Here is a 144,179-nt window from a genome sequence, read left to right as displayed (position 1 = left end):
CTCATGTCTACAGGTTTACACAACCCCAGAACAAAACAATATTAGTTTTCCTACTAAGACAAGTTAAGTGATTGCTGCCTTATCATATCACTTCCTTCAACTGTCCAAAACTAGATCTGATAATATTTGCAGATGAATGACCGTACTCTGAAATGACCTTAGGCAATAACAATGATTGCACTTCATTGCAAACAAGCCAAGTACTATTGACTGTTCACACTGGCTTCATCAACTGGGAGCTGGCAAAGAACCCATACTGGATTGAAGTGCCTAATTTTGCACTTCTTTTCACACATGCATCTTTACATACAAATGCAAGGAATGTACAATTTGTAATTCTCCTCAAAGATGAGAATTTGACTTAAAATATTCAGCCGTGACATTTTGACAGGGCCTTCATATTGAAGCTAAACTGTTATAAATCAGTCAATACGGGGCATACACTTGCTAATCATACATTTGTGTGAATCTACGACATACCTTCAAAATCAATAGTGTGTCTAGTTTAGAGCAAGAAGCATGCTATCATCAAGAATTTTGCAATAATCTTTGGCAACTGTCTTTAGCTCAAATTTTAGCTGCTCTACACTGCAGCGAACAAAAGCAGTTCATGATTATAATCTTTGTTGCTATGCACTGTGCTACTCCACGCTGGAAGCAGCATAAACAGTTTGCCGAGTAGGTCGGCTTGATATACATTGACATAAACATGATAAGGATTTCAAATAATACAATTCTGCATTTACGTTTTATTCCATGTTTCAGTCCCAAATCCTGAATCATGCAAATACCATGTAGCTTTCCTAAAAGCACTGACAGTTCATGTAATCATAACACATGAGCATTGTATCAAATATTGAAATGATAGGTGGTGTAAAATGGTTCAACAAATACTTTTGACTCCAATAAAAACAACAGATATGTAATGATGCTTTTTTTTCTGTTGTTGTTGTTGTTTGTTTCCAGGCAAGATAAGGTTCCTTTAAAACATATACAAATGTAGGTAAAATGTATTCCATGATACATTCTGAGTCACAAGACCTTCCATGAAAACATTACAATGATTTCTATATTATGGTTATATTCTTGGTGACTGATTCTTAATGCTTTCATGGAAAACTGAACTGAGCTGCCACTACAAAAGTAGTTTATAATATTACAATTTAGGGGAAGGTAAAATTTGCATATAAATGGAAACATGAAAATACCAATCCTTTCTTTAACCCATCTATTCCAAGAAACCACATTTCTGTGGCTTGATTCTGTAGGTAATGATATCATTTCATCTTTAATTACCAGTACTTCACAAAGTTGACTAAAAACTAATGATTCATTTCAGTACTATGTTTTTCATATGTGGTTCTTTATTTTTTGTGCGAAATGACCTAAAGAATCCATAAATTCCTAATCTTTAAACTGATCTTTAATTGGTAAATACATTTTGGAAGAGTAAAGTTTATATTTTTCTCTCAGACTGGTAAATATTTAGTTCTCTTTACTGTTTTTGAAACAGTTAATGAATAAAAACACTTCCATTTTTGTCTTTCTCCCAATTACCAGTTAGTGAGGCCGAGTTGATAATTATTGCGGCAAAATTACCCCAGGATCTGATGGGTCAAAGTCCTACATTTGATTGACATCCACATCAATGTACCTGCAATTAATTGTTAATTAATGGAAATACATGTACAGTTGAACCTCTATTATCCGGCCTCCCTTTATCCGGATCTCTCTATTATCCGGACGCAATCTCGCCGTGATTTTTTTTTTCTTTTTTTAATAATTACGGGAGGAAACACACATGAATTACATATACTTGATACATTTCTTAATAATTATTTAGGTAAATCATCCCAAGAATTTATAAAAGAAAATGATTTCCGCTTGCAAACACGAACCTCTATTTTGGGGTCTGTTACTGAGTGTAACAATGAAAAGGTCGCAGTATACACATTACTACATGTGGTACTACAATGGGCTACATCAGTACATGTGTATGTGTATGTACCATAGAGCTCTATTATACGGTATGTACATGTATAAAGCATTGAGTCTCCCGTATCCGGCCAAATCCCTTATCCGGATGAGCCCCGGTCCCGACTTGTCCGGATACGAGAGGTTCAACTGTACAGCCATATCCACTGCAAACAAAGCATGGATAGGCAGACTTCATTCAGCACTGTTTACTCATATCAGTGTGACCATCAAGTGGGAGAGCCTACTTGATGCAGTTCGTAAGTCACTCAAACATTTTGATAAAAAGAGGAGACTTTGACTCTTTGTACCTGGCATATCCTTGTTCTGCCAAACTTTGGATTCTATAAATGACAGGGCAGCATTTAATAATTCATTTTGGTTGAATTCACTTCCATGGAATTTGCAGCTTGTATTACCTTGAATTAAAAAACAAAGAGGAATATCATGAAATAATACACTTCACATTTTTCACCTTCTCTATTTAATATTCAATATTCAATATTAACTATTCAAAATGAAAAAAAGTATCCAAATGTTGCTCTTTTCCAGAGTCCATATTTTCATAAAATAAAAACAAAAAGGATTGTAAGAAGAGTACCATGGATTGCAAAATCACACAGTTTTAAGGCATCTTGAAAATCTTTGTCTCCAAATCAGAGATATCAGACAGTATGTGGTCCTTAGTGATATCAGGCCAATTCTCCTCGGTGGAACCTTTGCGATCCACCAAGTAGGCATCCATTCCAACTGCTTTGGCCCCAAAGTAGTCCAATTCAACATTGTCGCCAATGTGGGCACACAAAGCTGGATCAATAGCAAGCCTGTCCAGGGCTAGACGAAAAAATGCCGCATCGGGTTTCTCGCATTTCATTTCCGATGATGAGAGGATGAATGCAAAGTGTGGAGCTAGGTCCAAGGACTGCAGCACACCCATCAACCTTTCGTCATTGTTTGACAAGACTCCGAGCGCGACTCCATTCCTGTTAAGAAACGTCAGCATCTCTTTCACCTCAGGGAACGTCTCCCACGTCTGACTAGTGCTGAAGTCCTGGTACAGCTTGGAGGATATCTTAGCAAGGATACCTTCCTTCAGAGTGTAGCCGGCCGTGAGAAATGTGCGGGATATAACGTCGGTCCACCACTGCTCAGGAGTGAGGCCTGTGGTGGCCCCAAAGTTTGGGTGAACCGCCACCTGTTCCTTGTAGGCCGCACGAAAGCCACGGTTCAGGTCAGGTACCTTGGCCTCCACCCCAAACATCTTGGCAACCCTGCGATAGTGGTCCCCGGCCGTGTTCCGGACTTGAATCAGTGTATTGTTCACATCAAAAGTGAGCAGCCTGTACCGGAGCATCTTTGGGACTTGATTTGTCTAGAACGCTAGGCCCCCAGGTTCTTGTCCAACAGCAAGAAATGTTTTGCAATGCCAGGTCTAGTTACTTCACATGCTGGGTACCTGCATTCAGAAAAAAATGATGAAAAGAAAGTTGATTGTGATGAAACTGGCAATATCAAAGTGATACATCACATTCTAGAGCAATCAGATCCAACAAAGTTGAGAAAAGACAGTTTGTTAGCTTGGAATTATCCACAGAAATGTTTATCACTGTGATAATGCACATGACTAAACATGATGTTCTTCAAATCCATAATTTGAAAAGGATCAGTTATCTTATTATGCCTATACCAGTTACTATTAGTATCCTTGCATTTTAGCAGCATTATGAAGAGGACTTCTACCGAGCAAAGTCGAAACTGCATGAATCACAAGGATTACACATATTTACATTTCCTGATTTCACTCACATTTTAGCTGATCTGGATTACTTTACAGTAACTGTATCCACAATACCATCATACAGATGAAGTAGGCCTACATACATACATTGTATTAATGACAAAAACTTTTAATTAACTTGTTAGTGAAAATGTCAGCCACTTTGATTGAGAGAGCTGGAGAGAACAATTAAAAGCAATCCCGATTGATGAACAGGCTCTGGCCTACACTATCGTTGCGGAAAATTAAAAGACTGATATAGATGTTATCTTCCTCTATAACTTGTTTCAGGGAAGTCAAAGGGTAGGGTCCTTGTACTGTATATTCCATACAATGGACCGACTACACATCTACAACATTTAATTGCCACAAACTTGCCAGTCAAGAGGCTCAACTTACTGGAGTGCTCCAAAGTACATCACATTCATTGACATAGACAACCAGGGGCGGATCCAAGAATTCCGTAAAGGGGATTCGCCTTTACAAAATTAAGGGGGGGGGGGGCACGCCCCACCCCCAACCCCATTTTCTTTTGTTTTAACAAAAAATAAAGAGGGGGGGGGTGCGTGCCCAGTGTGCCCCTCTCTGGATCCACCACTGCAACCTTAATCATTAAGTTATAGATCTAAGCTAGTGTTGTGTTCATCTTGAACTTGAAACAAAAATAAAAAGATGAAGTAGATATATCACTTATTTAATATGATCACGACTGATACACTACCTGAATACGTAAGTGCATCATCAGTGCCAGATGTATTCTTCTTCTCTCTCTTATCTTTCTCTACTTGTCAAGTTCTTCCTTCGTAAAATTAGATAGCCAGGTCCTGCTTCAACCACTTCTAAAGCCAAAGGCAAAGGCAAGTGAAGTGTATAAAAATTACACGGCGCCGATTCTAGATTTTACTTGGTGATGCAAAGGGTAATTTTCGCAGACGACTGCTTAGTCTTTGTGAAAATCACAGATGAAGAAAAAGGAGTGGTTGAGCAGCTCTCGCCAAGTGCCGTGCCTCTTTGGAAGACACGTACTGTATGTCACGTCGACAGGAAATAAGATCCTCAACACATCCACGTCCTAGACCTTGTATAATGATGCCTACCGACGTGGTCGTCATCTGGTGGTTACGTGGTCGTGTGTTGACTGTGGGTGAACAATGCGGCGGCGAGACCTAGGGCAAACGAATCATCATCTACGTTCAAACATTCCTTGAACTGCGTTCTAAATGATCAGGGCGAGACTCAGATATCTTTTCGATCTAAAACCTTGTCTCCCCTGTTCGCTTCCGGTGCACGGACGCTATGCCTATGATATGAGAGGAGAATAGCCAGCCTGACTCGACACTGCACTGCACTAGCGATCGATCTAGGTAGCTAGCTGCAGCCAAAGCCCCGGGCCGGCTGGCCGCGTGCTATGTCAGCTAGCTGCTGCACTGCGCCGTACCTGTTGGCTCGGTCTCTTTCCTTCATCACGTGTGCTGATCTTGTCCTTCGATTCAATTCATCAGTGCCCTGGCACTACCCGACTACAGACCACTGCCAACCAACCCCGCCTTTTATATACCAGGTATGCTTCTTCGAATCCTCCTTAGCTAGCTCCTGTGATTGTACCTCCCATTCTCTTCTTCTTGTGCGTGTCATATTCATTTGTAATTGTGATTGTATCTTGCGAAGTGGTTATCTCACCCGTGAGAGGAAGAAATCATTCACCGTGAAATACACGTAGCAGTAATCCCGCATCAGTCCGACGCACCAATTTTTATGTTAGCTCTTCATCATCCATGATAGTGGTCGACCATACACTATTACCGGTAGCTTACTAGTAGTTTCGTAGTTAAATAGCTCAAGCTCAGTTGATCTGATGATTCAAGTCACATCAGGGGAGGACTAAGGAGCATTTAACCGTCAAGAGGTTCAAGTAGTTGCCGAAATAAATATCCAAATAATCGAATAATTGTGGTACTAAACGACATTACTCACTGCAGCTGCAGTGGCCAGTCTAAAAAGTGAATTTAAAAACCCCATCTAACTAGATGATAGATCTATAGTATCACGCTATGTGTGACCCTGCATCACAAAACCAACAAAAAGTCGCCAGACTTGGATTTTTGGTTAAGGGCAGATTCTGAAAGAGCAGACTCTAAAGCTTTACAATGATGTTTATCTTAATTGAAATAGACTCTCCTAACTTATCTAAAAAATATTGGAAAGAATGCACACACTCTGGAAAAGTGTGAACCGAGAAAAGAAAGTACAGCCTATGCCTACAGGGTCTAACTTTATCTGTCTATTCAAGCACTCAATCTTTACCAAACCGTGCTAGCTGTGCAATGAATGGGACCAAAAACATGATATAAACCACAGGAGCAACAACAATGAAGGGATTATTAGATTAAGTTGAAATTGAATGTGCTCTATTGACACATTCTGTCCATGATTAATGACAACTTACAAAGCAGTAGCATTATCAGATTATTCCTTCAAAAGTTATCAGACTTGAAAGTGAAGAGTGTGCAAAGGATTATCAAGAAATGAAAAGGGGCCTTTAAGACATACCTGATCTCACTACTTTACAAAAAAGGGTTGTAGAAAAAGTGCTGAAAATGCACTTTCCTATTCATTTTATGATCCTGAAGAATAATAGAAGAAGGGTACAAAGGTAGCTCTTTCAGAAAATATGAAAAACTTAATATTGTCTTCATTGACCCGGTTCACCTTTTTTGAGGCCTCACTTAAAATCAAGGGGTGCGACTTTTTGTTTGTTTTGTGGTGCACGGTCACATATATTTTATACCATGTTTACTGTCTAGTGCCAAGTATGCTATAAATAATCAGTTTTGTTAACGTCTGATAGAGAATTGATCTCTAGCGAGTAGAAACATGAACATTGCATGATGTCACAATATGTTTTGGTACCGGGTAATTGGTATCCACAAGATGCATTTTTAGATAGACCTTATGAATTATGTTAGTTGTTGTGTACCCTGTTTTGTAAAAAAAAAAAAAAAAAAAAAAAGAGAGACCCAAGACTTGGTAAACTTAATACCGTACTGGTACATCTAGGAAATTTGTGTGTGATGTCCATTCTAAAAATATTGCTGCATACTTTCTATGTTTTCATATAAATTTGGTTGGGACTGCATGAACATTGTTAAAAAATTCAGTTTACATCTTTCATGTAACAAAGTTCTATACAAAATGGAGTACCACTGTGAACAGTTCGAATAAAAAAATAAAAATAATAATAATAATAATAATATCTGTTTTTTCAAGCAGGATCATATCAAAAAGAGGAAAATATATTTCCTCACAATACCACAAGAAATACAGTAGACCTGTTTTTTAAGATTATCAGTTATCACATATATTTTAGTTAATATATTCTTTCTTTTTTAGCAGCTTCAGTCTCAAAAACCGGGTATCTCAAGTTGATTAGGATAGATGCATCTGTTTTGTTTTTGTGTTTGATTTATTCTTTTTGCATTTAAACTCTTCATTTAATGACTGTGTCACAGTGACCTTGTGTGTTCTTTTGACTTTGAACAGGTGGTAACACATAGCGATGGCTGAGAATCATGTGAAGGGATTTGTACTCCTGCTCGCATCATCACTGCTAGCCTACAGTCAAGCCTCAAACACAGTGGACAAAATTGACCCAAATGGTTACGTAACATATTGCCCATGTATGGGTAAGTACGAGGCCAGTAAGAATGGGTTTTACAGCTAGTTTTTGATATTGTTTACAATGCTATGATTTACAGTTTGTCTCCTTTGCAGCCAAGTTTTGATGATGTGTAGGAATTATATGCAGGATGGAACAGCAGAGCATCCTTTAATTAAGGTCATGACAAAAAGCAAAGTTCCTTAAACCATTTCAATTGATTGTAGCAGAATAGTTTGTAAATACGTAGTTTAACTTTGTGAAATTCTATGACTATTTCTTTGGTGTGCTTGCCCTTCCCCCCCCCCCCCCTCCAAAAAAAAAAAAAGATCAACAACAAACTAATGGTAGCAATGATAATGAATAAGAACTGGAGTACTTTTCATGTTTAATGTGTACCTTATTTGCAGTCTTCAGTTGGCGTAGCAGTAACTCCTTTTTACAGTTACCAAACAATGTTGATCTCTTCATTGATTTTTCTCGCTGCTTAATTTTCTTTGCCAGGTCGTTTTGGGAATCAGGCGGATCATTTTCTCGGAGCTCTCTCATTTGCCCATGGCCTAGACAGAACCTTGATTTTGCCACCATGGGTAGAATACCCTGGTCACATCAGAGGCTCAGTAAGTAACTGACCACTTCATGCATTTTATTTGTTTCTTTTTACATTAATTTTGATTGTTTTTCATGTGAGCATGCCATGCAGTACCCTTCAAGGTATAATGAAGTATATACTAACCTCTATAGGAAGATTTGGTGTCAGACATATGGCATTTAATACTTAGTAATTTGGCTAGTTTTCTCAATAAGACAAAGTGGCAATTGTAAACAGATGTTTTTTGGACTGTGGCACCAAGCTGATGTAACAATGATTATCAACCCAACTATTCTGTACCCAATACAACATATCTCAACACTGATATGAGGGAATCCTCCTAGATTAGAACCTATAGTGCTAGTAAAGCAAAGTTGACATTAGTTCATATCACTTTGAGCCAAGAAGATACAAGTCATACATGCATTGCATGAATGTTCATTTCCTTCTTATTGTGACCAATATGACATATTTGCACAAACAAAAGTGTGAATCTAAGTTGTTAGCCTGTGACCCCCTCCCCCCCCCCCCACCCATATACAATGTAGATGGCTAGACTTCACTACTTGCATTGTAATGATCCGTAGGTTCAAATCCCATTTGATGACTACTTCAAAGTGGAGCCCCTCAGGGAGTATCATCGGGTCATCACCATGGATACATTCATGAAAGAGCTGGCGCCAACGCTATGGCCCAAAGGGAAGCGAACAGGTGAGAGGGAATGTGATGTACTTCACATCATTAGCAAGGTTACCCCTACATGAATGATATTGTTTTGATTTACACTGGTCATCCACTTATCACCCTGCGGAATTTTGATTCAAAATATCTTTTCAATCCCAACGTAAAACTATGTAAATTGTCAGGAATTGCATGTAGCATCCCACAGCTTGAACTGTCCACACCAGTGAATAAATAATTGAAGAATATTGTAATGAATCCAGTCAGACTCAATGGCCCGAATTCACGAAGGTGGTACAAATGAAACCATGGTTTAAACCATGGACAAAAACCATGGAGCGCCAGGTGTCGCATGGAATATTTTGTTACGAAATCAGTCATTTCGTCGATGAAATGATTATTTTGTAATGAAATAACAATGTTTTGTAACTAAATGAACATTTCATCCACGAAATGATAATTTAGTTAACGAAGCGGTTTGTCGACGAAATGACCAATTTCGTAGCGAAATATTCCATGCGACACTTGGCGCTCCATGGTTTTTGTCCATGGTTTAAACCATGGTTTCATTTGTACCACCTTCGTGAATTCGGGCCAATCTGTTTTCCATTTCCCTACAAGTTCAGCTCTCCTCAATGATTCTCATTAAAGGACAAGTTCACCTTCATAAACATAAGGATTGAGAGAATGCAGCAATATTAGTAGAACGCATCAGTGAAAGTTTGAGGAAAATTGAACAATCGATGCAAAAGTTATGAATTTTTAAATTTTTTGCAATGGAACCGCTGGATGAGGAGACTATTGAGGCTCGTGATGTCATATGAGTACAACAGTATAAAGAAAATGTAAAGAAAATTCAACATATTATCACTTTTTTCGCATAATAAAAGAGCACTTGACTTGCCTCTTTCTAAAGGCAATGGGAATAATATTACCCATAACATATGTCAGTAATGAGTCGAGGGAATGTGTACTTTTTTCAAAAGATGAAATTTTGTGAAATTCTCTTTATATTTTCCTGATATTGTTGTACGCATGTGACATCATACACTGCAGTAGTCTTCTCATCCAGCGGTGACTGCACAAAAACTTCAAAAATTCATAACTTTTGAACGGATTGTCCGATTTTCCTCAAACTTTCAATGATGTGTTCTACTAATATTGCTACATTCTCTCAATCCTTATGTTAATGAAGGTGAACTTGTCCTTTAATTTTTTGCATGTGCTTGTATTTTTGCTTGTCTACAGTCCAGTTCTTGCTGTATTTCTCTTTAAAGACAAGTCCCGAAAGGCCTTACTATATTTTGTCACTGTGTATCTTTTCGATTTATTCATTTTTTATTTGTATTCATTTGATGCCCACTTCCAGGCTTTTGCTACAGATACCGTGATGGTAAAGACTGTAAAATGAAGGAGGGTAATCCTTTTGGTCCCTTTTGGGACAACATCAACGTCGACTTCGACAACTACGAGGAGTTTGGACCTCTCTCGTACAACACGCATTTACCATCAGTACGAGCAGCATGGGAAAAGAGGTAAGGCATCACACTTGGTGCCCTACATATACAGATATCTAAAGCACTACGAAATGAGAGTTTGTATCTTTAAACAGAATGTCTGGGGTTCAAATCCTGCCCAGTGCATTCATCCTTGGACAATAACTTTTACTTACAAATATCCCCCCTGACCCTGAGTCTGAAAATGGGTATTATTTTCATTACTGTCATTCATAATAGTGATCATTGTACTGGTAATGATAATTTCATCAAGTTAGCAGTAAGAGTACTGCATTGCTACCTGGCAATATCATTGTTATTTACATTATTATCACATCAGTTGTATTGTTTAGAGAGAAAAAAAAAGCATACAGTATGACCCTCCAAATCAAATTGGCTAGGCTTTTCACAAAAGTAAGAGCTTTAGAGATGTGTGTGCAGGGGAATCATGCTTAGTGCTCCTTTGGTAATGAAAGGTTTTATTAAGTTGATAATCTTTTATATTTAAATGGCACATTAACTCTTTGGGCCCCATGGAAGCAGATGATAATCAGTTGACGATAATTGGATATATTTGCCATTCGTCATACAATTGCCCTTTTAGAACAATTCTTTGTTATCTTTCTTTAATAGTCCCTGTTCAATTTATTTTGTTTCCGAACTACATGCAGAAAGCAAAGTTTATCTGCTATCATCAGCAGTTGCCTTCTTTCCTCAGCATTATTTGGTTCAACTGTGAAATAATTACAATTTTTTTTTTTTTTACTTTGAATTTGTGACAGTGTGTAAAACATATTTTTCAAATACAACTAGATGTGTATGGTGTGGTTTAGAATATAATTCTTTATTCATTTTTGACATGTTTAATCAAATTTAAAGAATGCTTGATATTCAGTAGCTTCATTATTATCTTGAGATATCTTATAAAAGCCCCTACAGGGTCTCATGGAAAACTGGCTGCTTTTATGAGACCCAAGATTCGAATTACTACCTTTCCAATTTCCTTAGTAATAGCCAACATTTGATAACACAATTTGCTACCAAGTAATGTTACATCTTGTTAAAATCTGACATGGTTTTTTGGTCAGGAAAACAATGACATCCTGTGTATAATTTAATTATAGCAGCGTGACACCATGGTCAACCAGTTACTAGGCCCAAAATATCATTATGTACTGCTACTGACAATGCTTCACTGGGATTCACAAGCAATTGTCTCACTCCATCATTAGGGAGCTTTAGATTTGCGGCGCGGACGTTTTGAGACGACGAGTGCGTTGGACGTTCTCCTCTCCCCCTGCGTTGTGCTGCAAAGTACCTTTAGATTACGCTGGGATGCAACGTATACAAAATAAAATGGTGCCCCTGTATAATCTGTGCACCAGGTAGCTCTCTACGTCATGAATTGAGCGGACGTAAATATAGCCCAGAACGCATAGTGAAAAACTCATACAACAAGCTATAAATAGATTGACTTTAAGCGCGCTTTTGCGCATGCTCAGAACCTGTTTTTTTTCCTCTGAACGTCCTCGTCACGAAAATCTAAAGCTCCCTATTAATCCGTTGAGAACGAGTCCCGAGTACACTCGGGCAAGTGTCTATGGGAAATGCGTGTTGTAGCAAAATCAGTCCGTCCTCAACAGGTTAACCCTCTGTGTGCTTTGAGTACCGATTGGCACAGAAAAGACCATAGCATTGTTGCACTGTCCAAAGTGCCAGACACAGAAATGGTTAATTCTTCACTCGCCAGATTTCCAGTGACAGAGTACCCCGTGCTGGCCATGTCTGGGGCTCCTGCCTCCTTCCCGGTCACTGAGGCGAACCGCCCTCTTCACCGCTTCCTGCACTGGTCAGACCAGGTGGAGGAGAAGGTGAACGCCTTCATCCGGGAACATCTTTCTACCGGCCCTTTTGTCGGCATCCACATGAGGATTGGTTCAGACTGGGTAAGAGCTGGCCGCCTTCCACTGCTCGTTCACACCGGAGTCAGAATTTAGTCTTTAGCTGTGTTACAACCAAATGATGCAATGTCATTAATTTCTATGATTGAAAGATTCAATCTTACCATCACCTCAGTTGGTTTTACAGGAGAGTCAAAAGTGATACTTTAGTTTTGTGCCATGCCTGTTAAAGATTGTTCACCTGTCATCCAGACACCACATTCTTATTTAGTACTACCTAGTGTACTTACGAATTGATAACCAAACATAACAGAAGTTCATGTGGTCAAAATGAAAATCATTTTACTCTTGTTTGGAGCTTCTATCACATCATAAAAATTGTGAAGCATAAACAGAATGCCCACCCTACCAAAATATTCTACAATAAATGTACTGTCATGGCTTTACACCGTACAGGTCAACGCATGTAAGCACGCTTCAAGCTCGCGGCAAATGTTTGCCTCACCCCAGTGCCTCGGCCCCAACAACGAATACGGCGAGGTCACCGACGACCTCTGCATGCCTCCACGGAAAGTGGTCATCAAGCAGATTAAGGATGCGGTGAAGAAGGTGAAGGCCACGGCGGTGTTTGTGGCGTCCGACGTCGACCCAAATATAAAGGAGCTGCAGGCAGCCCTACCTAAAAAGGTGATGCTGCTTCCTGAGAAAGTCATGTATAAAAATCACATACCAACTTTCATCCAGTAGAAAAATTCCCCTTGTTCGTAATCTCTACTGGAAAAACCACTGTTGTAATCAAGATATATTTTGTTGTATAATCAAGATATATTTTGTTAACTGATCAAGATATATTTTGTTTTTTATGCCTCCGCCACGAAGTGGTGCCAGAGGCATTATGTTTTCGGGTTTTCCGTCCATCCGTCCTTCCGTCCGTCCTTCCATCCGTCCGTCCGTCCTTCCGTCCGTCCGTAATGAATTTTGTGGACAAGGTAACTATCAAAACCTGTTGAGGTATCCTAATGAAACTTGGCATGTATGTGTATTAGGGGGTGAAGTTGTGCCTATCAACTTTTGGGTGCACATGCTCAAGGTCAAAGGTCAAGGTCAAATACATAAAATTTCACTATTTCCACCATATCTATTGAATGCCTGAAGATATTTTCTTGAAACTTAGTGTGTACATGTTTTACCTAATTAAGATTCTCTGGTGAAAGTTTGCGTCATGAGGTCAAAGGTCAAAAGGTCAGGGTCAAATACATGAAATTTCACTATTTTCGCCATATCTATTGAATGCCTGAAGATATTTTCTTGAAACTTAGTGTATACATGTATTACTCAATTAAGATTCTCTGGTGAAAGTTTGGGTCATGAGGTCAAAGGTCAAAGGTCAAAAGGTCAAGTAAAAATATCAAAACTTCTTTTTTTTCTCTGTGCCTTGGAAAATTGTTCAAGGTATCTTCATGGAACATAGTATATACATGTACTGACTGGAAGTGATTATCTAGAGAATGTAGGGTTCATGGGGTCAAAGGTCAGGGGTCAAAGGTCAAGTGCAACACTTCAAAATTTTACTATTTCCCTCATATTTATGTAATGCCAGCAGGGTTATTATATTTTTACACTTGGTGCATGCATGTGTAACCTAATAGAAATTCTCTGGAAAGTTTTTTTTTTCTTCTTTTTTTGCCTCAAAGGTCAAAAGGTCAAAGATCAAGTGAAAGTGCTGAACTAACTTTTTCCTCCATATCTCGAAGTGGCTCAAGTTATCTTGAAACTACATATTATGCATGTTCTACCTGAAAGTGATTATCTTATGAATTTTAGGGTCAAGGGCCAGATGAAAATGGTAACAATTTACTATTCAATTCAGAAATTGCACTTTTTCTCCACACCTGTACCTTGAAAATTACTCAATGCCTAAATGTATGAATGGGTCAAAGTCAAGTTAAAGTCCTTAAATCCCTAGATACATGCTCTCCTATTCATCCAATTAAACCTAGGTCAAGGAAGGTGAACATTCAACACATCTGTGACAAACTTGTCATTTCAATATTATGCCAATTTTGTGAAAATGTAATCACACATTGTCCACATGTACTATCTAGACCTATTGGGAAAATCATGCATTATGGCGGAGGCATACCAGTCGCCAAAGCGACATTTCTAGTTACAATACTGCAGAGATTTAAGGTGATTAAGTTTGATTAGCCCTATTTCAAAAATTAAACATAATTAGAACTTAAAACTTTCAGGATATGTAGCCCACATATATGAGAGACAGTGGAGATAAAATCATATGAAACCTTACATTTTTCATGTATATTTTAAACAATATGCCTTAAAAATTGACCATTTTAGGACACCAAATTTGTGACATGATTTGTACCCCTAAGATCAAATGCATCATGCTCAACTAAATTATATATTTCTATGAGTGTTTTTGACTGATCATATTCCAGAACATGCCTATTTAGAATGACATGTAAAAAAAATCCTGTTAATAAACCTTTTTCATTCCTAAAATGCCATTATAAACAGTGCGTGACGCGTGTTACGCTTGGTGTCCACGCGACAACCGTTACACAGAGATCCTAGAAAAGGTTGATCGGAATTCTGGAAATCCAGGCATTTTTGCTGTTTTAATGAGCTCAATGGGGGATGAAAAATATGTAACTTTTGTTCCAAAATATTAACATCATCTTCATGTCAAAATTAACAATGGTAAATCAGCAATTTTTTTTTGGTGTCCAGTGTAACCACCGTTACACATGAAGATTTGATCTTTTATTTTGTACATTTCCAATACTATTTACTGGCCTTTCTGATTTTTTTGATTTCCTTTCCAGGATAGGTATCCAAAAGAAAAAAAATATAAATTATACAAAATATTTGGGAAGAAACTATTTGCCTCTTTTTCTGTGGTGTCCAACCGCGACGCATGTTGCGACACGCGTTATGCATATTTGGAAAATGCCTAAAATATGTACAAACAGTAAAATTCTGCACTATTGTCACAATACATTAGTTACATTATTAACAAATCAAGTTTATAAATATTTTGTGATCAACAATATGTGTTTAGAATTATTTTCAATATTCTATGTAACGGTTGTTACATAGGACACCAAGCATTTTCAGTGGATTTCCCTATAGGAATGTACAGAAAATAAAATTTTTCTGATTTAATTTTTTACAGAGCTTTTTTTGTGCACTGTCTCTCTGTACAATCCTGAATATCAAGAAGTCATTACTCATTAAAATGAAGCTTATTTTGAGGTCATTCTAGTGGAATTTAATTTGTAGTACAATGTCACACTTTTGGTTGCAGTATTGTAAAAATACACATGTAATTTTTTTTTTTTTCACCCCCTCACACATTTCAGGTCAAAGTGATTCAGAACAAGCCAGCTAATCCGCACATGGACCTTGCAATATTGGCCAAGTCTGACCACTACATCTGTAATTGCATCTCGACTTTCTCCGCTTTCGCCAAGCGAGAGCGAGACGCTGCCGGGAAGCCATCTTCTTTCTGGGTATTCAGCAAAACTTCCAAGAAGTCAAAGTCTCAAGATGAGTTATGATGTACACCCCTACCGTACAGCAATTGAAATATTATATGTTAGGTCAGGAGGCCATATATGGGGTCATGGATCGAGAAGATAAATGTCAGGGTTTGTGGTTTCACATTGAGTTGCCTCAACTCCCGGATTTAGGGAATAGATGGCGCATATGGAAATAATAAAAAATTAAGTTTGTGTAAATATATGTTTCAAGGTTGGGGAGTAGAGGGGTCAGATTGTGTGATGATGCCTTTCATAACTGTTTCAAGGGTTCTCGAAGCTTTCCATATTTAAGATATTTTGTAAGATATCACAGATTTCTTTAGAGCATAAGATTACAGGGTAATGCCCCTTTTTGATATTTTTAACCAAATATCAATCCATGCCCTTTTGCCTGAAATCTCTTCTCAATGATTATTAAAGAAAATGAAAATTCCTGTGTTTTCGAGGAATACAATTTTTCTGTCATACTCTGAATAAACAATGTTACTGAACTTAACAGGAAACATGTTCTCCAAAGACACAGCAACAGTAGCTAATAAGTTTGGTTTTATAAAGTGAGTGAGATTGTCAGTTATTTTTTTTATTTTTTTTTTTAATTCACAAATGCAAACTTCAACTTCATTGCAGATGAGCTTTGGTTCTTGAATGGTTCCCCCTCCCTCTTTAGAATATGTGTACACATATTTGTCATAATGCCCAGAGGGGATGTTCTCTAAGAGAAGTAGGGATAAAACAACACTCACCAGTAGTTTGATTTGATATTATTTCAAACTAAAAAAAAAAAACTAAAACAAAAATAAAAAATTTTGAGCAAAGAATGAACAGAGCTAAAAAAATTGAATTACCAGAATCAGAATTTACCCCACAGCAACAAGCAGTCCATAAGGAGGATATTTGGAAGCTATGGAAATTCATAGTTTGATGAAGTAAACATTTAGGTTTGTTTTGTTTTGCTTTGTTTTTGTTTCCCGGGAGTTTTACTGGCTTTGACCAATAAGCCCATGTATTACAGTGAGAATTACCTATGACTGCGCTTCTCTTCCGGTGGGCCGCAATGTTGACCAAAAAATAGATTTAAAAACTAGAAATGTCGCTATGGCGACTGGTATGCCTCCGCCATAATGCATGGTTCTCCTAATAGGTCTATAGTACATGTGGACAATGTGTGATTACATTTTCACAAAATTGGCAAAATATTAAAATGACAAGTTTGTCACAAATGTGTTGAATGTTCACCTTCCTTGACCTAGGTTTAATTGGATGAATGGGAGAACATGTATTTGGAGATTTAAGGACTTTAACTTGACTTTGACCCATTCATAAATGCACTGAGTAATTTTCAAGGTATGGAGAAAAAGTGCAATTTCTGTATTAAATAGTAAATTGTTGTCATTTTCATCTGGCCTTTGACCCTAAAATTCATATTAAGATAATCACTGTCAGGCAGAACATACATAAATATGTAGTAAGTTTCAAGATAACTCCAGCCACTTCCTAGATATGGAGGAAAAAGTTAGTTCAGCACTTTCACTTGATCTTTGACCTTTGACCTTTGAGGCAAAAAAAAAAAAAAAAAAAAAAACTTCAAAGAGAATCTCTATTGGGTTATACATACATACACCAAGTGTAAAAAAAAAATAATAATCCTGCTGGCATTGCATAAATGTGAGGGAAATAGTAAAATTTTGAAGTGTTGCCCTTGACCTTTGACCCCTGACCTTTGACCCCATGAACCCTTAATTCTCTAGATAATCACTGCCAGTCAGTACATGTATATATGCTATGTTCCATGAAGATACCTTGAACAATTTCCAAGGTACAGAGAAAAAAAGTGAAATTTTAATATTTTTGCTTGACCTTTTGACCTTTGACCTCATGATCCCAAACTTTCACCAGAGAATCTTGATTGGGTAATACATGTATACATTAAGTTTCAAGAAAATATCTTCAGGCAATGCATAGATATGGAGGAAATAGTGAAATTTTACGTATTTGACCTTGACCTTTGACCTTGAGCATGTGCACCCAAAAGTTGATAGGCACAACTTCACCCCCTAATACACACACATGTCAAGTTTCATTAGGATACCTCAAAAAGGTTTTTTAATTACGCTGTCCACAAAATTCATTACGGACAGACGAAAGGACGGACGGACAACCCAAAAACATAATGCCTCCGGCACTACTTTGTGGCGGAGGCATAAAAATTGTGTTCGATCTAAATGGGAAAAGAAAAAAAAATTGAAGGAGCCAAAGTGGGCCTCGGGTTAAAATACATCGAGAAGTGCGGATCTATGACATACTCGCCAGGTTATGACATGTTAATAGTTTTATTGATAAATTTGCAACCATCACTAACAAAGCATGTGTCACACCTTTCATATCTGATTAGCCTCCCTACTTACCAAAGGTAGCATCTCATTTTCTTCCATCTCAATTTCAGATCATTCATTTTTTTCATTTTCCATATGATAGACAATCAAGATTAAAATGAATTTCTCCGGTGTATCTCAATTAAGTACATTTATTTCAAATATCTTTATTTTTCTGCACAAGTTAAGAAGTACAATGTAGTTCTAGGCGATACTATGAGTAAGAAGATGTCTTTATTTTTCTACTTGAGTTTTTTATTTACAGCTGCCCAGAGTATTGTCTTCTTTGAAACATCAAAAGTAAGGTTGAGTGATGTTGACTACGGCTTTCTCTTTTTCAACATTCTCCCATATGACTCTTGTTCCTCAAAGGAGAATTCCAGACACTACAGTTTGAAGTTCATCTGAACAGAAAGAGTATGGTTTTTACAAGCACAACAGTGAAAATTCAATCAAAATTAGATAGACATTAGGGAAGTTATGTAATTGAGAAGTTTCACTAATTTTCACAAAACAGTTCTTGAATAGTCAACAATGAATATGCAATAGTGAATAACGATTTTTGTCTGTTCAAACACAAGTATGCTGCAGTCATAAATCCCTGCATATCAGACTGATCATTATTGTGAAGATATTCAGCTGGGAATAACATTGTGTTGTGCACTTTCATAGCAGAAGAATTGAATTCTCATCATTTTGTTTTTTTATTTGCAGTCAGTGGAAAATTAGGAAGTTATGACATTTTCAGTGCACTCATTTGTGTATTCATATCAACTACATTGTACTTGAAACTGTTCTAGAGAAATAACATAATCTGTAAAATTTCACAACTTTATTGTAAATCCAATTACAATCAAATTTTCACTGTCATGCTTGTAAAACCGTACTTTTTCTTTTCAGACTAACTTTTAAATGGTCTAGAATTCCCCTTTGGGAGTGATGAGTAACTCAAATAATGACTTGTATACTGTACGAGCTTAAATTTTCGCGTACAGATATTTTCGCGAATTGCTACTTGGCGGACATTTTGGCGTGTTGTTAATTTCGCGGTTGCGAGGGTCTAACTAAACATACTTATTTGCGCGTTGTTATTTTCGCGTGTTGTTATTTTCGCGGTTCAAAGGCGATTCACGAAATTCGCAAAAATAAAACCACCGCAAAATTTCAGCTTGTACAGTACATTGTTTTGTTTGCATACATCATTACAGAGTGTATTGGCGCAAAAATATTATTGACTACACTGTATATTGCATTCCTATAAAATCAAATTGCCTAAGTTCACCTTGCAATAACAATCTACATATCTTCTATTTTAGCTTCCTGAAGAATGCTCTTATCAATCAGTATTTTCATGATTTTCTACTTAATATTTCTTCTCAGTCTCACTTGAAAACATATTTTCCTGTGAAGGTTTGCAGTTAAATGTTGTATAAGCCACTGTATTTTCAGTGTACCTCATTCATTAACTCAACTTCATGAGCAAATGACAGTACATGTATTTGATTTTGATATCACAGTTATTACTGAGAACCTTAATCCCAGGGCTGCCAACACTGGAAACTAGTTGAGAGTGAGACTCCCATAGGCCAATGCTATAATTTAGGAGTCAAAATGAGTGAGATCAATAGAAATGCATGCAAATGAAATAAAGTGTTAGAGTGAGAAAGGACCGAAATGCGTGAGTCTCACGCTCAATGCGTGAGAGTTGGCAGCCCTGTAATCCCAAACACACATGGGAGCTACTGTATTACTCTGTCTATGTCTTCAGAATTTAACTGCATTATTCAAAGATGCTTTGAGATCATAGTATTCTACGTACACGTATCATTATTCTTATTTTTATATGATTGTGGTTCACTGCCAGAAAATACTTTTTTTTTAATTCTTGCGAATGCAATGTGCTAAGTAAGATATTCTTTATCACTGATGATCTGAATATAGGTACAGACTGTATGTTGCTGCTTTACATGGTAAAAAATGTCAACAACAAAAAGAATATATTTCCTTGTAGTCTGCTTCTCTTAAAACAGGGTATACTTACATTTTCCTTCCATTAAGCTTAACATTCAGCAGTTGAACTGGCTGATCCTCAGCTTTAAAGGGACTGTACAGTACTGGTTGAGGTGAGGATTCAGGTTTATAAAATTTTTTGGTGAGATAATGAGAAACCTCTTATTGAATATGAAAGAGCATGTAATTTCAAGAAGTGTTATGTTACTTGTCCTTCAGTTATGTATACATATTTATTTTCCTTTACATGTGAAATTTTTAATGGAGACTGTTGCAAAGATTTTTATGCCGTAGTGCATGACAATAAACGATCTGAATCTGAATCTGAAGGATTCAACGTTTATTTGATGAAAATTGGTTTTCAAATGGCTGAGATATCCCAAAAAGTGATAATAGTAAAATGCAACAGGCCACAACTTTTATTAGGATCTCTTTGTTTCACCTTGTTTTGGATATTTCAGTCATTTCAGAACGGATTTTCATCAAATAAACTTTCAATTTCCCTTAGAATTGTATCCTCTTTGACATCTCATAGAGTGGTTTCTCAATATCTCGCAAAACGTTGGAAGCTAAATCATCACCTCAACCAGTACTGTACAGTTCCTTTAAGATTTTAACACACAAAGTACATTGCATTCTGAGGATTTTTTTTTTCTTTAATTTTTGTAATTACGTTTTGCACACACACACAATCAATCAATCAGTCATACACACAATAACACATTCTGGGACTTCCTGGTCTTTCAGCATCAGTAAATGGGATGATCAGTTGGAGTGAAAAGATTTGACCCGGGTAGAGTCCAGCATCATAACATGCACCATTAGGCTTTGACAAAGCATGGTACTTCAAGAATTTTCTTTCACCGCTGTTTTTGGTATGCTGTAGACTTTACTGCCCTAACAAATTTGTTATCTCAGAGAGTGCTTTCCAGATGGCAAAGTTTTTGCAAGTCTGTGCACTAAAACTTGCAATTTTTTTCAGAATGTGGAGTGTAGATACGAAAGCTTTCAGTATGGAGCTAAACGAAATGCTAGCTGTGAATGATTGGTTGAAGTCCATATCTCTTGAAAGCTGAGATAATGCAGTGCAAATTGCCAGTGCTGGTTGGAAATGATGTATCCAGTGACATGGGTAATAATGGTCTATAAAGCACATCAAGATACTTAACAAGTGTGAAATTTGCTATATTTGCTATATATTTGCCATCATTATCGTTATGATTATTTCTCTATGCAGGACCAAAATGGAACAAAGCCGAAAGTCAATGCAAACATACAGAGAATGGCAAATGTAAAACGAAATTGCATAACATATTTCTTGCTGTTACTGAAACAGACATTTCAAACACTAACATAACTATTGTTCTGTGGCTGTGCCTTGATTTGCTTCTTGAAGAATCACATTGGGGTTTTTTTTTTCCATTTTGCCAAAATGTCTTCCTATATTTCATTTAATGTTCCATGTACATTACACACAGTCATATTTGCAAAATATTGTTCTGTGCAGATTTCATTTATATCAAAATACATAATTATTTCAATGTCTGTCATGTCCGTTTGTGTACACATTATGCAATTTGTCAAAATATTAACAAATTCATATATTCTAGGCAAAGAAGCAGGTTCCTTTCCAGTTTTGTTATTTTCTATGACATTCTGTTAATAAGAGTCTGATTTTGTTTATCAGTTGTGAAAAAAAGTTACATAATATGCATGTCAGAGGTCAATTCAACAAGGGTTTTCACAGTGTCTTGCTGAAAGCCTTAGAGTCAACAACCTGGGCTGCTTACTTGCTTGAACAGAATTTTGAACTGGATGTAGGGACCAAGATACAGTAAGGTTACAAATGGCTTTTTTTTTTTTGTTAAGTATGCTTGTAGAAAATATGGGGAGGTGTAAATTGTCTGTCAGGAATTTTAAACAATGTGCACATCAGGAGCCTATGGTTGTGATGTTTATATTCTAGTCTCGTATACAAAATGCAGCTCATGTACTTTATTCAACATTTTATTATTGTAACCTTCAACTGTCATGACACATCTCAACTTCCATTCAGAAAAGGCAAAGCTTTCGGAAATTACATTAAATGCTTTCTGAATGTTTTCACCGTGATCTGCTCTTTCATATAGTGGAATCATGTACTAGATGAAAGCAATGATTGACATTTAAGTTAACAATTTCATAAAGAAATTAATTTCTGTAAGTGTTTTGAATAGCGCAACAGGGTTTTTTTCAGAACTTTTACGTCTTTCAGAGATAGTAAATAATGTGAAACATTAAATTGCATTTTTTTTTTTTGTAATGTTAAACTGTCAGTAACCGTGTTATTAAAAAGTACCATGTATTTCTTATTTGGGTTCCCCCCATGTGATCTATTGGGCATTTAGAATGCTAGAATTCCTTCAACTTATTTCTGCACAAATGGAAAATAATCAGATTTCTCTTGTAATATTATTATTCGCTAACTGCATTCCTTTCCAGTCGAAAAAGACACGAGAGATTTGTGATGAAATGAATGGCGTAAAAAAGGAGAATTGTTTTTGATAGTTCAGTTTGACAGTTTTTATTAGATCCTTGTCATCTGTCACAGGCATTGGGAATGCAATGGTTATTTTACGTTGCCAAGAAAGAGCCAAGTTATTTTCATTATATTTATACATATTTACAAAAATGATAAGAACAACAGAAGATCAGAACAAAAGAAAAATACAGACACTGAGACTGTTGTTGGCTAGTACTCCATGAAATTATTACTTCGTGTTCACCGCAAGGAAAATTGTGTGCAATTTTCAGTAACATTATTCATTGCTTTCCTTACGAATATAATGTATGGAAATATGTTTCAGGAAGTACATAGTATCCTATTCATTTCTTTTATGTGACTTCAAATTAGGCACGCATGTATTAAAATACTTTACATCAACAATGTCACTTTAAAATAAGATTTTCCATGGCCTTCTGGAGGCCTTATGTGGCAAATATAATATCAAGCAATTGTTTATGTAACACACGGCGTGTAGATTTAAGGTGTGTTCCTTGTTAAATAAGTGACGGTAGAGGCTGCTTTTGTGTACTTCATACTAAGTGAATGACTGCCTGTTTGTACAAATCAGGGCCCTGCTAAAGAATATATATATATGTTTGTATAATCTGCAAAAATACTGGTCAGTGATTGGACATAATGCAATCACGTGACTAGTGCCACGAGGATCGAATTCATTATTATGCCTGCAGGGACGTCACGTCAGGTAATATAACTCCAGACTTGAGTTGCTGTCGATGTGGCCAGAGCGGATTGTGTGTGTTCATATAGACCATATAATATATAGGGTGCCCATATATATATATTTCCAAAAAAAAATTGCCTTGTCTATCGTTATATTAAAACAATTGACAGTCCCTTGGGAGTTATATTTTCCCGTCGAGACAATAAATTTCCCTCCGGCGCTGAGTGCTTGGGGAAAATATCTCTTAAGGAAAATATAATTCCCGCTTGGATGTCGAATGATTACACCTCGAGAAAGGCAATATATTATGTTACTTTGACACCACGTCGCAGTCACCATTAAAGCTCAGCTGCTATTGTTGTTACAGTGCACAGATGTGCACTTTTGATTATGTATTTCTTGATAGATTGTTGCAAATGCACTCTCCGTGAGATGAAAATGGCGCATCATTTGTAAATGCACTGTAGCAAAGATATGATGCTTGCCAAGTGCACAATTATCTCACATAAATTTAGTTATATTTCACATCGTCGTTGTGCGTCGGTAAAGTGAACCTTCACTCCGCCTACTTTGGCAATTGTCTTGCAAATATTCTTGCATTGTACCTCGCATATTATGTACTATTGATGTAGTATTTTGCGTGTACAGTATTCTACCGGTGTTGTAACACCTTTTGAAAGGATATACAATATTGTCCTCCCGTCTTTGTATGTTATACTGAAACGTGCTTATTCCCTCGGAATGTTTTTGCAAACAATAAAAGTTGCCTTGTGTGTGACTGTCCATCAATGGTAGACATGAAGTGCATTTTTTTGTACCGGTACTTACACTTTGAGACGTTGTTAACCTTGTGAACATTAAACACAGCGCGGTTTTCCTCGTTCATGTTTGCCTTGCAAATAATATTTATTCCGCTGCCTCGTTTTTTACTGCAGTTGAATTTGCATTGGAAATGTGGCTGGAAAGTGTGCATGAAGGAATGTGATATGCAATGTATTATTGTGCGATGTCCTCCGTTTTCGCTTTTTTTTTTTTTTTTTTTTTTTTTTTTTTTTATATGGCGGTGTTAGCTCTAAATATAGCGTGATAATATCCATTCAGGTTTATGAGCGCGCGCGTGTACATAGTTGTATCATTGTCTGGAATTGAATCTCTATTTCCTGACTGTATAGGATTAAAGTGATGGTATATATTGGAGATGAGGATTGGGCTTTTATCTTTTTGCGAGATACCAAGAAACCACTTATGAAAGAGCACAGAGTATACCATTCTAAGAGGAATTCAAAGTGTATTTGATGAAAATCGGTTTTGGAATGGCTGAGATATCCAAAACAAAGTACAACAAAGCAATCGTAATAAAAGATGGGTCCCACCTTTTATTAGGATCGCTCTGTTTTGAATATCTCGGCCATTTCAAAACCAATTTTTTATCAAATAAACGTTGAATTGCTCTTGGAATTCCATGCTCTTTCACATTTCATTAGAGGTTTCTCATAATCTCGCCAAAAAGTGTCAGAAACCTGAAGTTAGGTCTCAACCAAAACTATTATGATTCCTTTAACTTAACTGGATTTAAATGCGCGAACTTCCTTCCCTTTTCTCGTTTCTTTACACACCCTTTTTATGTGCATTATAACTGCCTAATGCGTGACAACGTGTACGCCAAAGATTGCTTTTGGGGGTTTAAATGAGAGGCAAGGCGTGCGTGCAGCGAAATCTTAATTTCATATTCCTCTTTATTTTTCCATACAGGCAAAGAGAAAATAAATTTCAGTAGCTATCCAAGGTTGTAAAATATGCAGTGACATACATGCATACACAAATACTCAAACATATAAACACACACACACACACACACATCCAATATAATATATTTCATAAATCATATTTCATTTATATATGAAAGAAATATGATTTTAGCAATAACAACATAGACCGGCATGAATACTACGATAACACAATCAGTGTAATGAATAGAGACACATTTTCAAACTTTGTGTTGGTATTTTGTTTTACACGACGTTACACCTCAATCTATATATCATTATGGAAATTGATATTTGGTATATTAATTTCATGAAATCGTAAAATTGTGTTGATCTTTTAATGGTTGCGAAGAATTGGAAAATCCAACTTTAATTCTGTTGAAATCACTGCTAAGCGGCTCCATCCATCCACTACCTCTCGTCTTGTTATAGTCTTCTTCTATCTTTTTTTTTTGTCTTTTATCTTCACTCCACGTAATACATTTCTTTCTTTCTCTCTCTCTCTCTCTCTCTCTCTCTATCTATCTATCTATCTATCACACACACACACACAAACACACACACACACACACACACACACACACACACTTTCTCTCTCTTTCTTTCCTCTCTCTTCCGGCGTGACATCGACTTAATGTAGGGATTTGTTCAGGGTTTTTGTTTCGGATTAATTAGGTTAGTTATAGGTCTTTTTGTCTTAGTTTCTTTGTTTCTTCCACCTTTTTATGTATGTTAGTCAATCTATCATATAATTTCTTGTACTACGTGTGGGGGGATGCACCCTACAAGCCCAGCTTTTTAGCATTCCTCCCCATTTCCAACATTTCCGTATACTTACAATTTTTTTTTTGTAAATGTATCCTTTATTTTGTATTATGAAATGTATGTATTCATTTTCTGTAAAATATTTTTGTGTTTCTGTTGAAAATGAAAAAAATAAATGAATTAGTGAAAATGAATGAATCTAATCTAGAAAATGTGTAAAGAATCATTGCTTTCGTGAGGGTTTTTTTTAAAAAATACAAAAACTGACAAAACAGTTTTAAAAAGAACAAGAAAAAAAACGAGTTCTGTAGAAGCACTTTAGTGGCAAAAGGGCGTAGAGAGGAGCTGAGTGGTTTGAATGCTCTTTTTGTCAGTGGTTTAGGTCGACTTGTACGTCATGTCCTCGGGTTATGACGGCGTCGGCGTACACTTAATTAAAAGAGGTGTTTTATGGACCGTGATTAGAACAGCGCCACCATAAAGGTCGTCGTATGCTGGTCAAACTTGCGAGCTATCCCAATTTCACTGCATTTCATGCACTGTCTACATTTTCACATCCATTCGTTGTACTTCACTTATGTTCAGAAAAATTGTGTTCTTTATCTGGTCTGGGTTTGTTTTGTTATTTATTTTATTCCCTGTTGTCATGTTTATACATGTATTTTATCTTTTCATTTCTTTTCTTTTTTTGAAGCGCCATGAGCACCGAAAGGTGGACCTGTGCGCTATACAAATAGCAACTGTTATTATCATATAATGTTTTACCCAGAGACTGAATTCATTCATTCATTCATTCATATAGCTAGGAACATTTCGCGAGTTAGAAACAAGTTTTTTAAGCAATACATTGTAATGATGATTAAATATGCATCCGCAATACTAGTAACTTGATTCTCTTTAAAGGGAAGGACAAAAAAAAAAACACACAAAAACTCAAGCAGGTCTAAAGTACTTAATTATGTTTTACAGGAGATAATTTCAAGTTTCCTGAACTTCCGATTGATATTTGAAAAGATTTCAAGTTCGAAATCAAAGATTAATTATAAGAACACGATAATAATCAAGGCGTGTCTTAACTTTTTTTTTTCAAATAAAGGCTATAGGGCATTGATCTCCTCGGGAACTGTTTTCATCAGACTGATCATAATCCCTTCTGATGTGAACATAACATATCTTGTTTTATACAATGATATGTACACATTCTAATGTTATGATGTATGTGGATGTGTATAAGCAAATACTAATTACGATGAAGTTATATATTCATAGGGCATAGTGTTGTATAGGCATATGTTTGTTTCTGTGAATGAGCGTGTTTGTATGCATGTGAATGAGGTGGCTATCCTTCTGCTATAAAATATTAAGTTTTCCACAGGGAACGATTTTTAGAACAAATTTCGATCGATGCAAACATCGTTCACTTTGCAAGTTGCTTGAAGATCGTGTTAAGTTTCATATCCCTCTTCTGAATGATGGTAATAGAAATAATGATGTCGCATGCAAGTTGCACAAAAGGGACCAAGGCATGTCGTGTATTAGGAGCCTACTTATATCAAGCTACTAGCAGGTGAACTGGACTTGTGAATATTATGTGCGCGAAATACAATAAGAAACATGTAGATGCATGATAGGCCTATATTCATGCCCCGATATGCACTATGACATCATGAATAGATCAAGATTGATTCAAAACTTCAATGAAAGCAGTTCAATCAAGAGTGCGATTGCGAACATTCTACCAAAGAACATGAGACAGAATAAGACGAAGGTGTACAATGACTTCATTTTACAGGTTATGAGACCCATCACTCATCCATGCACTACCACGTATATATGGCGCTGACTGCGTATACTGTGTTAAATTGCTATGATGTTATCTGTTTACGACGTTTTCCGACAATCCTTTTCAGTCGAGTTTGTGGCCTACTTAAAACCAACCCGGCTTGCCTTATTGTGCGTGTGCACTGATTTGTGAAGTCAGGGAATTATTGTCGTATTGTGGCTTCAGTCGTGCCACATTCCTGCTAGAGCGAACCAATCCCGATTCGTAGTTTGCATGATGTCAGAGAGCGGGTCCATTATTGTCGGCCGTTCGTAATGATACCAACGGACTGGGCCAAAAGCGATGAATGAACCGAAAGTACCCATATACTATACATTGTAGGAGAGTTGTAGGGACAACGAATATATCTACGCGTGGGACTATCAGGTTACTTGAACCACCTGCAGGAGGAAACGGTGTTGACGTGCGTGAGATCGTCCGATCGCTTGTGGCGCCGGTTTCCAAGATCTGTGCCTCTCCTGAAGCTGACATCGGCTGAAGTTGATCAATCATGTGGTAGATTCGAGTCATCTTTCACCGATCCGATAATAAACGTTTATCTAGCTATTTACCGCTTCAAAAAGGGGTGTTCACAAGGTTTCATTTCATGAATCGCATTTTCTGCGGCGACACAGCAAACTGTTACTGTCTACAGCTGAAAGCACGAACCGTGGATCTCCGTTCTCCGATTGGACGTGACGATATGGTTTTACCATACCACAGTGCGTTTCGACATAAGCTCTCTGTACTTCTGTAGCACTTTCGGAATTATTAATCAAATTTCATTGTGAAAGAAATAACAAAATGGGGCACCCCAATGATGACAAGAACGGCGCAATAAAACCAAAGGTGAGTTTTTGAGCCGCAATACCAAGTAAGATAATGGCAAAACAGGACTAAATCTATTGATAAACTAGATAGTATCGTACAATGCTTCAAATACTGTAACTGTTTTGTATGCCTTCTTTGGGGGAGAATGATAAAAATTGGGTTATTTTATATACTATGCACTTTTTTTAATATTGAAGCAACCGTCATAGTTTAAGAAAGAAATAAAGATATTTCTCTAAATTAGACGTGGTGATAGATAAAACAGTCATTGCATTAGGGTCCTATTATTTCAAAATCACCTTTTATAAGACAATAATGTTTAGGCAGCATGTCCAAATTTGGTGCATGGAAACGTCACATTCAAGCAAGCAATCACACGCAAATGAAAATTATATGTACATAAATCAGTAAATTGTATAATAATGTGCACTCCTGCGTGTGAATCCTGGATATATTTCGTGGTATGTCTTCGCTATACAAATTAATGTATGTTGATGGATAGTGGACATGTGAGTGGAAAAGAAAGTTGAGACGTGTACAACATAAGGGAATGAAAAACCGAAAGGGAGAGAGGGAGAGAGAGAGAGAGAGAAAAGAGATTAATATATCATGTCCTATTAAGGAGAAAAGAGTGAGTGTATAAACGGGTGGGAGAATATCAAGATGCATATGGTTATGCACTGTTATTAATTTGCTTATGCCATTGTATGTCATTGTATCATCGATTTTATATAGCATATCTCTGCCGAAATTAATGTATATAAGGGGTTAATGAATAGAAAACAAGTAGAAAACGAGCATTTGTTCCAAATGAGTAATCGACCGACAATACCATACAGTACGATTTTTCCATTCGTAGAGCAGTTTTAGCAGTGGTACTCCTTGAAAGGTACCCGTTGAAACCATTAAAGTGTAAAGGCTGCCAATTTGTTTATTTCTCCATTGTTGGCCAAATACCCCTTTCATATCCACTGTTGACGCAGGGACTAAATACAGTAAGCATCACTGCCATCCGCAACCACCTTCATTTGTTCATATTTGCCAAGTAGCGCATTTTATTTTTATACGCTGCCCTGGTATTTCCAGAATTATCCTGTATAGAAATAGGAAAAAACCGGAGTGTGACGATCGCCATGTGGGTCACATAACTCAAAGTTCAAATCCGTTTGTGCGCTGTAACATGAGAGGAACAGAGCAAAGATCTTGAGCAAACAGTTCGATATGTTCCAGTGTATGTGGTATAAAAATAGTATGAATAAAACGCATGGTGAAGTGTATAAACCTCCATGCAATAATCATGTGCTACAATAGAATTAAATGAAATATGTACACGTATATGCAAATGCCTGTTGACTTCTATTGATTCATGATACCCTAATCATCATTGTGGCCAAATGAATGTCTAAATATACGTGCCATGTATTTTGTGGTATTTTTCACCCTTTTTTCAGATTATTTTGCTACGCCCACAAATAAACATTTAAAACCAAGATTCTGCTAGTGATATCATGTGGCAATCATTGCTAGAGTGTTCTCACAAGGACTAATGTGATTAGCAGAAGGCGTTAGAATGCACCTTCCCCTATCAATAGACTTAACGTAACGTTTATTTCCAAATTATACCGTTATGATTTTTTTTTAAAAGACATCTCAGGGAAACATGCAAGTGACCCTCAATGTATAAAGTAAAGTACACGTACAATGTACATTCCAATGCATTTTGTTAATCATGATGATATGAGTACTTACAATTGGCGATTGGCAGATGTTACCACTGACAGAAACTCTGTTATTTGGCAGTTTTTCGTTTGTTTGTTTGTTGTTGTTGTTGTTGTTGTTTTTTGTTGACGTATCCAAGTAATAATCTGAAGTAAAATAGTAGAAAAATAATCATAAAATATTTGGTACATAACAAATTGTTTAGGTATTTTTGACCACATAAGTGATGATCAGGGTATCTGGAATCAATGCAAGTCAACATGCATTTGCATTGTGTGGAATACTGATGGCTATGATGATACCTTTACCAATGCTCAGGGTCTGATCCTTTTCTTCTCAAATATCAGCATAATGTCATGGTAAATATATTATAGGCTGTTTCATTTTTATGCAAAAGAATGAATAGCGATTTAAAATTGAACGAACGATTTTGATAACTAATGATCAATGATCAAGGTTACCGCAAATGTATGATTGAATTTGCTTACTCAGTTCAGTGAGGTACGACTCTGAATATTATCGAAGGTATACTTTGTAAAGTTTACAGCGGTGTATAGAGTTGGCAACCTGGGTGTATAAGGAACATTTTTATTCCACATCACAGCAGAAGTTTGTGCACTGATAGATAATAAATCAATACTGAAAGTTTAAACAAAAACGAGCGTTTCTTTTTTAAAGGGTCATGCACGGTGGCAATGGCTATACTTGCTGAATCATACTAAATAACATTATACGTCGCAAGTATATACCATCTTTACAAAGAGGCTACCTTTAAGGTTATTATCTTCAATAACCTTTACAAAGATCACAATTGTTCTGAAATACAAGTAAGTTTGGTTCAAGCAACAACAACAACAAAGTCGGTATACATGGTATAGGAGGACGTGGGTGTATTATCTTCTTATTTTTATTTCTTTTTTACTTCTTGTAACCAAAGAGGGTCTACATAATCATAAAATCCATGAGGTAAAAGAGCAGACAGGTCCTTGTATGAATGCAGATAAAATCTATTATGTCTGTTTGTTTATGCGTATGATACGATTGGACTGAATTCTGTCTCACTACTGTATATAGACCAAGGCAAAACGATTCATCCGTGTGTCACGTTGCAGATATAGGACAGCGATGAATCCGTATAGGTATATAGACGTGCACAACAATATAACGTAGTATACGGTATGATAGAACTACATGCAACAATCATACAAGGCGTATTCTGTGTAAATCGACTGTATGTGAATGCACTATGCAATGTAATGTAATACATAGTAGATAAATTATGTGCATGCGTGTATTTATGTTTGTGTACTATTGATTATGAAGCCATGTATTTATAATTATAATGTGTGTGTCGGTGTCTGTATGTATGAATATCCTGCACTGGATGTGTTTGTTTGGAATCTCAGCGTTTAGGATGCATAATGACTACGGAAAGCGGATTTTGTCAAAGTTCATCTTGGAGGTTCAAATTGTATGGGTCTCGTAGATTCAACATCAGTCATCATTATTTTGTATCACAATCTCGACACAAGAAGTGCATTAAGCATTTAACAGGTGTTTAAGATGATTTTCCGTCTACCGCGTAGACCATGCGGATATATTATTATAATAAGGTTACTGATAATAAAGTCACCTCACTGCCATCTAAATCCGTCAAATGGGTCAAAAGCGGGTACCAACGAGGCAAGGTGAAGGGACCAAGTGCATGTATGTCTAGAGTAGATAAACAATATAGCTAGAATTCGCTCAACAATCAAGTGAAATTCAAAAAACATCACACCTAAGATATGTAGAGTTGGAGAAACTTATTCAATTTGGTCAGCTGGACTTATACGGATTTAGAAACATGTATGGAGAGGACAATGTAATGATATGCATCTCTTCCACGACACATTATCATTAATTACTTTTAACTCTAAATATTAACGTTTCGGATGAATCAAAATTTACATCGACTCATTTTAATCAAGTTTGTATGGGTGTGTATAAAGATAATCTTTATATTTATCGTAACGCACGTGGAGAATACCAACAACGGATAACTCAAGATAGCATTCAAATCTTTAAACCATGCGTGTTTAGTAGTGTTTGGGGGGCGAAACGTATCCGTGTCTCCGTGTCTGATGTAAAGTTATAATTATATATATTGTGTTTAAAGCTGTCCAAGTACTACGGCCGAGGAAAATGGTGTGAAATGTGCGACTTGTTCTGCTCAGCAGAAGTTATAACAACTATGTAATGGAACATTTTTAAAAGATGTCACTGTTATCAAGAATTGTCATGATTCTCACCATTGGTAATGATGAGACATTGCAATATAAGGACGAAAAAGTTTCATTATTTTGTATTTTACATCAGCATGATTTAACTTATATTTTGAACTCGTCCAACACCTCCAAAGTGAAGGTGTTATTCTAGACGAAAGACATCAATGAGTTGTATAGAATTTGTATCGTAAGTGTGAGGTCATTATTTGAGAATTTGAAGCTTATTGAAGTGCAAAGGTCTTCAGGATATGCAGAGGGTATTTTCGACACACGTGTATTTTCATTTAAAAAAAGTCACTCGTTGGAGTGGAAATCAGGCTACAGCATGCAGAGTGGAACAAATTGTAAAGAGAAATAGCGCTTGGCATTTAAATTGATCGGCATAGTGTTCCTACAAAACCCAAGATGCTATTAGTAAGCGAAACCGAGAGTCAAAAATGGACCCGACATACAATAGTCTAAAGTGTGTGTAGTCGTTTTACCTTTGTTATAACAATGAAAGGACATCGGACAGTGCGAATATTCGCCGACACAAAGTGACCTATCAAAATGAGTTTGTAACAGCGCTTCGATCCGGCTTCGTCGATCTCCAGTACGTCGATAATGAATACACGTATGCACAAAATATTGAATTCTCACGAACGAGTGCGTATACGCACGCTCAAAGCGCTACAGGCGTAGACAGACTGTAGTTTGAAACACTTCCATGCTTGTAATCTTTCCTTTATGTGAGGGCAAAAGTGGAAAAAGCTTAGAAGGATAGAGATGAACCGTTGGACTGAAACAAGACTTATAAAGCTCCACTCTCGATCGCAGGGCTGAAATCGATAATCTCGATCTGAGTGGACAACAAGATTTGAATAGCCCTACAGTAATAGGAGATTGAAAATTGCTTACGGGTACAACCACTAAGGACATGCATGACAAGAGTGTCATTGTGGCTGACTCGTTTCAACGAATCTACAATCCTTTCGCTCTTTCCAGTCTGCACTAACGTCATGAAATACATATCTGTAGCATTATTAGCAGTATCATCAACAGTTATTGCCATCCTTATTATCCCTCGCTCCGTACTTTATCCATCAGTGTCATTAATAGAATTCTTAACCAGTTTACATTATTCATTGAAAATTTATTGCTAATCATTCGCAGATTTGATGAAGACATAGTGTGATCTCTTCTCCGTATATTATTATGTAATATTTTCTAATAGCAGTATCAACAATAGTCATTGTCATCCTTATTGTCAGTCCCTATTTTGTTAAGTGTCATTGATATCATTCTTTATCTCAATCATAAACCAATCGATATGAAATAATTCATTGAAAATGTTATTGCTAAACGTTCATATTTTTGACAGAGAAATCATTGTGATCTCTCTCCGTATAAACTCTCTCACGCTTATATAATTTTGTGTATGAATCAGCTCTTATCATTTATTCAGTGACTGATCTCTACCTAGTTTTTCCTTATCTATCTACCAAATGGACCAAATTACCATAACCTGAACTATAATTTTCTCGTTTATGATGTACTGTATATGGCTAAACAATATTTCAGTATTTATGTACTACTACTTCTACTACTTCTAACCGTTACTACCAGACGACCGCGCCCACTCCCTCAGCCGCTAGCCTCGCCTACCTCCCTGCGGGCGTGTCGTTAAGTGGGCGGAACACACCGGCGTCTCGCGCCCCTGTCAGTGGGCGGAGCACGCCCTCTCATATGCCGGCAAGTGGACGGAGTTCGCCATCCTACTTCAGACCAATCAGTGGGCGTTCCTCGCCCGACTCGCTTTACTCTGCCTCCTTTGACCCCAGCAACCGGCCAAGGACTCCATCACGCACAGATGTGAGTTCTCTACCTTTTGGTGGCCCGCCCTGTTCCTGTGGTGTTTGTTTGTCGTGCCTTTCAGTTTCAGCATTCATTGCCCTATCTAACCAGCTTTTTGTCTCAGTTACCATGGGAATTGCATCATTTTCAGGGGCTTTTGTTTTCCAATGCCTTTTCAGCTTATGGTGTGTTGTTTGGTTTTTGGCATACTTTCTCTTTGCTTTGCCTAACTTACGTTCAAACCACTGCATTTTATAACCATTACATTCAGACCATTATATACTTATACTATTACATTCTGACCAATACCATTTTTATTCAAACCATTATACTCCAACCGTTACACTCAAATCATTGCATTCTAACCATTACATTTCAACCATTATACATTATAACCATTGCATTCAAACCCAGCTATCTATTCGTTCATTTATAATCGAAAATAGTATAAAAACAAACTTCTAATATTCATAGCAATACATCTGACTGAGTGTTAAAAACTGAAAAGATCGTTCCACAATAACACACTTTCAACTTCAAGTATCTAAACCCATCAATGTCATCAGCATTATACTTCCACCATCTTCCATCTCTCATCTTTGCTTCCCAGTGCAATGTCGTCTTGGATTAACGGTATTGGAGTGAGTGATTTGAGTTAACCTTAATTGAGTGACCTCTTATTCATCATACATTTGACGTCTAGTGTGAACTCAGTGTTGTCATGTGCATATCATTTGCATGCTTTTATTCATTCCGCTCATGTGTGTTTCAGGTCATTCTCATTTCTGTATTCATCTTCTCTTGTTTTGCTGCGGATTGGGAACGACTAGATTTGCGACTAACATTTTGGCAATGTTTATACACAGATGGAAGAACCGGTTGGTTGTTACGTGGGATCACGTGAGAGGGAAAATCAATAAGCAATTTTTCATTTTACATGTACGTAATTTCTCACCTGTCAATATAACTGTATATTCGTGCTCTCAGTTATGAACTCCCGATTATGCCATTACTCATCCACCTACTGTTAACTCTATTTATTCATCTATTCATTTACATCTGTTTCTATGTCTGTCTCACTTTACAATGCATATTGATATATATTTCTCTTTCCTAATCATGTACATTGCACAGAAGTGTGTCGACACATGTATCAGTATCTCGCTTTAAAGTTTATATCCTAATTCATGCTGAGATTTATTTTTCATGTTTATAGTCGTGTGTTATCATCGATAGAAGCATCCATGACTGGAATAACCCTCAAAATCACACAGGTTAGATGTCTCAAAGGCAACCAAGGGTTGCAGGACAGAAATAGAAGCCTTTTTTTATTTTGCATACGTGCGACAAAAAATGTAAATTGTGCATTGTGGATTTTAAAGGCCTCTGCCCTTGAGCCAACACTCTTTTTGTGTGTGTGTGTGTGTGTTTTTTTTTTTAAACTACGTACTTCTAGGACCTCCCTTTCTGTTCTCCTGATTTGTGTGTGTGTGTGTCTTTCCAGTTGGGGTTTCTCTGTTTTGATACAATACTCTCAAAAGTTTGCGATTCGCTGTAAGTAAGGCAGCAACCGTCATTTTCCTGGAACTTATTGTAAGCTATGGTAATGAAATGTCGTTATTCATTGATGGTGTTTGTGTATGTTAGATACACATGTATACATGTTGTAATAGTTGAAAAAATCAAGCACATGTAATATTACGAAAATGATATTACACGCGTAATAATAATAATAATGATAACAATAATGATAATGATGATAATAATAATAATGATAATAATTATAATAATAATAATAATAATAATAATAATAATAATAATAATAATAATAATGATGATGATGATGATAATAATAATAATAATAATAATAATAATAATAATAATAATAATAATAATAATAATAATAACAATAATAATAATCATCATAATCAAGCATATGGAATATTACAAAGTTTTCCTTCATCACAAGGTACTCTGTTTAGATGTGATCATATTCTCGGTAAAAATTATGTGATCGCTGATTGAGGACAGACAATCACCTGAAAAGTTACAATGAATCTTGAAGTTTGAAACCTCTCTTGTGGCAATTTGAATTAGAACGGGTACACTTAGAGCGCGCCATTTTTTTGAGATTACAGAAATATTTCAATGTGCTGGAGAGAATTCTGCGATACAATATGAGTATCAAATTTGTTTATGCATCAAAAAATATTCTTTAGAATAAAAACGTACTTTGATCTTAGGTTGAACTTTGAACTTTATTTCATGATTGTCGACCCCCCCCCCCCACACACACACGCACACACCCTTGGACAATGCAATCCATGGAAGGTTGTATGGGGAGCGAATTCTTTCTATTAAAAGTTCAAAGGTTCGCGGGGTGTGTGCGTTGTATTTTTATTCTCCCTGTGTGTGCGTTCACCTTCTGTCCAACCCCATGATAATTATGTTGGGAAGTAAGATGCCATCCACAGAATCTGTCGATTGTTGACTATATGACTGGAGGATATCTTTTGTGAAAATGAACAATCCCCTCCCATACGGTGAAATACCAGTCTCATATCTCCTATTCATGAAGGTAACAAAACAATTTCGTGGAGCTAGGGGTAGGGATACTCCACATGCTTTTCATTTGAGGCCAAGTTTGGCTCCTTACGATTCAGTTCCGTGACCTACAGTGACCATGAGTTTGATATGACCCTTTTTCAATCTTTTTGGGTCTCATGAAGAATAAAAACTTAAAAAACGATATGAAGAGCTTGCTCCCAAAAAGCGCTAAATTCATTGAAAATGATGGACGTAGCGCCTTTTGGAATCAAACTCTTCATATATTCGTGTTTTCTGACGTTAATTTTGAGTCACGTTAAAACGTTTTGACAGATATGTAGAGTTCATCGATCGAAAAGTGAAACTACTTTGTGTTTAATGATTTTGGAGATCTACAAAATATTTTGAGAATCGTCTTCGTCCTGTTCTGTATTGATGCTACAGTGTCATAATCATTATGAACAGGGGCAAATATTGCCTACGAGATGTTTTCTTGAAAAATAAAAAACATCACTCAAGGTCTTGCCCTCAGACGTCATTGTCATTACATTTTGACGTCATTATGTAGTCTAGTCTGCTTAAATCAGGTGAAGTTTCTAAGTAGCTATGACAACGGCTATTCGACATTGAATAAACCGGTTCATGTCCTCGTGTTTTCTGGAAACTCGATCTTCTTAATATTCCTGATATAAAACATGTTTACTATGAATTCTGCGTTACGATTATTCTGTATAGCCTTCAGTACCACGCCCTGCAACGGCGTCCAGTCTCTCGTACCTCCCTGCGGGCGTGTCCCTCAGTGGTCGACCCACCCCTGTCCAACGCTATATCAACACTTCCAGAGCCACGCCCGTTTACCAAAACCCACCCCCTGTCACAGCCGCGGCACCACCTCCACACAGGTCGACAAACGGACGGTCCACGCCTTCCCCCATCAACTCGGCCCCTGACACAAAGCCAAAGAAGCCCCCTCGCCCCTATGAATCGACATCCCGTCCTCGCAAGGAGGAAACTACTTCATCTCGTCCTCGTTCGACAGACCCACCTGCATCAAAACCGCCTTCTCGTCGGCCAAGCGAGGGCGGTGTGGTAAGTGTGAAGTGACTCATACAGTTTACTCGGTGTCAGAAGGTCTTTTATCTCCCAGGACTGTCCTTTGAATGAAACGACCTTCCGCAGGATTAAACTAACTCTTTCTCTACTTATCCCCCCCCCCCTATATATAAACTCTTTTGTATCCATTTCTTTCTTTTTGCTCGTTGTGAGGTATTTTGTGATCTAGTATGAACAACAGAAAATAGAACACAGAAGAGCTCGTGCGGACGATCCTATAATGGCTACGGAGTGTTACTGAATGCATTCTTTCACAGTATGCAACTGTCGCAGATCATTCAGAAAGTTGCATTTCATATTTGTCGTCTATGATAATTTGCTGAACATTTAGTCTACCCTTCTTTAATATTCTTTTGCACTGAAAAGGCATGACCAGGGCTGGCTGAAACAACGAGGTCTGATAAAAAAAAAAAGAAACGAATAACTCAGTTTATTTTCTTCCATTCTTCATCTTGCAACTCAGTCAGATTTTTCCAATGATAACTTTAGTGATAGATCAACAACAGACACTGTTGCAAATATCTTTGAATATATTCGTTTCGGAAAATACTCCATTCGTGATGTGAAAAATAATTCCGGTTACACATTGCAGTAAATACGGGCAAATAAAATACAAGGAAATCTTGGTGCGCGCTTGCGTTCACCGACATGGAATCCAGCAAGTTACTGCTAAAAGCGACCTTTCTCGCCAAAAGCCTCTATTGTGGCGCCACACGAAGAAGAAACCAAAACGACGACAACAACAAAAGAAATGTATACAGTGTGTGCCGTATATCTTTTCCCCTGAAGAGCTAATCTATACTGTCCATTCCGCTGTGCTCTTCTCTGCCGTCTGGCGTTCTGGACGCTTTGTAACGAATCTTACAAAGGGAATAAAAAAGGGGGCAGACCTCTACCTGTCCACAAGGGGAAGTATTGTGCCCGTTACGTAATCCACAATTAGGTGCTATCCCTTCACAAAAGGCATTAGTGTGGCGAGGACCTCTAGTCGAGTTTCAGTGAAACCCTGTCACCCAGTACATGTACATGTAAATGGCAGACTGATTTCTACGCAGAAATAACCACATTTGGCGGGATCAATGATAATGTCCTCAAGAAAATAACACACAAACAAAAAAAAAACACACACACAGAAAGAGATTGAGAGTTTAAGAATTACTTCCTCCTTCGTAACGAAAAAAGGGTCTCAGTGAGGTGGTATTACATGTCCAGGGTATTGATTCTAGTTATTTTGATACATTCTTTGAATACTTGTCTCCACGATAAAGCATTTGCCTGAACTTCAGTAAAAAAAGAATAACCAGGCCCGTACTTCTGAGATAAACATGTGTCTAATGGGCTTTTAGATGCGCTGATAAATTCTTTTGATTGTTGAGGGGTTTAAACAATTGCTAGTCAGTACGTACTAGTAATAGCAATACATCTCATGCTGACATGCCTGGATAAAGGTTTCTGCTTGTGTGTCAGTTAATGCAATTAAGCGTGCATGCCTAATGGCACAAAGTATCCGTTGTTTAAAATAATATCTGCGACGCTTGCCAACGCCTGTTGATGCCATGATTATGATAATGATTATCGTTATCATTAATATTTTGATGATGGTGATGATGATAGTGATGAATATAATGATAATAATAATAATAAGTAGTAGTAGTAGTAGTAGTAGTAGTAGTAGTAGTAGTAGTAGTAGTAGTAGTAGTTGTTGTTGTTGTTGTAGTAGTAGTAGTATCATCATTATTATTATCATCATTTAATATTATTTCTTTAAAGAGTCAAAATGGCAAGGACAAATCGCCGGACGATGAGGACAAGGAGTTCAAGGGTGACGAGAACGAGGAAAGGGGGAACTGGACCAACAAAATGGATTTTGTTCTCTCCTGTCTCGGGTACGCCGTGGGCCTGGGGAACGTGTGGCGGTTTCCATACCTTGCCTATAGAAACGGCGGCGGTAAGTATTAAAATTGCTCTATACTGCATGCTTCTAATGGAGATTACAATAGATCATCATCATTATTCTTACGGTATATTATTTTGTTCATGGTGCAGCAGGAACAGCTGCTCTTACATGAAATTATGCCAGAGCTCTCTATAGTTAGGAGCTGGACAATAACTATGTAACTGTGGAAGGTATGTTTTATGGTTCTGTAGGCGAAAATAGTGATTGATTTCAGCCTGAATGCAAAGGAAAAGGAATGATTCTAATTAAAACTACACACACACACACACACACGCACACACACACACAGAGACAAGGAGTTCATGGGTGAATGTACGAGTGACGAGTAATTCATATATTAAAGACAGATCGATTGGCAGATAAATAGATGGATAGATAGACGAATAAATAAATAGATAAATAAATAAATAAATATACACTACAGTGACAACGAACTTAAGAACTCCAGAGCACAGTCATAATAGCATAATGCAAAGTATCGTAAATCAGGCTACTATGTTTAGAAGAAACTCTTGGGAACAGAGTAAGCCGAATTCAATTTGCGTAAACACGTTTGGGGTTAAGAAAGTTCAGTTTTCTCTATCTTAGATAAAAAAAAAAATGAACTTGTTGATACTCTGTAATATCAACTACAATTGTACCTTATGTTGGTCTTCAAATCAAGCCATTCTCCGTACATCTAAATATATCCAGGGCCCATTGCTTGTACTTGTCTCGACTTTAATTTCACTATTTTGCAGAGAAGCAAACAAGGTTCCGTGTGTTAACACTGATTCAGTGACTTTCTTCCTTTGTTCATTGTCTGCGACTTTTTAAAGCTGATTGATTGTGATTCAGATGTTGCCCAGCTAACGTAAGATACTTCTGTGTCAAAGTAGCTGTATAAAATAACTATGTGTATTTGAGATAGATAGATAGATAGATATAGATAGATATAGATAGATATATAGATATATAGATAGATAGACAGATAGATAGATAGACAGATAAGAAGAGCGGTTTGCGAGTGTATGAAATTGATATGTTACAACTACTGCTGATAATGTTCAGGGAATGTGGAGAAGCATGTTTTATCTGGGCCTATACATTTGGAATATTGTTAAGCATGTGTTAAGAGAACAAATTTACATACATTGTACAATCTATACGTGTTTCTCCTATTCTCAACGATATCCGCGCAGGTGCATTCCTGATCCCTTACGTCATCATGTTGTTTTTCGCTGGTCTGCCGCTCTTTCTCATGGAGGTCTCCTTCGGTCAGTACTGCAGTTTGGGGCCAATATCAATGTGGCGTTGCGTCCCTCTTATGCGAGGTGAGTCAGCGAAACGTATAAACATGAAACAGGGCAACCGCAATACCATTACATGCAAAAGGATATATCAGTCAGACAACTTTCCTTTCTGGACTTGAAAGGCGTTGCATGATGTCTGCTTCCCTGAGAGAGCAAATACTGTACATAGATCACACGGGAAAAGAAAAGAGGAGCCCCAAAAGGTTCATTTCTTCTCTACAAAGTCGACACAATTCCAGCATTAAAGATTAATGTAGATGTGCATGTATATCAATGATAAACTTCAGGTTGATAATTTGTTTTCATTCTCTGTGCGCATCTTACTATTAAATTAACTAATTACATTGTAGAAGCTTCGTGATCATCAATGTTAAGCGTCTTTGGTAATATAAACGTTTCTGTCATCGCTTATGTATCGTATGTAATTTTGAGGCAGTTTGTGCAATACAATGTCGATTCAATGCGTTTTCGCGTGCTAATGGCGACGCTGTTTACAGAGAAAACAACGATCGCCTGTCGACTACGTCAGTGATCACATGACCAAATTAATAACTACCATAATTTTGCTGTTAGCTTATTCAGTCCCTCGTTGAGAGTGGCTTGTGCGTGACATCACGTGGAGAATAAAAGACAAGAAAGAGACTAGAATAAAAGGAAGATCGCTCTTTGTGCCGTCAATGTATATTATGCGTGAGTGATCATGAAACCGATTCCCACGAACACGGCTCGTGTTCTGCCTGATATTCATTTCAATGGTCCATTTTTCGTACTGTTTGGTTTGTGCTGTTGTTTATGTGTTTCCAAGCTTATCGAACCCAACATCCTTAGAATGGTCTGAACGTTTTTTGTTTTTGTTTTTGTTTTTGTCTTTTGTAACAACAGGTGTCGGGTACTGCCAGATGGTTACCGCCGCCTACGTCGGAATCTACTACAACGTGATCATCATGTATACCATCTACTACTTCTTCGCTTCGTTCACCAGCGAGCTGCCGTGGACGGGCTGCGAAAACGCCTGGAACACCCCCGCCTGCTACGACCTCTACGACAACTGCATCGACAACGGGGGCATCGTCGTCCACAACGGCAGCTGCCTGGCGCTCGAGTCGCTGGACGACGCCACGCTGTCCTACTACAACATCACCCACAACCTCGGCGGCTTCAACATCTCGGCCTACGTTGACCCCATGGGCGGAAGGAGAGAACTCGCCAGCGAGCAGTACTGGAAGTGAGCAAAAATATGCTATGTGCACGACATCTAAATCAACTTTGTTAGTGGTAGTCATTTTAGGTGTGCAAGAAGTTATAGTAGAGGAGATATACAGTGTAGAGTGGGGGAATGATATTTAATCTTGGACAGTGGAGTCACAAATTGCATGATTCCCAACCTGAGTATATTGGTTGACATATTAAATCTAGTTTGTGTTTCATCATACTTTATTTTCTTTTCGCAGCTGCCCATTAAGCTCTGCCCGTGAAATTTGTTATTGTTTTCGTCAACCAATAATGGAAACTGAGGAGAATTTTCTTCAGCGGTCGCATCACAAATGAAACGGTCTTGAATACATTGTATTATCATATTATCATACGAGTAGAAAAAAAATGCATCTACTGCGTTCGAATCGCCTAAAAGAGCACACTAGTCTTGAGGTTATCATCAAAGTCTCATTAAAACACCTGCAGTACAAAATACGAAACGATTTTTTTTTTTTAAATTGCCACTTATCACCCTCCATGCCCCCCCCCCCCCCCAATTCTCCCTCCTTTTTCTTAATATCTCCTCCCTCTTCCGCCGCTCCGGTATAGAAACGCCGTGCTCCAAGAGGCGCCGACGATGAACGAACCGGGCGGGGTCATCTGGCAGCTGGCCCTCTGTCTGCTTGTCGCTTGGATCATTGTCTATGCCTGCCTCGTCAAGGGGATCAAGTCATCCGGAAAGGTGCTCTTTATGAAAATGAAAATGAAAATGAAATTGAAATTGAAATTGAAATTGAAATTGAAAATGAAAAAGGTTGTGTATTTCACTGCCACCTTCCCTGCGTTGTCTTCTTCATTCGAAATGAAATGAAATGAAATGAAATGAAATGAAATGAAATGAAATGAAGAAATGAAATGAATTGAAATGAAATGAAATGAAATGAAATGAAATGAAGAAATGAAATGAATTGAAATGAAATGAAATGAAATGAAATGAAGTGAAGTGAAATGAAATGAAATAGAATGAAATGATTGGAAAGAACTCATGGCTCACCGGCGATAAATCTGTCTTACCTCCATACCACAGGTCGTGTACTTCACTGCTACCTTCCCCTACGCTGTTCTCTTCATCCTCCTCATCCGAGGCGCCACCTTACCCGGGGCTGGCAACGGAATTCGCTTCTTCGTCATACCAGATTTTAGCAGGCTCAGCGATGCCAGGGTAAGGAACCAATCGTGAAGTTTTCTTTTCCCAAGTTAAAATTTATTATCGCTTTTTTCTTCTGTCTCCATTTTATGATATTTTCATTTCCTACTTTTTGTATCTCTACGACGTTTCTGTATCTGTTTAACATGTAATTTTCCCAAGATATATTGTTTGTCTAATCCTCTTATTTGTTGTAAGATGCAAAGTTTCAGTGCTTAATTCTGTCACTTAACATACGAATCTTTATTACCTTGGACATCACTTACAACCAATTTCGTTTCTGTCAAAGGAAACAGAAATCTATGTAAAAAAAGACAAAAAAAAACAACAACAACAAATCAATTTGATAAAGTAATTACACCAAAAGATTTTTATATTATTAGCATTGTTTGTTTTTTATCAGTGCGCCAATTATGTGGTGTATTTTCTTTTGAGATATATCAAAGTCCCTCAGAAAATACAGATGGAAGTGAACGTACAATTATTTTAGCTATCATTATAAGCAGGGAAGTGGGAAGAGATTGGACAAATCGATACTGCCAGAAACTTAACAGGTCATAATTACTGCAATTATCATATCTACTAATCTTGTAACAAAATACTTTCAAATATTGCCGTCTCTATTTCCCAGGCTGCGCTTGTTTCTGTGCGATGCTCGAGGTACATTTTGTATGACTTTATTCTAATTGGTCGTAAAATAAGACTCTTCAATTTAAACAATCATAAGGCATGAAACAAAGTGATCGCAATATGAGTCTTGTATGAAAATTCTGACGTGAACTTTCGAACTTTGTTGCCTCGAAAAATCACCTCATACGATGAACATTTATTGGGTATGAAAATTCATTTTGCTAACTTTGCGAGCTATAATTAATGTAGGCCTATATAAGAGGCAAATTGAATGGGATATCATACTCTAATATATTACCCAAATAGTCAAATGGTGTGGGGTTTTTTTCCCTCGGGAATATTTCTTGAATACCTTGTATGAATAAATCTTTTTTTAGCCTTTTCATGAGTGAAAATGATATTCTATTTTCCAATCTTGCCTCGAAATCAACAGGTATGGCGGGATGCAGCTATTCAGATCTTCTACTCGCTGAGTGCGGCGGGCGGCGGTCTGGTCACCCTAGCTTCATACAACAAGTTTCACAACAACTCATATGGGTAGGTCAAGCTGTCATCGTATTATGAAGCGAAACAAATCAAGCCATTCAATCAGCGATATTTTGGTAGCTACAATTTTTTTTTTTTTTCGAATATGACATTTTCCCGATTCAATCACAAAAACTCATTGTTAAACAAAAATATATAAACATATATGTGAAACTATTTGGCAAAAATCACTTATTATCGGAAAAAGAAGCCCGTGTAAAGAACAAAACAAAACAAACTTGTAGAGATGTGGGCCACTCAATATATCAAATTTTCGAAAGAGAAGCAATTATCTGACTTTTGAAAGGACCTTCTATTTTCACTACACACCTTTTCCATTTTTTTTTTCGAATTGTATATATATATTTATTTTATTTTATTTTTTTATAGAAACGTAACTAGTTGGTATCCTTGATCAACATTACAAAAAGCAATCAATTAGATTGGTTTTACTTCAGTCTGTATAAGAGTCGATTCCTCTCTCTCTGCAGCGATTCAATGTTTGTGGCCATCGCCAACTGCTGTACCAGCGTCTTCGCCGGCTTCGTCATCTTTTCTATCGTGGGATTCATGGCCCACGAACTCAACCAGCCCGTTGAAACCGTGGTTCAGCAAGGTACCGACAATTTGACAATTTGACAATTCTAATCAGCTCAGTATGAACCTGTTCAGTAACATATTCCACATCGAATACTGTGCATATTTTTTTTTTACAATAGACGTACAGTTGTAGTTGTTTCCAACAAGTAGAGAGTTAGCCCTGAGGCTTCCCCAACATAGCAATAACGACTTCAAAGTGTATTAATAAGAATTGTTGTATTTAAAAGCTAGTTTGTCCTTGGAACAAAGTTTAAATAGAGTGTTGTGAGGCTATTGCCTGGTCTGAGTTTCAGATGAAGAATGAACACAGAGGTCAGAAAGTAATTGTGCCGTTGCAGTGCACTGAATAACGATGATAGTAGAATGACATCGTATGTTGTTATGACAGTATGATTAAGATATACCTTTGAGCTAGTGCCAACAGTTGCAACGACAATTTTTTTTCCCTGCAGGTTTTGGTCTGGCTTTCATCGCCTACCCAGCCGCCGTGGCCCGCATGCCAGTCTCCCCTCTTTGGTCTCTTCTCTTCTTCGGCATGCTCATCACTCTTGGGCTCGATAGTCAGGTTAGAAAAACGAAAAGAGTAGAGTTCGTTCTTGTCATCTTTCTGTTGTCTATGTCACTTTAAATTTGTGATTGTTGGTAAGTCAGTTGTGTTCGTGTTTTTCTTTTCGATTTGTGCGTGTTTTATATGTTGTTTTGTTTGTGAAACTTTTGTCTGTACGGTTTTCGTTTATCTCACAAATGGAATGAAGTTTGAAACCCCCAATGGTCGTGACATTTCCTTTTTTTTTTATTGTATACTTGGAACGTCGTCCCATTCTTGAGGAAAAAAGAGTACAAATGGATTTCCGTTTTTCCCCGCGTGTCTTTATCCACGCTAGACATAGTTAGCTAGACAATGAGCAGCTCTTGAGTAAAATCTAACGTGCCTCCACATTCTGTACCGATTCTGGATTCGCATTGTCACATTATAATATTTTTGCGTTTCACATTATAATATTCTTCGCCCTTCATAATATGCAGGCACCAATATTTCGTCACATCTAAGTACAGGTTTCATCGTTAATTGTATATTATATAATAATATCTAATATGTATAATGATTTCTCAAATATAAATTCGGCTCATTCTGTCTCCTTTCGTAGTTCGCAATCATGGAAAATCTCGTCACGGCTCTCGTCGACGAGTTTCCACAACTTCGGAAGAGGAAGCCTTTTGTTCTCCTGGGGGCGTGCGCTATTATGTACTTTCTGGGTTTCTCTTGTATCACACACGTAAGTATTTGTCGGTGGTGAAGGGCGTGAGGTGTGGCTTGTTGGCATGGTGATGACTGCGTGTCTGTAGAAGAGACGATGACCAAAGTACTTTGAGCGATGTTCGTGACAGTGATGAACAGCAGTGATGATGACGACAACGATGATGATAATGGTGATGATGGTGTTTCATGATGATGATGATGATGGTGGTGGTGGTGGTTGTGGTGGTGGTGGTGGTGGTTATGGTGATAAGAAGGATGAGAAGGGGAGGAAAATGTGACGACAATGATGATGATAGAGGTGATGAAGGTGATGATGATGATGGTGGTGGTGGTGGTGATAGTTATGGTGATTATGAGGAGGATGAGAAAGTGGCAAAGAGAAGGAGGAGGAGAAGGAGAGTGGGAATAGGATAATGATGACAAACTATAATGAACGGTCTAAATTGTCAGACCTTCACCACTTACCACTAACGGCGGGGTTGTGTTTGTGCCCCCCAGAAAAAAAAAAATACAAGAACAAAAAGAAACGAAAACACAAAAATCAGAGAGAAAGAAAAGGTAGACAGAGAAGAGATGAAAAAGGTGTCATGTAAGAGCTATGTAGAATCATATCACTGGCCAAAGTTTTGTATTATCAGGGATGTCGGTTACAACAGGTACAGTACATTCCCGTTATAACAAACATGGTTATAACAAAATTCTCGTCACAACGAAGTAAAGCTTCAGGTCCCCAAATTATCACCTATACGTCTTTATCGGCTTTACTCTTCGGTTATAACAAAATTTCGATATAACGAGAGAAAAAAAAAAAGGACTTCGCTATAAGGGAGTGCACTGTATCATGGACGGCTGGTGAGATACGAGAATCATTATGTGTTCTAGTAAGACGAGTCTTAAGAATTTGACATGCTCTAAGAAAGGGATATGATTCGGAAGGCAATTCTTAAAGATTAACGGATTGAGATGAAAAGGTTGACGTTTTTCTTTAATTCGCTTCAAAAAACAAAACTCTAGACGGGGAGCTACTGGGTATCTCACCTGGACAGTTATGGGGCCTTCTTCAACTACCTCGTCTACGCCCTGCTCGAGTGCGTGGCTCTGGCCTGGATCTACGGGGTCAAGCGGCTGGTCAACGACATCCGGACGATGTGCGGCGACAAGTGGATCGGCCATTGGTCATTCATGTGGTGGCCCATGAACTGGGCCGCCTTCACACCGGCCCTCATGTTGGTCAGTCTGCAGCTAATTTGCATACTACTTGACTTTCTGTGGTCAGAACTCTTTTATTAATTTCCCCATCAGACTGCCGCGAAGTTTTATTGATGTGTGTTTGTTTTCATTGGCTTTGAGCATTTATCAAAAATTAGATCAAAAACGATTTTAAAGCATAAAAGTTTCGTTTAACAGTGCTCTGTGGAAATGAAAAAGGGTCCTCTTTTTTTCCTTTCTTGGTTTGTTTGTGCTTTTAGCAGGAAACCAACCCTCTGAGATTTACAAAGCCAGAAAAATACAACATACAATGTATATACAGCAAAACGGACAAAAAAATGAAATGGAAAAAATATCTCAGCAAATATGACACACTGTAAGGGTGATAAACGACAGAACATTCTTGTTCTTGTTTGTTCTTAGGTTTTGTATTTGGGTTTGTTCTCACTACTTTTGTTTCTTGTGTCAGAGCTAATCAGTCTGTTCTCAACGATTGTTTCTTCTTTTCGATTGCATACGGCCATTCTTTGTGAACCAGGATTGATACATACTGTATGATTTGCCAACTGCGTCTTCAATAACTTCATCGCCTCTTTGGTTACTCGTTTGGTTTTTTTTTTTCTTTTTATCCGTCAGTTCGTGCTGATGTTCAACTTCTTGAACTGGGAGGAGCCGAGCTACAACGGGCCCTTCCCGACTTGGGCCGTGGCACTCGGCTGGCTGATCACCCTCTGCTCGCTCATTTGGATCCCCGTCGTCATCATCTACGAGTTCGTCATGACACCGGGCTCATTGTGGGAGGTGAGGACGACAACAACAACAACAACCGTGTATATAGTTGATTCCGTCTTTGTCATTGTTTGCTCTCGTTTGTTTGTTCGTTTGTTTGTCTGTCTGTCTGTCTGTCTGTCTGTCTGTCTGTCTGTCTGTCTGTCTAACATATTCGGAGTTGCCCTGACGATTGACATTGTAATCCATCCTTTCAAATCGCTTTCCAGTGATCTGAAGTTATAGACTCTCTCAGGGAAAATGATAATGACAGTACCCTTTGGGACCTTTTCATGTGCATGGTTTCCTTTACTTGGTTTCAGTTTTCAGTTTCAGTTTCAGTTTAGTTTATTTCCACAAGTTCAGGTAAAAACATATAAATATACAATCAATCAGTTCTAACACATACATATACAAACCAAAAATTATTTTGGATAAGTACATAATCACAGTTAAAAGTTAAAAAGTGTGTGTTCAAGATTGACATAACAATTAAAATAAATGGTGGAGGAAATCAGCAGTAGGCCATTGGCCTTTCGAGGCTGATCCCTTGAGCAAATATACAATATTAAAACTGTATGTCGTTATACACTGTTACATAAATCATGAGTCCCATAAAAAAGAACCGGATTTGCAATAAATAGGGACAAGAAAAAAAAAAACACATCCAAAAGGGAGGAACCATGACATACCAAAAACAACCATAAAAGGGTGGGACAAAAAGATGGGCAAGAATTATCATTGAATGCAATTTAAAATATATATATATGATTTGAGCATATAATATTCTATAAAAATCGACAATACCGTACGTCAGTTCCATTTGGAAAAAAAAAAAGATTATCTGTTAAAGGAATGTTGTCACTCATAACTGCCAAGATGCAGAGCATAATATATATATATATACATGTATATATATATATATATATATATATATATACAGTATTTCAATCTTATTTCATTTTTTCTTCTCTATACCGGAGGCTTGTTCAGAATTTTGCTTTATGTGAAATACGAAACGATGGTGATCGCTGTTGATTGTCATAATTTATATCAATATTTATATTATTATTATTATTATTATTATTATTATTATTATTATTATTATTATTATTATTATTATTATTATTATTTTTATTATTATCATTATTACTATCATTATTAATATTAATATCATCATCATTATCATCACTATGATCATTATTAGATTTATAACCTTCATCAAGATCATCATTGCTACTTTTGCACTACATGTAATAAGTTGATACCAATCATAACACAAGTGATAATGATAATGGTAATATTGTTGATATGACAAATGAAAGAAGGAACAGTTATAAACGTTTTCAATCACAACTTTCTTGGCAAAAAAATCTATATTCACAGCGATGGCACCTGATATCGAACCCCGAGGACGTGTGGGGACCCGCCTTGAGTAAGTTCCGCCTGGAGGCCTGGAAGGTCCACCATAAGAACGGCACCACGATGGGCGGACGGCTCGACATCGACGGCAGCGGTCGCCGCTGGTACCCGGGCGACATCGAGCTCGACGACGAGGAGGAGGAGAATCAGGAAGTGATCATCGACGCGGTAGGCGGAGGAGGAGGAGGAGGCGACGATGGACGACCACGACGGAGAGAGAGGAACGGAGACGCAAGCATCGACGGGAAAAGGAATTCCGAGTCCAGAATAGTCTAGGTCATCGCTAACACACCAACAGTGGAGTGGACGGACCTATCAGAGAAAAAAAATAATAACTCGCGCCTTCACGCAGCGGATACATTCCCATTCAATTGTGTTATCCGCCCGTTGTGATCCTACACAAAATATGGTTGATATCGAAATTTCAAACTATTCAAGTTCTCATCGAATCCAGAGTAGTGGCGTGATGTCCACCGTCTTGAGTCCACTACATCGCACCTCGCTATCCAGTGTGTATATAATGAACTTCTCCTCAGAGAACAATGGTCTTCGCGAACATTAGATGGGATGGGGGCAAGAAACAACGTCTTTCAATTAAATATTGACAAAAAGAATTTTACTTGTAGGTAATGAGGTGCCTCTCTGTGAATACTCCAACTCCATTTTTTCTAGTACCTGAGTGGATTACAGGGTATATTTTTAAACAAAAATGTAGTACCAAAATGTTTTTATTTTGTTTTCTTATATATCATGTCTTTCGTCTGGTTATGGTTGCCTTAGCTGCATATCAGACTAATTTAGCCCTGGTGTTAATGGGCTGATGTATTTATCCCTGATCGTTACGAAGTGCTTTCCATACTATGCCGCGACTTTTACGAACATTGTGCATATTATGCATCAGAACGTATCACCCAGAGTGCATTTCAGCTTTATCCGGCTTCGGTCTTATCGTAATCTGGATTTTATTTTTTTTTAAAGATAAGTGACATCTCCTTTATTTACACAGGAACAAGACTCATTTTTGGATGATGGCTGCTTTAACTGTCTCTAAATAAGTGTAACGCGAGTCTTTTTTGCAAAGAGAGCTTTCTAAACTGGAAAGCGTTGGGGTTTTATTTTGTTTGTTTGTTTGTTGCTTATTACCTTTTGTAATTACGTACGTGTATCACCACCCCATTGGCGTTGTATTAGTTTGAAAAGTTATGACATTTATACAGAAAAATAGACTACTGCCTCGAGAATTGTCTTTCAAAAAAGATTGTGGAAATCACGGAGTCATTTTGTAAATCACCATTGATCGATTCACAAAATGATTCCATGATTCGCAAATAACTTTTTTTTTTGACAACTCTAAGCGCATGGCAAACCCCATCTAACGTTTCAGTGAACTTAGCATTTTTTTCCCATTAGATACAGGATTCTAAACTTCATTCTTGATTTAAAGCCCTTGTCAGCAGAAATTGAGAGTCGCTCCAACCAACGTCTGCACTTCATTTTTCCTGTGAGTAATAAGACGGGGCAGGCCGATGACTTGTAAATACCGTCGACTCCAATGTTCTGTTGATACATGTATTGTTCTAAAAGATTATCATCAGGTAGTACTTGTGAGGAGACAAGAAGTATTGTTTACAGATTTGGCAGACAACTATTGCTTTTCACGGCCCTATCAACAACTGCCCTCTGCTTATATACAGTGGTCATTTGTGCCCGTCATTTGTGCCTTTGCATGCATCTAACCATCAATGAAAGGGGAACTCGATACACGTGATATTTTCCTATTAGAAAACTAGAAACATATTTGATACACATAAAATTCATTCATGCACATTGTTAAAAGCGCTAAATGAATGCATTCTCATTTGGGATATATTTAGTAACTACTATTTGATAATCAATAGAGTAGGCAAAAGAAATCATTAAAAACAATGTATATAGACCTTCACCATTCCAAGAACATGATTGTGTACAGTATGTAACATGAAACAGAAACTATTTCTTGCCTCTGTCATTATTCAGTTGAGGACATTCAAAGGTGGGCGATGAGAATGGTCAGGAGGAGTGGGATATTTGTTTTATGTTTATGATTATGACCTGCCCCGTTTCCGCTTTTACTGTAATCACTAATATTACGATTTTCGAACAGATCTCACCATTCCAGTAGCATTTCTCGCGGGATTAGAATAATGATAATCATTTTATTGTGCCTTGTTTCCGAGTTTAGACACATATTTATGGACATGGTGCACCATTATAAGATAAATTTCGTTATACTGTAGTTTTTACAATTGTAGTTTGCCTTTCTTTTTACTATGAATGTGTTTCATATTATGTGTTGGTGTTTTAAAACATTTTAAAGTCAATTTGCATATATTTCATGAACAAAATTCAATTCAAGAACATATTATTAACTCTGTGTCTTTATATTGCTGACTCTAACATTGATTTCTACTGTTCCTGTGAATTTATATGAGTGCCAAAATGAGTGAATTGACACGGTACGGCTACGGACCAACATTGACTTTATCGTTTGGAGAACAATACGTCACTACGGGTAAGATTTAATGTTACATCGCGTGTCGCAACATGCATCATACCGTTATTTTGTTCTTTACCCACACAAGCACACACCTTAAAGTCCAATTACGCATACGCGCTGATTTAAGTAACTTTGCTTTAATAGCGCGTCTCCCTCCATGGGAAATATCGACAACTTCAAAGTTATTTCTTTGTCATGCTTTTTGTTGGCCCTTTCCCTGTTGTATAGTGAATTCTGGGTGGAAAATGATAATTCAAAAGTGCCCATATTGCAAATTCAGGCGATTTTTATAACATTTTGTCCACGTACAGGTAGGCCTACATGGTTTTCATTAAATCATTCATATTTCAAGAGTGTGTGATAAAACATTATTGTATCGAACAGGTAGTCCGGTGAAATTTTGAGTGATCGTCAATATAGAAGTTTCGTGGTTCGTTTTTTACGTGGAAATGTCACGCCTTTATGTGACGAAATGTAAAAATGTATACGTATAGCAAGAATTGCCCATATTTTATACAAGACGTTTGTATCTGTACAGTGAAATTGTGCACTTAACGTGAACGACAAAATAAAGGGACGAATTTTATACATGTATTGGAACTGCGTCACGTCTTGTTTGTTTTTGTTTCTGTGTTGTTGTTGTGGTTGTTGTGGTTGTTGTGGTGGTTGTGGTGGTTGTTGTAATGAGCTGGTTTCACTGCCATCCGTCTCTCCCTCTTCATACAGTCAACCTCGCCTCCGGCGAATCCAAAGGGACCTGTGAAAATCCTTCGTCTTATGTGAATGTCGACTCACACAATATAATTAACATACTTACTTCTATTAGGGGCAGAATTTTTTCTTCTACTTAGTCAATTTTTCGACAAGTGCGAAGTCGACTTAAGCTTAGCCTTTGGCCAAGGCCCTCTCGCTGTATGATAGCGAACGAATGGGGGCTCACCCGTTATAGCCACCATTACAGCGAGAGGGCCTTGTCAAAAGGCGAGCTTAAGCTGGATTATTGTATTACTGCATATCACATTATAGAGATGACGGCCTGCGGGGGAGGGAACATACCGAATGTTCAACCCGAAGGGTTTGAAATGCTATTGAGGGAGGTTATAAGTCCCGAGACGAAGTCGAGGGACTTATAGCCACCTGAAATAGCATTTCAAACCCCGAGGGTGGAACGTTTGGTACATGTTCCCGACAACAAAAGTCATCTTCTGTTATATTATATGGGTTAGTCTAATACCATCATCTGTTATATGGGTTGATATTACAGTCAAAGTAATCTGAGAAAACTTACCACCACCAGCACAACGCACTCGATCGCTCGAGCCAAATTCACAGTGCGCGGGTCCTTAAAATCACACTTTCGTATGCATTACAATAATCGGTCATCTGCTTTTTCAATCGTTTATCATTTGTTATGTGAAAATGTTTTCCCATGGGAGAACATTACAAAAATGTTCTGACCATGGGCGAACATAACCAATGTGCCTCCATCACGCGACTGTGTTTAGCCAATCACTTACCGGTATTATTTATTTTGACTAACGCATTTCATATAATACAGTACTGGTTGATGGTTGGCTAGTTATGATCACGTGATTGTGGATCATATTTTCTTCTGTTCACCCGTCATGGGCATACATTATTCAGAGGATGTTCTCGCGTAAGAGAATTTAATCGTGTTAACAATTGGCAAGATGCTACGAACGAAAGAATGAAAGATTTAGAAGGAAAACATGAAGTAATGAAGAGCGGCCTGTGACTTACCAAATGATGTCAAAAATGCACCAGGAAAGTTAAAAACACAAACGGGAGTGAAAGAGTTGTGGCATCCTGCTGTGGACACTGTACATAATCAGCGGAAGAGACCAGTAAGAAATCACTTGGGATAGAGATATACTGTACTGTCCCAAGATACGTCTCAAAATGACATTTCATGAATGAATTTAAACTGGAAAGCCGAATTACAAATGTCTATTAGTTTCGTTATCTTTGACATACATGTATTTGTCGGTTTGATGATTAATCATTATTTATCAGCAGAACACGTGAATACAAGATTGACAGTAAGGCAATGCCAATAATGAGCACTACTCTAATTTCTCTTATGGTGATTACAAACTGCTATCCAGCCTACAGCCTACTAATCTCGTATTTATTATAAGAGATCAGTGATCTAGCCGTGTATGAACACAAACCAATTTGAACAGTGTTGATATCTTATGCACTCATATATTATTTACTTAATACCATTTCATTCATTTACTCATCTAAATGTAGATATCCAGTTTTTAGAGTTATCACTTTTATGGCCGATTCCTCTGTGTGTGTGTGTGTGTGCGTGCGTGTGTGTGAGTGTGTGTGCGTGAGTGTGTTTGTGCGTGTGTGTGTATGTGTTTCCGTGCACGACGACTTATGCAAGGTATATCTTTTTTTCTCTCTCTCTCTTTTCAGTGGTCATCCCTGATTATGCCTACCCTTGAACATGTTGAATTTTGCCAGTACTTTACCTGACCAGTAAAAAACAAACAAACAAACAAACACAGACACTTCAGTAACAAGTCACAGGACATATATATATCTGAAGCAATCATCAGGATTAAACAAAACATCCCTTTGAAGATATCATAAAGGTATCCTTGTGAAGGCAGCAGGTGAAGCAAAAAAACAACAACAACAACAACAACAAACACAAAATACACAACTCATCACTGGGCATTTTGGGCTGGCCAGAAACAACCATGAATTCACATGAAAGAGAAATCTACAAAATATCAAAAAAGCTTTTAGGTTTGTCCTCCCTCATTTCAAGTGAACAAGAGGAGAAAATAGACTTTTTTAATGCAACAGTTTTAATGCAAAGACAACATAGTCTGTTATCGCATAGCAGAATATGTACGTCACCTTGTCACTCATATCCACTGTCAACATACACTAAAACATGACTCACTGCTAGAGATACTGAGACCCGAATCAAGAGGTTTGAGTTTCCCTTTTATTCACAGGAATAATATTGCACTGTCAACATTGAATTCTGAGTTCATAATAATACAAACAGAAAACAATATCTAACTACCAGCAGGACTGCTGTGTCATGAATAAAACAAACTAGTATCATCTCGATTTTTAAAAGTTATCAAAACAGAAAAATAAAAAGTGTACAAATAAGGGATCAATACATCAATGGCATGTTTACCAAGATTGTTTACAACAAACATAAGCAATATAAAACGTGAATTGCATGTATTGGTGAACAAATGTTGAAAAGCATGATTATAGCCTATTTGTAAATGAGGCAACCATTAGCAAAACCTTTCATATTTGTTGGCAAATTGTTGGGTGTGAAAACTACTGACAGTGTCACATACTTGATAAATGATACAAGCACTGAATGATTTCCAAACATTGAATGGATTCCATGCATTGAATGTATTCTTTACATTGAATGGATTCCTCACAATGAATGAGTTCCTCGAATTGAAAGTATTCTATGCATAAAATTGATTCCTTGCACTGAATGGATTCTATGCATTGAATGGGTTCCTTACACTGAACAGATTTTATGCATTGAATGTGTTCCTTGCACTGAACAGATTCTATGCATTGAATGGATTTTATGCATTGAATGGATTATGAAAAATGTTGGACTGAGACCTGCACAATATCTACTATGATAGGTCAATTTCAATGCATGGGAATACCTCCAGCACTTAATATGGTACACAGTCCTATATATTTTATTAACCATTTTTTTTTTAAATCTTATGCTGACATCTTTTCAAACACATAGCTTGAATAAACTCCCTTTTTTATCATCACATTTGCCCCTATTACGGCAATAATAATAATCAAATGCTTTTGTCCACGATTTGTTGTCTGTGATTGCTAATGAACTACATTATTGTACACCTAGACTTTCATCCCACTGGAACTTACTACCACCCTCTCCTAAACTCTCTTTGTGTGATGATATTCACTTCCTTACTGAAATATCACTCTGCCATTTTGTTTTCAAACAAAGAAAACAAAAATGTGATAGAACAACAAGAAAATATTCAAGTAAAACATTTCACCTAACCCAAAGGCCTTTCTCTGAATATCCAAGAGGAATTAAAAACCACTGGTGAATAATAACCACAGCTCCGCTGCACCATTGGATCTGTCCTAGTAGCCACCTGATTGTAGCAGTCATCTGCATCATGCAGCCACACTACAAAATGTCTGTGAAGAAATCATGTGTGCAGACTTCCTGTACAGCGGCTGTCTACATGTACAGTATGTCCCCCCCCCCCCCTCCAAAAAAAAAAATATATATATATATATATATGATCAGATTTTCGCATTGATAACTCCAAATATGATTGAACTGTCTAAATGCTACAATGTACTTCATGGTCTTAATATATCGTAACATCTTAGCTCTATTTTGCAGAAAACCCCATTCAATTTGGTTAAGCCGTCACAGAGAAATGTGGATTGTTGTGACGCATGTCATGAGTCTGATTCTTTCAAGTTCAGCACTTGGATGCTCTTCGAACTGCATATCAATGTGTGAACACAATAAACAGAACTTAAAGGGAAGATACTCCTGACATTCTCTACAAAATTCCTCATATCTCTATGACCACTGAAGCAAATTGAATGGGGTTTTCTGTAAGATGTGGGCAATGAGTTATAGTTTCATGCCCTGAAATTGTATTTGGATTAATTTACTATTTTTAAAGTTATCATTGCTGAAGGTCGCATTGTACTTTTTGGGAGACATATGGTACTTTGTTTCATGTCTGTTTCATTCATTCACTGTGTATAGCACTAACAAACTCCAGTGGCAGAACTGTCTGTCATATTACTTTTACTCTTTATTCTTCATCCATGCCAGAAGATTTTTTTTCTGGTCTCCCTCTCTCTTCTGTCATCAAGGGCCAACCTAATTGTAACTTGAGGTACACTGTGAGAGAAATTGAAGATGAATGGAACATAGGCAAGTGAATTTCTTCGGCCTAAGAGAACTTTTCAAGTAAGAAACACTTTTTGTAAGCATCTATCATTTAGATACAACAGCAAGTGGCATCTTATACTTTCTTGCATTCCTATGAGAATACAGAAGGCATGTGTGTGTTATGTCTGTTATAGATATTGTGCAATATGACATCAAATGGGCCATGACCCTGTCTGGAGTGGCCAACTGTCCATAACGGCCACCTGTCACGTTTGCTCTCCTGAGTGTGGCCATTATGTACATGCAGGGATGAGTGTACATTGCAAAGGAATTCTGATATGGCATACTGCAAATAAATTAGTTGCTTAGGATGGTGGCCCTCCACATCAAACATTTTCCTAAAGACATCCTGTTGGAAAGAGACTGGTTCAGTACGTATCTAACACAGACACAACATGATCCCTACCTGTACCTATCGTTTTGCGCCTGGGCACTTAGCCTAACTAGCCATTTGACCAGCATTCAGTAATTCACCCAAACTTGACCTAGTTGTTGATTAGTAAGCCCATACAGGTGTAGCAATGTGCTTCTGGCCAACAAATGGCCGTGGTGACACAATATTGATGGGGGGGGGGGGGGGGGAGTTATCTCATATCATTGACAATTAGTATCCACACTTCTGTAGCAATCAGCAAAATATGCAATCCGGTGTGTGTGCCAAAGCACAGCAAGGGTTAGCAAGGCCTTAAAACATTACAGCGAATCCATTTTAGGCATCAGAATGGAACATTACATCCATTCATCGCTACAATCAAACGCACAATTAGAGTAATTCGGCTGCAGCACGCAGTTGACTGGGATGCCTCCGCTTCTCACATAATTAACATACCTGATACTTCACTCAAGTCTTGATTAACGCCAGTCCTCTTTTTCTTGACCAACGTTAGACCTTTAACTCTCCCTTTACAAAGAAGATACATGTAGTTTTCTATTAATTTTGTCAGGTCCATTACACCACTTAACATTGTCAATACACCTACCCAGAGGAATTTATGGCAAATAGTTTCAATTTCACCAACCTTTGTTGACCTTGATCTTGACCTTTAACTCTTTTCAGGCAACCAATCTTTTATTCATTTCCATACTTCTCGTCACAATCTACCATTCAACATTTCTATCATTACTGAGTTAATTGTAATGTTAATCTTCTCAATACTGACAAGGAAAAAAGAAGTTTGGGCAAACATCTAATGCAATTTTGCTTCTTCTGTATGTACATATAACTCATAAAAACAAGTTCATAATGTTAATATTACTTGTGGTGGCAGGAAAAAAAGAAAACACACTCAAAGCTGGCAATTCACATCTACACTGATGTATAAATGTGTGTGTGTATGTGTGTGTGTTGGAGTGACCACTTTCTACAAGGAGTGGTCTGTTCAACTCTGATGGTTTTCCTATTCTACCTTTGTAGATGGTGGGGGTAGCGTTGCCGAATCTTTCATCGGTGGGGACGTCACTTCTTGTGTCAGGCTCATCCGGTAGGAGCAGTCAGATTCTACTTTTAAAAATCTCTCCAAGTCTCAAAGTAAGTAAAGTATTCTATGATTGTGCCTTTACCTCGACTCCATAAATAGCATACAGTTAATGATACTTTCTGATCTCATTTATCTTTGCTTTCGTATGAATATAAAGCAACAGAATTATTCTAAAACTGGCATCTAAAAGAAAAGCTTAAAATACTATCAAAAATCCTAATACTGCTATTTGTCGTGCGCCTTTCTACTTTGCCGCCGATCTCTCCATATGGTGTAGTCGTTGCGCACCGCACTCGCTCGCAGGTCCAGGATGTGGTTGATGCGATTGACAATCTGCTTCGTCAGGTTGGTGCCCGTCTCAAAGTCGTAGTTCTTGAACTCATGGTTGGGGCTCTTGAAGGTGAGACGGAATGTCGATTTTCCTACAGAAACGATACATGAATGCAAATGGAAATAAGTGAAACATGCTGCATGGAACACACATTCAAAGTTTCTAGGAGGATTCTGACTGCATCAAACAGCAAAGACTACAGGAAATGATGCCAAAAAAGTAGTGTAGTAATCCGTATCTTAACCCGTTGAGGACGGGCTGATTTTATTACAACACGCATTTCCCATAGACACCTGCCAGAGTATACTCAGGACTCATCCTTCAACGGGTTAAGTTCATGGTTTTCTCTAATATTCATGATGCATTTGACATGAGAGGTTTACTCTTACAGGCTAGACTACTGTAAAACCTGACATTTTTGCCTGCCTGAAACTTTAGCCAATTTTGAGAGGAGCCAATATTCGTGAAAAATAAAATGCACATGAAAGTGTTTATCTACACAATGCTATGAATGCTAGTGGCGATTCACAAAAATTTCACACCACGAAAAAGGCCATCAGCTCCAATTTGCAAAACTTTTATCCCACAAATGTTACTGGCTTTACAGCAACTTCTGACTATATCACACAGCATAGAACACAGAAATGACACCAAAAGCAGTGTAATTATTTTCAAGTTCTTGGTTTTCTGCAATCTTTCATAAGACATGAGAGTGCCATACTAACAGGCCTCTCATCCATTTTCCGTATTTTGTCCACATTACATATTGAGGTAAACTTCCAGCTCTTGCTGACTGTTATCTTGAAGTCATTCTAAATGGAAATTTAAGTTTTCATACGGGGCATTTAGACTAAATTCATTTGCAGTTCCATTCAATTCAATTCAATTTTATTCAACCATTCAGTAAAAACATACTCGTAGACATGCAAACGAATTTCACCACTAATCCAGAAATATAAACTGTCCGCTTAAACTCCATTTTCACAAACACACAGGACAATCTATCCGTGTTGATCTGTCTATCCTTCTACCTAGGCATCACGCCTATATACTTATTCATTACCCATTTAACTATCCATCTATTCTATCTATCACTATTTTTTTTTAAATCAATCTACACATCTATCTACATCATCCAGCTGTCTATTTATCCACAGCTGTCTCTCTCTCATTTTACATCTTTCTAACTTTCTGTCTATCCTTTTCTCTATCTAGATGTCTTTCCATTTATCTGTCTTAATATATATCTTTCTATCTGTCTGTTCACCTCATTTGCTGCTCTAATTCATCATTTGTCGCACATGAGTAAGTTCATTCTACATAACAGCAATGGCTCTTTTTTTTTTTTTGCACTCAAACCAATCTTAACTAGGGCACTATGAGGGAAATGAAAATAAAAAACTCTAAAAATTGTGACAAAAATGTAAACAGCACCCTCTCTTGGCCTCCTATGAACAAAATGAGAGATTTTTCAAATGAAACTTTAGCAACTCGCTGGCAAGCTACACTTTTATGCTGTGCGACATCACACGTACATATTCTGAATAGATCGCATCCAAGGGGGCAAGACAGAGAGAGAGAGACAACTGCTTTGTCCAGTCACATATAACTTTGTACCTGAGGGTTTTTCATCGGTCACGCTGCAAGCCGCCAGCCTGTCCGACTCGATGGAGACCGCCTTCTGCTTGCCCCAGAACTTGGCGGGCGTGGTCCTGGGCTGGGCCACGGGGTCAATCTCAATCTTGTCACCCGAGATTCCTGAATGAGAATGGATGACATCAGGATGACACTGATAAGAATTTGAATGTACTCAACTTCAGTTTTTCGGGTTTATTCAAGTGCCCTTTGATTCTCATACTATTCAGGCTACAGGCATAAAAGTTATAACTGACTTGAAGTTTGAAGTTTATTAGCAACAACATTTGAACATGTACATTTTCAATCATTATACAATGGTATTTACATACATATATGAAAAAAAAAATACTTATCTATTACTCCTTTACAATAACATGATTAAATGAAGACATTTGAGATTTAAATGTGATACATGTAGCGTAATTCTACAAAGTTCTACTTGGTCTCAATATCACTACCAATGTGGTTGCAGGAACAATGTTTCTTCTTTTTTTCACTCACTGATTCTCTGTATATTCAGGAAGGTCACTGGAAATTTAAATGAATAACACTATACTCTCTGCAGTCTAACCTGTTGAGGACGAGTCCCGAGTATACTCGGGCAGGTGTCTATGGGAAATGCGTGTTGCAGCAAAATCAGCCCGTCCTCAGCAGGTTAAAGACAATGCTGTACCCATTTTGCACATTGCAGTAGACTTGTACATTCCATAAAACTGGAAAACATTATTTGGGGATTTAACAAACAAAATCTTCCACCATCAAAGTAGAATATTTCATGTTCTGTAGAAGCATAAATGGTTTCTGGTCATACACGTAGAATACCTATTGTACGGAAAACCCCTTCTCATGAGAAACCAACTCAATTTTGTGAAAAAAATAGGGGAATACATATTTCACTTCCATGTCAGCATAATTGAGATGACTTGCAATTTGTAGTTCAATCTTGGGGACAATAATTCAGACACCAAGAAATTGCATCAAGGACGTAGAAGAGTGAGCCTTACACAAAGACTCACTTATGCATTTATTGCATTTTGTCATTACTTAAAAATTAAAAAGATTTCAGCCTTACCTAACATTGTGAATTGGATATAAATATGCATGTATTGTCCATCCCAATGCAATTAGAAATCTTTTTCCACAGTCACAATATTAATCTTCTTCCTGTGCCAAAAACTATTGTACATCATTCTTGACACTGTCCTTTCGGTTCTACTCGTAGAATTACCACATCAAGAATCACCCGAGACCCTTCCCCTTCCCCAAACCCTTCCTCTAATCTTTACTAACCCAATCACCAACGGGTATCTAGCGAAGGGGGGGGGGGAGGGAAGGAATTGTCCTCAGAAGGTAATTTTGCTGATGTGGTCCTTTCATATGATGTACAAAAATACAAAGTCATCTTCTTCTATGCAAAAATCGCACATCTCATTCTTGTATTTTATTCCTCCATCTATACATAGAAAAAAAAAATAAACATATATTTATATATACATGCATATATGTGTCACCAAACTGAAAATTTAAACTCCCTCATTAATCACAGGTCTGCGCTTCACATATTGAAGTGTATAATGTATCTATCTCATAAAAGTTATACAAGTTGTATGAACCATTTTATTACCAGTCTGCTTCTTCTTGCACTACAGTCAACAGCTGGATAACATGACAACTGAGTCAGACACGTTAAAGAGACAGAAAACTGAGCACTTTGGGTGGTTCTTTTTTTCCTTTCGATTGTTTTCATGTGGATTCGAAGTTTTCTTTCTTATTCTTTTTGAGAAGGAAGGAAAGATATTTAGTCATAACCTGAGCTCATTTCTGGAATCCAAGCAGAGGTCGGCCCACTTATTTCCTCATGTATGAATTCCATGTGTTGTCAATAAAAGCTGATTACAAACAGAGATCAGGCGGGACAAAGGAACAAACAAAATGTGACAAAGAGCGCGCAAACGTCACGGGACGGGGAGAGATTTCAATTTGCATCACGCAGCTCTGCGTCCCTCTCTGACAGCGTCTGGCCGACTTTGCTCTTGTGTCGTGCCCTGCTCCGCGGCACAGGGCCTGTACGAATTCATTTCCCCCACACACGGCATCATTTGTCAGAATTCTCTCTTTTTTTACACCAAAGGGTGGTTTAGGTTGGATCGAAACTAATCACGATGCCATTGTCACTGTTTGCATTAGCTCTGTTTCCTTCATCCTGCCAAACAACACTGAATCTTGAAAAAAAAAAAAAAAAAAAAGGTCCCTGAATTTCACACAAACCCCATTTAAAGAAAAACAGTCCTGCACTTTTACATATAATGACTTGAAGAAAATCAGTTCCCAATTTTGAATAAGAAAAATACTTTACTTTGGTAATACAAATGCAGAAATAAAAATATAACACTTTAAAAATGTGATCAAAACAGAAGAATGAAATACAGAATGGCTGTTCCAACATCAGAAGAGAACAAAAAGGTTGGCATGGTAGTTTATCTGCATCTTAATTAAATCATCAAACCTTTTATTTTTTGCTCCAAAAATCATCTTGTCATTACCAAATTGGCAGCTCTGAATTTCACTGTTTATCCACTACAGGAGAAAGATTAAATGGAACTGCTTAAATCAGTCAAAAAACACAAAAATAATATGCCATTTTAAGATCAATACACCATTTTCTCCTAGACGGTATTGCCGATTTAAAGATCTAATATGAATTCAGCAAATGAGGCTTGTCAATGATTCTGCGACTATGATAAACCACTTTGTATCTTCACTTTTTTTCTCGTAGATGGTATTGCCAATTTAAAGATCAGTTATGTATTCAGCATTTAAGAGCCTTCTCAATAATTCTGTGACTATGATAAATCTTTTTGTATCATTAAAACAAGGCCTAAATGAAGAGGAATGAAGACGATTCCATTATACCTCATGAAACACTGACAATGAATAGTAAAATTATGCTAACAAGATAAGCACCAAACGACAGAAATATGATTTCTGGGAGTTGGTGAGCTAATAGACTGTCATACAATCTGTACAGTACTCCATACTAACTCTTATTACCACTGTATACTACAAACAATGAGAACACTATCGGTATTCCCTTGGCTATTCTGGAATAGATCTAAGTTCTTATAAATATCCATGTCCTGTGCTGTTTGAACATTAATGACAAATTTATTATTTCGTGTGGCTTTATGTCATGGTGAGACATTTCAAACTTAAAGTGAAATAAAAAGTAGAAGTATAAATGTGTATAAAAGTGGAAACCCAGTCCTAATATGATGGTCATTAGAAGATGTAAATGAGCTGCAGAACAGTCTTTCACTGTTTCTCTAAATTTGCTTGAATTTTACTCACACGCTGATCTCACATACTATCATCTCCAATGCCAACTTCGCTTTTTTCCCTAACCAGTTAATGTTCCTTGAATATTCTGCGTGCTTGCATCACTTTACGTCAAACATACAAGCCTGGATCAGATCCATGTGGAATGACGCTTTCAGTTTGCGAACACGCTGACACTTCGGCAATCGCTCGCAGCTGTTCTCTTTGCGCACGCAGGAGAGCGTGTGAAGCGTGAATTGGACGCGCCCGGTGCGCAAAACAGAAACAGGGGACAGAAAATGCGAAGAGGGGGCGTAGTTCTCTCACGCCCTCTCTTTGAAGTATGAAATCGATGAGCCAAACCAAAGGGCAATGCTCTCGCTCAAATCTCTGACCGTTCTAAATTTCCTCCTCTCACGTGCAATGCATTATCATCTTTCAAATCATCTAAACCTAAACATTTGGAAATCTTTACCTCATCACATAAAACTAAAAGTTAAAATTGAAAGAAAAAAAAAATCTTCAGCGTGAGCAATAAACTAGTTTAGCAAACATCTATTCCACATGTTCAAGAGACCTAGAAATCCAAGGATACTATTATCTGGACACTTTCACTGATTTTACTTTCTTTTAGTTTGTTTTTTCAAATCTGAGCCAGTCTGACTTTATTTATAGGTCAGTACATTTAAGTGACAGAGAATAAATGACAAACTTCAAGCTATTGAAATGATTGTGACACTAGAATATCAAAACCTCTATTTTGACACAGAAATAATCTACCATAACCCTCACTCATAAACTGCATAGAGACCTAACCATTGCTTTCTTGACCAAAAACTAATATCCATTAATGCTGCGATTCTGTTTTCTGAAAACACAATGAATGTAAAAGGAGAACAAGAAAAAAATATGTGAAACTGAAATTTTATCTTTAAACCTTATGTATCCTTCAAAGGAAGAAATTTGAAGTTTTCTTGGGAAGGCTTAATAGCTATAAGCCACTGATTGCCAGATATTGCACTTTCCCTTTTGGTCTAATACTCGGTATATGGCACACACGGTCCCTATATGGAACAGGTTACACAATACAAACTTTATTGTGCCATGGGTCAGCTGTGCATTCATGTAGGTTTTATCCCTGTCTGGTAATGAAAACTGCCTGTAATACAGAGGCATGAGAGGATGAATAAATTTCTCTGATAATGTCTTGCAATTCAAAAGTTCTGTTTTTGTGGTTAATTCTTCTTTTCTTTCTTAGCTTATGGTCACATTTCTGCAGACGCAATGGGAGGGAAAAAACCCACAAAATAACATGATGATAATAACTTCTCATGATTGGACAATATCACAGAGGCCAATGTGTAGATGGTTGACACATTGAGTCACACCTCGAGGGAAAACAAACCGTCCAATGCTTCTCAGTGGTGCTCCTTTGAGCATGCTGGATCAATTACGTGTGAACCATTTTTTTCTCCACTGTGTCGGCGGGAGACTAATTTTCAAAATTTCCTGCGTTATCCCCAGCCGGGAATAGCTCCAAGTAAACATTAAGAAAAAAAAAAAAAAAACTCCAAGTAAAAACAAAATATAGATAACTAAATGAGAGACAACAATAATAAAAATCTGCTGTTCGCAGTGATGCTGGGTAAAAGTTAGAAATGTCACACGACAAAACTTGACTCCAAAACATAGATTGTCTATGAAATATAAAGAGGCAAAAGCACACATGGTATCCCTCCTTTTTTTTTTTCAAATAAAATAATCTAATAACATAATAATGCAATGAACATAGAGAACCAGCAAAATATGTTTTGTTATGTCCAGTTTTTACAGAATGACTCTCCAGTCATACGTTGTATATCCCAAATCATATCATATCTATCATGTAGTATAGAAGCACAAATTTTTAGTTGTCTCGTCTCTTTACTTCTGTTTCTGCTTCCTCTCTCTCTCCCTTTTTTCACCCTTCTTTTCTCATTTCCCGCACACTTGTAGTTAAGTTTATATTCACCTATTTTTTTTTTTCCCTGTGAGGTGTCCACATAGTACAAGCACAGTCTTTTGAGTGGGTACCTCCACTTTTTTTTCGCAGAATGTATATGTTTGTATGAAAAATGCCTCACTTTCTAATGACTACTGACAAATGTTACTCTTTGCTATCTATGTATCATCCCTTCAAACGCATGTCGAATTTATACTTTTTGTACATTCTGTTGAAAGAAGTGAAAATAAAACCTTTGAAGTGAATTGAAAAATAAAACCTTCGCAGGACTCGTCAGTCTAAGTCACAGAGAATGATAGATCTGCCTACCGTCAAGGCTATGTTGTCATGGAAACCCATTTGTGGAAGCAAACCACATTGTGGGTGTGGCCCAGAGGTCTACCTTATTAAAGTAAACAGACTAAATAATGCCACACAGGGTATTACTCTCAACCTCTCTCTATTCAAATGGTAAATCTTGGATCACATTGAGTGATTTCAAGTTCGGTGCTAGTGCTATCTCAGCACTAGCACCGGCAATAAAACCGGACTTGAAATCAGTCGGTGTTGGGAGGTTAACCTCAAAATTGTGACGCATTTCCAGTTGCTGATGCTGGACTCGGAGTTGAATGTCATCTGCTGAACCGAGTTCCGCCGTTTGTGTTAGCAATTTACTTGCTTTTTTCCCATTGGCTAAAACTAGCCCCTCGGGATTATCATTTTCATCATTTCAAGTTCGATGCTGGTGTTATCGTTGCCATACGAGACCCATATTCACTTCCATTATAGATGCACCTAAAAGTCTATGCTAATGCAATGGCCGTCCACATAACGTACATGAACACTCTAGATATGGCTCCTAAATCTGAGTCTGGGAGCAAAACTAAGACCATTGCATTTTGAAGAAGGGATGAAATTTGTTAATCAGTCTTCCTCGTTATGTGTCTAAATCTCAGCAGTCATGGCTACATCTGCTGATATTTGAATGTAATCACACGCAATCACTTTTTTCATCACAGACATTGCGATGCTGTGATCCCAATCCCCTAGTCCTGGGGATCGATAATTTTGATCGGTATCGTTGCGTTAATCTGACCGTCGGTGTTGGAGCTCGATTTGAGGCCATTGTTTGGGAGATAGCACTAGCACTAGCACTAGCACCAAACTTGAAATCACCCATTGTCCGTACACCAATGGAGCTTCCTGCTGTATTAATATGCAGCCTTCCAGCAGCATCCACTTAACCTATGAATAAGACCAACCTAGCTGAATCTCTGTTGCCGGGCGTAGCCTGTGCAGCATGTTGACCCTGTAGGACCGGTACTCTGAGCTCAGGACTAGTTGGGGCTCCCTGTCACCGGAGTACGGCCGCATTCTCTCCGTCTTCACATAGTCCCTCTTACCTGCATGAAGGAAAACAAGTGAGAAGTGTTGGTGGAGGATCAACACCTTACATCATGAGAGCTTAGCATACCAATCAATCTTTAGATTGAAAAGTATATCTCACTCAATCAAAAAGAAAAAAACCCAAAACCCACAGAAAATGACCTATCAAAACATAAAGATTTTAATATGTAATAATAACAATTCACAACATTTATATAGCGCGTTATTACATAAAATGTCTCTAAGCGCTAAATGTAGGCCCTATGTATAGTAGCTATAGGCTTTGAACAACAGGTACTTTTAGTAAGGTGCTAAAGTTATTTAAATGAATACTTTAAATAATAAATATTCCAGAATGCTTTTTCCCAATCAAAACTACTCTTTTATATGATACAATATTTTGACAACAGAGCGATATAGATATGGACATAAATGTGAAAACAAATGTTTGCCATAATGATTGTTCACTGATCACAGCAATTGACAGATACACTTCCATTAGACATACCACCCCCCCTCCAAAAAAAAGGAGCAGAATATCATATTATATACCATATAATATAATAGAGTATATACAATACAGAGTAAATCTGGTTTTGTGAGACAACTTTACAAGCAGTTGCATTCGAGATCGGGAGCCACAATGACAGAATGAAGGGGTTCTGTCACTTTTCTAAGAGAAAAGTTTGTGATTTTCCCACATAAGAAAAGATATACACATCACTCCTGCTACTACAGGAAATAATTTCTGCCAGCTGTAAATGTCGCAAATATCAGTCAACCAGCCAAATTCGCAGAAATGGAAACCGGTTGTGGGCGTTGGAGTAGGTGTGAGTCCCAAACGGGCAATAATGTCCTTTGGCATGGCATTTTATCCTCATTGCCAATTCTTTTGAAGGAGACTTAAAGGACAAAGTTACCTTCACCCATTGAGGACGAGTCCCAAGCATACTCGGGCAGGTTTCTGTGGGAAATGCGTGTTGTAGCAAAATCAGCCCGTCCTCAGCGGGTTAACATTTGTGTGGATTGCGTGAATGTAGCATTTCTATAGTAGAACACATCAGTGAAAGTTTGCGGAAAATTGGACAATTTTTGTAGTTTCAGTTGCTGCCATCACTGGATGAGAAGACTGCTACAGTTTGTGATGCAACATGCATAGAATGACATAAAGAACATATAAAGAAAATTAAACAAACGTTCATTTTTCCAGCATAATAAAAAAAAAAAAAACACTTAACTTGCCTCTTTCAGAAGGCAAGGGTAATCATATTATCCTTACCGTACATCAGGAACAAGTCGAGGGAATGTGACCTTAAAAAAAAAAAAAAGAGGGAATTTTGTGGAATTCTCTCTACATTTTCTTTATATCGTTCTACGCATGTGACATCACAAACTGAAGTAATGATAATGGCAATGAAACTTTGAGGATTCATAACTTTTGAACAGATTGTCTGATTTTTCTCAAACTTTCCCTGATGTGTTCTACTAAAACTTGCTGCATTCACTCAATCCGCTTGAATATGAAGGTAACCTTGTCCTTTAAAGCTGCCAGTCCCATGTATAGGAATGCTATGACCTGCTGCACTTATTGTAAAAGGACCAACTTCACTTCTATCACAAAGGGCAGTGTGTAATCCTGGTGAAATAGCCAAACACACACAAAAACTGGCAGATACAAATTGTACCTGCTAGAACCTTCAGAATTAAAGGAGGCAGATTAAAGGGATCGTATAGTTTTGGTTGAGACCTAACTTCAGGTTTCCAACATTTTTTGGTGAGAAACAACTTATGAAATATGAAAGAGCATGTAATTCCAAGAGGAATTCAATGTTTATTTGATGAAAATTGGTTTTGAAATGGCCGAGATACGCAAAAAAGAGAAATCCTAATGAAAGGTGGGACCCATCTTTTATTAGGATCGCTTTATTTTACTTTGTTTTTGGATGTCTCAGCCATTCCAAAGCTGATTTTCATCAAATAAACTTTGAATTCGTCTTAGAATGGTATGCTCTGTACCATTTCATAAGTAGTTTCTTGGTATCTCACAAAAAGTTAAAAGCCTAATCCTTGCCTCCACCAAGACTGTACCATCCCTTCAACGTGATGATGAAGAAGAAGAAGAAGAAGAAGAAGAAGAAGAAGAAGAAGAAGAAGAAGAAGAAGAAGAAGAAGAAGAAGAAGAAGAAGAAGAAAGAGAAGAAGAAGAAAATTACACATACAATGTAAAATATCAAACTTGAGAAAAAACCTGTGACTACAATGGGGTGGTACTCACTGTGTTCTCGGACCATGATGAAGTTCATGGTGTCCACCTCACACAGCTTGAGGTCCAGGTCCAACGGCACACCGGGGGCAGAGGTCTTCTCCAAGAGGTAGTGGGGTCCTGGGGGTATAGGGTGATGATAAATGATAAGGATAGTTACAGGTTACAGTTCACAATTCTTGTCAAAACTTTTTTTGTTACAATACACTCTCTTTTGTGACAATACTCTATTTGTCTTTCTTTCTCCTCTCTCTCTCTCCCTCTCTTTCTCCCTCTGCCCCTCCTTCATCATATTATTTCTTCTCTGTACTAATTTTTAGGCAAAGAAATGCCCCTTTTCACTCCTTCCACTGACCTATCCTCTGTCATCCCAACACTTCTTTTCAGGACAAATATCAAATGGTGTTATTATAAAACTCCCTATAAAAGGTTTCACGAAACATATTATGAGAATTAGAATATATGTGAACTGACAAAATTTACTCCTGATACTAATTCTACTGATTACAACCATAACTACTTTGATTTGATACACCAAACTACTACTACTACTACTACTACTACTACTACTACTACTACTACTACTACTACTACTACTACTACTACTACTACTACTACTATTACTACTACTACTACTACTACTACTACTACTACTACTACTACTACTACTACTGCTACTACTACTACTACTACTAAAACTACTACTACAACTACTTCTACTTTTTTCTGTTAATGTGACAAATATGGTAATAATTATGATAATGATAACAACAATTAGAGACAGCACTGATTATGATAATAAAGCTGCTAAACAGTAAACTGGTGCAAACAATGCACCTGGTCATTACCATAGCAAAAATATGAAATGAAAATGTCATGTCTAATATCCTATGAAAGCAATGCCTAATCAAGGAATTTTGATATGGATAAAGTGTAAACATTCAGCTACAGAGTCAATTTCAAAATGAGAAATGAGAATTCCAGGGTTCTGTCCTTGCATACATAAACACTAAATGAAGTCCCTGGGATTTCAAGTCCTGTGACTATTGCAGGAGCATGACAAACTTTCAACAAGTGAAACATCACATCTGACATACACGTATCCCAATGATTTCTTTTGAAAAACATTCCTGGATACAGAGTGCTCAATTCCTGGACAAGAAAATGAACTTTGAAGACAATACTGTTTTCAAGATAGACAGAAGGCTGGGAAGTTAAAACCCATGTTCATAAATTTCCATGAAGGAAAAGAAGTGTACCACTTTACGTCTAGGCTTAACTTGCCTAGTTTTTCCCTCAGCATTCAGTACCCCATCCAAACTTAACGTAAACTTAACGCAACGTAATGTAGATTTAATAGCAAGCCCACTCAGGTATTATGGCCACGTGCCTCGTTCCAACTGGGAAACCAAGGTGACATATTACAGTGATTAGGGGATTAGGTAATCCTTATTCATTAACAATTAGCCTCCAGACAACCGCACCAATTGGCGATCAAAGTACTGTGTACGCCATATATTTCAGCAGGTTTATATTTTCTCGAATTTCACAAATTTCAAAACACATAAAATCCTGACATGGATGCAATGAACATGTGTACATTTCTCTGTCCATTGCTTGTACTCCACGAGCACAAATTAATCGCCGACAAAATTGTCACCAAATCACGACTAGCGAAAAATTTAGACTTGCTGAACACATGGCCTATGCCGTACATGAAGGGTCAAAGTAAGAAAGAAGTTGGAAGGTGGTGGTAAGGCATCCTGACCGAAACCAACCTGCTGTAGGGATGATTCCTTTTCGTTTCCTCAGCGCCTTGGTCAGAATCTGTCTCAGAGTGATTTGGGTGGTGTCCACAGCCAAGCGGGATTCGCCGTCCGATGATTTACTACCAATAAAATCAAGAAACATCAATTATAAAGAATTTGTGAATAAGTGAATGTTAAACTACAGAGTATCAGTTCTTGAATGTATTCACAAAACATACTGTGAAGAGTGAAGACAACATGCTCAGAATTTGTATTATTATTTTTAGATAAACTGAACCAAACATTTTGGTTTCATCTGAGATGTGAGGTTTGAAATCTACAATGAAAGCTTTCCCTGTGCAAATTTCAAACATCATCAAAACATGATGATAAAATACTCAGCTTTTTTTATGACAACATCAAATAGTCAAATAGACAAGATGAAGTTCTGGAACAGCCTTGTATTTTGCCAAACATAAAACAGGAAAGTATAATAATACATATTTAAAAAAAAAAAAAAAAAAAAAAATCACAAAAAAAAACCCTAACAACTCAAGATTCCCAGGAGGACTGATTTTCTGAACCTCAAGACAAATTAAGTATGATGACACCTCCCTGTAGTGCCCCTCAACAGGATCAGAACTACCTTTACAGAGGGCCCTCCAAACAATTATCATTATAAAATCAGGCATCAAGCTGTGATAAAAAGCCTGATATAATACAAATCAGTTTGAAACCCATCATATTTCATAAATATGGGATGGGTTCCCCAATGATAAATGCATATCAAATGAGATGGAAAAAAAAAGGAGAAAGAATAGGAGAGCATTGACCACCACAAACATTGTCATGGATGAATTTGTAAGAAGAAAAAAAAAAGAGGGGGAGAATTACGAGTAGAAGTGTTCATTACACTTAAAATTATCATATTCAAACACTAAAACGAATGAAGTCTAACTTTAATGGAATTTTCAAATCACAATCTGTGAAAGCTCCTCCAATAATAATATTGCCTTCATGGGTGGCAGTGCTCAGGCTCCAGTGTGTTACGTTCATAGATTTGAGGAAACAATTTTTCATTCTGAAGAAAACTACATCCTACATGAACGACTTCAGATAATGAAAGAAAGTTAGGCACAAAACTGAGGAAAATATCTCGAAAGAGGACAGAGAAATTCACTAATACATGAAATGCCAAGGAAGAGAAATATTGAGAGAGAGAGAGAAAGTATTAGAAATTGGACTGAGATAATGACAAAGAGAAAAGAGAGGAAGAAATAAGACATCCGCAAAGAAATTAAAGATCATGGTGATCACGATGACCAGAAGTAAAACTTTGACACATGAAAACTGTAAATAGAAGACTGCGATTTGTAGAGAAAAAGAAAAGAAGAGCGAGCAGGAAAAAAAGAAAGAAAAGAAAAGCCAAAACATTCCAACATGGGAAAATGGAGTATATAACACATATTCCACTTTGATTAATGAAAATACATCTGCTTCCATCTGAAAACAAAAGAGTACCTCAGGTTAAAAAGAGCCATCCTTTTCTTCCCACATGGGGCGAATAAATTCCTTGTAAAATGTGGACATGAGAAAGAAGAAGAAGATGGAATAGAAGGAAGGGGGGGGGGGGGGGGAGTGCGCAACAGGAGAAAACAATTTCCCTTTTGAGTTCCAATCCTAGAGGCACGGGGAGGAGGGGAGTTAAATATTAATATGCATTGACTTGTGAGTAGTATCACTGGCCCCAAGCGTGCAGGAGGGTCAAAACCATTAGTGATTAATAACAGAGTCTCTTAGTCCCACGCCATACTAATCAATGTCAGTTTCTACCTGGTGGCAAAGTTGATGAGGGAGCCAAGCATGTGTAATGCAATGTTTAAAGCTGCAATGCCCCCATTTCTTTCTTTCTTTCTGTTTTTTGCCACAAAAATCGCAGCCCTGCGGTCTTTTTTTTTTCTTTATCTTGTCATTGGAAAAGGAGTTGAAAGATAGACAAGACTCACATTTACTATGAGGCATGCAGATTTTACTAGTTCCTTGTTTCAAATTTGTTGGATTTTCAAAATCTTTTGCTTCAGATATGTATTTTCCTCAAACCAGCTTGACTGCAACGACCCAACAGAGTCTCATCAATGTTTAGCTCAACTCAGTTGACTATTTTCATCATGCATTCACATTTCAGACGTATAACATGTAATTCCAATCACATTTTGATGATTTTAATGGAGGCATTCCATAACACTGCCTGACAGATAGTGCTGACATAGCAACAAGTGTATTACAGTATTCACTGGACTGCTCGCTTCCAAAATTGAAGTGACTATTACAGACTTATTTTTAATATCATTATCATTTTTGCACCTTTTCATTTGCTCTGCTGGAAAGAGAACTAGATAGAATATCATGAAATCACATAAATCTACAAAGAATGCATAAATGAATATCTTACATTTCTAAAAAGGAAGGATACCACACTAGGAATTGAGGAAGCCTCGCATGACAAAAGAATAATAAACCTGAATATATCAATGACACAAATGTGCTTTACGGGAAGAAAGTTGTATCTCATCTGGGGATCTCTCCATTATCAATTATCACTTAGATCTACTACTTCTCCTTTTGACATTCATTTCAAAATACAGAAGAAAAGAAAAAGAATCTCTATATATGAATACTTAAGGTATGACATGCCCCTTGTGAATCAGCCTTTTAACATTACAAATCATTCTGGCTTTTGCTCCTCAGCTAATCTAATTATTAAAGACAGCAACAACAGAGTGGCTAGTTCTGCTGTGTAATGAGTATCAAGTTTCGCTTTATTTAAACAGAGAAAAAAAAAGAAAATGAATATAAGGACGAAAAATAAAACTTGTGATGACACCAAATGGTTATTTTAGTCTCTGCTGTCATCTCCTTCCTAAATCTAACCACACATTCCACCACCCTGCATTTTCCCCTGTCCCTCCCTCCCTCCCCTCCTCCCCCATCCCCCTCCCTTTCCCACCACTCTGTCATGTCATGCCGTTGATGCCGTCCGTACGTCAGTACCTTTTATGCAGGGCCCTCCAATCTGACGCATGGCATGGCATATTATTCGGCAATTACCCGACATCCTAATTGCGGTGCGCTTCACTTCCAATTTGGGCGCAACTGACACATTTACAAGCTTTAAGTGCTCTTCTGACACTGTACTCTCTTGTCTTCTTTATCTTTTTCCCCCTTTTTTCTTTTTTTTTGGGGGGTTCCATGCCCCCAACCTCCAAGAGTCCCATGCCGTTTCTCCTGCATCCAAAGCATCAAGCAACACCATCCAATGGTCCTGTTCCCTTCCCTCCCCCCCCCCCCTCCAAAAAAAAAAAGACAGAAAGAAAGACAGAAAGAGAGAGAGAGAGAGAAAGACAGAAAGACAGAAACTGGAGAAATAGAATCAGACAGCCGAAGCGAAACACATTAGATTCTGTCATCCAAGGAAAAATATCTGGATTATACGCCTCGCATACTTCCGACGGAACATTTCCACTAAAAGTTGAAATATATTTAGATCTTGACAACTTCATTTTACGGCTACGTGTAGTTGCAACTTTGCATTTTATGGGCAAGGGATCGAAACTTTCACGAGGGAGAAAAATTATGCAGCTTTCTACCAGTCTCCATATCTCCAACCAAAGATGCCTGTAAGGTTGTTTCAGCCATTGTTCTGCTGAACGCTTGACAAACCAAAAATGTCACATTAAAAGAACACATAAAAAGAGAGATACTGTGTCTTCATGTCATCTGATTGCTCAAATTTCAGTCAGAAGGAAATTTGAGTTGAATCTCACTCTCACCTCCACAAATAATGTATGTTTTTCTCCATCCACACATTTAAGACACACCACAGAAATGTTGCTAATATTTTAGAGGGCAAGAATTTCCACACCTCTTTTCTGTGTCCATCTCCTTAACCCGTTGACGATGAGTCCCGAGTATACTCGGGCAGGTGTCTATGGGAAATGTGTGCTGTCGCAAAATCAATCCGTCCTCAACGGATTAAAACTAGACTGGACCCCATGGAAGAACAGATTCACTATAATAATGAATCTGATATGGGCAATTCATCCATTTGTAATTCTTTTTTTCTATTCATGTAAAAGTATGATTTATGTATTATTCTACATATTTTTAAAGTGATATGGAGAATGACTACACAAACAAACAAAACAAAAGAAAGTGATGGGTTGCCATAGTTACGTACATGGTGACGATGATGCTGTCCCCGGCGCCCCCTTTGCCCTCATCCTGCGGAACGTCCTTCTCCACCAGCGCCAGGGTGTTGAAGCCAAACTTGGAGATGGCCTCTTTGCTGTCCAGAGCGGGGAAGTCCATGTCCACCTCCCCGTCCTCCTCTGCGATCATCAGACAGTAATTTTCCACATTCTCTCTGTCAACAAAAAACAAGACACTCAAGATAAAATGGGGAGAGACTACCCTACATCATCAAAACTCTACTCTGTGTGCTATTCATTTTCCATCCTCTGCAATGAAAATACCTTTTCACATTCTATCATAATTTATGAGACAACATGATAAAACTGGGTATATGAGTACGACAAAGATTTGATCCCATTTTCACTTCATATCATATCGGATCAAATCAGTGGGACATACAGAAATATGAGTTTGCATTCACTTAACTCTTTATGTGCCATGATGGAAACCCCCCGTGTGCCACATTATTCTGAGACACAAATATAGTCTTCCGTTGATAAAACATGCTGTTTTTCAAATCTATGTAACTTTTACAGATTTTAGTTAAACTGTAGATGAAGTGAGCAAAGTTGTAGAAAAAATGTCAAGCATTGCATTGATGTAAACTCTATAAAAAAATCTATAATTGCTTTTCTTTCAAATGCCCAGCAGCTATATTACTGTAAATGTATGACTTTTGCACACAAAGCAGTGACAGAAACTTAGAAGTGCCCGCAAACCCAGAAGGAAACACTACTTGTTAGTCAATCAACACATAAAATGAGAGTTACAGAAGAGAGGAACGCAATCGCGAGAAACGCTTTCATTGTACTGTGGAATTTGGCGATTTATCGATCAATTTGGGCGGGTTTGTGCGTTTGAGCGGAATATGCGAAGTTGGCACGCCATCGACTGAGCCGGACATGCGAACGTGGCACATAAAGAGTTAACAGATGATCTACCACACACACACACACACACAAAGAAAAATGGTAAAGCGGAATAGCATTTCATCCTTCTAGCTTATCACAGAGTATGAAAAATTGACACTGTTATGATCCAAGTGTAACTATATTTTTCTTCACTGAGGACTCTACCTGGAACCCCTGGCAAACTGAAGACTCTGGCAACGCAAACATGCGCAAAATATCATGTGTACACAGCACTACACATCACGAGTATCACATATAAAAATACATCCCTTGAAGCTGGGCCCTGGAAGTTCTAAGGTTATATAATGTTGCTGTTTTTTCTGGCATGTTTTGTCTCCTCAATCTCTCACTAATTTATTTCTGTTCCATAGAGACTCAAATTTGTTTTACAATTCTATATTAACCCATTGAGGACAAGTCACGAGTATACTCAGGCAAGTGCCTATGGGAAATGTGTGTTGTAGCAAAATCAGCCAATCCTCAAAGGAATAGATGATTATTTACACATGTGTGTGCATGTGTTTGTGTGACTGGGTATGATGGGTAGGGGTAGGGAGTAATGCTGCTGAAATTTCACACTTGTAAAAAAATCTGTTTTGCCAGTTTGTAAAACTTCCTGGTTGAGGCAAGACAAAACTTGAAGAGCGCAATACAAGCACAGGCATCATCGCAGATCGCCATTTTGAGACTCGACAATGATATGAACCTTCACTGTTAGATTACTTTTGAGCATCATTCCAGTGGTGAAACCTTTCCTGAGATGGGTCTCATCTTGTCAAGATTGCTATTCATCTGCCATTTTCACCTCATTCAACCTTCTAGTTCTGACATTACGTTCCGGCTTACGGTTCGTTTGAATCAAGAGGTGATTGCAAAGACTATTAAGGGAAAAATATATTAAAAAAGCATGACAAAAGCTTTTTCTGTAAAGTACTGTACTCAATGACTTGACATTTAAATTGTGTCTGTTTTAGCTTCAATAAGTGTATCCAACGAGTCCTTTCGCAGAATGCTTTTCCCTAGACTCAGCCTCAGAGTTCATTGCGCTTTATGCTTTCCATTCTGGGAGGAAATCCGCATCACAATCATTCTATTGCATCCCTCCCACTCTCACTGCCCTTTTAAAATGGCTTCCCTGTGTCTCCTTACATGGAATACCATTGTCAATATTGCCAAACTCCTTTTATTTATCTTTTTCACATCGCAAAAAAAGAGGTAAGAGCTGACAGAATTTGTCCTTTCTACAAAAATCTCTAAGCTCCAGAGGTATAAATAGAAAAAAAAAATGAAGAAGACATTCTGTTCTAACATATGATGACAAAATCTTAAAAGCCCTATCTCACACCTGCAGTTTATCAAATCGTAATGTTGCCGCAGAAAAAGAGACACAATAGCAGTAATTTCAGCTCCACATGAGTCTCTGAAGAGGGCTGACATACTGCATTTCCTACTCACACTAAATGTTGTACACTGGGGCTGAGGAGATGGCTTTAATAGTCACAAACTTGTCAACCAAAACTTTGCGAGCATTCTTGACAGACTACAGTTAACAGCGAATGCCCTGGTGCGATCTACTCCATAATAACAGCCATTTGCAGCACAATTCTACTCAACACAGTTGAACGGTTGATTATACGGCCACACAGTGCTACAACTCGTACACTGCACATATATACAGATAATAGAACGTCAACCAGCCTTTATATTTATTGGACAAAACTTAAATTTGTATAGTAATCGGGTGTATCACTATAAAGGAGACCTCAGGATGATTTTCAGACTTTTACATTTGAACAACTATAAATTAGTTACACTGAGTACAGAGTTTCAGAATTTATAGTGATTGGGATGAGGAATATGAATGTTTTCAAAATTTTTAACAAATTGCAATGAACAAGGATAATAAGGCAGCCTCACCATACAAGTGCATGAGTTAATAATAAATTCCACAAATCTATACATGGAACTGTCAATTTATATGTACTACATGAGGCAAAATTATGAAAATAGTCTGGAATGCCCCTTTAATAGTCTACTGACAATTAAAGAGGAAAGTTTCTGAAGTCTCTAAAACATGATTTCTTGAATAACACTGTAGTGCGTAGAACAGACGAAACTCAAACTGAGGGACTGCAGGTGAATCTTTTTTTAAAGGGCCATTCCAGACGATTTTCATAATTTCACATCAACTGGTATTAAAATAAATCGACAGCGCCATGCGTAGATTTGTGGAATTTATTGTGGTCCTTGAGCAGAGAAACCAATACTCTGAAAATCTTAAACAAATTACACTGAACAAGGATGATGACATAGGAGCCTCAAATATTTCAGTAATGTAGCAGTGTAATTTCATTACAATACCGCTTGCTTACCAAGTTCACCTGTGTAAAATCTATGCATGCCTTCTTCTTTTGTTCTACTTCCTTGAGCCCCAACTCATTCATTCTTCTGGTGAGGCTGCATGTCATCATCCTTGTTCATTGCAATTTATTAATTTTGAAAACATTCTCATTCCTCATCCCAATCACTATAAATTCTGAAACTTTCTACTCAGTATAACTAATTTATAGTTATTCAAATGTAAGAGTCTGAAAATCATTCGGAGGTCTCCTTTAAATACCAGCACAAACATGACTTCTTGTTTTTACCATAACATTTCAAAATGTTTTAAACATTTCAGTAGCCACTTGTTTCAATCTTGTGGGGGCTATGGATCACATCCACTTCTTCTTCTTTCTGTAATGTATAGCTTATATCTGAGTGATTCATCTTCTGTTTTTTTGTCTAGAATTTCAACGGTATGCAAAACTTTCTGGAGGTTTCTGCAAGACGTTCCCCTCTCCTTCCGACAAAATCCATCTTTGACTCATCGTTCAAGGGTAGAACAAATCCGATCTTGTCTTCCCAATTTCACACACAGAGACGGCGAGTAATATGATTAGTTAGCCTTGAGCCATGGTCGGCCAATGCCAGAGAAAGAAAGAAAAAAGTCTCGGAAAGAAAGCAAATCCTCGCAGCAATGCGCTGAAATCTTTCTGGTCAATTTCATCAAATTTTTAATCTTCTGTCACGGAAATCAATCACAACCTGGAGAGACCCAAGCTACATACAATACCCAGCTGCCAGAGATTCGTAGGGCATATCATATTTCAGAATTGCAGCCTTTCTCATAAATGGCTAGAGAAAAGAAGTTAGAATCAGTGAAATCATTCCTACTTGACTCAACACCATTTCTGCTACATCTATACTTTCACATTAAACACACACACACGCACATTCTCGTATGATGCTTCAACTGGGGATACGGTAGTTTGCTGAAGGTAATCAGGCATGTTTCATTATTTGTTTTTGATTTTCGTATGTGATGAATGTCCTAACTGAAATTGAAAACCATACGAAAAAATTACTTAAATTCAGTTTGGTAAGTATGCAATAAAATCAGGCTTCATGTAGTGCAGATGATGCATACTACACAATAATCAAGGATACATTGTATGTGTGAAAGTTTTCAAAATTTCCCCTTCAGAATAATGTGAAAGCTATTTGCTTACCTGCAGGTCCTACGATGTAAATATGCAGAACAGGCAGGTGCATCCAAGGAGGTTCTCTCATACCTCCTTGGTGCATCATATACCCCTAAGGTATCCCTAGGGCCTTGAGAGGGCGCTTTTTCATTTGTTTCAAATACTCTGAGCAAACGGGTGTATGCCTGGTGTGAAATGTATCCCCACTTGCTTGGCGTGAAACACTACAATATCCCTGATTGAAGCCATTAACAAGAACATATACACAGACACAAACACACACACAGTTATACGATATGCAGGGCTGCACACTGGTGCCGGTCCGACGGTCAAGACCGGCAAAAGTCACTGTCGGACCGGTAACTTTTCAGGAAATCCACAAGTTACCGGTCCGACATGACCAGTAAAAAAAAAAAAGCATTGGCGGGGTCAGTAGAAAGAAAAAGATCAGCCCCGATCAGGGAGAAACAGAATGCAAAATATCGCATTGTTCAACACGTTTTACGCAAGTTTTCGAATATGTCTACCGGTGCAATTGTAAAGTAAACATACAATTGTATATTAGTTTTGAGCACTAGCAGTCGACCAGTTTATTCGCGCTCGCTTGCGCATTGGCGCTGCTCACGCACTGCCATGCTATGCAATACATGCAAAGGATGTACGGTACAATGTAACTGTCGAAATGCATGGATTGTTTCCCCGATCCCGTTTTGTTTGTTCGTTTGCTTGCGATCGGCGGTCATGCCAGACAAGAAGCATTGATAGAAGCGCACGCATTTCTGGGTCATTTTACTCATGTTTTTTTTTTTACGCAAGATCGATCCGATCCCGGCTTCGCAGCTGCGTGGCAGTTGACATGTTAGAACTATTTTACTTGTGCCGATTTTTAGAAAAAGTAAAAACATATTCTATATTCAGCGATACAGTAAATGAATATTTTCATTCGTTCAGAATGGTCTCATTATGAAGATAGGCGCGAAAAGGATCACGAAATCGGCCCTTAAAAAAATGTAAAGAGATAATACAAGGGAGAAAAAAAAATCATGAAATCATCGCAGTCCCGCTTACATATTTCAGGTAGAAATCGTCCCAAAAAGGATCATGAATTCGGCCGCGTCGTACACCTTTCAAAAGCTCATACAAGTACGAAATGCGAAGAGATTATAGAGGAGAAAAAAAAATAAGGACATATTAATTTGGTGCGTGCATCATAAAAGATTACAGCCGAATAACAATTCATGAAATCAACGCAAACCCGTTGAAATTTGAGGAAATAAATAGGCGCAAAAAAGATCTTGAATCCAGTCCTGCATGCCGTGTCGGTTATCAAAAACGCATGCACAAATGCAACGAGATTATCGGGAGAAAAATAAAGGACACACCCCTTCTGGTGCGTGCATTACAAAAGATTACATCCGAAGTAATTCATGAATTCGCCACAATCCCGCTGATATTTGAGGTAGAAATAGACGCAAAAAGGATCGTGAATTCGGCCGTGTCGTATACCTTTTAACAACGCATGTACTAAATGGTAGGAGATTAGCGGGATAAAGATAATGTACACATTTTCAACCCCTTTTGGCGCTTGCATCATATAGATTACAGCCAAAGAGTAATTCATGAAATTATCGCAATCCCGTTGAAATTTGAGTAAACAATAATAGGCGCAAAAGAATCTCGAATTCGGCCCTGCGTGCAGTGTATAATTTTGAAAACGCATTCACAAATGTGAAGAGATTATCGGGAGAAAAATAAAGAACTTATTTTCAACCCTTCTGTCGCGTGTATCACAAAAGATTACAGCCGAAATAATTAATGAAATATCGCAATCCCGCTGATATTTGATGTAGAAATAGCGCTAAAAGGACCGGGAATTCGGCCGTGTCGTATAGGCCTACCTTTTAAGAACGCATGTATACGATATGTGAAGAGATTATTGGGAGAAAAATACAGGACACATTTTCAACCCGTTTTGGCGCGTGCATAGCCGAATAATAATTCATAAAATCATCGCAATCCCGTTGAAGTTTGAGGAGACAATAGGCGCAAAAAGAATTATGATTTTTGGTCGTGGCGTATATCTTTTAAGAACGCATTTACGAAATGCGAAGAGAAAAAAATAAAGGACACATTTTCAACCCATATTGGCGCGTTCATCATAAAAGATTACAGCCGAAGTAATTCATGAAATCATCGCAATCCCGCTGATATCTGAGGTAGAAATAGACGCAAAAAGGATCGTGAATTCGGCCGTGTCGTATACCTTTATGCATACGAAACGCGAAGAGATTATGGGGAGAAAAATAAAGAACGCATTTTCAACCATTCTAGCTGGTGCGTGGATCACAAAAGATTACACCCGAAGTAATTCATGAAATCGTCACAATTCCGCTGATATTTGAGGTAGAAATAGGCGCAAAAAGTATCATGAATTCGGCGGTGTGGAACATCTTTTAAGAACGCACTTACGAATTCGAAGAGTTTATCGGGAGAAGATAAAAGGACACATTTTCAACCCCTTTTGGCGCGTGAATCATAAAAGATTACAGCCGAAATAATTCATGAAATCGTCACAATCCCGCTGATATTTGAGGTAGAAATAGGCGCAAAAAGTATCATGAATTCGGCTGTGTGGTACACATACATCTTTTAAGAACGCACTTACGAAATTCGAAGAGTTTATCGGGAAAAAATAAAGGACACATTTTCAACCCCTTTTGGCGCGTTCATCATGAAAGAATACAGCCGAAGTTATTCATGAAATCATCGCAATCCCGCTGATATTTGAGGTAGAAATAGGCGCAAAAAGGATCGTGAATTCGGCCGTGTCGTATATCTTTATGTACGGAATGCGAAGAGATTGTGGGGAGAAAAATAAAGAACGCATTTTCAACCATTTTAGCTGGTGCGTGCATGAGATCACAAAAAGTTACACCCGAAATAATTCATGAAATTGCCACAATTCCGCTGATAATTTGTTTGAGGTAGAAATAGGCGCAAAAAGTATCATGAATTCGGCGGTGTTGAACATCTTTTAAGAACGCACTTACGAAATTCGAAGAGTTTATCGGGAAAAAATAAAAGGACACATTTTCAACCCCTTTTGGCGCGTGAATCATAAAAGATTACAGCCGAAGTAATTCATGAAATCGTCACAATCCCGCTGATATTTGAGGTAGAAATATAGGCGCAAAAAGTATCATGAATTCGGCGGTGTGGAACATCTTTTAAGAACGCACTTACGAAATTCGAAGAGTTTATCGGGAAAAAATAAAAGGACACATTTTCAACCCCTTTTGGCGCGTGAATCATAAAAGATTACAGCCGAAGTAATTCATGAAATCGTCACAATCCCGCTGATATTTGAGGTAGAAATATAGGCGCAAAAAGTATCATGAATTCGGCGGTGTGGAACATCTGTTAAGAACGCACTTACGAAATTCGAAGAGTTTATCGGGAAAAAATAAAGGACACATTTTTAACCCCTTTTGGCGCATGAATCATAAAAGATTACAGCCGAAGTAATTCATGAAATCGTCACAATCCCGCTGATATTTGAGGTAAAAATAGGCGCAAAAAGTATCATGAATTCGGCCGTGTGGTACATCTTTTAAGAACGCACTTACGAAATTCGAAGAGTTTATATCGGCAAAAAAATAAAGGACACATTTTCACCCCTTTTGGCGCGTGCATCATAAAATGTTACAGCCGAAGTAATTCATGAAATCGTCACAATCCCGCTGATATTTGAAGTAGAAATGGGCGCAAAGAGGATTGCGAATTCGGCCCTGCATGTCGTGTACCTTTCAGAACGCATGCACAAATGCGAAGAGAGTGTCGAAAGAAAAATAAAGAACCCCTTGTAGCTCGTGCATCAGAAAATATCACAGCTAAAATAATTCATTAAATCACGGTTATGCAGCAAGTTCGTGCGCCGATGTTTAGAAAAAGTCACAAACGCATGATACAATCTGATTTTTTTTTCCATTATCATTTTACACTGTAATTCACGAACAAACATTCTATTTTTTTTTCTCATTTTTTTTTTTATTTCTTGTGCAATAAATAATTCAAGTTTAAAAAGACATTAATCAGTAAAATGTACATGGGGGGGGGGGGGGTACGTCCATAAAAACAAGAAAATAAGTTTGCAAGTAATTTAATGTTTTTTAGGTTGCCGTTGTTGACCGGTAAGTTTTCTGTTCGGACCGGTAAAAAATGGTAAAATGGGGCATCTACCGGTCCGACAGAGACATGTCGGACCGGCAGAAAAAATGGGTTAGTGTGCAGCCCTGCGATATGTGTATATATATAGACAGAGAGAGAAAGAGGGACATAGCTATACATAGATACCGTATGTCCCCTTCCCCCCCCCCCCCCAAAAAAAAAATAATAATAATAACAAGGAAAAGTAGAAATTACGCGGTGCGTAATATATGTCCCCGCCGGAAGTAGCATTTTGTAACAAAATGTGCAATATAGGTAAAAAATCAAGGTCAAAGGTCAAAGAAGTCAAAGGTCAAAATTCTGTGTAGAAGTTTTGAAGCCCTCACCTAGTGCCATCACATAAAGCAAATGGAATCGAAATTGGGTTAGAAATGGCGAAGGAGTAGCATTTTGTAGCCAATGTACAATATAGGTCAAAAATCAAGGTCAAAGGTCAAAGAAGACAAAGGTCAAAATTCTGTGTAGAAGTTTTGAAGCCCTCACCTAGTGCTATCACATAAAGCAAACGGAATCAAAATCGGGTTAGAAATGGCGAAGGAGTAGCATTTTGTAGCAAAATGTACAATATAGGTCAAAGGTCAAGGTCAAAGGTCACAACTGAAATTCTGTGTAGAAGTTTTAAAGCTCCCATGTAGTGCTATCATATAAAGCAAACAGAATCAAAATTGGCTCATAAATGACAGAGAAGTAGCAAATTGAAAATTTTGATCACACACGGACGCACACACGGACGGACGCACGGACGCACGGACAGACGGACGGACGCACGGACGCACGGACACACACACGTATGGAGCCCGTTTCATAGTCCCCTGCTCGAACTCGTTCGGCGGGGACAATAATAACTAGAAATGTCGCTACAGCGACTGGTTATACCCCCGCAAAACAACATTTCATAAGCTTTGGTCAAAACAACATTTCATAAGCTTTGGTCAAAAAACTGAGGAAGTAGTTAAATCCGCAAGATCTTTCCTTGATCTTCTGCCATTAATATGCCGTTACCATGGCAACGTACTTTCGGGTACTGTCAAAAAATGCGTCTTGCACATCTTCAACCAAAGGCACACATCTGTACCAAGTTTCATGGAAATTGGGCAAAAACTGAGGAAGTAGTTTGCAACACAAAATTTTCCATCATTTTGGCTCATAATATGTGAGCTGTTACCATGGCAACATACTTTTTGTCACTGTCAAGAAATGTATCATGCTGACCTATATCCTAAGACAAATATTCAATATGAATTCCATGAGAATTGGAAGAACACTGATGAAGCAGTTTTGCCATGAAGCATTTTGCCCTGTATTTTACCAATAACATGCCGTTACCATGGCAACGCACTTTTTGCCACTGCGGAAATATATGTCTTGCACATTAACATATTCAGATGAACATCTGTACCTAATTTCATAAAAATTGATCAAAAACTGTGGGAGGAGTTCGCGACGCAAGATTTGTATCCATTTTTGCCCATAATATGCCGTTACCATGGCAACGTACTTTTGGGTACTGTCAAAAAATACGTCTTGCACATCTACAACCCAAGGTACACATCTGTGCCAAGTTTTATGGGAATCGGTTGAAAACTGAGGAAGTAGTTCGCGACGCAAGATTTGCAACGGACCGACCGCCCGACCGCCCGCTGATTCCTATATACCCCCTTCAAACTTCGTTTGGCGGGGGTATAATGAATACAATCTGACTTTCTGCAACAATAACCTTAAAAGTTAGTGAATCAATCAAAATGCAATTTCAGACTAAGAAACTAAAGCTTATTACAGGTCTACATTTTACAGAAAACCCCATTGAATTTGGTTCGGTGATCACAAAAAAATGAAGATCTTTGTAAAGCACATGTACTTATTACATAGAGATTGATCAGTGACAAAGCTGTACACAAATTTGTTACAGGAATTCTCACACACAGTATATTGCAGACCCCTCAACCTTTCTGATTAAAAAATAGGGATGATTTTGTTCAATAATAGGAAAGAAAGAGCAGTTCCCATTGGAGTGTGCAATAAAATTACCAACAAAAATGTGAAACTCCTATTGAAACAAGAGCTGGGAATGGTCAAAATTCAGATTCTTTCCTCCAAAGTCAGAATGGTAGGGAGGTCTGTATACTGTATACACTGAATATTTCGTGAGATTCTTATTTTCGCGAAGTTTGCGAGTCAGGCGCTATTCATGAATTTAAAGACACACGAAATCATTGACTCTGATCACGACATGAATTTTGACGTGCACGCATACATTTCTCCATTCTGTACTACTACTGTACCTTACGATCATGAATAAAAACACTCGCAAAATCGTTAGAAAGTCCTGATTCGCAAAAAATTCCACTTGCTAATATATGGTGAGTACAGTAACCGAGCCAGGCCAGCTTTCCTCCTCCACTGTATACACTCGCTATTGGGATTTTAAAGGAAGACACAATCATATATTTGATTTTATTTGTAAACCACATGTAAACCATATGTAAAACATATTTCAAATATAGCTTTACCCGATAAACCTTGCAATCTGTGAGTGTTCTTTGTCCTTACCAAGGTGATGATCACCTAATGTCATCTCCTTCTTTCAATTTCTTTTCTTCCACAGCAGAAAAAAACAAACAAACAAATACAAAAATATGAATGAATCATTTACTGCCAAGGCGGCAAATAGTAAAGCAAAACCGCAATGAATTGTATGATTGTTGCAGATATTCATAGGAGAGAGAGAGGCACGCACAAACGGCTCAAGCATTTGGCAGGGATGCCCCCAGAGATAATCCCTTCAACACACTCAAAAGGGAATAGTGCTGCTCCGAGCAGATTAACTCACCTGAGTTCGGGCCTCAGACCCTTGTTAGTGTAATGCCAGCATATCAGACCAATCAGATCCTGCACCCGGGCGTTGTTCGTCACGACGACGTTCAGGAAACTGTCGCGAATGCTGCCCTCAAACATTGTCAAGAAGATTTCAATCTTTTTCACGGCGCCTGTCACAGCATGAGCCTAGGCAGAAAAAGGAGGAATAGAAACAACCAAGGGTCAATGAAAACAGCGCAAGAACACTAAATCAATCAACATAAATGGTTTTTATACTGTGAATGAAAAATGACACGTGCTATTGTAACTACTAAGTCCTACGTGTACAATTTAATTCCAACACTTCTGTTGAAAGCTTTTGGTATGTATGATATGCAGTATTGTTGCCATTTTGCAGTTACAGTCACATGGTCCACAAGTTTAGAAATATAACTTTATTAAACTCTTTGGAACATATTTTAGACAGCAAATCCAATTTTAGAAGTTTCGCCATGCTGGGCTTTCTTGTCTGCAAAATACAGTGGGCTCATTTAAAAGATATTCAAACATGCCGCATCTCTGCTTGCTTGACATAAAACTCAATAAAACATTCCCTGCACACTTTATTTTTCCCCTCATTATTGCAACAATGCCTAGGATAGATCCTATGGGATATATTTTTTTCTCCTGTACAGTGTTTTAATGTCAAACAATAGTTCCCCCCCCAAAAAAAAAAAGGACAACAATAATACGAAAAACAATATTTACCATAAATAGGGGAAAATATTCTTCAGTTAGTGAAAAACAAATTCACCCAAAAGCATACACACTGCTTTCACATCACCATTGACAGGCCATTTAAAGACAAACACACAGAGTGTTTGAGGCATTAGCATGAATTTAGCAAGATTGAGTCAACAAATTTCAAAATATGCGAGTACGACTGCATGAGCATGGTGTGGGGAAATGGAATACAAACATGTGTAATTCTATGAGTGAGGGCATTATAAATGCGGCTCAGTTAAACAAACATGAACTGGAAACAATGACCCCGTCCCATTGTTATATCCATTTTTCCGACCACCTATGGAAAGTGGTTTCAGAGGCAGTTGCGAGCGGTTCTTGGCATTACATGAATTTATGCCAGCAGTTCCAGAAAAACCTTTCGAAATGTAATTTCATACAAACAGGAATCCATCTAGTGGGTTCAGACGTAGAAAAGTAATATAAATGAAGAGTTTTATTGCAAAACATGTTAACTTTATGTATGTTGGGTTGATATATTTGGTACTTGAAGCTGCTAAAAAACAAGGAAAATAATAAGAAAATACAGGATATGATCAATCATAACTTCAAGAATATTCCTCATTATGTTACAAGCGAGATATCACTGGAACAAAAGGTTTTATTTTGTTCTAATTGATAATGGACTTACTTTAAAATGAGGCACTTAGCCCATTTTGCAATGAAACTCTTCCATTTTTCAATCCATCTTCTTTTTTTAAACAGCTCTCAAACTGGCTTGACTTCTGCACCTGCGTTATATAAATGGTATGCCGATGACGTAATAAAAAAGCAGTGCTTGTTGTTACCATAAGTGATTTTCAAACCTTTGCATAATCTGAGGATAAATCAACGCCGCAGAAAAATTGACCAGGAAATGCACTACATTACCTGGGTACTGATTTTGGGGCCTGGATTCATGTAAGTTTAAGCTAGCAGTCTCTGTTGTTCTTAGCTGGCTCTAATATATTTTCTTTAAAGTGTGAATATGTTGCTTGACATGTGTTTGAGCTATGATGTGCATGTCATATTATTGCAGTTTTCATCTCAAAGGGCTTTTTTTTTCTTTAATCTGTACAGACACTGCGGATATCTTGTCAAATTCTGCACATTTCACTTCTGTGATGACACATACAATAAACAATGACACTGGCAAAGAAGAAGGCAAAAAAAAGAAAGAAAAAAGAAATTCCCTCACCCGAAGTTGTCTACATGGAGCTATCATGCAATCGCTGCTAAAAACATGCGTGTGGCTATCAAAATGTGCGCTGCAAACAATTAATCAAGTGGCAATCAGTATGCGCTGCCGATCCGTTACCTGTAGGGCGCTCGTCAAATGATCTTTTGGGCTTCGTGACACAGCGTCACGCTCTCCCTCCCCTTTTCCTTTCTCCAACTCTCTCTACCAGCGCTTTCCCCTCCAATTCCATCTCCCCTCTCCCCCTCCCCCTCCCTCTTCCCTCTCCCCCCCCCCCCCAACATACACACCCACCCATCCTGAACCACTCCACATCGGCCCACTGCCGGCTAATTGAGATTGAGCGGCATGCCGCCACATCCATCGTGACGCGTCTTGGAGGGACACCCGCCGCAACTTGCTGGGGTCTAGACTTCCGTCACTCCTTCGCTGCGGAGGAACTCTCCACAGTGTCCCATTCGTCACATACTTCCACCAATCTTGTCGTAGTAAACGCTTCATCAGAACATTTTGCCATTTTAGTGTGAACATCCTGTGAAGGACAATATTTAGACTTTCTTTTTGCCCCCCCCCCCCAAAAAAAAAAAAAAATACATAGATGTATTAGCTTCATCTACATCTGCACGGAGGAATGTTGAATTAAACTCTTTCGTTCTACAGGTAGGCACAAACTCTCCCTGGGAAGCCCTTAAATATTCCTTCATTGTTACAGTAGATGATATTTGGTACCAGGAGACCACATGCCACACTCCTTTCCTTACAACACATTCATTTCTTGTTGAGAAGTGTATGAAATCTTTCAGAACTCTGTATCTTCTGCGACTGCAAGAGGGGGTTATGGAGTCATCCTCGTCTACAAGCATCGCATGAAGTATTACGAAACAGGTATATTTTACACTGGCATAATGTCTACCGGTATGTTCTAAATGCAACTGCTCAGCATCTGTTGATCATCTCAGGAAAGGCATGGTTGCTTTGTGTGAGTTCTTTTGGTTCACAAGTACACATTCTTGGAAAGTTCCATACAATTTGTCGTTGAGGGAATTCTGCAAAATACCACTTTCTCATGTACTATCCGGTGTAGACGAAAGTTGTCAAGTGAAAGGATGATGTTGATGATGTTCAAAGCAATGAACGATCATGATATCATGACATTACATCATGCTTTAATATTGTAATGATGATTACAAGATTACCGTAATTACAATTACAAAATTATTGTATTGGCTGTCATCATTATCATTGCCATAATCATCTTTATCAGTGTCATCATCTTTACTATTATCAGCATTATTATCATAACACACCCAAAGAAATGCAGATATGGCTGAAAACAAATGCTTTGGAAGGTACCAACTCTGCTCAATGCATCAGCACAGCGCCAACAACGGCAGAAAGAGCCGAGGGAGAATTCTCCGCAACCACTAAAGCCAACCTCATCACCAGGAAATCCCGGCACGAGCCGCGGGAGAACACCTCAAGCGTGGAGTGTCGTCGAAAGGCGCCCTGTTCCTCCTAATCCACAAATCATAATACCCAATTTCCTCTCATTAGCCGCCACGTTTGCGCATTTGTTACAGGCATCCATGTCTAAACGCAGCGCCATACCACGGAAGGGCACGAGCGTATCTTCCACGTTTAATAGAGTTAATCGTTGGGTGATCCGAGAATCAAGAACATCACACGGAACAAGGCATGAACAACAGTGCTCAACAAGTGTTATCAAATCTTGAGTCTGAATCATCATTCTAAAACTCTATGCTTCAGGGAAAAAAAAAAAAAGACAGAGCATGAAAAAGTACAAAGAGCTGAGTAAAAATGTCACCGACATCTCCAGTTTGATCCAAGCTAATCCATGATTCACAATCACTAGCTCATTCCACATTGTTGCACTCATGTTTAATATATCTTGCATGTGCATGACGAAAGACTAATATCTCACTGTATCTCACACATGAGGAGTCATTGTAATTATTTCAATTGGAATTTGTACATGGAATTGGAAGTTCCTGTGAGAATAAAGACCAAACATTTGAGATAAAATATTACAGAAGCAAGTGATGTACACTGTCACCTTACAATAAACCATGCACTGCCTGTGTGCATTCCAATATAATCAAGTGATTTATATCACTGTCAAAACTGTCATTCTACAACCAAATTTCCTTTTAGTGATCATCATTAACAGATTCACTCAAAAACAATGTGTAAAAAAAGGACAAACTATTGCAAGAATCACATATTTTCACAGCAAGAAAGTTTTTTTTACGCTCAGATTTTGACTTTTTAATCAAAGGAAAATGCAGATATGCTAACCTCAACACGAACAATATAATCATTTCTCTACAATATCTACTATGTCACGACAAATACGCTTAACGTTTGACCATCATTCCACGCAATTCTTAAGTTTGGGTGAAGAATTAGCCTAGCAACTTGCATCAGTTTTGACTGATACACATAATTTTTTAAGAATTAAAAAAGTAATTTAAAAAATTTAAAAATTGTAGTACCAAAATCAGAAAGGAGAAAAAAAGACAGAGTGAGTTCAAAACAAAACAAAACAAACCAAAGCAATGTAAAAGTCATTTATACAAAGGGAGGAAAGTGCCTTCTGGCATTTTGATCAAAGTATGAGCTCTTTCTCTGAAAAGCAGAATGAATTCCCCACCCGCCCCAAACAGAAATACCAAGGTACAAGTTGTAAGTGGTACTTGTTTGATAAAGCACACACACACACACACACACACACACACAATAAAGGGGGAATATGTTTGGAGAAGAGACAGCTCAAGATGTACAAAAAAAAAATAGAGGAAACCCCCCAAAATTGCTGCTCGGGTCGAAATAGAAACACTCTAATCCTGAGGATCCTCTCCCCTAGATCCTGTTTTTAGTAAATCGCCAAACGAAGAAGATCCTGCAGTAGAAATCCCCCCATGTCAACCCATGTCCCTAACACTGGTCCAGGTGCATGAAGTAGCACAGGCAGGATCCATTTCAGGGATTCCACACCCCTCCCCCCCCCCCCCTCCAACCCATCCTTACCCTAATCATTACATAATTTCACATACATTGTTATTCTCTGCTTCATTTTAAATTCTTTCCTGGGATTTCCTAATGCAAAAGTAATACAAAAAGTATTCCTACAAGTAATATGCTCACTATGAATATTCTGTAGCTTGGTATAGCTTAAAGGACAAGTCCACCTTCATATACATGTGGATTGAATGAAGGGAACAATATTAGTAGAACACATCAGTGAAAGTTTGGGGGAAATCGGACAATCCGTTCAAAAGTTATGAATTTTTTATGTATCTGTGCAGTTACTGCTGGATGAGAAGACTACTACAGTGTATGATGTCACATGCGTACAACGATATAAGGAAAATAGAAAAAGAATTTCACAAAACTTTACTTTTTGAATAAAATGCACATTTCTTCGACTTGTTACTGACGTATGTTACGGGTCATATTATTCCCCCTGCTTTCTGAAAGAGAGAAGTCGAGTGTTCTTTTGTTATGCGAGAAAAGTGAAAATGTGTTGAATTTTCTTTATTCTTTCTTTATATCGTTGTACACATGTGCCATCACAAGCTATAGTAGTCTTCTCATCCAGCCGTGACTGAGCAGAAACTTCAAAAATTCATAAATTTTGAACAGATTGTCTGATTTTCCTCAAACTCTCACTGATGTGTTCTGCTAATATTGCTGCATTCACAAAACCCACATGTCTATGAAGGTGAACTTGTCCTTTAATTGAATGCATATCAATAAACCTAAAACAAAAGGAAAGGCATCTCTTGTAGGGGGTGGGGGGCAAAAGTTTTGTGTCTTGACAAATGATATCGTGCAATAAATCCAAAACACCATCTCACATGTTTCGTGTAACATCAAAATGAGACCCAACTTCTTGAGACAAGATCATTCTATTGGCATTTGGTGACTGAAAACATTGAACTTTAGGTGGATTTTCATACGCAATACCAAGAGGCAAATCGTATGAAGCATTTTAAACATGCTTCACCTGGTTGATGCAGAGAGCAGTCTTCACCATGGAATTTGCACAAGGCAGCACCCAGGCTTTTTATTACAAAAGAGATGTTCAAGCCTTTAATGTTAGCAAAGGAGAGAGTCACAGGGGGGGGGGGGGGGGGGGGGTGTAGTCACACTTTATCCTTGTTAAATGCACCATGCTTTTCTTTTTGTCACTATTTCTCTCTATCTCTCTGCATTCTTTCTGTGTCCTTTGCTCCATACAAACACACACACACAAACACACTTTCTTAATTCCTTGTCATTTTTTTAAATATAAAATGGTGTCAGTCCAAGGGTTTCCCCTCTGGATTCACCCAAAGGAAAATGGGTCACAACACGGGAATTTGGTCACTTACAGCGCAGGGATGAAGCCACTGAGAACGCAAGACAGGAATAATGGTACAAGGAATATATACCACATATACCACGAGGCACTGTCATGCTTAAGAGTGTCTTAAAGTGCGAGGCAAGTCTGCCACAGGGCAACAAGACTAGAAGAGCTTCCACAATATATTCAGCAGAGAAAATTTAATTAGCTCATGAAAAGTGTTGGATGTATCTTAGGTTAGACAAGGCAATGGGGCATTTGGCCGTCAACTCCAATTAAGTAATTTATATCCCTCTCAACCCCCCCCCCCAAAAAAAAGAGAGAGATAACCTACACCATCCTTCACACAAATTAATTTTCTCTTTCTTGCACACCGACACTCACACCAGGTACATTAAATGCATCATTTCAACGGCATCATAAATTAACTACTGCCGCTCACTTCTTTTGCCAGTTTTTACGAAAACACCCTCTATGAATGACCTTTTGTTATATGTCAAGCTCAAGGAATACCAACTGAATTTCAGGGCTTTGCTGACATTTCAGTGTAGGCTGAAGAAAAAAAAATGGTAACTTTATTCACAGTTGGACGAGCAAGCCTGGTATCGTCACTTTCCAAGGCTGGGCATTTCCCATTTTCTTGGGAACTTCTCACTCCAGCAAGAGTTTGTAGTCAACTTCTGAAATTTCCTGTATCTGACCACGGAACCATCCTACACAAGCAAAGAGTCCATAGTTACCTTCAGAAACTCTATGTATCTCACCATGGAACTATGCCACACAAGCTAAGAGTTCACAGTTACCTTCAGGAACTTCATGTATCTCACCATGGAACCATCCCACACAAGCAAAGAGTTCACAGTTACCTTTAGAAACTTCATGTACAATGTATCTCACCATGGAACCATCCCACACAAGCTAAGAGTTCACAGTTACCTTCAGGAACTTCATGTATCTCACCATGGAACCATCCCACACAAACTAAGAGTTCACAGTTACCTTTAGAAACTTCATGTATCTCACCATGGAACCATCCCACACAAGCTAAGAGTTCACAGTTACCTTCAGGAACTTCATGTATCTCACCATGGAACCATCCCACACAAGCTAAGAGTTCACAGTTACCTTCAGGAACTTCATGTATCTCACCATGGAACCATCCCACACAAGCTAAGAGTTCACAGTTACCTTCAGGAACTTCATGTATCTCACCGTGGAACCATCCCACACAAGCAGAGAGTTCACAGTTACCTTCAGGAACTTCATGTATCTCACCATGGAACCATCCAACACAAGCAAACAGTTCACAGTTACCTTTAGAAACTTCATGTATCTCACCATGGAACCATCCCACACAAGCTAAGAGTTCACAGTTACCTTTAGAAACTTCATGTATCTCACCATGGAACCATCCCACACAAGCTAAGAGTTCACAGTTACCTTTAGAAACTTCATGTATCTCACCATGGAACCATCCCACACAAGCTATGAGTTCACACTTACCTCTACAAGAAACTCTATGTATCTCACCATGGAAGCATCCCACACAAGCAAAGAATTCACAGTTATCTTCAGAAACTCCATGCATCTCACCATGGAACCATTGTACACAAGCAATGAGTTCACAGTTACCTTCAGACACTTCGTGTATACATCTCACTGTAGAACCGTCCCATACATGTACATCCCCACACACGCAGAGAGTTAATTCACAGTCATCTTCAGAAACTGCATGTATCTCACTAAGGAAGGCTCAATGAGAAGTATAAATAAAGAAAGAAACGTGATGAAGATGCAATAAAAACATATATTCACTTTAGAATACTGTTCAGGGCTAGAAAATGTGATATGTTAAATGTAGATCGGCTGTAGAAATTTCATCCAACAAGGTCCATACTTGATAAAGCAGTACCATGCACTTACTAGGCTATTGTTTTATTTGCAGACTCCAAGTATGCAGCAAATTCTGAACCTTGACTATTAAGCTCCTTGGGATATATGTGTTACTTAATGTAGGGGCTTAACAAGGCGAGCACCAACGCCACATAATGCATGGGGATCTGTGCAAAGCTCCCAGCAATGGCATCTAACAGCTTGGAGGTAAAACCTCACACCGAGAATCAAGGAAACTGAGATGTCTCTTCTTTACTGCTGTACTTTCTGCTCTCAGTCAGTTAATTTGAACTGAATTGAACTGAATTCCTGATATTTTTGTTTTCCCTCTCTGGTATATATTCATGAAGTCATTACCCGCAGAATCACACCATGGATCGCACAGAACACACACATGCACTATTTCATATGCAGGAGCGATGCGGGGTTTGTGGGAACACCGAGGGGGAGGGGAGGGGGAGGGTTGCTGAGATGTAATGCTGTGATCATTGGTAGCAAACAGACAAGCGGGTAAATCCTCCCAAACACTGTGCCGAGATTAACGGCCACGCTCTGAAGTGGGTTTCCACGGCGGAGAAGACGAAGAAGAAGATGAAGAAAAAAAAAAGAGGGTTTTACGAGAAGCTAAGGGATTACAAAGGAAAAGGAAAAAGTCAAAGACCTGGCCATGAAAGAAGTGGAGTGCGGGATGGCCGGGATAAAGAGAGGCATTACCTAACATCATCATATCTCACGCAGGAAAGAAATGAGATGCATTACCACATGCAAAGTATCCTGAAAAAGGTAATATTGGCAGTACAGTGGGATCAGCATTATCACTTTGCGCACATCTACTTGATACGCTAATTGCTGCGACAAGGCCGCTAAATCCTCAATAACAGCATTATTTTTTCCCTCTTTTTGACGGACATGACTTCTCAGACCGACGACCCAGCTAGGAATCAGAACCTGCAAACTTTACTGAAAAAGTGCAGGTTGAAAATGAACTGAAACAAAAAAAAAAAAAAAAAAAAAACACAGAAAGAATATTCAAAAGCACAGGAGAGAGTGACATTTGGTCACAAACAATCTTAGGATAGATTCAAAAGAGCAAAATGTACAAGCTTCATCAATATGATGTTGACAAAAGACGCAAGCAACGTAGAATGGATCAACAATGAAAATATGTACATATACAAATGTACTTATCTCTCTATTTCTCAATGTATAAGCACCTCTGTGTGTGTATGATAAATATATCAAGGTCCAACATTTATTGCAGCAGTGGCTTGGGGTCACTAGAAATAGATGTTGGGCGATCACTTCTTAACCTGTTGAGGACGAGTCCCGGGTATACTTGGGCAGGTGTCTATGGGAAATGCGTGTTGTAGCAAAATCAGTCCATCCTTAACGAAGAAAAGTTATGTTTGTGGCATTGTCTGTAAGACTGATTGATTCATTCTGCGATATTGCATACATGACTATATGTGTTGGTTAAGCAGGTGATTCATTGGGTTGGACTGACCATTATTTGATTGTGTTGACGGAAAGGCTGCACACTGAGTTTACTGCTTTATTTCTGTTAAAAACAATGTGGCCTTATTGGTGGTGAATATGGCATATACACGCAGATAACTTTAATAGCAAGGCTTTTCTATCTAAAATCAGTCTTCATGGAGACATCAATAAACGAAAAAAAAAAATCACAGATTCTTAGCGAAATAAGAAATACAATCTCTGACACGTTCATCACATGTGATGTGCAAGGCTGCTGCTTAGTGCCTAGTTTCAGATTTGTCTGTCCCATCCAATGCCAAGTACCTAAAGATCATTCTTAACACATTTGAGAACATCAATGTGGCTGAGCCTCACTATCACCAGTTCCTGGATCTTTCTCGTTCAATTCAATTCAATTCAAATTTATTTCCATTTTTCAACAATAGTATAATATACTCGTACATCTCTCCTTCTTAAATGACAGAAATCACGTAAACAAAACAATGTGGATCAAACAGAGTAAACAACAATTAGTGTAAACTTACAGTAATGACACATTGTAAAGAGACTAGAGTAAAATGAAATAAAGTGAAATATCAATATGTACTGTGCGCAAAACAAAGGAACCCATTGAAAAGACAATGCTTATAGAGTGTGGGGCCCCTCGTGGAAAAAAAAAATAAAATCAACGAAAGTATTGATAAAAACCAGCATCAAAGCAACAACAAAAAGTCTGGAACAACAAAATTTAGGACAGCAAAAAAAAAATGTTGCAAAATTCCCCTGATTCACATTGTTACGCTTCTCCGTTTGTTTCCGTGTCTACGTGAAATATTGCATGGAACAAACAGTGACGTTGGAGAGTGACAATTTTTACAAAAGTTTTAGAATAGATTTATATTCATTCATTCACGACTGAATCCCGTAAAAGCAGCTGAATTTGTTGTTTTCCTGAACACTGGGGAAAATGTCACTGTAATCATGTGGGCTTTACTGGTTGCGATCCTCCACTCATTCTCCTTTCAGGGACATATCCCTAATACAAACTCATTCCCTGAGGTGAACATTTTTGTATCCATTTTCCCACTTTTCACTATAATCCACGGTGCTCGCGTTAATGCCTTTGAACGTTCTCCTGCATACGTGTTATACGTGTCTTCTGCGTGCGTGTGCATGTGTGTGGGTGTAGGTGTGTGTGTGAGTGCTTGCGTGCATCTGTCTAAATGCATGCAGGTGATTACAATGTATGTATATGAGCATTAGAAGGAGTGAGAATGTTATACTGTCATTTTTACCTAGCAAAAACACATCGAAAAAAAAAGCTGCCAGATACTAGTTCTGAAGTTCGAGTAAATTTCTAAAAAAAGAAGAGTCTCATGTTTGAAACAAAATGACAGCTCAGCATCAAATGGGATGACCCTAACCCACACAAGTAAATGTGTGGCAAAATCAAACCTGTCGGAATGCTACTTTTTATACACAGGGCTCGGAAAGTCAGTGGTCCATTCAAGCGCAAATGAGTCACCCTTTATCATTGTGTGGAACAAAAAATATATATTTTATTCAAAATAAATATATATTTAGTCTGTGGTGACCACTGTGGAGGGGTCATTGGATTAAACAAAAATTTGATTCACACATTAACTACATTCTCTTCATGAAAATGCCATTGTCACTAAAACAGCTACGGCTTAAGAGATGTTTTTGCTTTTTAAGTTTATTTGGGGGTTTTCATTGTCACTTTCACTCACCTTAGATCTGGAATGCATTAAAAAAAAAAATCTACTGAAAAAATAAAAAGAAGAGAAAAAAGATCTACAAACACAATGGTACAAAATATCTATATCTGGTCTTATGTTTTTTGCTCTTAAGATGTCAATATCAAAAAGCTAATAATTCTTTCAGATAACACTGAAACCCCAAGGCACGCATATTTTCAGATCATTTGGAAATTAATCTAAGGAAAGTCTTGTGTGGTTTTGTGATGCATGCTCACATTACATTCACTAAAACTCATCTAATGCAGAATGGCTTTAAGCAAGCCATTAAGTGCCTCCAAACCTTGAAGATATTTCAGGTCATGGACTTCTGGCCCAGTTTGCCATCTTTGCCGTGAATAACTCATCATCCCACATTCTACTTTTCTTTCTTCTTCTGCTCGAAATTGGGTTTACAGAGCATTCCCCCCTCTTACCCTCTCACTCTCTCTCTGTGCATGCTTGGAAGCATGAATTAATTAGACACACTCAAAAATAGTAGGTTACTCATTATGGTGCGGATGATCTTAGCCTTGAGTTGAAATTGATACTAACTTCCTGACTTGTGTGACAACTAATCAACAACTCATGTCACATCGCTGCCCAGGATGCAACCAAAGAAACTGCATCACTAACTGCTGCTGGGGGGGGGGGGGGGAGGGGTGAGGGAGAGGGTGAGGGGGATGGGGAGGGGAATAACCTCCTATGTCATTAGCCCTACCCTCCATAGAAACCACATGAATGTGATTTCAACTCACAATGAAAATCCATGAAGTCAAGAGACTCCAACAAGAATAATGGCATACTGGCTGCTGAGAATCTGATTCACTTTTTTTTTTTTTTAAGTGGAATTATGTCAAATCTCAGCAGAATATACAGATTACCAGACTTGAAGCAAAAAAACAAGACAAGAACCCCAAAAAGTAAAAGGCCCAGAATTTTGCAATTTCAACCTTTGGCTTATCATAAAGCATAACACTCAATCTCTTTGGGGCTGATAAAAGACCAATCTCTTTCCACTGGAACCAAAAAATTGGTTAATATCACATTTCAGACTTTAAAAACCCTAAAAAAAAAAAAAAATGAGACCCCTCAGTTGCACATACAGATTCTAGTAATCAGTAAGAAGATGGGGAAAAATGCTACAGGCACACAAACATGAGGATGATTATGTGGCCAAGCAAGTTGTCCAAAGTTCCTATGATGAAGAGCCCACTGAAACACACTTGAGCCATCTAGCTTGATTTCCAATGGTCTGAAGGTTTTGACAGTTTCTTTCCTTTTACTCATCATAAATGCCATCATCAGACTTAGCTTGGTAGAAGACGAGGGGCTTCGAGAAGAAGATTTATATGCAGTGTACCTATTGAACCAAATCTCAGTTAGACCCTCCAAGGGGTACACTAAGGTAGATTCATTTATACCATGCCAGCAAGAGTGCATTGTGGTCACCCTGATCACAATGCCCTCCACCACTACAACTGCCTTGACTGTCATCCCTACCTTGCCGTCAAACTTGGCATAGTCCGCGAAGGGATTGCTGGCCTGGTCTGGGAAGCGCTCCAGCTGGACCGACAGGGAGGACTTGGAGATCTTGGGCTTGGGCTTGACTTCCTTCTTCCCAAACAAGTCGTCCAGTTCCTCATCTGTGTGACAGAATGGAGGTGGAGGTAGATGGGAGGTAGGTAGGTAGGTAGGTAGGTAGGGGTGGATTGGAGATGAGAGATTGAAATGTGGAGAGGTGGATTAGTAACAGTAGATCAGAATGAGGAGGGTGGATTGGAGACAAGAGATCAGCATGAGGAGAGGTGGGTGGAGACAGGAGATTGAAATGGGTAAAGGTAGATTGGAAAAGGGAGATCACATCAAAATGAGGAGTGGTTCATGCAGACATTTGATAGAATTGAGAAAAGGTGGATTGGAAACAAAAGATTGAAATGGGGAAAGGTGAATTAGAAACAGGAGATCAGAATTAAGAAGGTGGATTGCAGATGGAAGATCAGAATGAGGAGGGTAGATTGGAGACAGGAGATAGAAATGAGAACAGGTAGATTGGAGACAGGAGATTGAAATACGGAAAGGTGGGTTGGAAGAGGATTACAATGAGGAAGGGTGGATTACCAACAGACAATTAGAATTAGGAAAGGTGGGTAGAGACAGGAGATAGAATTGCGAAGAGGTGGATTGGAGATGAGAGATCAGAACAACGGGTGGATTGAAGATGGGAGAATGGAATGAGGAGAGGTGGGTTGGATATGAGAGATCAGAACAAAGAGGGGTGGATTGGAGATGGGAGATTGGAATGAGGTGAGATGGATTAGAGATGGAAGATTAAAATGAGCAAAGGGTGGATTGGAAACAGGTGAAACAGAATAAGGAGAGGTGGATTGATGAGAGGAGATATAAATGAGGAGAGGTGGATGGGAGATGAGAGATCAGATCAAGGAGGGGTGGATTGGAGATGGGAGATGGAACAAGGTGAGATGGATTAGAGATGGAAGATTAAAATGAGCAAAGGGTGGATTGAAAACAGGTGAGAAAGTAGATTGGTGGGAGGAGATAGAAATAAGGAGCGGCGGATTGGAGATGGAAGATTGGAATGAGGTGAGATGGATTAGAGATGGAAGATTAAAATGAGCAAGGGTGGGTTGGAAACAGGTGAAGATAATAAGGAGAAGTGGATTGATGAGAGGAGATATAAATGAGGAGAGGTGGATGGGAGATGAGAGATGAGAGATCAGATCATGGAGGGGTGGATTGGAGATAAGGGAGATGGAACAAGGTGAGATGGATTAGAGATGGAAGATTAATATGAGCAAGGGTGGATTGGAAACAGGTGAGAAAGTGGATTGGTGAGAGGAGATAGAAATAAGGAGGGGTGGATTGGAGATGGGAGATTGGAATGAGGTGAGATGAATTAGAGATGGAAGATTAAAATGAGCAAGGGTGGGTTGGAAACAGGTGAAGATAATAAGGAGAAGTGGATTGATGAGAGGAGATAGAAATGAAGAGAGGTGGGCAGGAGACAGGAGATCAGAATGAGGAGGGGTGGATTGCAGAAAGGAGATTAGAATGAGGAGAGGTGGATCGGAGATGCAAGATAAATAAACGAGAAGAAATAAGCATGTACCTGAAATGATACATTCCTAAATGAGGAAAAACTGATTATAACATATTATTGTCTATTACCATCCAGTGCTTTGACATGTGACATTTCAACCTTGGCCTTTACCCTGTGACCTCTCAACCTTCGACTTAATTGTGCAAAGCATGATTGGTTAATATTTTAATGGTTATACATAACTGCTTTCAAATAACACCAAGAAATGATTCAATACAGAAAGGCTGATGCATGACATTCTTGAAGTTGAATATCTGTGATATCAATATCAAATATTGATACCTGTAGTGTGACAGCATGGGGGAAAAAAAGAAGTCAGACAGTGCAAAGCTTAAAGGGTGTGTACAGTTCTGGTCGAGGTGAGGATTTAGCTTTTAACGTTTTGCGAGATATTCAGAAACCACTCTATGAGATGTCAAAGAGCATGCAGTTCTAAAGGGGTATCAAAAGTTTATTTGATGAAAATCGGTTTTGAAATGGCTGAGATATCCAAAAACAAGGTGAAACAAAGAGATCCTAATAAAGTTGTGGCATGTCGCCTTTTATTATTAGCACTTTTTTGGATATCTTAGCCATTTGAAAACCAATTTTCATCAAATAAATGTTGAATCCTTCTTAAAATTACATGCTCTTTCATATTTCATAAGAGACTTTTCATTATCTCACTTAGGAATGTTCAAAACATGAATCCCCACCTCAACCAGTACTGTACAGTCCCTTTAAGATGACAAATTAAATTTGAATTGAGTTACCAGGAGCTCTCCTGACATTCAGCTTATGTCCTCAAAGCTCAGAACAGTAATACAAATAATGTGCATCACAAACGCTTCATTTCCTGAGACAATGCAGCAGTAGTTTAGCATATGAAAAGTTAACTGTACTTTTCTTCTGATTTTACAAGGTAGACAAAATAGAAGGCAGTCTTAGAAATAAAAGAAGAAAACTTTTATCACTACTCCTGCAGATAACACACTCCCTGCCCCTCCATCGAACTAAATATATAAACTATAAAATCTTAAGTCTCCTAATTGGGTCTGACACCAAGACTAACCACTTGCCCCAGTCAATAGATTATGGCAAGCCACACATGCACATAATTACTGCTAATGAAATGCCTCGTTCATGATTCATCTCTCGACCCGCTTCTCATACATCCATCTCAAGGGGGGGAAGCCTCTCTTTGTCCCCCTACGTCAGAACTGTTTGCCCGTCTCTCTGCGAGACGGCTCCCCGAGCCTCCGCACGAGAGGAGGGGGGTAATTAACGTCAGCTTCGTCACGAGTTTGGGAAAAGAAAACTACTCCACCACTTCGCCATCCTAATCACCCACAGGGTTTTCACAATGAAGCTTCCTCCCCAATGCAGCAACAGAAAGAAAAAAAATAGAGAAAGTGGATAAGAAAAAAAAAAAACAGAAGAAAAGAAAGTCAGTTTCTACTTTGGGAGTCAAGCCCAATGGAGGGTGACATGCTGTGTGGAAATTTGCCAAAGTGCTCAATTACAAAAATATGAACCGTGACTAGGGTGGAAACCAGCACAAGACAAAACATTTAGCTTTCGAATGACAGGCCAATTACGTCATTAATTTTAACTTTCGTGACCACTTTCCGTGACAAGAGCTAAACATTTGTGGTATCTCCCATGGTTAGGAGGGAGAAGGGTAAGGGAAAGACGGGGAAGGGGGTGAAACAACATCGGACGTTATCTGGGAAGAATGATGTGGTGGATCTGGAGCATCAACCCTCACTGAGGCAACCCCCCCCCCCCACGCTTTACCCCGTTCTTGGGCCGTGATTGATTGCGGAGAAATGTCTTGCCTCTTCTTCCCCTCCACACCGCTACAACTAGCCCCAGGTCAATCCTCACCAATGGCAAGGCATGCTGGGACAAAAAACATCGCCGTGCCAACGGAGACAAGAGTCGCCGGCTATCTGCATTCACGGGATGGCGGCCGGTTACACCGCGCAAGTCCCTGGAAGCTGCGCCATTTATCAACTCAATAATTGATTATCAAAAGACAGCCAGGATGATACCGTGGCTGAAGGGGTATTCACTAACCTTGATTAAATTCTCAAAAAGCACAATTTTTGGTCATAAAGAGAATGAAATCTCTATCATCTTGGGCTGGACAGACCTTTTACCATGATATAATCCTTTTCGCTATACTTTAAAGAACTAAGTATGTCTGAGGACTTTCAATTCATTAACTACATTCTTAATTCCCACTGCCATTCCACCACATTCATGATTCATAGCAATATCTCCAGTCCATCTGCTTACATCTGCCAAGAAGATATCAAACTGCATGCTTAACTTTTTTTAAGGATTAGCTGGACAAGATACAATGTAGGTCTCCACTGAAATAAGCTATCCATCACTTACAATGCAAGGTTGCCTGGCACTTGGGCTTTAGAGGGCGCTTTTCACAAGTTTCACAGAATATTAGTAGCTAGTGCCCAGAAAATTCTGGAGCCTTGGGAAAGATTTTTCCCACAAACCGGCCGTAGTCATCACTCAAAGTGTTTTTGGCCACGCGTGCATCTTGCAATTCATGCAATAACACACAGTCCCATGACAACGAAACCACAAGCACGTTCTGATGCATGCTGGTAGACTCGACTTTAATTGTATGCAACACTGTCTCATTGTTAGCAATGTAAAAAAAAAAAAAAAAAAAAAAAAGAAGACATCACTATGAACTAGTCATTAGAAGCTGACTGCTGCTCTGACCACTGTTCGTGCATCCATAACCAGTCTGGCTCAGACATGACATATACCTTAAATGAACCACAGCATACTTCTATTTACTTTCAACCCAAAGAGTGATCTGTATTAACCCGTCGAGGACGAGTCCTGAGTATACTTGGGCAGGTGTCTATGGGAAATGCGTGTTGTAGCAAAATCAGTCAGTCCTCAATGGGTTAAACCAAACCAAAAATTCTCAGCACTTTCAGTAAACCTGTAAACACTTCTGTGTGTTTACGTGATGCATCATAACAAATTCTAAAGCAGAATGTTCGAATATGCATGGCAACAAAAGCAATAAAGTTCATAAGTTTTAGGGAATTTTTCTCTGAATTTGGCATACGTGTACATGTAAATCAAAGCTGACCATGCCTCATTATATGCAAAGTCTTCTACAGTGACATGTTTTTGGGCAGATCGCATTTTACATTCCTCAACATACTACAACAGATGATAACTTGTTAGATGTGTTTTACATTTTTCCATTGATGACACAAAACATTTATAGATTCTGCAAATCAAAATCAGGAAAAAAATACATACTGTAACACCAGATATTCTTGTGTGCATGCAACTTTCGCGAAGAGCCACGATTCTGGAAAGGTTCACACCGTTAAATTGGCCATCAGCTCCGGTTCGCAAAAGTTTCACGCTGCGAATATATCTGGTTTTACAGTATCTTGACTTCAATTATAAACAAGTTTTACAATGGCACAACAGCAGGTTTAGACAATTACTAAAACCAAATCAACATTCGAAGACAAGAAAAATAGAAATCTGATGATCAGAAAGTTCAGAGGGCGTATGCCCTACGTGCTCCTTGCGTGAACCGGCCTCTTTCGTTACAAGTGGTGTAGGTTCATTCTAAACCCTCTATCAACTCCCTTGCAAAGTCGGGGCTGCTACCCGTTAATTCCTGCAAATAGCAACAGGCAACCACTGTCTGAAGCGTCATTAGTTCAGTACTGAATTTTGGCAAGCTGCTTCTGCCAGTAGTAAGAGCGTGAAATTCTCCTCTAAAACTGTCCCTACGAAGCTCTCAGTCTCGATAAAATCTCGCCAGAAGACTGGAATTGAACTCCTTGGAAAGTTGGGCAAACCAAGCAGACAAAGAATTTCGTTGACTGCATTTGCTCCCTAACAAGTTCGTCAAACACGGCACGAACGCTCTGACCTTCTCCCCACGTGTACCCGCGGAGCGATATCAGCGCATTCAAGCTTAAATGAGTAGTGTCACTGGTGGGCACTGTTAACGCAGAGCATCTTACTTAATGACCAATTGTTTGGTTTTACATTATTCCCCCCATTAGAACGTCGGGCAACTGCTATTCAACGCATTTTAACTGATGAGCGGAATAGACTGTACTAATCGTGACCTAATTTTATTTGATAAAAATGTTAGCAAGTGAATTCATAGGAAGAGACAGGGGGGAAAAAAAAAAAAAAAAAAAAAAAAGGAACAGGGATTGTGCCATTTCTCCAGAGAGTAAGAGAGTTTTCGGAAAAGAACAGTCACTGTCACATCGAAAATGTCCCCTTGGGTCAGGCTGTAGTCCCACCCCCTTCCTTCCTTGATGATATTCTTTGAATCACAGAGAGGCCAGCAACTGCTACAAAAAAAAAAAATAAATAGATATAAGATGGACTTTTCTTCCTGCCTTCTATTATGCTATTCGTCCCCACAGACAAACTTCTCATCAGCTGCAAATGTTTATCTGCTGCCGTCTGTCATACAAATGTGAAAGTTTTATCCTGATTCAACACACCCTCGTAAGTTAGTCTTGTAATCTCTTCAAATTTTTCAGTGAATAAAGCAAGTGTCACTGACACAAAAAACCTCAAAGGAGGAGGCAAAGAAAACCAAATTCCTGCAGTCTGTGAAGCAGATGGATAGGACAACCCTGGTGATGTCATACCTTGAAGTTAGACTCCTGACCAGGTTTCTTTTCAAATAAATTCATACAGATCTCTGCAAAGTGTCTTTTTTCCCCAAGAAGTGAAGAGCTTATGAGAGATAAACTAATTTGCATTACGGATGTGTGTGAGAAGAAAGTGCTCAAATGTAACCACTGAGGCCATGATGTTGTCATGTTGTACAGTTGTAGACAAACAACCACAGCATGACTACAAGCACTGACAATGCGACACCGTGCAACACATTTGACATAAAAAGCACACATTTCTTTTATAATATTCATTCTTTATATATGAGCGCTGGTGCAATTTAGTTACAAAACAACAATCTCTGGTAAAAAAAATCTTCGGTTTGGGGGGCATTACCTGGAAAATCAGAAGCGCCCTCTTTCCACTGGATCCTGCGACACTGGGTCTGCGTCATGCGGTCTTGCCTCAGCTTTTCCAGTCGTACCGCGGTGTTGGACCGATGCCGAAAGCTGTAGTCGAAGCTGGACTCAATTTCATAGGATTCCCCGTAGATGTCCACATCATCATAACCTGTAGTATCATCAAAGTGGACCAAAAAAAGAAGAAAATAAATCAAGACAAAAATCTACAGAAATTAACTTTTGTTGACATAAATGTACAGGGCAAATACAACTGATTAAACATTAACATTTTGGATTGCTCCTTACAATATTTGCACTCACTGATAATACATGAACATGTGGTTTGGTTCTACAAACAATACTCGGGGCTAAATGGCAGTTATCATGGTACACTGTAGGTGGGCATTACGTGATCAAGTCCACTGTTTGAAATAACGTCAATATTGAGTATGCATTTTTAAACATGGATTTGACAAGTGTTTATCAAACCTTTCATGCAACATATTTAAAAACAGATCATAAATGTTTGTAATGTGTTTGAACTGTGCAAACAATGGTAATTAAAGAGAATGCTCACAGTTTGTAAGCTGTTGCCAATGATGTATCAAAGGCTTTTATAAGCATTTCATGTGACATATATATGCATTATGAACTGTCTGGTTACAGAGTAGCCCAAATTAATAGTTTTATTTTACTATCATTTGTTTTTTGGTGGCAAAATGCTCCCAGATGACGAATCTACTGTTAAGCAAGAAATTTTTGTGGCACAAAATTTTCGCAAATTGGAGCCAATATCCTTTTTCGGGGCGTGAAACTTTTGTGAATTGCCACTGACAATCAATGCATATTGTAGACAAGAACTTTCACATAATGCATTTTAAGTTAGCAAATTTTGACACTCGCGAAATTCGTAAAATGAAAATCCATGCGAACATTTTCAGTTTTACAGTATCTTACTTCTTGAGTTTGTCTGATATCTAACAATACAGCAAGCAAAACCATAGCAGTATATGCAGGGTTTCCCCACTTGTGACAAATTTTTAATTATGTTTCTTAACCAACTGCAGAGAGTTCAGACACTGAATTGAGTCTTCTTGCTGTACGTTGACAGAAAAAAAACCCCATCAAAACACGCTTTGTTGCAACACCTTTGTCTCACACTTCATTACTTGTCAATCAAACGGGCAGCACCCATGAAAAGCTTTACACGCGTGAGTATGTATCAATATGAATGTAACATACCAAAGTGGAAAGGAATAGTGAGCAGACGGCTTACGGTCTCTCAAAACTAAGAAAACCAAATAGAAACACACCCCGAACCCACACGGTCTCCCAAAGTGTTTGGGAGAAGCACGATTCAAGCTTACTTTTAGACTTAGCACCAAAAAAACAAACAAAGAAAATCATTAGATTGGCTGACAACATGTTTCTTAGTTATGCTTCACTAATAAGCTCTTCGCCGATCTGAAAGGGCAGGCTTGTCAGCCCTGCCACTACATCAAATGCTTTGCTTACAAGTTGGTCTTTATTGAGTGGGGGGCCCGTCAAAGTAACAACATTGCAAGCCTCTCAAGTGTGTGGCACATGAATGTTGGCAGAGCTCTCCCAGCTTTCAACCGGCTGATGTAACCAGTATTTGATGGCACACAGTCTAAACAGACACGGGGTCTGTCTTCCGGAAAAAGAGGCGGTGGTTCCCTACGCCAAACCTTCACGCGATCAACCACAAATTCTATTTGGGTGTGGCCGCACATACGATATCAAAACTTCCTTTATACATACAGTAAAAGCTACCCAAAAAGTAGGCTGATGAGAGACTAATATACTGAGTGAACACAGAGTGAAATCCTCTTCAGTAACAGTGCCCTTTATAGAACGGGTAGCGAAAATCCTGCGATTTCATTGGTCGAGAGCTGCATGTTGATTTTAACTTGCCGTGCACTGCAGCACTGAGGACAGCCACTGTACGCATGTTATTGCACACTTGTAGAAAGAGTTTGCGCACTATTAAAGCAAGCGTTTGTGCACTCTGTAGCAAACCAAACAAACCATGTGTCCAGCCAGTAAAATTCACCGTGCATCCAGTAATCACTAGATGCATGGTTACAAGTACTAGATGCATGGTTTTCATCTATGGCAAGCAGAAAGGAAATGCATCCAGTACGTTTGCCATCAGATAACATGATCAAAAAATGGCTTTCTGGCAAAAAAGAAAAGAAAAAAAGTGCTTCCCATTCTATAAAACAGATGACGCACATGTCTTTTCGTGCATCAGTAGGAATAGTATGCATGTGGTAACTATGGAATTCAGCCTAGAGCTACTGCAAAACACAATATTTCCTCGGCATGAAATTTTTTTTGCGAATTGGAGCCGACGGCCTTTTTCGCAGCATGAAATTTTCGTGAGTTGCCTCTAACATTCTATGCATATAGTGTAGACGAGAACTTTTGCGTGCATTTTAAGTTCGCAAATCTTGGCTCTCGCAAAATTTGTGAAATTAAAATGTATGCGAACATTCCTCGTCTTACAGTACTTGGTGCAGCCTCATGGGTCAAGCATTCCATAGTTACGTACCTTATACACACAATTCTGACTGACACACTCAGGCGTGTGCATCATTTGTCTACTAGCTGACACCTACTGGTTGCAAGTACATCTCATGAGAGCAGAGAATCATCATACTACCAGCAAAGAGGGAGCCAAATGATATTACCATGGGATTCTTAGATCGTGGTGTCATGACGGATTTTTCTGCCAGCTGTCAAAGCTCAATCATAGGATATGTTTAACAGCATCATCACAAGAAATCTCCAGACAGAGCCACAGCAAACATCTGCAGAAAGTCTCAAGTGTGGGACAGGACACCGTTTTTTGTGGGTTTTTTTTCCATGAAAATACTGCTAGCGTCCTTCTGCCAGTCATGAGATGACATGTTTAGTTCAATCATCACAAACGACTGCAGCAGGACTCAAGTTTGGGAAAGGGCGCTGGTTTTTGCACAGCAGATACCGCTAACATCCTTCTGCCACCCACGAGATGACGCGTTTGGTTAATCAGTTCCCTTTTCTTGGCAGCCACACCACACCTATGACTTCTTTGCAATACTCTTGATACAACCCTCCAAAAACCAACCTGTAAAACCTGAGGCTGAGATGTAAACCCACCCCTCCCCCCATGAGCCCGTGTTTATGCTGCTCTTGTAATTTTGGTTTGTTTTGCGGCTGCCGAGTCCCTGTGACATGGGCATTGCTGCCCATCCCATTGTTTGAACTTGGAACTAATTGATCTTGCCCAATTCGTCACCAATCTTCTCAATCTCTTTCTCTCTCTTCTCTTTCTCTCTCTTGCCTCCAATCTTCCTTCCACCCTTCATCCTATTCCCTCCCTTTCCCTCCCTGCCTCTATCAGTTTACAATCTTTCCCTTTCACTCTCATTCCATTAAAGGACAAGTTCACCTTCATAAACATAAGGATTGAGAGAATGCAGCAATATTAGTAGAACACATCAGTGAAAGTTTGAGGAAAATTGGACAATCGATGCAAAAGTTATGAATTTTTAAAATTTTTGTCTTGGAACCGCTGGATGAGGAGACTACTAAGGCTCGTGATGTCATATGAGTACAACAGTATAAAGAAAGTGTAAAGAAAATTCAACATATTTTCACTTTTTTCGCATAATAAAAGAGCACTTGACATGCCTCTTTCTGAAGGCAAGGGGAATAATATTACCCATAACATGATGTCAGTAGCAAGTCAAGGGAATGTGTACTTTTTTCAAAAGATGAAATTTTGTGAAATTCTCTTTATATTTTCCTTATATTGTTGTACGCATGTGACATCATACACTGCGGTAGTCTTCTCATCCAGCAGTGACTGCACAAAAGCTTCAAAAATTCATAAGTTTTGAACGGATTGTCCGATTTTCCTCAAACTTTCAATGATGTGTTCTACTAATATTGCTACATTCTCTCAATCCTTATGTTAATGAAGGTGAACTTGTCCTTTAATTGCCTTATTGTAATAAAACCAAATTAAAAACATTACACTCCTTTTGCACAAAGTCACAAAATTTTTGCATGGTCGAAAAATAATATCCCCCAACACTGTGTATGAAATCTTTAATATGGTGATATGCTTCACAAGCCTTTGAGAAAAAGAAACAAAAATCAACCCATGTCACCTGAGAATACGCTCCCCTTTTGTACCAGGGATAATGGTGACTTCGTTTTTGTTTTTGTTTTTTATGGGTCCGAATAAATTCACTGGAGATCTATAGAATTGTTTCACCCTCCATCACGAGGAAGTTTCCCATTTTATCATTCTAATGAAAGGCTTGAATGACCTACCTCTACAATATACCAGCTCATGAAAGGAATCTAATTTCAGGGTTGCTGCAGGGACACATGAAGTTCAAGGATAGGAGCTATCTTGAGTAACCAGTGCCTGTAATTATGCTCTAGGAATTTGTATCAAATGGGCATGTTACCAAACACTTACGAAACTAACAAGCACTGGCAGATAGAAACATTACTTTCTACAAAAATATATTCACGTTTCTTCCTGATACTCGAGGCACAGCAAGGGATACGTGTACACTAGGTAATCAATTAGATTCGCACCATGCATTAAATCCTATCAAATGTCAACACAGTAATGTTATAGGCAGTTATCTCAGAGCTCCTGTGAGCCAGATATTTCTCTCAGTGCAATTCTGTATCTCTGCATTACATCAATACGGTCAAACCTGTCTTAAAGGCCACCTGTCTATAGTGGCTACCTGCAGAATACAGCCACTAAATGCAATTCCCCCAACCTCCTCCCATCCCCCCTCCCCCTTGAGAAAAGTAATGTTAAAGTCACTGTCTGCAGCAGCCACCTGTCTAAAACAGCCACTTTTTTGTCTCCCTTGGGTGACTGGTATAGACAGGTTTGACTGTGTAAATGGGCCTTTTTGCAACTGACAATCCTGCCTCTGACCAATCTTGTCTTTACAGTGCGAACAGGGTCTCGGATTCTACTTGAAATCCTCAGTCTGTCCCTCTGTTTGTCTCTCACATTCTGACATTCTCATTTGGTATTCTTTTACTCTGCCTCTCTTGTCTATACTCTTATATCATTGACTTGTGTGCATGTCTCTCTCTTTCTTGCTATCATTCACTGTACCTATCTTTCATTTTGTCTCTCTCTGTTTCTCCCCCTCTCTCCCTCTCAATCTCCATATATTTCTCTCTCCCTCTATCTCTCACTATCTCTCCATTTATGTCTCTTAATTCTCCTATCTTAATTTTCATATATTTCTTTCTCTATCTCTCTCTCCCTCTCTCCCCTATATCAATCTCCATATATTTCTCTCTCCTTTTATCTCTCACTTTCTCTCCATCTTTGTCTCTCCTCCTACCTTAATCTTCATATATATGTCTCTTTCTCTATACCTCTCTCTCCCTCTCTCCCCTATCTCAATCTCCATATATTTCTCTCCCTCTATATATCTCTTTCTCTCTCTGTTTCTCCTATCCCAATCTCCATCTACTTCTCTCTCCTCCTATCTCTCATTTTGTATCTCTCCATCTATCTGCCTCTCCTTCCACTTCTCTCTCTCCCTCTATATATCTCTCACCTTCCCTTTCTCTCTGATTCTTTCTCTCAGTCTCTTCTGTTCCTGATACCATCTTTCTCCCTCCCACCCCATCCTCTTAATTGTACTTTGTCTTTATTTGTATGCTTCTGTTTGGCCGGAGGGGAAGTTTCTTCAAAAGGCAGTAATTTCTGTGCTGAGTCATTAGTCACACTTCAATTATAAATCAGAATTGAGGGGGGCAAAGGAAGACACCCATTCTCTTCGTCGAACCCTTCCTTCCCGAATCTCCTGACTCCTGTCATTCTTTGTTTCTTGCTCATTGGAGCATTTTCTTGCTACAAATTGCATAAATAAATAAATGACTCAGGTTTATTGGTCTTTATTCAGACTGACACTCCAGATCTTAACATTTGGCATTATAGGCTCTATTTTTTTTTCTTATTTAAAATGCATACAGATAAAACACAGCAGGGTGATAATCCTATTTCACATACATGCAATATGTATTATGACAAAACATAAACATATGCCCTATCAACACGCACCCATGCAAGGAAACATACATTCTTGCTAAGTAATTTCACTACATAACTACTACTGGTGTATTTTTTTCATTTTAAATACTTCTCCACCAGCTAGGGACAACTAAGAATGAATGTCATGGGTATGTCCATCTACTTTGAAGTCTGTCCATCCTCTGGCACTATGTTTGAGCAGTAGCTATAAAGGACTGTCAACAGACCATCAGCAAACTGGTTCCAGAAAAAAAAATAATCATGACTATTTTCAAATGACATAATTTTTAATGCTCATAAGAGTATTACTCATAAGCTCATACACAACTTCCCTGTTGATTTTGTACACAAATACCACACGATTTAACAATTGCAAACTCTGTCCACATAAGACGCATTGCTACTTTGGCACAAAGCTACATTTATGTGAATGATACATAACATCTCTGTTGATTTCATGTAATAAAAAAAAAAGGAATTCAGTGAGCATTTGTATACATTTCAATTATAGATACGTGAGACAATGGCAGCGTCACATTTGTCAATTTGAATCAGTGGAAGCATCTGATATTACTGTTTGGGAAAACATGGGAAACTTTGTCAAATTGTTCCAGAAACAGTCACTGTGTGTCTACTACATATCTGCAACATGTTCCTCAAGTTTTTACTGTCAAGTCTGACAGAGTGCCTAAGTCCTTTTACCCACAATACCCCTCTTGAGCCAGGTGTTATAAATGGGTACCTGGTGATGCTGGGGTAAAGATAATGGCAGATCCCTCTGGAAGAACAGTGCTAGCAATGGAAAAGTTTCCCTCGAGTATTAAGACCAAATAAGACTGTATTCTGTTTGCCAATCAGCACACATGAGGACTGGGGGAGGGGAACAATCTTGTCATGAAGAGGGGCTCAAGTAATCTGGCTTAATCCTGCTAATCCCTGCTGCATTACCAGGAATCCTTGTGGTGGCATGATGTATGATTTTTAACCCCTGGGGGCTTGTCTGACTTCCATTCTGCCCAGCTCAACAGAAGGCCACCAAAACAGCTTTGACAAGTTAAGGCGAAGAGGACATAGGCATGGTATGGGTTAAACTCGCAACTCAATATCCCACAAAAAATATTGTTGACCTATGATTTTTCTCTATTGAGATAATCATTTCACAGTAGAGGAGCATTTTTGCAATTGACAGGGGCGACTGAATCAAGTTTTCCATTCTTTCTCTGTCAGAAGTTCACATCTACCTTTGATGACAGCAAGCAACACACAGCATCAAGTAATGGCATCAGGGTTTCACCCTAGCTATTTGAGATCGTAAACTTTGTACGGTACTTTAACACTTACTGTGCTTTGTTTGCAAACTGGTATTGCAAACTGGAGTGCCTTTCTGCACTAAATTGGCGCAGATGTCTGGGATATTGATTGTCAATGAACAATAAATGCCCTATTCCCCAGTGTGTCACCACGGTGTGCCTGTTGGACTGAGACCACATTGCTTCAGCCAAGTGGGCTTGCTAACTTTACAACTACAGTTGAACCTCTCGTATCCGGACAAGTCGGGACCGGAGCTCATCCGGATTAGGGATTTGGCCGGATACGGGAGACTCAATGCTTTATACATGTACATACATACACATGTACTGATGTAGCCCATTGTAGTACCACATGTAGTAATGTGTATACTGCAACCTTTTCATTGTTACACTCAGTAACAGACCCCAAAATAGAGGTGTATGTTAATGTTGGAAGTAATATGTAATTCATGTGTGTTTGTGTAGGAGTTCTCAAGGAGTTGGGAATCCCCCTTGGCTCCCGTAATCATTTAAAAAAAAAAAAAAAAAATCACGGCGAGATTGCGTCTGTATAATAGAGAGACCCGGATAAAGGGAGGCCGGATAAGAGAGGTTCAACTGTACTGTACAGTTCAAGCTTGAATGGATTACTTAATGCTGATGAAAAGGCTTGGCCAAGTTAAATTTCATGTTGTAAGTCCCTGGGAGCATAAAGAGTTTACAAGAAAGTCTGCTTTGTCCTGTATTATTGGCATATATATGAAAGTGTGAGACATACAGTATACTCCTATGGTTACAATGGATCTATTACATGTGACATAGAGATCTAAACATTCAGCATGTAAGTACAAGACTATGTGTTTGCCTTTGTTACTGTTGTAGTATGGTCCCTGTAAAATATGGTAAGAGTATAAATGGCAAATAGACAAACAAAAAAATAGATTAGATAATGACAGCTATACAATGTAACTTGCACAAACTCTCTGAGACCAAACATCTTGGTGTATTCCTCTTTTTTCCTTTAACCCGTCGAGGACGGACTGATTTTGCTACAACACGCATTTCCCATAGACCCCTGCCCGAGTATACTCGGGACTCGTCCTTAACGGGTTAAAACTATTGATTTTCCCCTTCTTATCACTCACACATGCACACACACACACACACACACACACACACACACACACACATATATATATATATATATATATATATATATATATATACAATACATTTACATATATTTAGAATTAAAAATTTATTAAATCAAAAGAAAATGAGTAATAAGCCAGTTGTTTGAATCAAAAACATACTCAAGCCTTTAAAGAAGTCTAAAACTATTCATAAGTGTTTCTCTTTCCCAGTAGTATCCTTTCTAAAGAAAATTCTGCATGACTAAATCATCAATACAAATTCAGCTGCACACAGGAAGATTAACCTTCACCTTGAGAGTCATTCTGATACTGCAGTATCAATGTAGCGGGTGATGAGATGGCAATGCAAACTCTGGCACTTCAAAACCCATTACCAACGTTGCGCCGCAAGAATCCGCCGGTGAAAGGTGACACATGCCTTGATGCAGTAAATGTTTATTGTACCCTCTGTCCACTTAGCCATGCAATTATTCCAAACAGCGCAATCCCCACCCACCTCGCAAGACGTTTTGATTTACAGCCCCCATTACCCCGCGCCAATGTGCCACCGTCACACACAGTCATTGCTACTCTTAAGGACGAGAACGTGTCCTGCATTTTTCTCCCCCCTGCGCGACTGGTGGGGGGGGGGGAGGGGAGGGAGGAGGAGGCGGGAGACAGGGAGAAGGGCGGAAGAGGCATTGTGTACCGGTATCAAGAAAACAAGTGGCTATTCACCGACCCCCATTTCATCAACGACCAAGAACTAACGGAAGAGTAAACTCTATGACAACACAAGATGGAGGGGAAATTGGCTTGATAATGAGAGAGAATCGGCAAAATAATTTGTTGTTTTTTCCAATCGGATTTGATTTGAACCCTCTTACACCAGCAGACACCAGAGACTAATATCCATTTCTCACTGTCATCCCCCGGAGAGGCTGGAGTCAGTGGTATTATAGAGACTACTGGATGTATTTTGGTCTTCTATCTTTTTTTCCATTTGTGTGTAAAGCAAGTGACTGTTTGCAATATTGCAGCAGTCCTGTGAGCTTGTTTTTGTTGATGCTTAACCCGTTGAGGACGGTTTGATTTTGCTACAACACGCATTTCCCATAGACACCTGCCCGAGTATACTCGGGACTCGTCCTCAACGGGTTAAGGAATAAAGAGACAGAAAGGGAGAGAGAGACAGAGACAGAGAAGAAAGAGAGGAAGAGAGAGAGAGAGAGAGAGGAGAGATGGAGAGGAAAAGCAATTGTGAGTAGATATCAAGGACAACAGTGAATATATGGGACCCCCATTTTACAACTACCAAACTCAGGGCAAAGAATCCCACCAACACAGGGGAGAAGGAAACTGGCTTGGTAATAAGGAGTAATCAGCAAGACAATTTGTGTCTTTTTTTCCCAAATCAGATGTGATCTGAACTCTCTATACCTTACACAGATACAATATAACACTCGCCGTTTGTCATTGTCATGCACTAAAACAGGCTGTCATTGCTGGTATATTGCGGTTACTGGATACGTGTTGGTCTTTTCATTGTGCACATGTGGCTCCATTTTGAAGTTCATTCATTCATTCATTCATTCATGTATTCCTACATGTATATGCCAGGATGACACCATGTGGGCTCTTAACTAGTCCACCTGGGAGAATTATAGGGGATTGCATTAATACATGTATTTCCTTGTTTTCTGGTGAGATAGCGAGAGACAAAGAGAGTATGTGTGTGTGTGTGTAAGTATACAAACTTGTAGGACACATCACTTCAACAGAATTGCACCCTTGTTCTTACTGAGAAGTGAAGCTGGATCTATAACCCTTACTGTGCTTTCTTTCCCGATTGGCACACATGTTGGAGTGCCTTCTTCACTGATAGGCACAAATGTCTGGTAACTAATTGTCAGATGCAAAGTGGTAGTGCAAAGTGCCAGTCATAAACAAACAAACAAATGTGGTATAAATAGAATACAAGTAGTCCCCTAGGTTGGAAATCTCCAGCTCTTCCTTTGAGAAGGGATGACACTTACTTCTCATTCCGTCACTTTGAGGTTCTCAACCACAAAATTCAAACACTAACAAAAAATTGTCTGACACGTCCCAATTCGCAAAGTATGTGGCGTATGTTACTGTAATTGCAACATAGAGATATACTTCATCTCTGGGGGTGACAAAAGCTTGTACCTTACATTTTGGTGAGTGTCACCTATTTTCTTTTTTATTACTCATCAGATAATCAGTCAAGTGATGTCCTGTCCAAATGCTAGCTATCTTACCCCCAACATGAAGGCAACATGGCATGTCAAAGGACAGGTATCTATGCAGTGCTTTGGCTGCCATGTTTTTCCACTCTCCTGAACATTTGACATTTTTGGAGATAAGATGTTTTGTCACCCCAGCAGCAATATATCAGTATCTCTATGAATTGTAACAGATTCAAAGAGTGTCAGCAGGACACTGTGTTTGATTCTCTGACATCCATTTGACCAAACATTACTTGAAAATGTCTGCATGACGTCTTAGAACTACTCTAAAACTTATCATCTGTAACATAGTTGCCTGAGTACATGTACCATGGTGGCTGGTATTGATTTACCTGCGCAAATCACTCCACATCAAACCAAGTATGTGGGCATTATCCTACACCCATGTGCAATTATCATACTAATTGTGACCCTGCATCACGAAACCAACAGGAAGTGGCCAGACATTAAATTGTTAACTCCAGCAAAAGCAGATTCAGAAATATGACTCAACAGAAATGGACTTTTCTAACCCATCTTAATACTGTAGTGAAAAGAAAGTTGTACATGTACACCCTCTTCAAAAGCGTTCCCAGAGAAAAGAGACATTAAAATTTATGGTCTAGTCAAGTGCTTAATCTCACCAAGTTGTGCTCTTGGGACAAAAGACAGGATGTAAAACACCATAGCTACCATTATGATGGGGTTATGGGATTACCGGTAAGCTGAAAATTTGCACGCTTATTATTACTTATTATTAAGTACTTTCGATTCATAACTTAAACAAACTTTCGATGCAATAGCGTTATGCTTTCAAAAGTTTTATTAGAACTGAATGCAGAGAGTGTGATGATGGTTTTTAAGAAATGAAAAAGGACCTCTTCCACATACCTGACCATACAGCCTACAAACAAAACCAAAAAAAAGCTTTAAAGAAAAACTGAAAAAGACAACTTTAAATTTATTTTATTACCCCTACAATGTACCTTCAAATTCATAATAATGGAAAAAGAAATTGCTCAGTCAGGAAATATGAAAAAGTAAAACTGACTACTGTAGGTTGACCAAATTCACCTTAAGTTGAGTATAATAAAATTGGGTAGTGGGACTTTTTGTTGGGTTTTGAAATGCACAGTCACAAAGTTGATAACCACAGTAACAGGTTCACATACCCTTTGATGCTCAAAGACAAATACCTGGGTAGGTATAAAAGCAAACAAAAAATGACACAGCAGCCTCATAGCTATTCAAGGCAAATGTATTACTGGAACAAATTATTTTTTTCTTACACAATAATCCTCTTGCATTTCATATCATATAACAATGTCTATAAACCCACAAATGCCATGACATAATGTGTAGGTACGTAGCCTACAAATTGTACGTGTAGTTTAAATATAAATATTTTGTGACACCATTCAAATGGACATGGGCAATGTGACGCTTGATGGTGAACACAGTTTTTCTTCTAACATTGTGTGCTATTAAACATGTCATGCGTTCACCTCTCATTCTCTGTCTGTCACACACACACACACACACACACTCTCACACACACAGACATACTAACACACACACACACACACACACACACACACACACACACACTAACACAGATAATACAAATAAAAAATCATAAAGAGTGAGGGTAAGGCCAAATTTATGCATGATGAAGGTAACTTGAGACACTCGGATTGAAGTGCGCAATGCGACCCTATTGTACAGTTCCACAAGCAAATGGCAAATGTTTAAACAGCATAAAATGTACATGTACCTGGTATCTGGAATTGGCGAGAAAACAACTGTTCTGGTGAGGAAAATGGTCCCCATATCGATGTATTTGTTTGTTGCTGTTGTTTTCTCATATAGCGCAATCATTTTTTCAGGCATTAATTCGGGGACAATGGTAGTCTTTCAGCTGAACACGTATCCCCATAGAGTGGGTTATGGTTCCGATTCCATGGTGAGAATAATGCGTAAGAGTTTGAATTTCACTGCACCGAAGTGGTGTTCCTCCAAAAAAGGGGGTTTACAATCACAGCAACTCCTTCTCTACAGTACTAATATTAAAAAATAACCTTTCAACAACTTTTCTCTGACAACAGTGACTGAAACAGCAACTTGCGGTGCTCCTCCTTATAAATTTTTATCGATTTTGACCACTCTGTTATTACTTTCCCCTGTTTCTTGACTCATGCTTGGGAATAAGGCATTATCATTATAACTGCCACTACAGATTGTAAACTACTACCTACAAAGTTCTAATACTATTGATAGTGATGTTGCTACAACAGATTGTGTGATTACCATAGACAACAGCACCAATACACATACAACTTAAAACAGTACCAATTCTATTGTCATAACTAATGCCAAAATCAAATGATTACCACTGCTATTAGTATTACCTTACCAAAGAAGATGATCTGTGCATTCCACTCACTCCTCATACAACCTTCTGTCTTTGCAAATCGTGTTTACGGATGTGGCAATGCTGGAATTCATGTTGTCACACATAAATCACCAATCAGTGCTGTTTGCTGCAGACAAACAGACGCACAATGAATAATATTGGTGCCATGCTCTGCACTATGAGGTTTTTAATGTTGGTAAATTTGGTCTACAAAATAAGAATGATTATGCAAAACAAGATACATGAAGCAGTATTTGTTCTTAACCAACAAAAAAAAAAGAGAGAGCAAGAGAGAGAGAGGAAAGAACTGTTTTGAGAAGGAAGCAGGGGGTTAAGGGAAGCTGCGGAGTTGAGAATTGCTCCATGTATCTACATGATCAAGTGCTGGAGACATCGCGATCAATTTGACCCATTTAACACCCCAAACCGGGAGTGACACACAGGGTTATCAAATTATCCGGCAGACTCGCGGCGGCCATGCGTGTTTCTAATTCCTGCGCCGAGGAGAAACAAAGCACCGTCAAGCCCAAATTTGTCACAAAATATTACGGCCAATGACGGTTTAATGACGAAGAACTAATCCCCGCCCCTTTCAGCGCGCAGAGACCCCCCGCTTTTCTGGACTCTTGCGCGATTTCCTGCCCCTTTTGCTGGCTCTCACTCCCTAACATCAACGTGTCGTGTCTGGTTTAGTTGCATGATTTTTCTTGGGGGGATGGAAGTGAGTTGCGTTCCACCAAACCACTCACCCTCTCTCTTTCTCTCTCTCTCTCTATCTTTCTGTCTCCCTGTCTACCCCGCTCTCTCTTTCTTTCTGATCTTCCTTTAATCCCCTTTCCTTTTACCGGTACTCCGGGGGTAGTAGTAGTAGCAGCACCCGGGCAGAGTTCAATGTCTCGTGTGTGGTAGCAGAGAGCAAGTGGCTAGCGATCGAGGGCCTGGAGGGGACTGGTGTGATTAGCTAATGTCGTGCCTCGTCTGCCAAACTGTGTAACCATCAAAACCGGCTGCCAAGAGGACGCACAAACTGATGCCTTTGTCGCCGGATTTGGGGAAGTTCCTAAGCTTCCATGATTCCATCAAACACACACACATACACACACACACACACCCACATACACACACACACACAAACACACACAAACAAATAAAAGATAATCTCTTGTGACACTGGTCATAAATCGGGGTCAATCCGGGCTTCCATTATCAAAACCTGTCGCTAAGAAGCCCGCCCAAAGCCACGGCAATGACATTAAATACTTGTTTGACAGCCGCAGAGTGTCAAACGCCAGCGTGGACAATGACATTAAGCCGAGTCCCCACCTTCTTGAGGTTTGCCACACACATTGCAGTTTGTGCTTGACTGCAAAATTTGCTGTATTTTAAATAATACAGTAATATTGCCAGCCTGACCTACTACGTAAAACTAGCAAAGTGATAAGCTGTGACACGGGGTATGAAGTCACACAAAATAGCTCCTCAAAAACTTTTAAAGCATTCATTGAACATTCATTGAACATTCACTGAATATTCATTGAACATTACTGACTTTAACTAAGCCAGGCACTTATTGAACCTTTCAACAGAAATATCTTTACATCATGCTCAAAGGACTAGAAAATATAGCAAAAGCTGAATAGTGTCCAGTAGTTTAAAATACATGGAAGTTGGGATATTTGCAAACATACAGTTGTATGAGTTACTGTATGGTACAAGGACATCCTACACGTACGTGTACATGTATATATATATATATATATATATATATATATATATATATATACATCCACACTGTGTGTATTACATGTAGAATTCAAACACAAAATGTTTTTTTTAAAAAGACAATAATAAATTGGAGAAATTCTGGTATGCTGTAACTCTAATTTACTTGGAAAAACATTCTTACCCTTTCATAGATAATACTTATACGATAAATCACATTTATGTTTTACAGATGAAAACAAAACAATTGTACATATCCCGGCATAAAATTCACACCTCTGTACATCATTTCGAATTGTGGCAGCAACTACTTGTACCAACAAGCTGAAATATGTACTGTGGAAGTTTACAACAAAATGCAAGAATTCAAGCTGCACATATATTACTCACTGTGTACTTCCGATATTAATATCAACATTTCAGTGCTCCAAAATTAATTCCCCACAAGTTGTAAACAGTCTAAAAAACTTTTTCAAGGATAGCTTTGACACAGAGTGCTACATGTATTTCTACATTAGATTGTCGTGCACAAAATTGAATGAAAAGGAGGGAACATTACATAACGTCTAGCATTTGACATGTGAACCTTTTCGTCTACAGATTTATCTTGCATTGATCACCTGCCAAAGAATTAGATAGATTTCTTAATCAAAACATTCAATCAGATGCAATTATTTATTGCAACTGATTGACAAATTGCCCTACATCGACGTATATAAATAAGCACTGAATTAATCAGTGTTTTAGTAGTAGCCATGATAAAAAATCATGGGCGTACATACTCGAGCAGGATTTGAACCTACGACCTCCTGATCACCGGACAGGCATCATCTCCACTAGACCACCGAGCTTTTGCCTGACAGCAAGTGTTGGTTCTAATCCTTATAGCATGCAGCGGGTACTGCTTTGTTATTCAAATTCATGAAATTCTTCCGTCGAGATGTTTTCATTGCAACTGATTGACAAATTGCCCTACATCGACGTAAATAAATAAGCACTGAATTAATCAGTGTTTTAGTAGTAGCCATGATAAAAAATCATGGGCGTACATACTCAATTAGTGTACAATCATTGTAGCTAAGTAATAACCTGATAAAACTCCAGCAACACTCAAGAAACATTAGCATCACCCAAGGCACAAATGTTCAAACACACTCAACTGAGAGATGAAGTCTACATGTACAACTTTAGTACACTGAACTTTGCTGTAGTCACTCCGAACACCTCTATGAAATTCATATATCCGACGATATAAAAGTGCTTTACTGTTTTCAAGTATTAAAGTCTTAAATCATAGTCATACATCTGTACTTTAGACCCTATTAGTCCAATACAGCACATGAAACATTGCTACAATGTATCTGTGCCTATGGTCAATGACTGTATTAAAGATCTTGATCTTGAGTTGGTAAGCTACTAAAGGCTTTCATGTCTATCAGTATTTTCATGGCTATAAAAATGAAAAGTGGTCAGAGGTGATGCTCAAAGAGGAACAGGGCCAAAATGTCACCAGTCACACATCCCGTCCCAGCATCCTGCATTCACAAAATTTTCCCTTACACACACCCATTCACTTTCTTCAACATCCCGTGTGATGCGCCAGAGTCTGCCTTTTCTCGTCCATCACTCCATATCCTCTTTAATAAGCCCACATCCCTCTGGTACCCAGGTTTGGGGGGGGAAAAGTCGGATTACGTCGAAGGGTGTGCTTCAAAACTCGACTCCAAACTCGTTCATTCCCGCCGCTTTGCACGACAGCGTGGAACCGCCCCGCCGATTTAGGGACGAAAGCGGGCATTTCATCACTGGTGGTGTCAGCATCATCTTTATCACTTACATCAGCACGTATCACTCCGCAGATCTTCATCATTGTAAATGGGAGACTTTGACAAAGTGTGAAAGTCCTTGCCCACACAAGACCTTGAATTACCCTCTCTCCCCTCAAAAAAAAAAAAAAAAAAAATTGAAAATGAAAAAAAAAAAAAGAAATTTAAAGTGTATCAATACCCTGAAAATTTACTTTGTTGCATGGAAGAGCATTATTCTTTCTTCTTTTTTTAATATGAGTGCATGAAGTTCTTTACAAAGAGAAATGATGATAAAAAGAATACTCCAACTGGCACGAGAAAGTGTGAATGCATCTCGAATTTAGACTAATCAACAGGCACAGACGTTGGACGTCAATCACAGAGATCAGATATTTTTGTGTGGATGGTTCTTTCTGTGATCGCTGAAGCGCTCAAGCTCTCTACATAATCCGCCAAATTTGTATACGTACAAATTGTATATGAACGTGCATGACAGCTTGGCCAGCTGCAGCTACGAATCATACCCTCTCCTTATTGGCTGAGCGCAATTTTGGATGCATAATGCATTCCTACAGATCCTTGGTACTGCAACAAGATGCAATATAATATGTGAACATACACTACTTACGGTAGGATGTATGCAGCATTCACGTTCACATTTGCATTTGTATGATAAAATTCTCAGATCTTCACAGAATTGATACTACATAAGAATTCAAAAGATAAGAAGAAAAGACTTTTACTATGTAAATTTATGAGAAAAGTATGTTTGATTCATGCATCTGAATTCCTTCTAATTAAAATCTTGTGTGGCGGGGTCAATACAAGTCCCACATAAACTTGTGTCATTCATGTTCTAGTATGCATGTACCAGTAATACAATGAGCGCATGAATACTCCTGAGCCATGCAGTCTGAGCGCTTTTATCTTCCCATCATTCATGAATACAAAGTAGAAAGCTTCCCCCACAAAAACTGTTTTTGTAAGTGAAGTCTTGCGCCGGGGTATCTTAAAGGTGCATGGTCCCGGTGTTTTAGTCAAATGCGTACGCGGGCGGACGGCGCAAGTTTCCTATAGAGACCTACGCTATTGACTCCTCTTTAGCGTTTACACTTTGGCCCACTTTCCCCCGAGTCCGAAGAAGTCTGATTCACTGTAGTCAGCGGTCGGATCACAGTTCGGCTCATGATTCGGCTGAGGGGGATGACAGCTTTAGCAAACTTCTTTTGTGATGTCATAATAACAAGCACATATGCACGCACCCTGGCATTACTACAGACTGCGCGATGCGCAGAGAAGACAACAAAGGCAACGTTACTTAGCAACACCTACGCACTTTACTCTTGATGACAGCTAAACTTTGGTAATCTTCGTATCAATGCTAACGGTGATCGGCAGTATCATCAAGAGTGCCCTCCTCACTACCGGGACTATGCCCCTTTAAACTATTAGGCACTGAAAGCACCTGCTTCTGATCTCTTTCATTATTGTTCTGAAAATTTAAATGTCTTAAATTATATATAAACACAGATTTTTTCCTTGAAGCTCATACACATAAACAATATTAGTATGGTTTGGTGCCACACATCTTTGTGTTATAATCTTTTATACTATTTATTGTTATTGCCTAATAAAGGAAAGCAAAATATCATCGTCCATGTGAGCCCATGGTGTTGACTGAACATGGTTATTGCGTTAGATGCAGTACTTTCACATTCATAATTGCTAAATCTATAAATAATTCCTAAATTGGCAACATATTTTAAAAGATCAAAAATGTAAAGTTCCTGTGTCTCTCCAAACTGGCAAACTTAGTGAATTTGTTTCTAAAGTTTGTGCAGATTCAATGAATCCAATCAGCTGCATTTAATCTCTCTCCAATATATGATAATATGAGGTAATAGTGCCAATTTAATCATGACTTGACGGTCATCTATTTCTTCTAGGACCTGATCTAGGTCAGTACACTATCTCTTCTTGTACCATACTACTGCCAGAAGTCAACTCTATCCTGCAGTAAGCTTGGCCCATCTCTACAAAGGATCTAATGCCCATTAAAAAAGAAAGATAACAAAATCATACATCATGTATGGTGATGTACTACAGAACATAGTGCTACATGGAGGGGAAAAATTAACAACTCACAGCCTGAAAATGAGTTAGAAAAAAAAAAATGATGTTCTTGCACTTTCAGATGAGAAACATTCACCATGCTTGAGAACATGATGACATTTTGGGGGCAAGTTTCAACTCCGAATGTCGTAAATGCACAAAGCATACGATGGCATACATCTGCTTTATTAGACCCACTACACGTCACTACAAGGATCTAGACATTATGCAAGGATCACCAGAAAACTTTGAAAAAGATAATGATTGTCTGGAAAGGATACAGTATAATTATGAAAACCGCAAATCATTCTGAGCAGTCTGACCACTGTAATTGAATGGAGTTTGTGTGTTAACTAAGTTGGCAAGGCATAGAGCAGTTTCAGATGGGGGGGGGGGAAAAAAACTCCTTGTTGGTACACAGGTTTAAAAATACAGACATATTTTTTTTTGCAAGTCTAAAAGGCAGCTTCAACCGCATTTTTCCAATACGCACTATTCAATCAAGTTTGGTCAATCAAGGTCTAGACACGTTGGGCCATCATGCTTTACTTGATTCTGCCATTGCAATCTGAAAAGTTCACCATATTTACAAAATAGGGAGGCAGAGTTTAGCTTCTCCAAACTTACAATGTACGAGGGGCGACTGAAAAGTTTTGAGCCTAACATAGAAAGGATTAAGATATGAAGGCCAAATTTGGTCCATGAAGTCTTCATTATATCTTATTCCTACCAACCAAATTGCTTGGTCATAACAACTTTTATCCTTATTTTACAGGTCCTTGAACTTTCTGTATCAGGTGATTCATAAAAAATGGACAAAATGATCACAAAAGGTGTCTTGTTTCACCAGGACAATGCTCCAGCGCATTCATCAGCAGTTGCAATGGCAACCATTCATGACTGTGGGTTCCAACTAGTTCCGCACCCACCGTATTCACCAGATCTAGCCCCATCGGACTTCCACCTCTTTCCGAACTTCAAAAAAGATTTGGCTGGACAACGCTTCACCACTGATGAGGAGGTCATTGATGCTACTGACTCCTACCTGGAGGACCAACCAAAGAACTTCTACTGCAGCGGCATAGAGGCACTACGTCACCGCTGGAGGAAGTGTGTGGACTCACAAGGGGACTATGTAGAAAAATAGAGCAATAAAGTACTTCTGCCTCTTACCATCTCTTGAAGGCTCAAAACTTTTCAGTCGCCCCTCGTAGTCCTGACATGTTTGTCAATCATGATCTACTCCATTCTTGATACATATGTTTGTAATCTAAATGCTTTGTCATGTTTGAGGAGGCAGAGCTTTATTACAAGGGGCTTTCACACCGGGCCTGCACAGAGTTGCATCGTGTGGCATACCGAGTACAGCAAAATCAGACTTCATACTTATTAACAAAAATAATAATAATAATAATAAATGCTGAAGGAAGCAAGCAGCTGCAAGAATAAGGAGTGTGTGGATCAATCCGTGGATTCAGCCTCAAAAGACTTTTTGTCAGACTGGCATAGGGTTGTATATTATTGCTTTTTATGCATGGCTTACAGTAGCATATATACAGCTGTAGCATTGTGTAGACTTGCGTATAAATTGCACATTTTCTGCACCCTTGTGATCTAAACTGCCTGTATGCGAAAAGTTGAATATGTTTCTTTTTTTTTTTTTGCATCCATCTAACGTACCACTTTGCATCCGTCGGCATTCTGTTAAAATGTACACAGGGCAGTGTAGGCATTTTTAGAAAGCACTATAAAACTCAAATAAGGCAGGCTGTCCAGCCTCAGTTTCTCTTTCTATCTGATCAGAACAGTGTGTGATGTGGATGGTTTGGATAATACACTGCTTACATGAATTTTTCCAATGCTTGAGAAAGTGAACCCCTCTCAATTTTTTACAAAACCAAGCAGCAAGTTCTGTGCTTCATAACAACGGGCCTATCTCACTGGAAAAGACATCGAAGCAACTGCTGCAGCAGATCAGTTGCGGTGTCTTGTAAGACACAAAAAGAAAAATGGCTTGCCCTCTTAACACACAGCAACTCCAGGCCAACATCTAAGTTATCTCAAAACTAGAAATGTCGCTACGGCGACTGGTGCATGCCTCCGCCATAATACATGGTTCTCCTAATAGGTCTATAGTACAATGTCTTGACAATGTGTGATGACAGTTTCACACAATTGGCAAAATATTAAAATGACAGGTTTGCAACAAATGTGCTGAATGTTCACTTTCCTAGAACTAGGTTCAATTGGATGAATGATTAAAACGTCAGAGTGCAGGTATTTGGGGGAACTGATGATTTTCACTTGACTTTTGACCCTTTTACAAGTTTATGCATTGAGTAATTTTCAAGGTATTGAGAAAAAGTATAATTTCAGTATCAAATGGTAAAATAGTATTATTGAAACCTGGCCTTTGACCTTTGACCCCACAGTTCCAAAGAGAATCACTGTTAGGTAGAACATGCATAAATATGTAAGTTTCATGACAATACCTTGAGTTATTTTTGAGATATGGAGGAAAAAGTGCAATTTAGCACTTTCACTTGACCTTTGACCTTTGACCTTTTGGTAAGAAACTTCCCACAGAATATATATTGGGTTATACATGCATATATCAAGTGTTAAAAAAAATCCTTCAGGCATTGCATAAATATAAGGAAAGTAGTTATATTTTGAGGAGTTGACCTTGACCTTTGACCCCTGACCTTTGACCCATGACCCCCAACTTCCCTAGATAATCACTGCCCATCGGTACAAGCACATATACTAAGTTCCATGAAGATACCTTGAACCATTTGCGAGATATGGAGAAAAACATGAAATTTCAATTTTTTTTTTTCACAAAATAACCTGTGACCTTTGACCTTTGACCCTGTGACCCTAAAATCCACACAAAGTATCATCCCCCAAGGATATACCCTCATACCAAGTTTGATGCAAAACCACCACACGGTTCTTGAGATATCGACAAAAACAAAACGGGACGGACGGACGGACGGACGTACGGACGGACGGACGGACGGACGGACGGACGACCCGAAAACATAATGCCTCCGGCCACTTCGTTGGCGGAGGCATAAAAGGTGACAACTTTAATATTCACATGGAAGTCACAGGGATGTCGCCATGACATCACCAAGACATCTTTGGCGGATGCAGTGACTTTCTGAGGATGTCTTCTTAGCTGCAGAGAGACGTCTCCACAACATCTCCACATTTCGCCTTCGGTCACCGCAAGACATTGCAAGACATCACGGAGACATCTCCCGGCCTGCGACTGATAGAGACATTGTGGAGACATCTCCATGTCCTAAGATGTCTCCAGGACCAGCAGGAGACTGGAAAGTCTCCGAACAAAATTGAACAAGCTCAATTCTCGACTTCCAGGAGACATCGCGGAGATGTCTCCACAACCAGTGGAGACTCGAGTCACCATCAGGTCGCCACCTGGTCTCCAGGACACTGAGGTACCTACTTCAGTCATAGACTATGTGTATAGATGTGCCATGAAAAAATACAAACTTTATCGCAACAAGCCTCATCTTCAGACTGTTCCAATAATCACGGATGTGGGGGGTCACTGAACATCAGCATTGAGATTCAACGTATTTGTGCATGCATAGAGGTCAAAACAAAACAGTTGGTCATTGGAAGTGTGATGTATTCATGTCTGGCTGGGAATAATTGCATCCAGCACAGGATCACTCTTCTTCAGAATGTGGCAGCATAGAAGAGATATGTTCACCCCCCTTAAAAAAAAAGTCAACAACACACATGTTAAAGGGCAATACCATCCTTGTTTGGAGACACTGTTCAAAGGATATTACATCGCGTTAATATTCACATTATGTGACTAATGGAATGACTCTTGACATTTCTAAGCTCGAACCCACTTATAGAATTAAAAGCAAACACAGAATAAAAAATACAGGCTTTCACATTTTGATTTTTTTTTTCTTGAATAATTCATAGCAGGACTAAAGTGACCCATGCCATTTGGCAAAGTGTTCTGAAAAAAAATGGACGAAGACAACTCAGACTGGCTATCTTGCACATCCAAAGCGGCACATGTGCTTGTCATCACTTATTTCAGTTGATTTCAATGAGTTTGCTCCTCTTATCAGTTTGGGCGTGAAAGATGGAAGCAGCATGGTTTGCATCCTCCGCTCACATCTTCTGACGATTTTCCCAACTTCCCGAAAATTAGACCCAGCATGCAGCCATAGCCCCCTCACGCATAGTCAAAGTCGTACCCCTTCGGAGTTTCTCACGGCAATGTGTTATGCATGTTCTCCCTAAAAAAAAATACTTCTGGATTATATAAATGCCAAATATTTCTATCTGTGCTGCTCTCACACCATTTGACAGGCTAAACGTGACCTTTTGCACGCCTGGTTTATGACACTACCAAACTTAGGATTTGCACTAGAAGCCTCCCTCCCCCCCCCCCCCTTCAAAAATTACAGCTTCATTTTAGAACAAAGGTACGTGCATGCACACAATGTCCATGTGTCAAATTAGCTGTGGATTCTAAGTCCTGCTGAAGCCAGCTCATTCCTCTGCTGATACTCTTGAGGCATCCTATCCCTCTGTAGACAAGAAACATTAGCATGAATCAGAACTCTAATGTGCCAATGTGCAATCACAGCCCAACCACGATTATCCGGCCATCTCTTATCCGGATTTATCTTATCATCCTGACACGTGCACACAGAGAAGACGAAAAAAAAAATGTGATTTAAAACCCAATCAAAACACCTAAAAAACACATACTACTTACCTATAGTGTTCCCAACACAAGCACTTTTTTTATTAAAATGTTTCAAATTCCATTAAAAAATGGACTATGATCTTGAGTTGGCTAGCAAGATTACAACACTATTGCAGTGTAAGCTACCTACCTACCTACCACTGGGTCAGGAACTACATAATATACGCATGTACACACACATCATTTCTCCTATATCCGGCCACAGCACTTATCCAGATGGGCGCCGGTCCCGACATGGCCGGATAAGAGAGGTCAGACTGTACAAGAACTGGAGTCCCAGCAAATGTGCTAAATTTTGTAAGCAAGAAAAAGAGACTGACAAAATACCTTGATCATTGTCGAAGCTGTCGAACGGCACCTTGGCCAACTTCCGCTTCTCCTCCAGCTCCTTCTTCTTCTGCGGCCAGTCGATGTCCTCGTTCATGATCGCCATCTCGCACATTCCCGTGTCGTCGCTAGTGATGAAGGCGTGCCGGATGTGGGCGATGATGAACGCAGGATCGTCGAGGAGAGCCATTGTCGCTTGCCAGTCTGTGCTCTAGTGTAGTGATATCAAACTCTCTTGAGGTGGAGTCCCCCTTGCTCTGGAGGTATTATAGTCTTGAACTTGTCAGGGTGTATGATGGCAACCTAGGGTGGCATATATTGCATTTCAGCAAAGATAGACAACTTTAATATGTTTATGAATAAATAGAGCAAACTCCTTTTAATACAATGTATTGACTGAATGACGCTTTCAAATAGAGCTACATGCATATGGATGCCTCAACACTTATTTTTGAGCTGTGTTTTGTTTATACACAGTAAGCAACTCTGTCAACTCTGCAATTCCTTACTACTGAAAAAAAAAAAGAATAGGAGAGGATTCTATGTGCTATCCACTTTGATTGAATCTAGCTAATACACATCTTTTTTATCTTAATCTATCTACCAAGTCAGATTCATCTGCACTCAAAATCATGTTTTTGACAAAGTACAACCAAACTATTAAAAAAAACAACCCACCTTTACACTTTGTATAGTAGATGAGAAGCATGGCTAACGAGTTGTAAGTGTAATAATGCAAGATGAAAAAGCATGTCTTGTGTTTGTTGTGATCATAAAGTAATCAATGGTCAGAAATCCCTAGCACCTCTTGCCATGTAACGCAAGCTGCCCATAATTCGATCACAACGCAGTCCCAAAATTTGACCACCTGCTACATGTAGAAGAAACCTATGCTTTTGCGAACGGTCAAACCTTGGCATGGGAGGTCGAACTTTGGTGTGGGTGCGGATACATGTACATGTCCATGTACACTGACCGTCAACATGGTTAAATACAACAACGCTATTTGATTTTACATCAATACACATTGCAGTACATATTCTTAATTGTACAACATCACAATGCTTTGCTGAAGCTGATGGTGAATTTTTTCTCATCCACTGGGGTAGTAGAAGAGCCACGTTCTTGGTTTATCCCTGTGTAACACACCCCATGCAATTTGGTCGAGCCTGTCATTTGCCTTTATAAGCCAGCACAACCAATCATAGATTTTAATAAATATGACCAAGTGTGTCTTGTGTGGTCCCGTGGCTGGCTTGCTACAATCCAATCTCGAATGGCAACATTATTTACATAATTCACTTCAAGTAAGCTGACCAGAATCTGACCACTTAAGCTTTTCTGCAGTCTTTATTCCACTAAAATGATGACTCGTACAAAATCATATCTAGCCTACAATGCTAAAACTACTTTTGTAACAATGTTGATTTTGTTTTATATATAACAGAATTTTTAGAAAATCCCAAAATATATCGCTATGATACTGGACCAGAATTATAAACCTCCCCCAGCTAGAGAATGGGACTAGGTGCCAGATGTTCGTTCAATGTCAATGCATTGTACAAGGTCACAGGCAGCTGAAAATGTGCCACAGCATAGCCATAGGCCCTACCTTGTTGGTGCAAAGATGTTTATCTCAAGCCCAAGGATGTTGCGGTGCCCTTTGGTGGTCATATCGTCGGTTGAGAATGATAAGGGCGTTAAGTTGCCTCTAAACCCATAGTGTTCAGGACAACTTAACGCCCTTCTCATTCTCATGAGACGATATCTAATATGGCAAGTTGGCACTTGCATTAAACTTAAACCCCTGCACATTTAGTCATTGCATCAGCACGTAGAGAGGTTTTGTTTTTCTTTTGCGTTTTTATCGATACCATCACATTTGGAACAAGTTTGCAATAAGTGGAAAAACTCGCCACAGAATGGCGTATTTCTTGATTTTTTAATGCCTTTTCAGCAACCCCAATTCTCAACAATGGACTTACGCCCCACAAGCATTTTGGAAACATGGCACCAATTTCACATTTTTGATCTAGCAAAATTTGGGATTTTTGATGAATTTTGGGGGGTGACTATTAAGGGACACTTTCCTGTGGTGAATGACAATGCTAGTATGAAATGATGTGATTTGTACATGTTGTGACAACAGAATTTGCTGGCTTGTGATGCATGTAGTGACAAGTGTTCAGATTCCTGCAAGTGGTCAGATTTTGGATGGCTTAACGTCAATATTGTTAGTGTACATTAATACTAGACTTTTGTTAAACTCCCATCTGTAACTAGATATAACTGTCAGACTGTGACTGTGAGATGATTGAGCTGGTCTGCAACCAAGAACAAAAGAGAAACATTGCCGATAATATATCTAAACTCCACGACGCTACACTGTAGACATGCATAATTTTTATTATCTAATTAAGCTAACAACTGATGCAGCGACTAACCAAGTAAGTGGTAATGACATAGTGAAATGTTGCCCCTTCATGTCTAACATGAAGTATGCTAAAAAGGCAGGCTGCATGCAGGTACAGCTACTACGGAGTATCATGTACAATGTAGCGACCGACAGATGAAGCGCAGCCCGCCGGGTACTGCAATGGTATAGAACGAGATAGGCAGTAGACACTACGTACGATTCATTCTACGAGACCTTTCTCGCCGGTTTTAATATCCATTTCCCTGCTTGTTTCTGGCTTTTGAGTCATTAGAAATTTGCATTCATGTTTCTTATCAATCGCTACCGACGCAAATTTGTTCCTGCACACTGATTACAGAGTTATATCGAAATAAGACTAATCGTTAAGTGATAATTTACGATCATTTACCTCGAGATCAAGCGACCGGCTTAGCACAGGAAGCTGCCATGTTGTTTACGAGGACTGGGTGACCTTTCACCCCTAAGACCTGTCGCATTACCATAATAGGTATTGTAAGTACGTGTATGAGCACATCGTATTGGCTAAAATTAAGTCTGAAGTAAAAGTTTTTGCTCATTGTACTTGAAAATTTAATTATGCACATCTGCATATTCTATTGTTTCACAATCTTTCGCAGAGAATGGGACATTAAAGCCTCTCACAGAAATCCATCTTCGTTTCGCAATGCTGTGAAGGAACTCCCCCATAAGGGATATGAATTCGACTGTGTGGGTGGAGTTTTAAAGGTCGGGATACAAGGTGGGCGGGGCTTGTACAGACTGGCTACTAACTGGACAGCACCTTATACGCCTCCTTTGAAAAACGCATGCTAGTGTATTTCACTCGTACAATAATTGTACCGACATTTTTCAAACTCCAGAATTGTCTTTGAGAAAGCCAAGTATGGAAAAAAAAAAAAAGATGCTGCCAATGATTATTGTTTTTTAATTGTTACTTTATGCACTTTGGCAACTCCTTGTATTGCTGCCACCTAAATAACTACAGTATGATCACCGCTACTACGTCTACAACAACTGCAACTGTATCCCTTGATAACATATTATATGGATAGCTATTATAGATATCTATTGTGGATTGAGCGACTCTAGATACATGTATCATGTGAAATATCAATCATGTCCAGATTTTTTTTTCTTAATTTCGTTCGTTCTTACACTTAGCACTTCAAAACAACACAAAAACACGTGTTTGTTTTTTTTTTCATCAGATCTTTGTTGGTTTTTTTTTTTCTATGTTCGTTTTTGCGTGTGTGTTTTTCTTTCGGCGTTTGTGCTCTGTTTTTTTCTTAGATCCAAAACACAACATGATCTGAGGCAAAGCTATATCATACATGAAACTTACTAAAACAGGATTGTTATCTGTAACACGGGGTTTTGTTATCTTATCATAAAAAAAAATCACCATGTGTAATTCATCTTATAACTTAACTTACATATTAAACAAGTCAATTGTGATTGTAAAAGAATATTGATTTGATAGCTATTACAATTATTATTGTTTTATCTTTTCATCATTATTTTTTTTAGAGAGAGAGACGCCTTGGCCCCTAACAACTGAATAAACTTGTAATATCAACCTGTGACATATCGACAACACAGATTTATCCTGGAAAAAGAAATGTCATTCCTTGTGATTTTGATTTCATCAAAGAGAGTAAAATAATGAAATACGAAAGTAACAGAATCGAAGTACTATAGCACATGATGATGATGATAATAATAATAATAACAATAAAAATATTATAGTATTATTATTATTATTATCATTATAATAATAATAATAATAATAATAATAATTATTATTATTATTATTATTATTATTATTATTATTATTATTATTATTATTATTATTATTATTATTATTATTATTATTATTATTATTATTATTATTATTATTATTATTATTATCATTATTATCATTATTATCATCATCATCATTATCATTATCAAGTTTTTGAAACACATAATACCGTATAACTATGTGTATTCATATGGATCTAGAAGTCATACAAACATTAAGTATTCATATTTTATATTACTTACATGGTCAACTATATTATCAAAAAGATTCACAGAAACCTGTAACACATCTAATATTGGGGGATTATTCCATAATGATGATGGATTTAGCCATATCACCAAATGCCTTAGATTTAACACTTATTTCAGAGAGGAGATTCTCTAACATTGAACGTAGATTACAACCAAAATTATATGGCTTCATGAGGTCACTCATATAGGCAGGGACCTTTCAATGGAAACATTTTGAATACAGGTGTCAGAACTTCAAACTCAATACGAGCTCTTACCGGCAACCAAGGAAGACTACGAAGGATAGGAATTATGTGATCAAATTTGATTGTGATCATGACACAGGGCTGTTGGTTAAAATCACGCATGCAAATTCAATGAAGTGGTCACGTTACCGCTTCCTGAGTCTAGCATTGACATGCACTTAAATCTTTTGCAAATTTAATATGAAAATTTCTTCAAAACAGGAAAGAAAGGGGACATTCTTCACGGTGACACGACATCTCCTGCATGAGACAATTGCTCCGGTCTTATTTTCTCCAAGCAATCATATAGGGTTAGGGTTGTGATAGGGTTTTAGGTTTAGTTTGATGTAAGGATTAGGATTGGGGTTAGGGTTATGTTTGTGGGTAGAATTCATGTTTGGCTTAGAGTGCATAATATTCGTGGGAGCAATTGTCGCAGGAACAAATTACATGGAAACATCCTTCACATCTATAATTTGGGTTACAGCTCGTTATTCCAAAGGTTCGTTATTCCGAAGGCTCTTTATTCCTAAGATTCGTTATTCCGAAGGTTCATTGTTCCGAATTTCATTTTCGGATTAACCAATCTTCGGAGTAACGAACCTTCGGAATAACGCCACAAATTTTCGGATTAACGAACCCTTTTTCATTTTCGGATTAACGAACCTCTAGGTATAGGGAATTTGCGTGTTTCATTAACGACCCTTCGGAATAACAAACCTTCGGAATAGCGAACCTTCGGAATAACGAACAGCACCCATAATTTGTGCTCTAAAGCAATGAATTCGCAATTATGATGTCTCAAGGGAGGAGATCGTTGATTCTATATGATTAACAACAACAACAAAAATAATGACAATCCTTGCGTATACAAATTCCTATACAGAGAATTACATCGTCGCTTCATTTAGGTGCCTATATGGAACCCAAATTTTGCGTGTATAGATATGGCTTTTTGATATTGAATCTGATTTTTTAGATACTTTTACCGATCTCAAATTCTGCTCTGCTTACTCTTTACATCAAATTAAGTCTGGTAGAAGAGCAGGGGCAACAATAAAGACGCAACCTTGGATAAAGAAGATCTTATCATCATTTTTTTTTTTCTTAGCTTGAAACTATATAATACAAGATTTTCTTCATCATCGTGACATTATAGTCATCCCAGAGACTGAGGAGACCGTTATCGATATTAAAAAAGTAATTCGCCTGACTTAGATAACGGATGCTGTAGGCATTATGGTTTGATACAATTCTCCATTATATTTAAATGCAGGAACAAGACACTGCTACCCCTCCCCCCCCCCAAACAAACAAACAAACAAACAATAACAACAACAACAAAACGAAACAAAAACGTGAACTTATTTTCAATATCATTTGACCAAGGAGAGAGAAAAGTTCGGAAGAAAAGTTCGTAATGTAAAGGTCTGGTATTTTGTCCATTCCCCCCGTGAAAGAAAGGGGTTACCAGCACGGTGTTTTGATGAATGAAAATGGTCGTTGTTTATCGCGATGAATACCGATGATTTGCTGACGAGGTGTTGGTTTCCGAGAGCTGGGGTGTCAAGACTGTAGTCGGGGAAAGTACTCTCACTCAACTTCACACGTACCTGGGTAGGCATATTCTATTACAAAAGCACATCCACCCCACCCCATACCCCACACACGTATGATTATACATTTGTACGTGTGTATATCTATTCACTTTAAACAGATACAAAAACGTGAGCCTCATTACATGTACTACAAATGCAATTCTCTTTCAAAATGCAATATTCCATTAAAAACTAATTATACATCAGTAATTACAACTGAAAATAAAAACAGCTGTAATGTGTAATGCTATCAACTATAGACCTACTACAAAGCATGATCTCCAATTTCCCCTCTTGCAAAAAGACCTCTAACGATACATTAATCATCCGCGTACCGTCGCTATAACAATGTTTCAGGAATATAACAGACTCAAAAAGCATGCGATCCCCCAGCCTCATTGTCATGCGAGTAACTTGGCCGGAAGCACTTTTCGCGCCATAAAGGGCGCCTGGGCTGCCCTTTTGTTTGTTGTTCTTCTCTGTTTCAGTCATTCTATTGTCTTCCTTTATTGTTGTTGTCTTTTTCTTGGGACAGAGGAACACGTCGCTCTTCCATTTGGACACCCAGAACACTGTCCCCTTGATTTATCTAGCTGTGAAGATATGTCGCGGATTTCCCCGGTGTGCTATCGGCACAATCCTGGAGGGTTCATTGCAGGCAAATCATCATGTAATATTGAGCAGCGCATTATCCCAAAGACAGATGCGCGGTTTGTGGGGCAGCGACGGCCGAGTCGTGCACGAATTGCGGGTCGAGACGTCAGGTGCATGCAGTGTTTTGGAAAAGTTACAAAAACAAAACAGAAATCGATGCCTGTGATAGCGAGGGCAGAAATGAGCTCGTACAATTGATGGATGAAATGGCTCCTTACGAAGTCTTAATTTTCCTTCTGATCTTAATGACTCTATGACTTTATTGTTGAAATGTTCATTGACTATACTGTTGTAAAGTTTGTTCGAAAAGAGCATGCACATTTCTTGCCGCATGAGTTTCTAAGTAGGTTTGATAGCTGATGATAACGGTATACTTTATTCGGTAAAACGCCAGTAAGTTACACACTGACGTTTAAGGTTAAACTATAAGACAGAGAAATGAATGTATTTAGGAGGGAACTTTGAAGACAAACAAATAATAATGATAAAATAATGATAATGATGATGATGATGATGAGGATAATGATAATAATAATAATAATGATAATAATAATAATAATAATAATAATAATAATAATAATAATAATAATAATAATAATAATAATAACAACAATAACAATATCAATAATAATAATGTTATTATTATTATTATTATTATTATTATCATCATCATCATTATTATTACTATTTCTATTATCAATGATAATGATAATGATAATAAAGCTCCCGTTCCCATCATTTCAGTCCCCACCATTTTTATGCCTCACCTTCTTATCCGAGACAATAATAATCAACGGACAATAATATCACGTCTTTTCACTGCATACTACTTCAACAAATTAATGTACATCAAATTCGTTCATCTAGATGGTGTAGAAACAATTTTTGTCTTCGACTTTAATATTCATCATTCATTTCTACTCGAAAATTGAATAGCCGTAAAGTAGATGAAGATAATCATAAGTAGATATAGATTAAATAGCCGTGACGAAGTGAATTTTGCGCAACTGCGCTCTCACTGTGAAGGTTGGGGGTTTGAGTCCACGAGGTCGTATGCCACGGAGCTTGTGTTATTGACGACTTTACCTGCACCCAACATCATAGAAGAAAACTGCTATTTTTTTTCTCTCTAATTTTGTGACTCCCTCGTCAGTATGTCATGCAGTGCAATTGTCATACATTTGTCTTTGTAAGGAAAGTACTCTTTCAATCCACGTTGCAATGCTATTCAACTTAAATATATTTTACAGCTGCTATATTTTGGTCATGCAAACTCTTATAGAAGGGATTTCATTTAGCTTATGTGAGTCCTAAAGAGACAGATGGACTGGAACACTTTCCTTGGATTTGAGCTTAGTTCGCAGCAGGTGTGGTTTGTTTTTTAGTGACCAAAATAATCATGATAATGAATTTTGTAAAGCGCTGGGACAAGGCGCGGCAGAAAGGCACCAAATGAAAGAAATAGGATAGTAAAAAAAAAAGAAAAAAAAAAGAAAATGTATTAACGTTTATATTGACGTGTATTACAACACAACGCAAGACATGGTACGCTGCGTGATGATGTTGATGATGATGATGATGATGATGATGATGATGATGATGATGATGATGATGATGATACAAGAAGATAGTAACTCTGATAATCTATTATGTTTTGCAAACGCTTAGCACGGGTGACCAGTCAGTTTCCCTTGACCATTTGTCCATCAGTCCGTTTTGAGTATTCTGAATAGAATTAATAAGTTTATCCACTTGTGCATTCTTTTGACATGAATATTCTGTCACCTGCCTTTTACACAGGAGGCGTGTGTGAGGTTAATAGAAACCATTTGCCTCCTCAAACTGAATGTGGATGTACAAATCATAAAATTATACACAAGCCATCGTTTAGAAGAAACTTCTTACTGATAATTATTCGTCGACAAGGTGTGAGAGATTATCTGTATAATATCTTTGACATTTCGTTTTGCACTGAATCTTGTAAAATATGGAATTTTGCATTCATTCTTTGGTCCTTAGCTGACAATTCACTGCCAAAAATATCCAAGGAATCAAAGGTACGTCAGTATTGTTTGTATGCTTCTGTAGTTATATCTATATTATGCTTGACATAAACGTACCAATATACTCACACACATATTATACGTGGGTGACATTAAGTTGTTCGAGAGGAAACCTAAGAACTAATTGGTAAAGGGAATGCGGGGCTGTCTCTCAGTCCTTCGTGCATTTATTTCTGTCATTACTTCATTCTCTCAAAATGTAACGAAAGCATAAAGAATGCCCACATAATCATTATCGTGTATCATTGTGTTTATATTCATGTCTGTGTCAGTGTGTATGGACCTAAGTATGTATGTATATTGCTATGTATGTATATGTGATATAGGGCCTATTTATGTATGTATGCATGTATGCATGTGTGTATGTATGTTTTGGTGTTTGTATGTGTGTGTGTGTATGTATGTTTGTTTGTTTGTTTGTTTGTTTGTCTGTTTGTTTGTTTGTTTGTTTGTTTGTTTGTTGTTGTTGTTGTTTGTTTGTTTTTTATAAATGATCCTATCAGTAGGTTGTTAACATCCCAACCAGGCGCTAATTGGCAAATGATATCCTCTTGGGTGGCTGTTCAATTTAACTCCCAACTTTTGCTGATTAAGGTTGTATCATGCAAAGAAATAATAAAGAAATACAAATGTGACAACACTATTACGCAAAATAGATTGTACAGCGATTATCATGCTGCCATTTTTATAATAATAGTCTGTGCATTGTTTGTTTATTTGTTTGTTTGCTTGTTTGAATGTTTTTTTAAACTGATTTCGTACATTATCCTTCAATACGCAGTAATTTGTTAATTCATAATTTCGCTGACAATAATTCAGCGACGGTAATTATAAGAAATGACGTCAGTTTATGGAGGAAGAATATCAGAGGAGCTATAAATATCAACGCCCTGTCTAGCTGTCAGTATGAACCATGTTTTCAATTTCGCTCTCTGGAAAGATTAGGGCATTCTTTTGTACGCAAATACTGGAAGTTAGCGAGTGCTTTTCAAGTACTTCTTGAAGCTGAGAGTCACAGTCAGACGACACTGAACTTTTTTTTTTCAAGAAAATTTCATTATCTGCCATGTGATCCCGCCACTTTAACATAAATATATCTCAAAAGATCACGAACTTCTTAGTCAGCGCTTGATACATCCAACAACTTTCGACAACTGTTTCCGAGTGTATCATTGTTTCCTGTTGCTGTTTGCAAATAAAGTCGAGCATTTACATCCTTTTTCTTTTTAACTTATTGGCATATTTGCCAATTGAAAGCACGTTTTAACAATGATTTGGTCATGCAGAGCTCTATTTGAAGATCCACTTATAGCGAAAGAAGAGGTGATCCGATGAGCTTCGCTGTCACTTCGTTGATGTCGTTCGCCTTATTTTGATCCAAATCAAATGCGAAACAGGCGAGATGAGACAAAGGTGCATAATTGTTACGTGTGGCTAAGTATCAGCGTGTTCTTTTGTGTGTCTGTGTGTGTCTGTGTGTCTGTGTTTGTGGGATCATCGTGTTTGCCCACTCTGCGAATTGTTCTCTCCGCGGGCTGAGAACCGTCACACGTTAATTGAACTAACCCAATTACGGATGAGCTCTGCGCATTACGCGTAATTAGGGAAACACACAGAATGCACCCCGCGACCGGCATTTGAATCAATATTGCCGTTCGGAATGAATAATTCACGGTGACACGTCGTCGAAACGAATGTTTGGGACTATTGTGAACGATTTCCTCCCAGCGGTGCACCATATACCCATTATATTGATCGTAGGGAGAGGCAGGTACGTACAGCGCATGAGATAGAAAGAGATACAGCCATACAGAAAAACGGACAGACAGCCTTAAAAAAAAAAAAAAAAAAAAAAAAAAAAACTAAACCTAGGAACTTGACAGCATGGTGTGACAACTCCCAATGACGCAATATTATCAGTAATCATTCATGCGCAGTATTACATTTGTCATGATTTTGCCGACTGATGTACGTGACCAAAATCGTCAAAAGGCTGCGGATTGCTGCTATAAACTTACAACGGTAGAAAAGGCGAACTCATCCCAAATGATTTTACGAATATCTTCCAAAAGGATGTCTGGTCGAAAATAAGCGGTATGATTATAGCGTTAAAACAAGGCTAATCAGAATTAGAATTGTTCATCAATAATTGGCTTGTCCATAATAATATAGCGTCGTTTAAAGACATACTCCAAGGATTGAGAACCGTCACACAATAATTGAACTAACACAATTACGGATGAGCTCTGCGCATTATGCGTAATTAGGGAAACACACAAAACACACCCCCTCGACCCGCATTTGACTCAGTATTGCCGTTCGGAATGAATTATTCACGATGACACGGCGTCGAAACGAATGTGAGGGACTATTGTGAAAGATATCATCCCAGCGGTGCACCATATACCCATTATATTGACCGTAGGGAGAGGCAGGTACTTGCAGTGCGTGAGATAGCAAGAGACACAACCAGACAGACAAACAGCCGTGACATCCATAAAAAGACCTTACGAACTTGACAAAATGTTGTGATTACCCCCGATGACACGATATTATCAGCAATTATTCATGCGCGGTATAAACACCTCGGTAATACATTTGTCATGATTTTGCCGACTGGTGTGCGTGACCAAAATTGTCAAAAAGCTGCGGTTAGCTGCTATTATAGACATAACACGATAAAAAAGAGAAAAACAACTTTGGGCGATGATAATCAGCATATCGTCCAAGAGAGGTCTGGTCGAAAAATGCCGCTATGATTAGCTTTGAAACAATGCTGATTAAAATGAGAAAATTGTTCATCAATAACTGGCGTGTCCAGAATGATAGAATAGCATATAATTATATACATTCTACATATTTAACTTTTTCATTAAGCTACTATTATTCTGTTTTCCTCTTACGATACATTCCAGATATATATATACATATATATATATATATATATATATGCATGTATGTATATGCCCACCCATATATTCATATGTATATCTGTATATAAACATGCATAGATATAGATAAAGAGAGAGAGAGAGAGAGAGAGAGATAGAGAAAGAAGAGATACAGGACACAGACAGAGAAAAGTGCGAGATAGATATTATAAGGGTACATAATATCTTTTGCTTGTGCACATTATAACATACGTGTATGTTACGTATATACACATCAAGAGAGAGAGACAGACAGACAGATATATACATTACATCTATTTAACATATCATATAGAGAATATGACAGTAATACAAACACCCAAATCTCTTCTATATATTTTGCCGTTTTCTCCCTCCGTCTCATTCTCTCTCTCTCCCTCTCTCTCTCTCTCTCTCTCTCTCCCTCTCTCTCTCTCTCCTTCTATCTCTCTCTCTCTTTCCAAGAGATGTATCCGTGTCATCACGTGCGTGTGACAATTCAATTCATAAGCGTAATCAGCGGAGAGCGAACCACCGTCTGATGTATGGCGCATGCCAGCATTTGTGAGAACGGTGTACCCTAAGCGCAGAAGGTCGAAAAGTCTATCCCCATAAATTCTGGACCAAATTAGCCGCAAATTTGACTTTTATGCAGCAGGATTTCCGCGATTAAGATGGATTTGACATGCGATGACCGTAAACGCAGCTAGAACGTGACCCAATTGCCCTCTGTGTTTATAGGCACACTTGAAAGCAAAGATGCGAAAGAAAGAAAAAAAAGAAGATAGGATACACTTGTACTGGTCAACGTACTTCATGTAGAATATAACCGATTGTAGTACGAGCATGAAACAAAACAAATTCCGGACTTACACAGAGTGAGGCGTGACTTGGCACTTGAAAATAATACGAACCATTCCTCGCTTGCCATTTCACTGTCGTCGTCTGGTCACAGAATCTAGGATTCTCTTTACTTTCCTTTGCCACACCCACGCAGTCCATCTCCAAGGATAAAGGGGCGTGGTCAAAGCTAAATCTCACTATGCATAGGGACCTAATTAGAACAGGGCAGTCTTACAGGCCACGCCCTTTTCATTATAGATGCATAGTTATTTTTATATGCTTCATAATATGAATCTTAAATTCTGATTGGTTGAAATGGGGGTGGGGGGGGGGGGATCGACAAATATGACCCACAGTACCCAAAACTGTCCCACGGTACTAAATCTCCTTGTTGTAGTCCTAAACAGCTCCTCATTTTTTTCGGGGTGTAAGTATAAAAATTTTAATGTACATTATGTTAATGCTATCAACTGGCTTCCTTAGGGGCGACCCGTAAAGGGAAA

General features: G+C 38.4%; 4 protein-coding genes across 4 annotated transcripts; 2 read left to right on the top strand and 2 right to left on the bottom strand.

Annotated features, from left to right (window-relative positions):
* Positions 1–2,472: 2,472 nt before the first annotated feature.
* On the bottom strand, positions 2,473–4,606 carry LOC140240973 (haloacid dehalogenase-like hydrolase domain-containing protein 3). The gene is made up of 2 exons (XM_072320746.1): positions 4,473–4,606; positions 2,473–3,430 (listed from the first exon to the last, which is right to left on the bottom strand). Exon 2 carries the CDS (start codon positions 3,326–3,328, stop codon positions 2,600–2,602), a length of 729 nt encoding a protein of 242 aa, XP_072176847.1. The 5' UTR covers positions 3,329–3,430; positions 4,473–4,606; the 3' UTR covers positions 2,473–2,599.
* A 2,721-nt stretch (positions 4,607–7,327) lies between these two features.
* LOC140240972 (GDP-fucose protein O-fucosyltransferase 1-like) lies at positions 7,328–15,667 on the top strand. Its single transcript, XM_072320745.1, has 7 exons — positions 7,328–7,434; positions 7,911–8,026; positions 8,586–8,709; positions 10,049–10,214; positions 11,926–12,121; positions 12,533–12,763; positions 15,460–15,667. Exons 1-7 carry the CDS (start codon positions 7,431–7,433, stop codon positions 15,655–15,657), a joined length of 1,035 nt encoding a protein of 344 aa, XP_072176846.1. The 5' UTR covers positions 7,328–7,430; the 3' UTR covers positions 15,658–15,667.
* A 12,738-nt stretch (positions 15,668–28,405) lies between these two features.
* Positions 28,406–50,252, top strand: LOC140240501 (sodium- and chloride-dependent neutral and basic amino acid transporter B(0+)-like). Its single transcript, XM_072320272.1, has 15 exons — positions 28,406–28,450; positions 34,024–34,269; positions 37,534–37,887; positions 39,682–39,859; positions 41,050–41,181; positions 42,043–42,385; positions 42,964–43,096; positions 43,442–43,576; positions 44,625–44,728; positions 45,208–45,332; positions 45,769–45,881; positions 46,465–46,593; positions 47,592–47,807; positions 48,423–48,587; positions 49,941–50,252. Exons 1-15 carry the CDS (start codon positions 28,406–28,408, stop codon positions 50,250–50,252), a joined length of 2,730 nt encoding a protein of 909 aa, XP_072176373.1.
* An 8,679-nt stretch (positions 50,253–58,931) lies between these two features.
* LOC140240847 (target of rapamycin complex 2 subunit MAPKAP1-like) lies at positions 58,932–131,136 on the bottom strand. Its single transcript, XM_072320621.1, has 10 exons — positions 130,897–131,136; positions 106,974–107,147; positions 100,331–100,473; positions 87,389–87,561; positions 75,883–76,068; positions 71,676–71,785; positions 69,910–70,017; positions 67,511–67,651; positions 60,932–61,072; positions 58,932–59,405 (listed from the first exon to the last, which is right to left on the bottom strand). The coding sequence occupies exons 1-10, from the start codon at positions 131,084–131,086 to the stop codon at positions 59,209–59,211; spliced, it is 1,563 nt and encodes a 520-aa protein (XP_072176722.1). The 5' UTR covers positions 131,087–131,136; the 3' UTR covers positions 58,932–59,208.
* Between the last annotated feature and the right edge of the window lie 13,043 nt (positions 131,137–144,179).

Source organism: Diadema setosum, chromosome 17 (genome assembly GCF_964275005.1).
Source record: "Diadema setosum chromosome 17, eeDiaSeto1, whole genome shotgun sequence".
NCBI lineage: Eukaryota > Metazoa > Echinodermata > Echinoidea > Diadematoida > Diadematidae > Diadema > Diadema setosum.
The sequence above is the reverse complement of the archived record's forward strand: the minus strand, read 5'-3'. Positions and strand labels throughout refer to the sequence as shown.

What these genes read in the sequence shown, in the direction of transcription:
- LOC140240973 (XM_072320746.1), bottom strand. Translation starts at nt 3,328, where the DNA reads ATGCTCCGGTACAGGCTGCTCACTTTTGATGTGAACAATACACTGATT.
- LOC140240972 (XM_072320745.1), top strand. An exon ending in CGAGCAGCATGGGAAAAGAG is followed by an intron (nt 10,215 to 11,925) that starts GTAAGGCATCAC and finishes TTCACTCGCCAG; the next exon opens with ATTTCCAGTGACAGAGTACC. An exon ending in TGAGGATTGGTTCAGACTGG is followed by an intron (nt 12,122 to 12,532) that starts GTAAGAGCTGGC and finishes TACACCGTACAG; the next exon opens with GTCAACGCATGTAAGCACGC.
- LOC140240501 (XM_072320272.1), top strand. Translation starts at nt 28,406, where the DNA reads ATGGGGCACCCCAATGATGACAAGAACGGCGCAATAAAACCAAAG. An exon ending in GGCCAAGCGAGGGCGGTGTG is followed by an intron (nt 37,888 to 39,681) that starts GTAAGTGTGAAG and finishes ATTTCTTTAAAG; the next exon opens with AGTCAAAATGGCAAGGACAA. An exon ending in TTTCACAACAACTCATATGG is followed by an intron (nt 44,729 to 45,207) that starts GTAGGTCAAGCT and finishes CTCTCTCTGCAG; the next exon opens with CGATTCAATGTTTGTGGCCA.
- LOC140240847 (XM_072320621.1), bottom strand. Translation starts at nt 131,086, where the DNA reads ATGGCTCTCCTCGACGATCCTGCGTTCATCATCGCCCACATCCGGCAC. An exon ending in AGGAATCATCCCTACAGCAG is followed by an intron (nt 70,018 to 71,675) that starts GTTGGTTTCGGT and finishes CTATACCCCCAG; the next exon opens with GACCCCACTACCTCTTGGAG. An exon ending in CATCATGGTCCGAGAACACA is followed by an intron (nt 67,652 to 69,909) that starts GTGAGTACCACC and finishes TCCTTCATGCAG; the next exon opens with GTAAGAGGGACTATGTGAAG.